Source organism: Lepus europaeus, chromosome 11 (assembly GCF_033115175.1).
Source record: "Lepus europaeus isolate LE1 chromosome 11, mLepTim1.pri, whole genome shotgun sequence".
NCBI lineage: Eukaryota > Metazoa > Chordata > Mammalia > Lagomorpha > Leporidae > Lepus > Lepus europaeus.
Genome location: NC_084837.1, coordinates 67,033,798 through 67,147,857, shown reverse-complemented (window position 1 = coordinate 67,147,857; position 114,060 = coordinate 67,033,798). Strand labels below are relative to the sequence as shown.

General features: G+C 45.0%; 3 protein-coding genes across 8 annotated transcripts; 1 reads left to right on the top strand and 2 right to left on the bottom strand.

Annotated features, from left to right (window-relative positions):
• Positions 1-26,787: 26,787 nt before the first annotated feature.
• Positions 26,788-32,023, bottom strand: C11H15orf48 (chromosome 11 C15orf48 homolog). Its single transcript, XM_062204762.1, has 5 exons — positions 31,974-32,023; positions 31,802-31,863; positions 31,545-31,630; positions 30,455-30,515; positions 26,788-27,070 (listed from the first exon to the last, which is right to left on the bottom strand). The coding sequence occupies exons 2-5, from the start codon at positions 31,835-31,837 to the stop codon at positions 27,002-27,004; spliced, it is 252 nt and encodes an 83-aa protein (XP_062060746.1). The 5' UTR covers positions 31,838-31,863; positions 31,974-32,023; the 3' UTR covers positions 26,788-27,001.
• A 7,260-nt stretch (positions 32,024-39,283) lies between these two features.
• AFG2B (AFG2 AAA ATPase homolog B) lies at positions 39,284-58,731 on the bottom strand. Of its 2 annotated transcripts, XM_062205829.1 has the most exons (8): positions 57,565-58,731; positions 55,488-55,673; positions 51,443-51,601; positions 47,520-47,729; positions 46,345-46,537; positions 44,642-44,772; positions 42,062-42,187; positions 39,284-39,899 (listed from the first exon to the last, which is right to left on the bottom strand). In XM_062205829.1, the coding sequence occupies exons 1-8, from the start codon at positions 58,657-58,659 to the stop codon at positions 39,744-39,746; spliced, it is 2,256 nt and encodes a 751-aa protein (XP_062061813.1). In that variant the 5' UTR covers positions 58,660-58,731; the 3' UTR covers positions 39,284-39,743. The 2 variants fall into 2 exon arrangements, with proteins under 2 accessions (XP_062061813.1, XP_062061814.1); XM_062205830.1 differs by lacking the exons at positions 39,284-39,899; positions 42,062-42,187 and having other exon boundaries at positions 44,654-44,772; positions 46,314-46,537.
• Positions 58,644-112,169, top strand: GATM (glycine amidinotransferase). 5 transcript variants are annotated; one of them, XM_062205835.1, is made up of 9 exons: positions 58,644-58,909; positions 59,853-59,980; positions 103,917-104,112; positions 105,639-105,829; positions 106,636-106,773; positions 106,903-107,067; positions 107,728-107,791; positions 108,216-108,332; positions 111,144-112,169. In XM_062205835.1, the coding sequence occupies exons 3-9, from the start codon at positions 104,016-104,018 to the stop codon at positions 111,254-111,256; spliced, it is 885 nt and encodes a 294-aa protein (XP_062061819.1). In that variant the 5' UTR covers positions 58,644-58,909; positions 59,853-59,980; positions 103,917-104,015; the 3' UTR covers positions 111,257-112,169. The 5 variants fall into 5 exon arrangements, with proteins under 5 accessions (XP_062061819.1, XP_062061816.1, XP_062061818.1 ...); XM_062205832.1 differs by having other exon boundaries at positions 58,644-58,920; XM_062205834.1 differs by having other exon boundaries at positions 58,644-59,094.
• The last annotated feature ends 1,891 nt before the right edge of the window (positions 112,170-114,060 follow it).

The following is a 114,060-nucleotide window of genomic DNA, read 5'->3' as shown; positions in this document are numbered from 1 at the left end:
ACCAAAGCCATGCAAGCCTCTAATCTCTTTGTTTTAAAAATACAATAGGGGCCTGTGCTGTGCCACAGCAGGTTAAGCCACTGCTTGCAACACCAGAATCCCATGTTTGCCCTGGTTTGAGTCCTGCCTATACCACTCCAGTCCAGCTCCCTGTTAATGTACTTGGAAGAACAGCGGAAGATCGTCCAAGTGCTTGGGCCCCTACACGCATGTGGAACATCAGGATCGAGCTTCTGGCTCCTGGCTTCATCCTGGCCATTGTGGCCATTTGGGGAGTGAAAGAGTAGATGGAAGATTCTCTCTCTCTCTCTTTCTGCCTCTCTCCCTCTCTCTCTCTAACTCTGCCTTTCATATACATAAATCTCAAAAAAAAAAAAAAAAGAAGAAGAGAATACAATAAAAATTAGGTGCTCTTCTGAAACACCCCAGACAAGTAAGGGTGTTAATACCCAGAAGTTTTCTCACAGCAGAATGAGATCAGCTCTCTTTGACCTAGTGGTAGCACTGAGCTGGCTCCTGACAATTCTAACCTCGCTGACAGAACATTTGTTTGAATCAAAGACTCTTTGTGAAAAAGAAATTAATAAGATGACTATTTTCAGCTTCCAACTGAAGAACAGCTCACACAACTTTCAAAGTATTGGTAGACTTTAAGATCAATAACCTTTATTCTCACTGCTAAAACCTTTAACCAGGCAGAGACAAATGCTTTAGATTAAGAGGCAGAAGAACCTGTTCTGGTCCCAGCTTTGCTCAGTGTGTCTCACTGGACATTATCCTGTTTCACTAGGTTTCCGTTTGTCTGTCCGTAAAGTAATAATTGTAGTAGTAGACACTGATTAATGTTGAGCACCATGCATGCCAGACATTGTTCCCAAAGCTTTGGGCATATTCTCTCAGTGAATTCTTCCAAACAATCCTAAAAGTTATCATCCCTGTTGCACAAATAAAGCAACTGAGGCAGAGAGAGTTTAAGTAACTCACCCAAGGTTAGCTAATAAGTAGCGGAGCTAGGCTTCCAACCCAGACAGTCTGGCTCCGGGGTCCCTGCTCTGGGCCAGAATGACCACTTTAGAGCTGGGACTGACGGTATCAGTTATCTAGGACGGAATGCTGTGTTGCTCTCAGAGGGCCACTGGGTTGCCTGGGGGCTGCCCCAGGCCACAGGAAGAACCGAGCCTGTAATGGCAGTCACATAGGTGGGGGTGGACATGGGTGAAGAGAGGCCCAGTAGGAATGCAACTGCTGTGTGAACAATGGCCCAGCTGGATGTACAGGTTACCTTACCTTGCCAGAGGCTTTCTGATACTTTGACAAGTAAAGACCCTGAAGGGCTGTGCACTTACTGCCTCTCCTCCTTATTTTTTTTTTTAAAGATTTATTTTATTTATTTGAGAGAGAGGTGGAGGTTTCCCGTCACTCTTTTACTCCCCACATGGCTGTAATGGCCAGAGCTGAGGTGATCCGAAGCCAGGAGCCGGGAGCTTCTCCCACATGAGTTCAGGGGCCCAAATACTTGGGCCATCTTCTGCTACTTTCTCAGGCACATTAGCAGGGAGCTGGATCAGAAGTGGAGCAGCCAGGACTTGAACCAGTGCCCATTTGGGATGCCAGCACCGCAGGCCAGGGCTTTACCCCACTGCACTACAGTGCCGGCCCCCCTCTTACACACTTTGTTGGGGAGACATTAGGAGGGACGGCATGCTGCAGTGTGAAGGAGTGAGCAGTGGGTCTTTGGCACTCTGTGGACTTAATAACAAGGCTGACAAGGCTCTATGCCTTTCTAAGCCCCTTTTCTTGAGTCGTCCAAGGGAACACTCTGATATCACAGGTTTGCTCAGAGATTAGCTAAAAGAATGTGCATGAAACATCTAGCACAGTGCTTGACAGTTAATGGCCAGATCTTTTCCCCACTGCCCACTGCTTGATGGAGAAATTGTAAGCATCCCTACTGGACCTGATATTACCTGACCTCATGGGATCGTCTGGGAGAAGTCAATGAGCTAAGGTATGCGAAGTGCTTGGCATGTGCCAGGTGTTCAACTGATGGCGGCATCCCTGTCATTATTCCTCCTTTGGCTTTCCTGAGCGTCCTGGTCCCAGGGGAAGCTTTCCAGACACCCTGAGAACAGGTTCAAAGTCACAGTTAAATGTTCAAGTAGGATTCGGGGTCTGCTTCCTCCAGCACAGCACACAGCATCCGCTCAGGAATGACCTCCTACCACCACCCCTCTGTCTGCCCTGGGGCCGCTTCTGGAGAACACAGCCAAACAGTCACGAGCAGAAGGACCTAAAAATTCTTAGGAAGTCTCTTGGTTGAATACACCCACACACCCATAAGCCAGGGGGTAAAAACAGCTTTTCCCCAGAGAGACACTTAACCAGAGACGTGCCTGGGTCGTGTCTCAGTGACAGAATGGGAGCGCTGATGGCTGGAGCTCCCACGAGCTGCCTCTCTCCCTCCCCCCCCCCCACCCCGCCTCTCTCTCTCTCTCTCTCTCTCTCTCACACACACACACACACACACACACAGAGTTCCCACACCACGTCCCCAGGACAAGCACAGCTAGTGCTGGCAGTGTTTGTCCTCATCCTCCCCTCTCACAACAAATGCCTCCCCCACCCACCTGAAACTCAAGTTCACTACCAACCACGTCCTGTACTCTAAAGCCACCACCCCCACCCCTAAACCCGCTTCTCATTTTCAGTTTCACAAGTGGCCTCGGTAGGAAGAGCCCTGATCCCCCACCCAACCCAGCGTCCCTCTTGGGACCATCTCAGCAGCCTACACAGACCTGAAGGACTCCAGGTTAGAATCACACTGGCTTGTTTCTCCCATGTCTCTCGGACTTCAATGCTTACACCACAGCCCAGCTAATCCGAGTCCCCTAGACGGCAAACACCCCAAGGACAAGTCCAGGCCTGGCTTCCCATCCTTAGTATCCAGTACAATGCCTGGTAGCAAGTGGCCTCAGTAAATCTTGGCTCAGTGGATGAAGACACGCAGTGACAGGTTCTCTCTGATACAGAATCACTGGAGAGGGGCTGGCATTGTGGCATAGCGGGGGCCCCTGGGGCCACTCTCACGGCCACCAGGAGGACCCAGGAGGGAGGACTGCAGTGGAAACCCACGTTCCCTGTCTTTCTGGGCATCCTGTGTCCCCGTGCATCCCCAAGCACGGCCTGAGCTATGAAAGCAACGAAACATCAAGCCAGAGAATGGCGGAGAGAGAGAGAGAGGGAGATGGTCCACACACACAGGGTGGCAGTGCTGGGGGTGGCTGCCACAGAGTGGAGGGCAAGAGCCACATCTGGGACCTGGCTTGGTCAAGACTGAGCTGCCTCAGTTTCCACATTTGCAGGGTGGGCTCCTGGGTAACAGTCAGTGTGACAAGCACCTTGCCAGCACTCAACAACTCCCAGTTTGCCTGCCACTCGTCCCCCAGCCCAGGGTGCCCATCCCGGTGGCCAGCGGCTCCATGGAGGCTCAGAGCTTCCAGTGGCTCTACACCCTCAGCTCTCACAGTCGGGCCTCCCATGGGGAGTGCCTGGGAGACCGAGGCTTGGGGCACTGCCTCATCTCAGCAACAGCCAGTGGTGGGGAAAGCGAAAGGTTCCCCTTGCTCTGTGTGTGTGTCTGTGTGTGTCTGTGTATGTTTTAAGAAGTATTTATTTGTTTGAAAGGCAGAGTGTCACAAGAGAGGGAGACAGACACAGAGAGACATTTCCATCTGGTGGTTCGTTCCCCAAATGGCCACAATGGCTAAGGCTGGGCCAAGGCCAAAGCCAGGAGCCAGAAACTCCATCTGAGTCTGCAATGTGGGTTGCAGGGGCCCAGGCGCATTAGCGGGGAGCTGGATGGGAAGTGGATTAGCTGGGACTAGAACCAATGCTCATGTGCGATGCCAGTGTGCGAGGTGGCGGTTTTGTTCGCTGTACCACAACGCCGGCTGCTCTCCTTCTTTGGATAAAGTTCATGCAGTGTGATGACACAGCTCAGAATGGAAACAAAATATCTAAGGCAGACGAACAGAACACACAAAGAAGAATCCTGTGTCAAATTCTACCAAAGAATGTGGACGGGCTGATAAGGAAAAACAGAGGCTGATTCCTGTCTTTCACTTCATGCTGTGACAAAGCCTCAGGCGCGAAGTCCTGTGGAACAATGTGCAGAATAGGCGGTGCTGAGGAGTCAGCTCGGATACCTCGGAGAAGAACCTGTGTATGATGTCGGCTCCCAGAAACACACAGCAGGCACGAGGTCCTTTTGTTCACTGCTGTCTTCCCAGGCTAGAGTGCCTCGGAGTAGGGGCTCAATAGATACCCTGGTCAAGGAACAAATCTTCATAGCTAAGGTCTGGTAAGCACCGTCATAAAGGAAGCTGCTTGGTTCTGTCTGATTCATTGTTTTCTAAAGGTATTTAACCATGGAACCCCTTCAGAAACATTTTAACATCCAAAGAAGTAAGAGGGTATCAGCTCGGAAACCCTGCTTAGAAGAAAACAGGCACATCGCAATGTGGGGTAGGCGGAATGTGTATCACAGTAAGGCATACGTGTCACTTACTAAGGAAACAGAAAAATGGTAGAGTGCAAAATGGAGAAGAGTAACCACAGGAACACATGTAAAAGAAATTCATCAAAGGAAGAATAAAAAGTAACCATTAGAATGGGAGAGACGGGGCCCAGAACCATGGCATAGCTGGTAAAGCCGCCGCCTGCAGTGCCGGCATCCGATATGGAGCGGGTTGGAGTCACGGCTGCTCCACTTACGATCTAGCTCTCTGCTACGGCCTGGGGAAGCAGTAGAAGATGGCCCAAGTCCTTAGGTTCCTGTACCCGCAAGGGAGACCAGGAAGAAGCTCCTGGCTCTTGGCTTCGAATTGGCCCAGCTCCAGTCATTGCAGCCATTTAGGGAGTGAACCCGCAAGTGGAAGACCTCTCTCTCTCTCCCTCTCACTCTCTCTCTCTCTCTCTCTCTCTGCCTCTGCCTCTCAAGTAAATAAAAAAATCTTTGGGGAAAAAAAAAAAGAACGGGAGAGACTATGACAACCAAGACAGGTACAAATTTACTAATAAAACATATGGACCGGCGCCGTGGCTCACTTGGTTAATCCTCCACCTGCAGCACCGGCACACCGGGTTCTAGTCCCGGTCGGGGCACCGGATTCTGTCCCGGTTGCTCCTCTTCCTGTCCAGCTCTCTGCTATGGATGGCCCAGGTGCTTGGGCCCTGCACCCACATGGAGACCAGGAGAAGCACCTGGCTCCTGGCTTCGGATCAGCACGGTGTGCCAGCCATAGCAGCCATTGTGGGGTGAACCAACGGCAAAGGAAGACCTTTCTCTCTGTCTCTCACTGTCCACTCTGCCTGTCAAAAAAAAAAAAAAAAAACATATGAACGTTCAAACACAGATCCCTAAACAGAACAGACTTCTCACTGGACAAAAATGCAAGTGTCAAGCTGCTTGGGAAGGGTGCAGGAGGGGAAGTTATGCTCAGACATTTTCAAAGAAAATGTTCAGTTCCACTAATCATTAGAGAATCATAAATGGATCCAACTTAGGTATTGTCTTGCAAATGTTAAATCAATAATTTCCTTATTTATTATATTTGAAAGCCAGGCAGAGACAGAATTCTCCCATCTACTGATTCACCCTCCAAAGGCCTGCAACAGCCAGTGCTGGGCCAGGTGGAAACCTGGAGCCTGGGACTCACCCTGGGTCTCTCCTATGTGGGTGGCAGGGACTTACGCACTTGAGCCACTGCCAGCTGCCTTCCAGGGTGCACATTAGTAAGAAGCTGGAATCAGACGTGGGTGTCCTGACATGGGGTGCAGGCACCCCGAGAGGCTTCTTTTTGTTTGTTTTTTGTGTTTTTTTGACAGGCAGAGTGGATAGTGAGAGAGAGAGAGACAGAGAGAAAAGTCTTCCTTTTTGCCGTTGGTTCACCCTCCAATGGCTGTTGCGGCCAGCTCATTGCGCTGATCCGAAGCCAGGAGCCAGGTGCTTCTCCTGGTCTCGGGCCCAAGCACTTGGGCCATCCTCCACTGCCTTCCCGGGCCATAGCAGAGAGCTGGCCTGGAAGAGGGGCAACCGGGATAGAATCCAGCGCCCCAACCGGGACTAGAACCTGGTGTGCCAGCACCGCAAGGCGGAGGATTAGCCTGTTAAGCCACGGCACCGGCCCCCGAGAGGCTTCTTAACAGCTGCACCGTAGTCTGCCCCAATAAGATTTTAACGGTGTTTGAAAAAGCTACTGTGGAAAAGCATTGAAAAACTTGACTTTGAGATGTTCTTAGGTTACTATCAATTGGTACAGTCTTTCTGGCAAAATTTATAAATTAGACCATTAAAATAGCTGTTCCCCTCATGGAAACTTGCCCCCAAGGAAATAATTTTTAAAAAGTCCAAACAACAGTGGCCTTCAGCAAGACATCTTGGGACAGGGACAGGAGGGAACACTCCCTGGTAGATATCTGTGTACTGGATATCGGTTTGCCACTTGTACCTGCTTTCCTTCCTCCTGCCTCTGTGATTCTTCCTGCCCATCTGCCTACACCCTCCTGTCTGCATAACCCACTATACTCTTCAAACTCTAACTTTGAAAACTTTATAATGGAAGTGTTCAATGTATTTTTAAAAGATGTATTTATTTCTTTGAAAGGCAGGGTTACAAAGAGGCAGAGGCAGAGAGAGGTCTTCCATCTGCTGCATCACTCCCCAGATGGCTGCAGCAGCCAGATCGGATCAGAACCGATTGGAAACCAGGAGCCAGGAGCCTCTTCTGGGTCTCCCACATGGGTGCAGGGGCCCAAGGATTTGAGCCATCTTCTACTACTTTCCCAGGCCGTGGCAGAGAGCTGGATTGGAAGTGGAGCAGCCAGGACTCTAACCGGCACCCATAAGGGATGCCAGCACTGCAAGGCAGCAGTTTTACCCACTATAAAGGTGCTGGGTAAAGTCCCAGCTGCTCCTATTCCGATCCAGTTCTTGGCTATTGCCAATAACGCTCCTGTGATAATCTTGTATGCCTCTTAGTGAGTGTATACGAGCAACACGTTTTTGTTGGGCATGTATGACGGAGGCAAGTTTCTATGTCACAGAAAATCCTTTCCTTTTTTTTTTTTTTTTTAGATAATAGGGGACATTTCCCAATGTTGTACCAATTTGTACTCCGTCCAGCAATGAGAGGACCCACTGACCCACATTTTGCCACCTAGGCATTGTCAGTCTTTCCGTTGGAGGCCAGGTGGTGGCGTTTCATTGAGGTTTTGATTTGCATTTCTGTTGCACAAATTTAAAAGAACTAAAGTGAAGTCCGCCCCCTGATGGGTAGATTCTGAATTACCTGTGTAGTTATTTTCAGCGTATACAGGCTTCCACTGTCCTGGGGAGAATCCACAGCATTTTGGGATCTTTCTCCACCCCTTCTCCCACAACAGTCTCTAAGAATAAGAAGTTGAACATCTTTCATAAGTTCACAATTTTACAAGCTGCTCCTATAAGCCTGCCTTGCCTTTTCACATTGTTTTGCATTCGTTCCTACATTTTCTTTAAATTCTGACACAAGTCCTTTATCAATTACACGTGTTTTTCCTCGTACTTCTTTTCCCACCTTTTTAAATTTTTTAAAATTTTTAAAATTTTTTTTTCAATTTTTATTTAATGAATATAAATTTCCAAAGTACAGCTTATGGATTACAATGGCTCCCCCCCCCCCATAACTTCCCTCCCACCCACAACCCTCCCCTCTCCCGCTCCCTCTCCCCTTCTATTCACATCAAGATTCATTTTCAATTATCTTTATATACTGAAGATCAATTTAGCATATATTAAGTAAAGCTTTCAACAATTTGCACCCACACAGAAACACAAAGTGAAAAATACTGTTTCAGTACTAGTTATAGCATTAAATCACAATGTACAGCATATTAAGGACAGAGATCCTACATGAGGAGTAAGTGCACAGTGACTCCTGTTGTTGACTTAACAAATTGACACTCTTGTTTATGGTGTCAGTAATAACCCTAGGCTCTTGTCATGAGTTGCCAAGGCTATGGAGGCCTTTTGAGTTTGCCAACTCTGGTCATATTTAGACAAGGTCATAGTCAAAGCAGAAGTTCTCTCCTCCCTTCAGAGAAAGGTACCTCTTTCTTTGATGACCTGTTCTTTCCACTGGGACCTCACTCGCAGAGATCTGGTCGTATTTAGACAAGGTCATAGTCAAAGTGGAAGTTCTCTCCTCCCTTCAGAGAAAGGTACCTCTTTCTTTCATGACCTGTTCTTTCCACTGGGATCTCACTCGCAGAGATCTTTCATTTAGGTAATTTTTTTTCCAGAGTGTCTTGGCTTTCCATGCCTAAAATACTCTCATGGGCTTTTTAGCTGGATCCAAATGCCTTAAGGGCTGATTCTGAGGCCAGAGTGCTATTTAGGACATCTGCCATTCTATGAGTCTGCTGTGTATCCTGCTTCCCATGTTGGATTGTTCTCTCCCTTTATGATTCTATCAGTTAGTATTCGCAGACACTAGTCTTGTTTATGTGATCCCTTTGACTCTTAGACCTCTCAGTGTGATCAATTGTGAATTGAAATTGATCACTTGGACTAGTGAGATGGCATTGGTACATGCAATCTTGAGGGGATTGTATTGGAATCCCCTGGCACATTTCTAACTCCACCACTTGGGGCAAGTCTGATTAAGCATGTCCCAAACTGTACATCTCTTCCCTCTCTTATTCCCACTCTTATATTTAACAGGGATCACTTTTCAGTTAAGTTTCAACACTTAAGAATAATTGTGTATTAATTACAAAGTTCAACCAATAGTATTAAGTAGAACAAAAAAATACTAAAAGGGATAAAGTATTAAGTTGTTCATCAACAGTCAGGGCAAGGGCTGATCAAGTCACCATTTTTCATAGTGTCCATTTCACTTCAACAGGTTTCCTTTTTGGTGCTCGGTTAGTTGTCACTGATCAGAGAGAGCATATGATATTTGTCCCTTTGGGACTGGCTTATTTCACTCAGCATGATGTTTTCCAGATTCCTCCATTTTGTTGCAAATGACCAGATTTCATTGTTTTTTATTGCTGTATAGCATTCTATAGAGTACATATCCCATAATTTCTTTATCCAGTCTTCTGTTGATGGGTATTTAGGTTGATTCCAGGTCTTAGCTATTGTGAATTGAGTTGCAATAAACATTAAGGTGCAGACTGCTTTTTTGTTTGCCAATTTAATTTCCTTTGGGTAAATTTCAAGGAGTGGAATGGCTGGGTTGTATTGGGATTACATTAAATTGAGAAGTTTCTGTACGGCAAAAGAAACAGGAAAGTGAAGAGGCAACCGACAGAATGGGAAAAAAATATTTGCAAACTATGCAACAGATAAAGGATTAATAACCAGAATCCCACCTTTTTTTAATCAGCTAATTTTCCGCTTTATAAGAGGCTCAACATTGTCATATTCAGAATGTGCCACGAGATGGCGCCCTAGCCTTGCACTTCAGCCTTGCAGTGGCTGTGTCTGATTTTCAGTTAAACCTCCCAAAATATTTTCCAAGTAAACAATGCTAAAATGAGATTAAACTTTCAACCATTGTAAACAGATGAAATTACAGCTAGAGCAGGGTCTCTTGGTGGGAAAAATGTTAATATTGGGGGAGAAGTGTTCAAAATAAAGGAAATACGGGGTCTTTACCTCACCCAGGTGAGGCTGCCCGGAGCCAGGCGGCAGCACATGGGATCCATGCAAACGCTCTCGGCGGTCAGCTGCGGGCCAATGAAGAACTAAAGGCCAAGCCTGGCATTAGGACATCTGCTCTGTGTCTAAGAGGCAGGCACCCACCCCACCCACACCACATGGCTTCTGAGCACCGGGTAGATCAGGAGCTGGCCAGGGAATTTTAAGTATTACTCAACTGTCCTCTCCTCATTCCTGTTTTTTGATTTTGGTTTCGTTCATTGGATTTTGCGATTGCTTAAAACGGGCCCGGTGCGCCTCGAAACCCAACGGGGAAGCAGACCCACTCACGGCCCCATGAATGGCGTGTGACCAGTGACTGACAGCCAGCAGCCTCCCCCCCCCCCCCCGCCGCCCTCCCCGCCGTGTCCACTTACTCAGAACAGAGGACCCCCTTGAGCTGGGTCCCCACTCGGGTTAGAGCAAAGGTCCGCGCGCCTTCCTCCTCCCCAGCGCCAGCGCCCCCTCTCCAGGAGGGAGTCCAAGAATGAGGGCCAAGATGCCAGCGTTCTTGTGCTTAGGAACGAGAGCGCACACATCAACCCCACACTGAAGGCCTCTACCCAGAAAGGGGGTCTTCCAAGGGCCGCCTGCTGGGGGCGGAGCCGGCCCTCTACAGTCGAGGGGCATCAGCCAAGAGGCCCCGGCATCCTTGGGGTGTGGTGAGAAGGCCACCCCTTTTCTCCAGGGTCCACAAACTTGGGGCAGGAGCCAGCCGGGGTATCTGTGAGTGGGTCCTCGGCAGGAACCCCAAGCCAGAGTACGACCATGTCCTGAGACAGCCAAGCGTTGCTACTTCGGATGCCCCCAAGACCTAGCGCCAAGACTTTCAGAATCTGAGAACGCGTTGTCTAATGTGAAGTGATGCTATAACTAGCACTGAAACAGTATTTTTACACTTTGTGTTTCTGTGTGGGTGCAAACTGATGAGATCTTTACTAATTATATACAGAATCTATCTTCTGTATATAAAGATAATTGGAAATGGAAAAAAAAAAAAAACCCTGGTGTTAAATTGGAAATGGCATAGAAAATTAATTAATTTTTTGGCTGGCGCCGCGGCTCACAAGGCTAATCCTCCACCTTGCAGCGCTGGCACACCGGGTTCTAGTCCCGGTCGGGGCGCCGGATTCTATCCCGGTTGCCCCTCTTCCAGGCCAGCTCTCTGCTGTGGCCAGGGAGTGCAGTGGAGGATGGCCCAAGTGCTTGGGCCCTGCACCCCATGGGAGACCAGGAGAAGCACCTGGCTCCTGCCATCGGATCAGCGCGGTGCGCCGGTCCGGTTGCAGCGCGCCAACCGCAGCGGCCATTGGAGGGTGAACCAACGGCAAAAGGAAGACCTTTCTCTCTGTCTCTCTCTCTCTCACTGTCCACTCTGCCTGTCAAAAAAAAATTAATTAATTTTTAAAAAATATCATGTAGGATCTCTGTCTTTAATGTGCTGTACACTGTTATTTAATGCTATAACTAGTACTCCAACAGTATTTTTTCACTTTGTGTTGCTATGTGGGGGCAAACTGTTGAAATCTTTACTTAATATATACTAATATACTAAACTGATCTTCTGTATATAAAAAGAATTGAAAATGAATCTTGATGTGAATGGAAGGGGAGAGGGAGCAGGAAAGGGGAGGGTTGTGGGTGGGAGGGAAGTTTTGGGAGGGGGGAAGCCATTGTAATCCATAAGCTGTACTTTGGAAATTTATATTCATTAAATAAAAGTTTTTTTAAAAAAAAAAAGAATCCGAGAACGCACTCCCGGCTGCTGAGAAATGGCCCCCCGGTGGAGTGGCACCGACCCCCACCCCCACCCCGCGCACCCCAAACTCCTCCATCCACCTCTGCGCAGACCCAGCGCAGGCCCCTGGCCGCCAGGGAGGGAGAGAGGCTGAGACAGAGAGGCCCCGGCCCCTGTGTGCTCCTCTTGTGCGTCCTCGGGATGACTGAGCAACCGCGGGGCTGCGCGGTGTGGAAATTCCCGCCCTCGCAGGATGTCGCACCTCCGCGGGGAAGGACGTTGCTCCACCGCGCTTCCTGGCTCTGCGGCCGGCCGTGGGGCTGGTGCGCCGGGCCCACAGGGCCTATGTGCTGGGGGCAGGGAGGGGCGCCCAGGGCCAGGCTCCGCCCGCCGCGCCTCTGCTTCTGCACCGGGATTCTGATGGCAGGCGGATGGCGCGCCTCGGCTGGGCGGGGAGAGACGGTGCGCCAGAGCCTGGACTTTGGGGGTTGGGGTCTCTTCCTTTTCCCGTGGCCCAGGCCGTGCTGGGGGTTTGCTGGGGCCAGCCGGTACTGCTTCTGGCAGCTGTTTAATGTTCAGTTTTGCAAATCAGTAGCTAAAGTATAAAAACGGAGGAGAAAATAAGTTCTGTTTTTAAAAGCAAGATCCTCAATTCACTTCTGAATTACGTCACTGCATTTTTTTAAAGATTTATTTATTTATTTGAAAGTCAGGGTTACAGAGGCAGACAGAGAGGTCTTCCATCTACTGGTTCAATCCCCAAATAGACGGGGCTGGAGCTGGGCCGATCCGAAGGCAGGAGCCAGGAGCTTCTTCCAGGTCTCCCATGCGGGTGCAGGGGCCCAAGGACTTGGGCCATCCTCCACTGCCTTCCCAGGCCATAGCAGAGAGCTGGATCGGAAGTGGAGCAGCCGGGACTCTAACCCGCGCCATATGGGATGCCGGCACTGCAGGCTGCTGCTTTACCCGCTACACCACAGCACCGACCCCACGTCACTGCATCCTAGCGGTGATACGTGCTCCCAGCCACGGCCGGGGGCGGAGGGACCGCAGGGCCTGGGGGCCGCTGCACGTCTGGTCCCAACTCTGCCTTCAGGGACACCACGGAGTCGTGTGAACTTACCCTCGGCGGAGGATCTGCGCCGCAGATCTCGACAAAGCCTCCAATCCGGGCTTTTGTCCCCGGTGCCTGATTCAGAGGTCCCTGCGCCCCTCCGCCCCGGCCCCCAGCATCCGGAGCCCGCGCTGGGCGCCCCACCTGCCGCCGCCGGCGCTGAGCCTCTTTCTCCACCGCCCCAGAGGAGCGCGCAGGGGCGGGAGCGAGCCCGGCGGGGCCGGCCCGGGGCGCGCCCGCGACCCCACCCAGGGGTGCGCAGCCGGGCAGCGGCCGGCGCAATCGCTGGGCCAGAGGCCTCATCAGGGACCTCCGGCGAGGCAGCCCAGGGGCCTGGCGGGGAGGGGCCGAGGTTTCTCTGCAGACAGGAGAGAACGAGCGGGTTGAGGAGCAAGTGCAGCCAGCCAGGGAGCCGGGCCTGGGGAAGCCGCAGAAGTCGCCGTTCCCGTGACCTGTGGAGCTGGGGTCCCTCTCCCAGGCCCCTGGCCAAGGCCCTGCCCGGTGGATGAATAACCCGGAGGTGGTGCTGAGGGCCCAGGGCGCTGTGCCTGTCCCCGACCGCTCACTCCTCTGCCCCTCCTCGGAGGCTGCGACTCCTCGTCGCCCCCAGCCCTCGCGTCCACACCCTTACCGCTTCCCACTCACACCCGGGCCTCCCAGCATCTTCTGATTCCTACCCCACGTGGTCGTGGGTTTCCCCCACCCCCGCCTCGCTCCTCCCCTCAGACCCGCGCAGCTGCCAAACCCCCGCAGCCCCCTCAGGGTCCCGGGCCCGCAGCTGGGGACCCCCAGCCCTCCCCTCACACACACGCTGCGCGCCCTCCCGACCCCTCCCCCACCGCAGCCTCCGAACCGTGCCTCCAAAATTCAAACAGGACTTCTTCATTTCTGACACACAAAATCGGTGATTTCAGTCAGTGGCTGCTCAGGAAGCCTTCGGTTGCGTCCCGGGCGCGCGAATCCGGCTGTGGCGGACCCCTGAAGAAGCCGTCGGGACTGGGCTGAGGAGCCAGGAGGGGATGACCCGCCGCACGGGAGGGAGGTCAGGAAGTGGCACTGGACACGACTTCTTGGGCTCAACGTTTTGGTATACATCGTCATCGTTTAGAATGCATTGTCACGTGTAAGGGGCCGACCCCCCCTCCCGTCTCCCTCACGGCAGGCATCCAGTCGCCCGCTGCACCCCCAGCTCAAGCCTCCCTCATTCAGCTCTGGAATCTGTGCTGTCCCCACATCGGCCTTTTGAGTTCAGGTCGCCCCTCTACCACCTGGACTCCAGACCGCAGCCCCAAAAAAAGGGATTCCTGGCGTGCCAGGCTGACCGAGGCACCCCTGCATTTAAGACTTCCAGAGTGGCCGGCGCTGTGGCCCAGTGAGTTAAGCCACCGCCTGCGACGCCAGCATCCCCTAAGGACAGCAGTTCGCTTCCCAGCCTCTCCACTTCCGATTCAGCTCCCTGATAATGCCCTGGAAAAGCAGCAGAAGATGGCACAAGTGCTTGGGCCCCTGCATCCCCTTGGGAGACCCGGATGGAGTCCCAGGCTCCTGGCTTCTAGCCATTGTGGCCATTTGAGGAGTGAACCAGTGGATGGAAGATCTCTCCCTCTCTCTCTGTAACTCGGCCTTTTAAATAAAGAAATATGTAAGAAAAAGACCGATAGTGGCTCCCCATTGCCCTTGGGATAACGTCCCCCCCCCCCCCCGTTTTCACAGTTTCCCAGCCCTTTCTGATCTAACCTCATCAACATAGGAATTAGTTCCTTGTTTCATGTAAAGCCAGTTCAAGGGAACACTTGCCATGTGCCATGTGCCATGTGCTAGGCATTGCGCGGAACCAAGTTCCTGCAGTGACTAAGCTGCACAGACATGCAGCAAATGCATGTGATGCGTGCAGGAAAAGGAACATTTCCCTATCAGCTCCTGGCTTCAACAATAAACCACACGCAGCTCCTGCCTGCTGGCCTGACTTCGGCTGCTCCCTGTCCCGAGCAGCCCTTCCTCCTGCCAGCTCTCTCTGCGCCTCCACACTTCCTGGGCTCAAGGCTGTCTCCACTAGGGGTCATCTTCTCTGAGCTCCTGGGTGCTTTCCTGGGACCCTTGTCCCCCCTGGGCTCTGGATCTCCTGAACCAGCTCAGGGCTTGGCTCAGTAAACACTCAGCCTGGCCAAGTAAACAATAAAAAAGTAAACTTAGCCTTGGCCAGTAAACAATAAGCCTTAATCTATGTGTGGGCATTTGCATTTTTTTAAAAACTAGTCATAACAGCCGGCACTTGGCACAGAGGGCTAAGCTGTCACTTGGAACACCTGAATCCCATGTTGAAGCACCAGTTACAGTCCCAGCTGTTCCACTTCCTAACTAGCTCCCTGCTAATGTGCCTGGGGAAGGCAGCAGCAGATGGCCTCTGTACTGAGGCCCCGCCCCTCACGTGGGAAACCCAGATGGAGTTCCCGGCTTTGGCCTGGCCCAGCTGTGGCCATTGAGGCCATTTGAGGAGTGAACCAGCAGATGGAAGACTGGCTGCCCATGCCTCAATAGTGCCTGTGTCTCCACAAAAACCCAACAGGACTGCAATGAGACAGCGTCTGGACACGGAGCACGTGGAGGCTGCAGGGAGTGAGCAAGAGTTCGTCCCCGGCCAGGTGGTGGCACCCCCAACTCCACAGGGACCCTTCCAGGCCTGACCCCATGTGACCAGTTCTTCATGCGGTGCTCGTTTCTATCACTCAGATGTCCTTGACAGTACTCTTGGAAATGGCTGGCTCTGAATTCTGTGAGCCACTCTAGCAGATTAACGGAGCCTACACTCATGGAAACCACAGCTTGCAGCCCATCAGACGCAAGTTCCAGAGGCCGGGACTTGACACAGTACCCACGTGGGTGTAGTCTTGGAAAGGGGACCCTCAACTTGGAGAAGGCCAACACTCCCTCCCGGTGGGTGGCTGGGAACAGACTGAGCGATGATGAACACACCTCCCAGGACTGCAGGGGGGACCTGTGTTGTGGGTGCTCCCAGGACTGCAAAGGTGAACCTGTATTGTGGGTGCTCATGGAACTGAACAGGTGACCCACATTGTGGGTACTTCTGGGATTGTTTTTCCTCTGTATCTGCAGATGCACCCACCCTGTAAAGCTGATTTCCCTTCTAGGAGAGACCTTGTCCTGTCTGGGTGTCCCCACCCTGGCTAATCTCCAAACCCCAGGCTGCTCCCTGAACTTCCTCCTTCCTTGGAATTGCAGAGTTGAAAGATCACCTGGCTCCCCACTCCGTTTTGCAAAAGTAGAGAGTGAGGTCCCGAGTTGGGGATTAAATGCCTCTGGTACTACCGCAGTAAAGGGCAGAGTCCCGATTTCGACAAGCGGAAAAGGCAGGCTTCCTGCCTAGCCGCCATGCCTTGCCAGTTTGTCATAGGCTGCCTGACGTTTCCAGCAGAGCTGGCCTGAGAGCTACAGCTGCAGTAAATGAGACTCCCCAGGATCATTGGCACGCCTGCCTGCCGCCATCCTCCTCCACCCCCACTCTCTTGTCTGCCCTTCTAACCTAGAAGCAGCCACACACCTTAACGCGTCTGTCAGGCCTCACTGGGCGGGGACAGGGACTCACCACGGTGAGGAGTGGCCACCAGGACAGCCTTGAAGAAGGAAACCAGCTCGGGTGTGCCCGAGCGCCCTGGCCAGCTGGCTGAAGTCCCGACGGCCCATTCTAGCCACCAACTGCCCGCCCAGTCCCACCCCCGCCGCTCTGGGCCCTGAGCTCCTTCCTGCCGTGCCACACCATCCTCGGAAGGTGTCACGGCTTCTGGGCCTCTCTGGCTTTGCAGGTGCTGTTCCTTCACACGCGTCTTTGCTTCCCCACCTGGTGAACTCCCTCTCCCGGCTCGCTCTGTGCTGGTGCCTCCTCCTTCCGGTGTGCCTGGATCACTGCTGGGCCAGTTACAGTGCAAGAAAGAAAAGAGCAAGCTGGCGAGTCTGGCTCCTCCATCAGGCTCTCAGCTCCTCGATGGCACAGTTGGGTCTTTATCTACAGGTATAAGCTAGCACATAGCAGGCACTCGATAAGGGCAACAATTGTGGAACACATGGCTACAGGGACTCTGGATTCACTCCCAAGCTAAACTGGGAAGTAAGTCTGAATGTCACATGAGCATCCCCTCAAGCATGGGATTTTATTCATCCAACACTTCGAGTGCTGCTGTGTGCAAAGCACTGTGTAGACAACGGCCTAGGGACACACAGCCAGCACCTGCTGACTACTGCTGCTACGAATTGACTATTGTATTTAATCTCCAAGAACCCTGTAAAGCAGGCACCTTTATTGTAACTATTCCCATGTCACAGATGAGACTGAGGCTTTCAGAAGTGGACAGACGTGGCAATGGCACAGCTAGGATGTAGTAGAGGCAGGGTTGGAACCCAGACAATCCCCAGCGCCCACCCATCCAAGCACAATGCCTAATGTTATTAACGAGGGGCAGGGAGGCCAAGGAAGGCCCCGTCAAAGAGGGGGCATGTGGGCTGTGCCCTGGAGGACAAGCATCATTCCTGTGGATGGAGAAGGGGGTGGCACACCCCAAGCCACCAAAGATCTGAGAAATTTAGTATTGAAAAAAATTATTAGCGAGAGGAAGAGATTTCATTTTGCTCTTTACACACCAAACGCCCACAGTGGCCCTGATGGGAGCCAGGAACTCAGTCCATTACCACTGCTTCCCAGGGTCTGCATTAGCAGGGAGCTGGAGCCGGGGCTCAAATACAGGCGCCGCAGTGTGGGACAGAAGTGTCCTATCTGGTGTCTTAACCGCAAGACCAGCACATGTGCCTGCTTTTTTAGTCAGTGGCCCACAACCTTCTTTGCACACCACCAACACCTGGTTAGCATTTAAAAAGTACTGCTGTGCCTTGGGCCCTGCTCCAAGCCATCCTGATGTCCCTGGTCCCTGGTGCAGTCCAAGCACCAGGAGGTCCTAACTTCCCCTAGGGCTGAGAACCGCTGCTCTAAGTAGGAGTAAGATGTGGAAGGGGAGACCCCCTGCAGCTGAGATGCTCCCTGGATGGCCTGGGAGGCTGCTTGTGGGGCTGTAGAGGGGGCGCTTCCCCCCTCACAGTCTCTCCTGGTGTCACCAGTGGCCACTGTCCTGTGGCCCGGAGTTGCCACCCTCTCCATGCTGGGAAATTCCATGCACGGGGGCGTGAGTCCTTCAGAGCGGCAGCCGGCTTTCTGTGTGCGGGAGTGAAGACTGTGAGGACCATGGGTGGGCGGCTTGTGGGCCGCAGACCTGACATGGGATGGAAAGCTGGAAAAGTACCATCCATCTCTGCAGATCCCAGCAGCAAGCTTGATGGGGCTGGGGGCAGCAGGGTGGGAGCGGGCTCCTGGCTTCTCAGACTGCTGCTGCTGGACCCCAGACTCAGGGCACAGTGTCTGTCCCCAGGGCCTGCAGGGGTGGCCTCAGCCGGCAGTAGCTGGGTTTCCCCTTCCCAGGCCCTGGCAGTGACTCAGGGACAAATATTGAAAGTAAATGGTGACCTCAGCCATCTCCAGGGGGGAGCATGACTGTGCCCCAGACCCGCCTCAGGCCCGCCCCAGGCCCTCCCCGGAGTCTGGAGAACCTGGGGCCCAGTGGGACAGGGGTTGGCAGCCTGGTGTATGTGTGGGGACACAGAACATTGGCTCTCATTGACCAGATGGTGCCCCAAGCCTCCTGCTGCTCACAGGCGTGTTGTCCTGATGTAGACACTCATTTAAATATTTGTTGAATAAAAGAATACTTTAAAAATGTGCTTCTGTACATCAGAGATCCATCGTGGTATGATTTTTTTTGCAAAAGAATGTCTCTCCATTGAATCAGAAAACATTCGGTAGCATCCTTCATGTGCCCTGTGCCGTGTAATCAGCAGCCTTCCTGTGTTGTCCTGGTGTCCCTCCTTGTTCCCGCTGTAAATGGAAAGAAGCTGCGGGAGGCAGATGCCGTTCTCCCTATCTGGTGTAGGACGAAGCCTTAGCGCACAGCTGAGCCCCCAAGAGTAGAACCGGTGTGGCCAGCCTCAGTGATGGTCTCCCACACTCGGACAGCTGGTGCCTTAGAACTAGAGAGGTGGGAAGTTTGGGCAGTGCAGAGCTCTCAGACCCTGAAATGCACGGCACGAACCCTAGCTCTGCTGACTGCAGGACTGTATGAGCTGGGCACAGCATCCACCACCCAACATCTGAAAGGCTGCACCTGCCCCAGGAGCTGAGCTGAGAATTCAATGAAATGATGCAGCCTTGTGTTCCCTGCTGAGAAAGGTGCCTGGTGCGCATTTCTGCTGAGGAACCCATATTCTATATCAGAGTGCCTGGTTCAAGTTCCAGCTCTTTCTGGGGGACCCAGATGGAGTTCTGGGCTCCTGCCTGGCCCAGCCCTGACTGTTCACAAGCATTTGGGGAGTGAGCCAGCAGATGGGAGATCTCTGTCTGTCTCTGTCCCTGTCCCTCTTCCTTTCAAATAACAATGAGAATAAAATTTTTAAAAAGCAAGGTGCCTGGTGCCCAGTGAGCACCGACACACAACAGCTGGTCCAGTGATTTCCTCAAGGACCCAAAGTGCCAGGGGAAGCCCCCACCTCCTGCGGCCTGGTCCTCGCAGCCTCCACTGGGCACACCCAGGAAGTTTTCAGGGTGAGCATTCCTGTCAAGAGGAGAGAGAAGCTTTTGTTTTTTATGCAAAGCTTCTTCAACTGAAACTGAACTGACCTCACTCACCATGGGCGTTTGAGTTTGTTTTCCGCCAGGAAGGAGGCCATGAGCCAGCTCGCCAGGAACCATGGGGACACACCCAGGTTGCCCAGTCCAGCAGAGGCACGGAGCCAGGCCCCTCCTGGGCCCCTTCCTCAGCCAAAACCTAACCCTTTAGCTTCATTTTGGAAAAACCTTTGTACAATTCTTTTTGTCAGCCTGTCCTTTTGGGATATGAGGTTGTGTACATGTGCGTACACACAGAGGTTCTGTTCTTCAGCTGGTATCTATGTAGGTGAGAGTGCAGGCAAGATGCATTGTTCTGCAGGTGTGTGTGTGCACCCTTGGTTTCTTTTTTTTAAATTTTTTTTTTTTTTTTTTTGACAGGCAGAGTGGACAGTGAGAGAGAGAGAGACTGAGAGAAAGGTCTTCCTTTTGCTGTTAGTTCACCCTCCAACGGCCGCCACGGCTGGCGTGCTGCGGCCGGCACACTGCGCTGATCTGAAGCCAGGAGCCAGGTGCTTCTTCTGGTCTCCCATGCGGGTGCAGGGCCCAAGCACTTGGGCCATCCTCCACTGCACTCCCGGGCCACAGCAGAGATCTGGGCTGGAAGAGGGGCAACCAGGACAGAATCTGGCGCCCTGACCGGGACTAGAACCTGGGGTGCCGGCACCGCAAGGCAGAGGATTAGCCTTTTGAGCCGAGGTGCCGGCCTCACCCTTGGTTTCTAAACAGGGTGCTGAGAAACAAAGGTGGGCCGGGAGTTCCTGGAGGGAGAGAGCCGTGTCTTTCAGGCAGGCTATGTCCCCGCTCCTGGAGGAACCTAATCTTGAGCACATTAAGAGCTTTCTACTTTATAGTAATAATCAGTTTTAAAACATAGAAAAGGGAACACTAATTGAGCTCAGGTTGGGTACTTTTTACCATTATTACCTCCTGTACCCTTCACCGCTCACCCAAGCCGCACAGTTAACCTCATTGAGCAGGCGATGCCTAATTGAAGAGGCTTGGTCAGTGGCAGAGCAAGGAGACTTCAGAGCTGCCATTTCGTTCTCTACCACGAAGTCTGGACCAGAATGCGTGGGAATTTCTTATGGAAATTGATCTCCAGTTTGTGGTGACATGGAATATGGCTTAAACTTTTCTATTTGGAACATTTACTTCATGTTTTATGTGTATATGAAAGAGGAATTATAGATGTTTGCTTAGGGCTGGGGGCCATAAAGTTGAAAGGTCTCTGGGCTTTGGTTCAATTGCGAAATGTAACGCCATCTTGACATGGAAGGGTGCCGCCTCATCTCGGGGGCCCCCACGCCTCTGCGGGGTCTCCTTCTCCTTCCCTAACCAGGCCTCTTCAAACCTCCTCAGGGCCTGATCCACATCTTTCTCTGCATCCATGCTACGAGGTGATGTTCCCTTGGCCCAGTCTCCACTTCCCTGGAGAAGCCCTTGTGGGTGACACCAACCACAGTCCCGCACTCCCTGTGCTTTCTCGTGACTCTCCGTGTAACCACCTGCATAGCTCACTGGGCTCGCAAAAGCCTGACTTTTCTCCTTTCTCCATCCCTACCCCGACACGTACTTTTCTACTTGCATTCCTATCTTGGCACCACCGCCCACCAGATACACAGGTGATAAATCTGGGAGTCATTTTGGACATCCCTCAGCTATATCCACTGAGCTTTGAGATCTGCTGTTATTCTCAAATGCGGCCATCTTTCATCTGTTCCCGCCACCATTGTTTGGATCATCATGGCCCTTGCCACCTGTCCCCAGGGCCACTGGAGTAATGGAGCTCCGTCCTCAAAGGCCCTTTCATTGTGCACCCTTCATCTCCAGTTGCCATAGCCAACTTTGTACTCGGTAAACTTATTTATTTATTTATTTATTTTTTGACAGGCAGAGTGGATAGTGAGAGAGAGAGACTGAGAGAAAGGTCTTCCTTTTTGCCATTGGTTCACCCTCCAATGGCCGCTGTGGCCGGCGCACCACGCTGATCCGAAGCCAGGAGCCAGGTGCTTCTCCTGGTCTCCCATGCGGGTGCAGGGCCCAAGCACTTGGGCCATCCTCCACTGCACTCCCGGGCCATAGCAGAGAGCTGGCCTGGAAGAGGGGTAACCGGGATAGAATCTGGCGCCCCAACCGGGACTAGAACCCGGTGTGCCAGCACCGCAAGGCGGAGGATTAGCCTGTTAAGCCACGGCGCCGGCCATGTACTCCGTAAACTTATGATATGCCAAAAGGATCAAGGAAAATGGAATTTAAAGATAAGTTTACAGGCAGGCATTTTGACACAGCGATTCCAATGTTGTCGGGAGGGGCCAGTGTTGTGGTGCCGTGGGTTAAGCCACTGAGCCAGCATCCCATATCAGAGTGCCTGGTTCGAGTCCTGGCTGCCATATTTCTGATCCAGCTTCCTGTTAATGTGTCTGAGAAAGCAGTGGAAGATGGCCCATGTAATTAACTAGGCCCCTGCTACCCACATGGGAAACCAGATGAAGTTCCAGGCTTTGGCCTGACCCAGTCCTGGCTGTTGTGGCCATCTGAGGAGTGAACAAGTGGACAGAAAATTCTGTTTGTCTCTCTGTGTGTGACACTCTTTGAAATACAGAAATAAGAAAGAAGGAAGGAGGGAGGGAGGAGGGAGGGAAGGAAGGAAGGAGGGAGGGAGGGAGGAGGAAAGGAGGGAGGGAAGAAAGAAGACGCTGTTGGGACACCCACATCCCAAATCCCATACCAGAGGACCTGAGTGTGTGTGAGTACCAGCTCCGCTGATTCCAGCTTTCCTTCTGAGGAAGCAGGTGTTGTCTCAAGTAGTTAGCTTTCTGCCATCCATGTGGGAGACCCAGATTGAATTTCAGGCTCCTGGCTTTAGCCTGGTCCAACCCCAACTGTACTGGGCATTTGGGGAGTGAGCTAGTAGATGCAAGTTTTCTGTGTCTGCCTTTCAAATAAAACTACTTTTTTAAAAAATATTTATTTATTTGAAAGAGTTACAGAAAGAGGTAGAGACAGAGAGAGAGAGAGGTCTTCCATCTACTGTTTCACTCCCCAAATGGCCACCACTGCCAGAGCTGCACTGATTTGAAGCCAGGACCCAGAAGCTTCTTCCAGGTCTCCCACATGGGTGCAGGGGCCCAAGGGCCATCTTCCACTGCTTTCCCAGGCCATAGCAGAGAGCTGGATTGGAAGAGGAGCAGTCAGGACTCGAACCAGCACCCATATGGGATGCCGGCACCACAGACAGTGGCATTACCCACTGCGCCACAGCACTGGCCCCACAAGTAAATCTACTTTGAAAAATTTGTTTTAAAAAAAATGGTTCAAGTACACGGAAAGCCATGCATAGTTTTTTCATATGTATTTCACAAACTTTTGCAGACCTCCCTGCCATGTCTCTTGATTGCCTGGCTTCTAATTCTTGTTTTTTCAAGAAATTAGTCTGGTTGGTTTACAGGATCCTTTGTGCCAAGTGCTCATCTCTCCCTTGCTTTATCGCCATGATATTGTTGATTTGCTCATGGGCGTGTCCCCCTTTCCTAGACTGCCAGAGAATGTAGCTTAGATATTTATATTACATGATAATTTATCTCAAATGTAAAAAGTCTTAAAGTCCATATGCAAGGGAAGGTTACCTAGATAATGTTCTCATTATCTATAGTGATCACAATTCTATATGAGCTCCTTTGCAGTCATTTTCATGACCACATATCACAACCTAACAACCAGTTGCCACAAGTGAAACTTAAATTGAATTCTGGACTTAAATTGGTATGTATGATAGGTGAGCTTATTGAATTCATGTTGATTTTCTTAGAGATGATAATGGCATTACAGTCTGCTAGAATCTGCTTTTCTTACACAGTGAGCAGCTGCTTAAGATTTTAGTGGAAAAATGTCTTAGTGTCTTGATGTCTGTATACTTATTCTTTTTTTTTTTTTTTTTTTTTACAGGCAGAGTGGACAGTGAGAGAGAGAGAGAGAGGGAGAGAGAGAGAGAAAGGTCTTCCTTTACCGTTGGTTCACCCTCCAATGGCCGCTGCGGCCGCCGCACCGCGCTGGTCCAAAGCCAGGAGCCAGGTGCTTCCCCCTGGTCTCCCATGTGGGTGCAGGGCCCAAGGACTTGGGCCATCCTCCACTGCACTCCTGGGCCACAGCAAAGAGCTGGACTGGAAGAGGGGCAACAGGGACAAAATTCGGCACCCTGACCGGGACTAGAACCCGGGGTGCCGGCACTGCAGGTAGAGGATTAGCCTATTGAGCCACGGTGCCGGCCAGTATACTTATTGTCAAACTGTTCATTTTTATAAAGCAGACATGTAAAGACAGCTACAGCAGTTGTATCAAAATGTTAATAAAAAGTGTATTCTTTGTACTAATCTTTCAACTTCTCTGTATACTTGAAATTTTAAAAAATAAAAAAATCGAGAAAAATGGCTGAGAACACTATCATAAAATACATACCTGTTAAGAAAATTTTCCAAAACTAAAGTGACTGGGGCTCAGAAAATGACATCCCGCCGGCGCCGCAGCTCACTAGGCTAATCCTCCGCCTTGCGGCGCCGGCACCCCAGGTTCTAGTCCCGGTTGGGGCACCGATCCTGTCCCGGTTGCCCCTCTTCCAGGCCAGCTCTCTGCTGTGGCCAGGGAAGGCAGTGGAGGATGGCCCAAGTGCTTGGGCCCTGCACCCCATGGGAGACCAGGAGAAGCACCTGGCTCCTGCCATCGGATCAGCGCGGTGCACCGGCCGCAGCGCGCCAGCCGCGGCAGCCATTGGAGGGTGAACCAACGGCAAAAAGGAAGACCTTTCTCTCTGTCCCTCTCTCTCACTGTCCACTCTGCCTGTCTAAAAAAGAAAAAGAAAAAGAAAATGACATCCCAAGGCGAAGCCCTCAGCAGCAGAGCCTTGAGCTCCTGCCCCCACCTGTCTCTTACCCCAACCTCCCCAGAGACAAGCCACAGAGATTGAAGTTCCCTCCACAGAGGCAGGGCACAGAAGCCAGAATCTCCCTGATGCTAAGCCGTAAACCCTAAAAATACTGCTCTGGTTTCCACCAGCACCCTCCTCTTTGCTGTGCACGAGTTGGCTATGAGGAAACTCTCCAGCGGATCTTGTTTGCTTACAGGTCATAAGATTCCCCATTCCAGAAAGGTGCTGCCTGACACGGAAGGCAGCAATGCAGCACAGAGACACCGGGAAGAATCTGGACAGACGGCCCTGGCCAGGTTTCCCCTCAGTCTATGTCACTATTAGATCATCTTCCTTCTGGCCAGTTAGTTCTCTAAGTCTGTTCAAGCTTCAGGCAGCATAAGCATAAAAATGGATACTTGCCCCTGGATCCTTGGATCTTCAACCCGAAGTCTCCATGTTTCATAAAACTATAATCATAGTTGCTATGCTTTGCTCTTGCTAACTGCTCTTTTGTTACAGGAGTGTCAACTGTGCCCTTTCATGATGGGCGGGAAAAGGATCACCTGGTTTCCCAGCCCTACAGTGTCAACACTGCCCTCCCCAATGCACTAAAAAGTCCCTTCTATTGTCGTGTTCACACCCGAAAGCCTCCGCTTGTCAATCAGGCTTGTTTTTAAACGTTGGAAGGCACAGTTATCCTTCAAAAAGCATTTTACAGTTTGCTCTCTTAGTTGGCCAACCATCACTAGGCTGTTCATTTTTATTTTCCTTACGAGGACATACCCCACTGTAGAAATTTAAGCAGGTAAAAATGTGTTCCCGCCGGCGCCATGGCTCAACAGGCTAATCCTCCGCCTTGCGGCGCCGGCACACCGGGTTCTAGTCCCAGTCAGGGTGCCAGATTCTGTCCCGGTTGCCCCTCTTCCAGGCCAGCTCTCTGCTATGGCCCGGGAGTGCAGTGGAGGATGGCCCAAGTGCTTGGGCCCTGCACCTGCATGGGAGACTAGGAGAAGCACCTGGCTCCTGCCTTCGGATCAGCGCGGTGCGCTGGCCGCAGCAAGCCGGCCGCGGTGGCCATTGGAGGGTGAACCAACCACAAAGGAAGACCTTTCTCTCTGTCTCTCTCTCTCTCTCACTGTCCACTCTGCCTGTCAAAAAAAAAAAAAAAGTGTTCCCAATGCTACATGTAATTGCTTGAGATTAGACACTGGAGATTTTCATCTGCGAAAACTGGCGGTGATGAGGAAACAGCAAAGGTTGAGAAAGCAGTCCAGATGTAATCCTTTCAGAACTGCCTAATCTCTAGCAACAGCTCATTACATTTTATTGCTATAAAGCTGACAAGGACTTAGCATTTATATTGCCATTATATTCAGATGATATTTAAGGAAAAAAAGTTTATCATTTTATCTAAAAGAGTTAATGAACCTAAAAGCATGACCAAGAGAACTGAAAATACATGGCCACACAAACACCTGGCTGTCCATATTGGCATTCTTCTTAATAGCCAAAAAAGTACAAACCCCCTGAACGCCCATCAGCTGAGGCACGGAGAGATAGCAGGTGGTATATCCACACAATGGAATAGGATCTCGTCAGGAAAAGGAACGAAACGCTGACGTGGGGCAGCATGAATGGCTCTTGAAAACAGGATGCAATGTGAAAGGAGTCAGACACAAAAACCACATATTGTATGATTCCATTGCTAGAAAATATCCAGAACAGGCAAATCCACAGAGACTTGAGCTCATTATGTTTGTGTTGAGCTGGGGGCAGAGGGGTCAGGAATGGGGAGTGACTGCTAATGGGCACAGTGTCCTTTCAGGAGAGGTGAGAGTGTCCTGAAATTAGATGGAAATTCTTGCACAACTTTGTGCATATATGAAAACTGCTGAATTGTGCGATTTAAATGAGTGACTACTATGGCATATGGATTAGATCTCAATTTTTCAAAGAAGCGAAAAGCAACTTTTGACTTGATCTCATTTTTTAATAGCACTCAAGGGTACCCAGGGGAGTGCTGGGTATGACTGTACCTTCAGTCTCCAGGTTACCATAGGCCAGAGTGAAGAGGAACCACAGACCCTGTGGGTGCTATCCCTGCTTCCCATCTTCCCCTCCACCACCCTCACAGGTGCAACCCGGCCAGCACTGGCTTCCTTAGGGCTGCTCTCAGCGGACCCTGCATTTCCCCTTACCTGGGAATCCCAGCACCGCCCCCAAGGCCAGTCCCCATGCCAAGCCCACACCTCATCCTCATCCTGTTTCAGCTTCCTCCCTGCACTTACCAGCTCTCATGCATCCATTTCTGTGGATGGATGAACTTGGAGGAAAAGCTTAGACACAAATTTGCACTGTATATTATTTAGAAGATGATGTTTTGTGTTCCCAAATGTGTTTTTTCTCCCATAAAAAGATTTCTTCTGCCATTTAAATATATACCTAATCATTGAGAAATCTTTGCACAAATGGTATTTTATTAAAGGCATCTCTTTACAAATTTTGTACATTTCAGGAAAAACATTCTAGCATCATAAACATACACATTTCAATATGCAAAATTCAAAATTATAATAATAAACACAGAAACTTATTTTTGTACTAGTTGGTTATTACTGCACTACCTTGAATGCTTTATCCAGAGTCCAGAAAATGCAGTCAAACCCTAAAAATGTAGCAGAAGCATTTCCGCACACTGCCATCCATAATCTAGTCTGTGCAGAAATGTTTCCACCAGATTCATAGAGTAGTCTTAGGAAGAAAGAGGCAAAGAGTGGTCATTTGGTCGCCTTTCGGACCTTCTGCAACTCTTCAATGGGTTTCCATTGTTGGTTGATTGTCACAAGCTTTAAGAAAATGGAAATAAAAATATTAGGGATGTGCCCTCCCTCCTCACACCCCCTTTGGGACTTGTCCATGTTCCTTTTAGGAAAAAAAATCACTGTACTGTTCGTAGTAAAACAAAACAAAACAAATCAAAATCCAACAAAAAACTCACCTTCCTATCTCTCAAACACAAAACAATGGAAACGGGGACTGGTTTCTATTCTCCAACCCTCTGAAAAACCTTTGGCTTCCAAAGCGTTAAGGGATCAGACAATGGCCATACATGGATTCACTGAAAGAGCACTCTACTAAAGCCACTGAGGCATAGTTCAAAGATAAAAGCCATCACAGGGGGAAAAAAACAAGTATCTCCAGAAATGCCTAATAATACATGCAGCAATTCAAGAAACAAGAATAAGGAAACCAACATCACATCCCCCAAAGAACACACTTCAGTATTAGAATGTGAAGATGAAGAGACTGACGAAATGCCAGAAACAGAATTCAAAAAATTGATCGTAGGATTACTTAGAATAATCAGAAGCAAATTCATGAACTAAAGAAATCTGTACATGACATGAATGAAATTTTTCCCATGAAATTGAAATTTTAAAGAGAAATCAAAATGAAATATTAGAAATGAAGAATTCAATAGAACAAAGAAAAAAGATGGTGGAAAGCCTTAAGAACAGACATGGTGAGGCAGAAGAAAGAATATCTGAGTTAGAAGACAAATCTGGAAATTTTACAGTCAGACCAAAAAAAGAAGAAATTAGAAAACTAAAAAATGGTATTGGAGATTTATGGGATACTATCAAATGACCCAACATACAGGTCTTAGGAGTTCCTGAAGGTTTGGAAAGAAAGAATGGATTAGAAGGCCTTTTTAGTGAAACAATTACAGAAAACTTCTCCAATTTGGAGAAAGAAAGTGACATCCAAGTATAGGAAGCACATAGAACTCCTAATAAACATGACCAGAAAAGATCTTCACCACAACACATTGTAGCCAAACTCTCCACAGTAAAACATAAAGAAAAAAATCTAAAATGTGCATGAGAGAAATGCCAGATTACTTTCAGAAGATCTCCAGTTAGCCTCACAGCTGACTTCTCATCAGAAACTCTACAGGCTAGGAGAGAGTAGTGAGAAATATTTCAAGTCTTAAGAGAAAAAACTGTCAACCCAGAATACTGTACTCTGCAAAGCTCTCATTTATGAATGAAGGTGAAAAAAAAAAAAAACCTTCCATAACAAACAAATAAAAGAATTTGTCACCACTTATCCAGCCTTACAAAAAATACTTAAGGATGTGCCACACAAACACAGAAACATGGTCACCACTATGAAAGAAGGTGAAGGCAGAAAATCTCCCAATAAAAGTACAAAAGAAATCAAAAATAAACAATAGGAATATTTATGGAAAAAAGGCAGGGCCAAGTCATTACTTATCAATAATCACCTTGAATGTAAATGGCCTCAACTCCAGTTATAGGATACAGACTGGCTGAATGGATTAAAAAACAAACCCCATCTATTTGTTGCCTACAAGATATTACCAACAAAGATATACACAGAATTAAAGTGAAAGGATGGAAAAAGAGATTCCATGCCAACAGAAACCAAAAAAGAGCTGGTGTAGCCATCCTAATATCAGGCAAAGTGGACTTTAACACAAAAACTGTTAAGAGACAAAGAGGGGCACTATGTAATGATTAAGGGATCAATTCAACAGGAAGATGTGACTATTGTAAACGTATATACACCTGATAACAGGGCACCTGGCTATTTCAAAGAAATGTTAATGGATCTAAAGGGAGATATAGACTATGATACAATAGTCATAGGGGACTTCAATACTCTACTTTCAGCAGTGGACAGATCAACCAGACAGAAAATCAGCCAGGAAACAACAGAGTTAATCGACACTACAGACCAAATGGACCAAATGGATATCTACAGAACTTCTCATCCTACAGATGCAGAATACACATTCTTCTAAGCAGTGCATGGAACTTTCTCCAGGATAGACCACAGGCCAGGCCTTAAAGCAAGTCTTAGCAAAAAAAAAAAAAATCATATCTGACTGCAATGAATGAAGCTGGAAATCAACAACTCAAGAATCTTTATAACATATGTAAACACATGGAGACTGAACAACATGTTCCTGAATGAGCAGTGGATCATGAAGATATCAAAAGAGAAATCAAAAAACTTCTGGAAATGAACAAAAACAATACAACATTTCAAAGCTTATGGGAGATAGCAAAAGCAGTGTTAAGAGGGAAATTAATAGCAAATGGTACATAATCAAGAAATTAGAAAGGCACCAAATAAATGAGCTATCAATGCATCTCCAGGACCTAGAAAAACAACAGCAAACCAAACCCAAAACTAGTAGGAGAAAAGAAATAATTAGAGAAAAAACAAAATTGAAACAAAAAGCAATATAAAAGATCAGCAAAATGAAGAGCTAGTTTTTTAAAAAAATAAACAAAATTAAAAAAAAAAAAGGTCATACACGTTTGCCTGGCTCTCACTCAGCAGTAACCTGGGCTTTATATTTTGCCAAGGTATTATGTGAGCCCTATGTCCAAAAAGAGTGTCTGCTCCTTGGGAGTAGATGGACACAGGCTCCTAGCACAGAGGACTCAATAAGAGTTCTTCATTGTAAGTGCTCAGCAAAGTCACAAGTGGTCTAAGTTACACAGTAAAGGAAAAGCAGAGAGCTGTGGCCAATTCTGGATTCCCAAAGAACTCATATTCAGAGATGCCCTTTTATCCACACGAGTTTTCTATCACCCCAGGTCCTGGGAGCTGGGGGTAGTGTTCAGGATCCTAAGGACCTTCCAGTGGTGAGAGGCTTCTCTGTGAGTTTGTTTTAACAGAAACACAAGACTTTCCCGACAGATCTAAAGAAGTTCAGTGTTTCTAACTTGCCAAACATGTCCAACACAAAAAACTAACCTCTGCAGGAGTCTCACAAGAATGAGTGCGTTAGGAGTTCATCTCCCTTCAGGAGAATGCCACTCCTGTGTTCAGGAGCTCCTACTGTGTATCACCTCAACTTCAGCTAAGCAATGGATAACATAAGATACTCAATTCCAGCAACCACCAGCAGGTGTACTTGAGTGTTTGCCGAGGGCCAGGCACTGTGCTAAAGGGCTCTGTGTACTCTCTTTTCCTTAGTTCTTTTAACTCAAAGGTGGAGCTCTACTCTCGTGCCCATTATCGATTCTCAAAGCCTCAGAGAGGCCAAACTGTCTAAAATCACTCGTGAATAACAGAGCAAGGACTGGAACTAAACTTCTGAAGCTCTAACACCACACCAGCTGGGACTCTCCAAGTATAAGGTGCTGAGCTTTGGGCTAAATGCTAACTGCGTATTTTAAATTTAGCAATACCTTCTGAGGTACACTTGGATCCACAGTCTCCCAGGGTTCCGGATTTCTTTTTCGATCAACACTAAAATGAAAAGAAAATGAACTGAGCATTGGGTGAACTTGAACCAACACTGGCACTGGGTCTTTAACTCCTGGAGAAACAGAGCAGTCTTAACACGGAAGCATTCATCCCTAAGTCACCTACCCAGAAGCATCAGCAGATGCTGAAATTGACAGAGGAGTCCCAGAGGGAGTTTCACAGTCTGCCCCAAACCTTACAAATGAGTTCCTCTGCCGAATTAGCGGTCTGCAGTCTTCTAAGCAAGCAGAGTAGAGAACTCTCCCACAAACTAAGTGACAATGGGGTGGAACTGCCAGGCTCAGGACAAGCAGCCACGCTCTTTCCCCCGGGGTCTGGAGGGGCAGGGGCCTGGGCTTGAGTCAGCAGAGCCGATTCCGCTCCAGGGCGGGACAGTCTGCCCCTTACTGTCTGCTCCAGACGCACTGACCTAGGTCAGTTTTAAGTTTCTCTCTTCCTCATATTCATGGCATGTGATTCTTCACCTTCCTGTATCCGAAGTTTATTATATATTGTACATTTGACCTTCTCAGATCCAAAGCATAGTACATATTTAGATCCTATCTTCTCATGTCTAAAGTTCAAGAGTAGGTCCCTTGTAGATGACTGAATCTACTGATTTGACCACACTGGGAAAGACCTAATAAGTTAAAATGTTAAAGCTTAATTAAAATTATGAGTTGTTTTATATATATGTGTGTGTGTGTGTATCTATATCTTTATCTGTATCTATACCTTTACCTATATCTATCTATCCCCAAAACAATTCAAGAACTTCACATTTCAAAACTTCAAAAGAAATCAAGCTGTATTTCATGGCAGGAGAGTGGAGCAGGGCCCACGATGACAAAAGGAACAAGCTAATCTCAGTAGTCTCTACAATGTCTGCTGACGCCAGGGTGCTTTTGAGTGCTGACTCCAAGTTCACAGTCTGAATCCTTAGTCATGGGGGGAAAACCAAGGAAACTGGTGCCATTTCAGAAACTAAAGAGCACCCGACCACCACCACCAGTGTACAGGAGGCCTACTCACATCACGTCGGTTTTCTTGAAGGAATACAGGGCGAACGCTGAGGCTCCACCGGCCGCGAAGGTCATGATGGCCACTAAAGGAATAAGCTGACAGACAAGGGGGGGGGGGGGACGTTCAGATGCCTTGATGGGAAACTTCTGGAATATTACAGAAGAGCTATAGCTACAATTTCACATTCTCTTCAAAATGGGCACCATCTTCTCATCTTTTAAAATGAACACTTTCAGGCAAGATTTTTGATTGCTTCTAAAACTTACTTCCTTCTTTTTCATCAGGAGTTGGAAAAAGCCCATGATGACTTCCGTGTAGGATGCAGAATCTAGAATTTAAAAAAGAAAAAAAAAATCCAAGCTATTGATCAACACTTCGGTCTCCAGGACCCACCCTGGGGGGCACCCACCCACATGCTCCAAAGCCAATGCGACTCACCTGGCGAGAGGGCAGGGCGGGGCGGCGCGCGCGAGAGCCCAACGCCAAAACCCAGCCTGCCCTCGGCCGCCTCATCTTATATACGGACCGCAACCGCCGCGGAAGGGCCGGGCCGCGGCGTTCTGGTCACGCGGGGCGGGAAGCACCGCGTGCGGCACCTCGACTCGCCTTCGCCGCTCCGCGCGGGCGCTCCCTGCAGGACACCGGGCGGGCGGACGTGGCGCGGCGGATCGCGGGCGCCCCCTGCCGCTCGCCGCGTTCTTAACCTGTCGCCGCGGGTCGCTCTGAGTTACCCTGGCGCCTGCCCAGGGTCCTAGCGGGGTTCGGGCGTGGGAGGTGGAGCCTAAAATCTAGGGGCGTGCTGAAGGCCAAGTCTAGAGAAGATCAGCCCTTCATAAAGGGGTCCTGGAAAAAAGCTGCAGAAACAGGGGGTCCCAGGGATCCCAGTGTTGACTCTCCACCCTGGGTGGAGCCGAGGGAAGCTCCCAGGTGCACTCGGGCAAATCGGAATTAATCTAATCACAGGTGGTGCAACTGAATTGTAGTTTCTTTCGGAATAACTCCCAGGGTTCCTGATTTTTTCCCATTAAAACAACAGCAAAACGAGGGTTGAAGGAAAAGGAACAGCTGGAAAGCTTTCCAAAGGACCGCAAAGGACCGCGTCTGCTGGCTTCGTCTTTGGGGCCTCTCCTAACGCTCCCCTAAACCGGCAGCCCTTCCTCACGGGGTCCGCCTCGGAATGATGACTCAAACTCCACTAAGCCTGGGGCTGGGAGCCGCGCATCGAGCCGGATTCTTCTCAACGTTCCTGCACGCTGGGCGCGTCTGCAGACCTGGGGATGCTGGGGTGGAGCAGCGGCTAAGTGGCGAGGTGCAACCGACACCACCGCTCTTCTGCACCCCGCCCTTAGCGCCTGTGACTAAGTCCGGAGCAGAAGCCCGGGGACCTGCAAAGCACTTTGCAGGTAACGTCCCTTAACGATCCCCGGGAATGGCCAGACCCGGATCTGTCTCCACCCTGCTGTAGCTGCAGCGCTGAGCTTTGCAAGTCAAATGGATCCCAGTCCCAAGTCGTCCTCCGCCATCCTCAGTGGCTGACGTTAGGAAAACGCTCTTAACCTTTATGAGTCTCAATTTGTATGACTGAAAAATGGGGATAAACCTAACTTGAGAGGGAATTGGGAAAAAAAGTTAGAGTGTTTTTAAGAATATGGTGTCCTGCCCGGCCTTGAGTGGGCATTCAATGCAGATTTGTTTTGTGTGAGGCAGGTGCTTGGGGGTGGGGGGTGGGATTCATACTGGGTAAGCGCATAGCTGTAAGTGGTGACAAGGGCTGGTTGGCTAGATCCACATCAGTGCTTAGAAGAAAATCCAACATGAAATCTTCCTGGGTTGTGTAGCAGAAGCCTTATAATACGCTTTCTGCAAGATCCTTTTTTTTTTTTAAGATTTATTTATTTATTTGAAAGACAGAGTTACACAGAGAGAGGAGAGGCAGAGAGAGAGAGAGAGAGAGAGAGAGAGGTCTTTCATCCGATGGGTCACTCTCCAGATGGCCGCAATGGCCGGAGCTGCGCTGATCCGAAGCCAGGAGCCAGGAGTCTCTTCTGCATTGTGGGTGCAGGGGCCCAAGGACTTGGGCCATCTTCCACTGCTTTCCCAGGCCATAGCAGAGAGCTGGATCGGAAGAGGAGCAGCCGGGACTAGAACTGGTACCCATATGGGATGCTGGCGCTTCAGGCCAGGGTGTTAACCCACTGAGCCACAGCGCTGGCCCCATCTGCAAGATTCTTTTTTTTTTTTTTTTTTTGACAGGCAGAGTGGATAGTGAGAGAGAGACAGAGAGAAAGGTCTTCCTTTTTGCCGTTGGTTCACCCTCCAATGGCCGCTGCAGCCAGCGCATAGTGCTGATCTGAAGCCAGGAGCCAGGTGCTTCTCCTGGTCTCCCATGTAGGTGCAGGGCCCAAGCACTTGGGCCATCCTCCACTGCACTCCCGGGCCATAGCAGAGAGCTGGCCTGGAAGAGGGGCAACCGGGACAGAATCTGGCACCCCGACCGGGAGTAGAACCTGGTGTGCCAGCGCCGCAAGGCGGAGGATTAGCCTGTTAAGCCACGGCGCCGGCTGCAAGATTCTTTTAAGGCTGTTTTCATCAGGTGATTAAGAAGTCTCATTTGGTCAACAATTAATGTTAAGTTTTTTCTGGGAAGGAAGGAAGAGTGGGAAAAGAAAGAGGGAGAGGAAGAAAGAAAAGGAGGAAGCGAGGGAGTAAGAAATCCTGCAGAAATGCATCCTGCCTCCCAGACTAACATTGGTAGCCCTGCCTAGCAGCGACCCGGGAGCCCTGTTTTGCCAAATCACTTCTTTTCACACTATGTGGTATTCTGTAGTGGTGCAGACGTTGTTGCAGTGGTACCAGTAGGGTAGAATTAAAGACACGAGTTCCTCATTTCACAGAGCTTACTATTCAGCACTCACAAATAACCCAAGCCATCAGGTGATGGCTTCTGACTCACAGGAAGCTTAACAAACGTAGGGGCACTTATTTGGCCTTGCAAACAGACCAATCAAAGACACGTTGGGAAAACTGGGGAAACTTGAAAAGAGCCCAGGCATGTGGTAACAGTAAAAGGAAACTTGGGGCCAGTGCTGCAGTGCAGCAGGTAAAGCTGCCGCCTACAAGGCCAGCATCCCATATGGACACCAGTTCAAGTCCCTGCTGCTCCATTTCTGATCCAGCTCCCTGATAATGTGCCTGGGAAAGCAGTGGAAGATGGTCCAGGTGTTTGGCCCCTGCCACCCATGTGGGAGACCTGGAAGAAGCCCATGGTTTTGGCCTGGCCTTGAGAATGAACCAGCGGATGGAAGGCCTCTCCGTCTCTCAGTATCTCTGACTTTTAAATAAATAAATAAGTCTTTACAGAGAGAGAGAGAGAGAGAGAGAGAGAAAGAGAGAGAGAGAGAGAGAGAAAGTGAGAGACTCTACTACATTGCTAGCCTGGAAAAAGCATCAAACTCCAAATTCCAAATTCGAAGTAGGTGTCCATTGAATGCAAGCCAAACTGTGTTAAATCAGGCACCATCTGTGTGGCTTATTTTGTTAGGTATGATATGGCATAATGGTTCTATAAAAATTGTCGCCCCTTTTGAAGTGATTTATATATGAAAATACAGAAGTGTACAAATCATGATGTTCAAGATTCACTTTAAAATATTTTAAATAAAAGATAAATTAGCAGCTCATGCCAATAGCCTCAGGTGGTCACTGATGTCATACATGGGAGTGTTAATTGTTAAATTTGCAACAGGAGTCACTGTGCTCTAACTTCCCATGCAGGACCTTTGTCCTCAAAGAGTTGTATTATAATTATGTCTAAGTGCTTACAAAAGATGTATCATTTTGGGTGCTTCTTTAAAGTTAATTAAGTTTCTAAAAAAAAAGTGAAATTAACTTCAAGATGCAATGACTTTGAACAGCCCTTGTCTCAACTGTTGAGGAAGTTTAGTTGTTTTTGTGTGTGTGTGCAAATTATTGAACTCTTTACTTAGTATAGAGTTGGTCTTCTGTGTATAAAGTTAATTGAGAATGAATCTTAGTGGAGAATGGGACTGGGAATGGGAGAGGGAGGAGGGGGTGGGGTGGGGGTAGGGATGGGAGGGCGGTTATGGTGGGAGGAATCACATATTCCTAAAGTTGTACTTATGAATGCATGAATTTGTATTCCTTAAGTAAAAGGTTTCTTTGGGGGAAAATAAAAATAAAGTATAAAAAAAGACAAATTAAGCAAAGTTACCAAATTAATTGGTAATTCTTCAATGTAGATGATAGACATGTGGGAGGTGTTACTCTATGTATGTTTGGAAATGTGCAGATTCATTTTTAAAATGTATAAGAGTAAGTAGTTACAGATACAGTTTCTCCATATAATCTTCAAATCTGCTTGTTTCTATTTGCAGCAGTGAGGATAAAACCCAGAAAGCCACATTTTCACCCCTTTCATGAATACCCAAGAGTACTGAGCTTTTAGGAGCTGCACAGTCAGCGTGTAGCTTGGCTTCCCCTCGACTTAAAGAATCATAACAGCTTTGGGTGGCTCATTATATTTTACAATTAATCAAATATACATCTAAGGTAAATGCAACAATTTTGAATTTTAAATTATGTATTCCATAAATACTGTTGCAAAAAACAGGAATATAACTAAAAAAAACTTCTCATTTTTTTTTCCTTTGTCTGAGCTCCCTGTAGACAAAACAACCCAGAAAAGAATTTTCCATCTTCCAGTTCCCCACATCCTGCTCCAAAATGTAGTGGAGTTGACAGCCTCACCCAGGGCAGATGAAATCAGGGTCCTCCTTGCACCCACGCTCTGCGTGCTGGCCAGGCCAGTGCCGCCTGGATGACCAGGACAAGAAGCAGGCACAGTTCCCACTCCTTCATACCCTGGCAGCCCCCAAATAGGTCCACTCACTGGCATCATGCTCTGCACCTGCTCCAAAGTCTATAATCCCTCGTGGGAGTGGCTTCCCCTTCTGACCCCCAATAATCAGAAATCCTAGAGCCTCTCTAGCTATTACCACCAGGCGTGCAGGCACATGGAGCCACAGCTCCTTAGTTCCTACCCCAGAAAGTTAGATTTTTATAAGACTTATTTAGGGGTCGTTGTGGCACAGTGGGTTAAGCTACTGCCTGTGACGCTGGCATCCCCTGTGAGCTCTCGTTCCAGCCGCCCCACTTCTAGCTCCCCAATGATGCATTCAGGGAAACCTGAGTGGAGTTCCTGGCTCCTGGCTTCAGCTTTGGCCCAGCCTGGGCCTTTGCATCCATTTGGGGAGTGACCCAGGGGATGGAAGGCCTCGCTAACTCTGGAAAGGCAGTTATCAAACATTTTGAGACACATGTTCTTGGGCCTTTGCATCCATTTGGGGAGTGACCCAGGGGATGGAAGGCCTCGCTAACTCTGGAAAGGCAGTTATCAAACATTTTGAGACACATGTTCTTGGGCCTTTGCATCCATTTGGGGAGTGACCCAGGGGATGGAAGGCCTCGCTAACTCTGGAAAGGCAGTTATCAAACATTTTGAGACACATGTTCTTTGTTCTCAGGAGGCTCCCAAAGTTCTGTTGACAAGCTAGGATTATGACGTAGAAAGACGTTTTCAAATCCACTCGTCTTAAACCAACGTGTGGTGCTAAATTTCCAGCCTGACCACTAGAAAAGAATGGGGGCCCACAGCCAGGTGTCTGAGTAGGGTTCCAGCCAGGGTTTAACAGCTCTATGATGACAAAGGCTTAACAGATCAATAACTAATAGGATTAATAACCAGCAAAGAGTAGTCAGAATTCTTAAAAGTCTTCTGAGTATTTTCCTACTACTCAAGAGAATATTTTTAATTGTATTTTATTCCTATAAATCAGACAAGTCATTCCCTTAATTATTCCTGGTGGTCCTGGCTCCAGTCAGAAATAGGAAACTTTCCAGTAACTGCTTAACATTTATGTCTTCATGTGTTTATTTCATCACTGTGTTGTCATCATACCCTAAACTTCTGGAAGCTTTTCTGGCCGGTGTGGTCCATTTATTGGAGAACGTGTCTGATTGATGTCAGGTGGTCTGTCAGCCCCAGCTGTCTCATTCACTGCACATCTCAGCACCCAGAACAGCACCCTGACTGAAGGATGGCCTGGTAAGAGGTGTACCGGATACTGGTTGGTAAGAGAAGCACGTCAGAGCTATCCGGTATCTTTTTCTTCAGGCATGATGGATGGAAGGTCAAATACCCAGGGGTTTTCTCTTACCTGTATTTTCTAGTAATCTGATTTACATTTATAATGAAGGAAAATGAAAATCTACATGAGGGTTCTTCCAAAAGTTCATGGAAAAGTTTTACTGCACAAATAATTTTGAAATCCAGTCTTCAAAAGGCTCATGGAAAATGTGTATTAAAAAAAAGTATGGCTTTCAAAGTCTGTTTTGAAGTACCTTTTATGATCTAAAGGAAATATAGTTAGAGAAACCAGGTGATGCTATAAAAACCACATCACCAGGGACAGGCGTTGGGGTGCAGCAGGATAAGCTGCCATTTGGGACACCTGCACCCCCTATTGAGTGCCAGCTGCAGTCCTGACTGTTCCATTCTGAGCCAGCTCTCTGCTAACTTACCTGGGAGGTCACTCACATGAGACCCTGGAGTTCCTGGCTCCTGTCTTTGACCTGGTCCTGCCTTGGCAGTGGCAGCCATTTGGGGAGTGAACCACAGATGGATGATCTCTATCACTCTCTTTTCAAGTAATTCATTTTAAAGAAAAATTCACCAACAACATGCAGATATTACATACCTCCAGCTGTGATACAGGACACACCATATATGTAGTCGGTGCATTAGGAATCACACTTTAAAAAAAAAAAAAGATTTGTTTGTTTATTTGAAAGTCAGAGTTAAACAGAGAGAGAAGGAGAGGCAGAGAGAGAGTGGTTTTCCATTTGATGGTTCACTCCCCAATTGGCCACAACAGCCAGAGCTGTGCAAATCCAAAAGCAGAAACCAGGAGCTTCTTCTGAGTCTCTCACATGGATGCAGGGGCCCAAGGACTTGGGCCATCTTCTACTGCTTTCCCAGGCCATAGCAGAGAGCTGGATCGGAAGTGGAGTGCCCGGGACTTGAACTGGCACCCATATGGGATGCCAGCGCTTCCAGCCAGGGTGTTAATCGCTGCGCCATAGCACCAGCCCCAGGAACCACATTTTTTTTTTTTTTAAATAATTTGTCTATAATCTTCAAAAATAGCTTCCAACTGCTAAATGTAGTGTGGGATCCTAAACTACATCCCATAACAGGGAAAAAACTACTGCACGAGACATTGGGACAATGCATGAAATTCACTGGATGGTAGACTGAAATACTGTATCAATGTAACATTTCCTGTAGTGTGGTGGTATAAGGACATAACTTTATTTTTAAGAAATACAGGGGCCTGCACTGTGGCATAGTGGGTAAAGCTGCCACCTGCAGTGCCTGCATCCCATATTTGGTGCTGGTTCAAGACCTATCTGCTCCATTTCTGATTCAGCTCTCTGCTATGGCCTGGGAAAGCAGTGAACGATGGCCCAAGTCCTTGGGCCCCTGCACCCACATGGGAGACCCGGAAGAAGCTCCCAGCTCTTGGCTTCAGATCAGCCCAGCTCCTGCCGTTGCAGCCATTTGGTGAGTGAACCAGTGGATGTTAGACCTCTCTCTCTCTCTCTCTTACTCTCTCTGTAACTCTGCCTTTCAAATAAATAAGTTTTAAAAAAATACATACTTAGGTAGTAAGGGAGAAAAGGGGCATAAAATATATAATCTGTTTCACATCATTTAGCAAAGTGTATATATGTGTGCCTAGATACGAAAAGGGAGAGAAAGTCCACAAATATAGCAAAAACGTTAAAGACCAATGAATCTGGGTTAGAATATATAAGAGTTCTTGGTACTGTTCTTGTAATTTTTCTGGAAGAACGAAATTATTTCAAAGCTAAAGAAAGGAATCAGCCAAAACCAGTTATCCTTATGACAAAATCAATACACGCACTTCTCAATTACATACTTTAATAACGTATGCCTTTTAGAAATAAGATGTCCCTTAGCTTATCAGGTTCAAGTTCTCCTTATTTAAAGGACACACACACATACACACACACTCTGAAAGTGTGACGTTGCAAACTGGAGGCAAAGTCCCATTTCAGTTCATGTAAACAAGCCTACAGGGATGTAAAGTGATTTTTATGTATCTTCTAAATTAGCAAATCCTTCTTCTTAAATAACTTTTCATATAAAGTCAAGTCCTCATGACTTAAAGATGGTTTTACAGTCTTTAGTGATTTTAGAAAATGCTCCTGTTTCACTGTGGTTGCTTCCAGTCCATCTTCTTGCAGAGCAAGCAAGGCGGCCTAGGAGGGACAAGCAATAAGACAACATTTAATTGGCTTCATATTTTTTTTTTTTTAAGGTAACATGGCCATACTATAAAATCTGAATCCCAAATCTCAGTTTCACTTTTAGGATTCCAATATTTACGTCACTAAAAACATTAAGCTAACAAATTTAAAATGATTAAAAATACATGTAGCATAGACCGTAATTTCTTCTCCATTTAAACTTTAGCCTTAAATGGGAAGAGCCAAGTTGCAGAATAATAAATATACTACAAGCCCACATATATTTTTGAAAATGAGACCATATCTTCTTGGTCTTGGAGTAGTAAGAGTTTCTAAACAGCACTGATCGTAAATTTAAGGAAAAGATAAAACATATATTCTAGGACTTTGCCATTCTCATAGCTATGAAATAGACATAAATACACATGTGCATCTAGAGACATGTAGTAAAGGAGAAATCAAAATGCTCAAAAGGAAAACAATGGATAAATATATAAATAAATGCAGAGTAATAGGGCCAATGCTGTGGCACAGTGGTTAAAGTGGCTGCCTGCAGTGCTAGGATCCCATATGGGTGCTAGTTTGAGTCCTGGCAGCTCCACTTCTGATCCAACTCTCTGTAATGGCCTGGGAAAGCAGTGGAAGATGGCCCACATTCTTGGGCCCCTGCACCCACATGGGAGACCTGGAAGAAGCTCCTGGCTCCTGGCTCCGGATTGGCACAGCTCTGGCCATTGCAGCCAACTGGGGAGTGAACCAACAGATGGAAGACCTCTCTCTGGAAGACCTCTCTCTCTCTCTCTTCCTCTCTCTCTCTCTCCTCTCTCTCTCCCAGCCATTGCAGCCAATTGGGGAATGAACCAACAGATGGAAGACCTCTCTCTCTCTCTCTCTGCCTCTCCTCTCTCTGGGTAACTCTGACTTTCAAATAAATAAATCTTTAAAAAAATAAATGCAGAGTATTAATATACTAGATTATAAAGCAGTAGAAAAAACTATGGCTACATACAAAATCATGGATGAATTTCAAAAAACACAATCTTGAATTAAAGGAACCGAAAGAAATAACATGCACCGTCTAGTTCCATCTGTGTGCAGATCAAAGGCAGGCGACAATGATCTCTAGTGCTGGAGGCCGGGACAGCAGTCCCCTTCTGCGAGCAGGCAGGGGACAGATGTCCAGAGAACCAAGGAACGGTCAGGGAATTGACAGCGTTCTTTTTCCTGACGCAAGTGGTGGTTAGAATAAAAGTGTGTTCACTTTATGTCAATAACTATATCCTTTTGATCTGTGCTTTATAAAGTGTTATATTTAGGGGCCGGTGCTGTGGCGTAGCGGGTAAAGCTGACGCCTGCCGCGCCAGCATCATACATGGACACTGGTTCAAGTCCCACTTCTGATCCAGCTCCTTGCTAATGCACCTGGGAAAGCAGCAGAGGATGGTCCAAGTCTTTGGGCCCCTGCACCAGCGTGGGAGATCTGGAAGAAGCTCCTGGCTTCAGCTCAGCCCAGCTCTGGCTGTTGCAGCCATTTAGGGAGTGAACCAGCGGCTAGAAGACTTCTCTCTTTCTCTTTGTAACTCTGCCTTTCAAATAAATAAATAAATCTTTTACAAAAAAGTTATATTTAGCCTAAGTTTATGGGAGAGGAAAAGCCTATAATGGTTTCTTTTGCCCTCAAAAATAAAACCTAATTGCTTTCAAGTAGCTTACAAGGACCTATGAGATCTGGCCATCGTCTACTTCATCAGCTCCATTTCTTGCCATTCTCCATTCTAAGATTCAAGAGTGTCACATCCTCTCCTACTGCCAACCCTCTGCACACTGTATTCCCTCCCTTAGCTGTTGAACTCCCTAATCATGCTGCTAATTTCCTCCTCACTCAGAAAGCCGCCCCCGGTCCCCAACCCTGGGCTGGTATTCCTCTAGGTACAGCAGCACCCTAAACTTCCCCAATGCACTACACAGTCACTACTGCCAGTCCAGTATGACACCTGCCTCTGCACTGCCCCACCTCCAGCCTGTGAGCCCTGTAAGGGAAGGAGCTGCATCTGTGTCTCACATGGCGTGCACCTGCCACTTAGACGTCTTTCAGAAAACACTGCCAAGTGGATAAATTCAGGAATAGAAGAAGGAATGTTTTGAACTACAGATTTCTTCACCAATTAACTTACTTCTCTGCAGAGGTTTCTCAGGTCAGCTCCAGAGAAAAAACAGGTTTCTGCTGCTAGGTTTTCTAAGGAAACATCAGACCCTATTGGCATACTTTTTGTACAGATTTCTAAAATAGAAAGCCTGCCCTGCAAGAAAATCAAACACAATATGTTTATAACTTTATAGCATTTATGTTTGACACCATAATATATTAAAACATTTTTACTTTGAGTTTTCTATCATATTATAGTACAGAGAAAGTACAGATATACATTTGAGATTCCAATTAAAAACATCAATCACTTCTTGCTTCTGAAGGGTAAGAAAGATTAAATCATCCACAGCCTGCATGGCGATAGTAATAATTAGTGACATCACGAGAAATTCCAATGCTTTTTTCTTTTTTTTAAGATTTATTTATTTATTTGAAAGTCAGAGTTACAGAGAGAGAGAGGTCTTCCATCCACTGGTTCACTCCCCAGTTGGCTGCAATGGCCGGAGCTGAGCCAATCCAGCTCAGCAAGGTTTGGCTTGGAGCCAAGAGTAAGGAGCCAAGGAACAAGCAGCCAAGAGCCTCTTCTGGGTCTTCCACATGAGTGCAGGGGCCCAAGGACTTGGGCCATCTTCTACTGCTTTCCCAGGCCAAAGCAGAGAGCTGGATCAGAAGTGGAACAGCCAGGACTCAAACCGGCACCCATATGGGATGCTGGCGCTGCAGGAGGCAGCTTTACCTGCTATACCACAGCACTGGCCCCTCCAATACTTCTATAATTAGTGTTTTAAAATAGCCAACAGTAGATATATCTCCTTAAGAGATAAGATGAATCTCTCCTATGGATACAAATAATCCTTTAAACACAGTTTAAGAAGCAAATATATAAGTTATCAGATACAGTTTCAAAGTATAATAAACATTTATTTCATCACTTCAAAACTAACAAAAGCCCAAGGAAGGAAAAAATTCAGAAGCCAGCACAGTGGTACAGCATTAAGCCTCCATTTGTAATGCCAGCATCCCCTATCAGAGTGCCAGTTCAAGTCCTGGCTACTCTGATTCTGATTCAGCTTCCTGCTAATGGTCCTGGGGAGGCAGTGGTAGATGGTCAAAGTACTTGGGCCCCACCACCATGTGAGAGACCAGGATGGATTTCCTGACTCCTGGCTTTGGCCTGGCCCAGACCAGGCCACTGTGGCCATCTGGGGAGTGAACCAATGAATGGAAGATCTGTCTCTCCCTGTGTCACACTCTGTCTTTCAAATAAACAAATAAATATATCTTTAGGGTCCAGCATTGTGGTACAATGTGTTAAAACTGCTGCCGGGGCTAGCACTGTGCACAGTGGGTTAAAGCCCTGACTTGAAGTGCCAGCATCCCATATGAGCGCCGGTTCTAGTCCCGGCGGCTCCTCTTCCAATCCAGCTCTCTGGTATGGCCTGGGAAAGCAGTAGAAGATGGCCCAAGTCCTTGGGCCCCTGTACCCAAGTGGGAGACTAGGAAGAAGCTCCTGGCTCCTGATCAGTGCAGCTCCGGCCATTGCAGCCAATTGGGGAGTGAACCAGCGGATGGAAGACCTCTCTCTGTATGAATATGAATCCTGGTCAAGTCCCAGCTGCTCTGCTTCTGATCCAACTCCCTGCTAATGTACCTGAGACAGCAGCAGAAGATGGTAAGAGTGCTTAGGCCCCAGCACCTATGTGGGAGACCCAGATGGAGTTTCAGGCTCTTGGCTTCAGCCTGACCCAGACCCAGCTTTGCAGGCATTTAGAGAGTGAATCAGTGGATGAAAGATCCCTTTCTCTCCCTCTCTCTCTGTAACTCAAATAAATAAATCTTTAAAAAGAATTTAAATGAATAAATCCTAAAAAGAAAAATCCATCCTCTGGGCCTTTCATCACTCGCTGTGTCTGCGAAGGGCACACAGAATGTACCCCTGCCTAGGAACACCCCGCATATTCTCTGTACCCTCAGGTCTCCCCTCTGGAAGACGAGGATGCTGACGCAGAGAATCTCTAGAACCCTGTCAGCTCTCTGACACTTGAGGATGCCTCCATTGCAGCTGCAAAACAACGCTGGGCAGGCTCCACAACCCTGCAATAACCACCCTACTTTAAGGCTTGCTTCTGTTTCTCTGAGAAGGGCCAGCGTGTCCAGCAAAAGCAGATCCAGAAGATGATTCCACAATGGGCCAGCAGGCAAGGAAGCATGAAACCCACCGCCAGTGTGGAACTCAACTCTGCCAATGTCCCTGTGGACATCCTGTTAAAAATGCTCACGCAGCGTGCAGTACTGTGGGCAAAGCCGCTGCCTCCAGTGCCAGCATCCCATTTGGGCGCTGGTTTGAGTCCCGGCTGCTCCACTTCTAATCCAGATCTCTGCTACGGCCTGGAAAAGCAGTGGAAGATGGCCCAAGTCCTTGGACCCCTGCATCTGCATGGGAGACCAGGAGGAAGCTCCTGGCTCCTGGCTTTGGAGCGGCACAGCTCTGGCCTTTGTGGCCTTCTGGGGCCATCTCTTTGCCTCTGCTTCTCTGTAATTCTGCCTCTCAAATAAATAAATTTTTTAAAAAATGCTCATGCAGAGTAAACATGTCCATGATTACCTTTTGATCTGGAGGTGGAATATAGATAATCTTATCAAGTCTTCCAGGACGGAGCAAGGCATCATCTAACACATCGGGCCTATTTGTTGCTGCGACAATCATCACATGTCGATTAAAAACTTCTTGAAACTCTAATGGAAAACACAATACAAAGAAATGTCAATAAGTTTATTATTATATTTTTTTCTCTTAATAATGATTTATTTATTTACTTGAAAGGCAGAATTATACATGCGTACACACACACATAGAGACAATCTTCCACTTGTTGGTTCACTTCCCAAATGGCTACAATGGCCAGGCTGAAGCCAGGAGATTGGAACTCTATCTGGGTTGCCCATGTTGGTACAGGGGCCCAAGAACTCAGACTATCTTCCTCTGCTTTCCCAGGCACATTAACCAGGAGCCAGATCGGAAGGGAAGCAGGCAGAAATTGAACCATCACTCACACAGGATACCTGCATTGCAAGTGGAAGTTTAACTCACTAAGACATGTCAATACCTAAATTTCTTGTAAAAGTTGTTAAGTCATAACGTCTGCCCATTTGTTTATAAATAGGGATATCCTTTTCTTGGGAGCAGAATTCTTATACCCCCTCTCTATACCAACTCCTTGATATCCAAGTATCCCGGAAACCAAGCAGTAATCCCGGAGCTGTCTGCGAGCATGGTGAAAGGAACAGCTAATCCTAAGAAACATTTCCCCGTGAGAGGACCAGTGGAAAACCTGACACTACACAGCGCACCTCTCAGGTGCCCTGAATGCTCCTGCCCTCACAATTTAAGTGCACTAAGTCTAGGACTAACCAGTAGAGGCATACATGTAGCCATGAAAAATGTTACCTATCCTATCCCTGAAGAGGGAGCTTTACCATCTTTTCCATAGGCAGAAATATGGGTAATTAACCGAAGTTACAGGTATGCAAATCCTGGATGGAGATAAGGAGTGTCTAAGAGCTAACAGGGCAAGGTGTTCAAAGCCATCTGCTGCATAATCAGAGCAGTCTCCGATGCTGCAATCCTTCATAGTAGTGACTTCTCTATACCTGAAGGGCTTTCAGCAGAGGCGAGGTGAGCCTCTGCTAGAAGTCACTGTAGAAGGAACGCCAGCGTGACCAGATGTGACGAGGTAATTTCTGACTCTAATCGCTATGTTCCATGGAACAATTTTTCAAATGGCAAACAGGTAAGAGAGGAATAAAAGAAAAACTGTCTAATTGTCTATCGAGGATAACTGAAGGATACCAAACTCTACATGGAGAACAGACTTGGAAAGAGAGGGAAAAGGGTTCCAAAGGTCATTTTAACTCCTTTTACAGCCAAGGAAACCCATTTCTCAATACACTTACTAAGGTTATTGTAAATAATAACCTGTTTTACTTTACATACAACTTTTTAGAAAGAGATAAACACAGAAATAATTTCCCTTCTCCATTACCTGTATTTCTCACACCAAGGAAAGATAAAATTCATATTCATACATATCTAAGGTTACCTCACCTTCCCTAGACAAAGCACACTTTTTACCAGCTCTGTATAAACCCCACAAAGTCAAATAGAAATTACATAAATTCTTCTACGAGAAGCATCCAGCACAGGAAAAGGAACAGCACATAGGCATTCTACTTAATGTTGGTCTAGGCTTTTTGGGAATATTCTAGCTAATAAGTACCTCTTCGTTTTTTTCAGCTCCTTGTATTTACCCTGTTGACTTGATTTACTTCCTCTTCTTTCTATCGTCTTAAGTCCAACACCATCTAATTCATTCAGGAGAACAGAGAGAACTCGCTCTTGAACACTGCATTCTGTTTTGCTGACTGAGCGAGATCCCAAGATGGAATCAATTTCATCCAAAAACACAATTGCTGGAGTATTTGCTCTTGCTTGTCTGAACACCTTTTATTAGGAAGAAGACATGAAGAAGCTTCAGTTATACATCAGTCAGATGAAGGTATGTTCTCTGCGTTGCTATTTGTAATTTCTTAAATGTAAAAACATGTTTAAAATTTGGTGAATAAAAATTAACAAAATCATAAAAATTAATAGAACAACAATGGAGTATCATGTAGTAAACATTTTCCAATAGTGTTAGGTATTATGGAATTTCAAAGGTGGCTATTTTAAGTTTAAACAGCAGGATAAAACTATAGATAAATGAGCAATCTTCAAAAAACTTCATGGAGAATGCATATGGTAAAAATACTATGCATGGATTTCAGAATATTCTTTGCACCACACTAAATTTATCTTTCAGTTCCATTTTCCACAAACTTTTGAAATTCCCTCACATTGTGCCGGCGCCGCGGCTCAATAGGCTAATCTTCTGCCTTGCGGCGCCGGCACACCGGGTTCTAGTCCCAGTCAGGGCACTGATCCTGTCCCGGTTGCCCCTCTTCCAGGCCAGCTCTCTGCTGTGGCCAGGGAGCGCAGTGGAGGATGGCCCAAGTGCTTGGGCCCTGCACCCCATAGGAGACCAGGAGAAGCACCTGGCTCCTGCCATCGGATCAGCGCGGTGCGCCGGCCGCAGTGTGCCAACTGCGGCGGCCATTGGAGGGTGAACCAACGGCAAAGGAAGACCTTTCTCTCTGTCTCTCTCTCTCACTGTCCACTCTGCCTGTCAAAATAAATAAATAAATAAATAAATAAATAAATGAAATTCCCTCACATTGTAAAACCTGCCTTTTATTTTGTTTAAAAAGAAAAAAAGACAGGGAAGTTACCAAAATACAGTTTCTTATATTTTCTAATTATCTGTTAACAAGCATATATAACTTTTATAATAGGGAAATAAACGAGTGATTTTTTTTTTAAATAAGCTGATCTATAAGGCATGAAATAAATCAAAAGTAAATCTAAATACACAGAGAAGTAAACAAACCTGGGACAAGATTTTTTCTGAATCTCCAACAAAGGGTGAAAAGAGATCAGCTCCGCTCACTGAAACGAAAGAGCAGTGACAGCTGGTGGCCAGGGCCCTCACCAGGGTGGTTTTAGCGCAGCCTGGGGGACCATAGAGGAGAACTCCCTTTGGTTGTGTCAGACCCATCCTAACAAACTCCTGAGGGAATTTGAGAGGCCACTCGATGCTCTGTAAGTAGGCAAGAAGAGAAGAGTTGTTTCAGTAAAACAATGATTCACAGAATCCATTTGTTCATTCAACAATTCTCAGCCTCTTCTCCACACAGCAGCTGGGTATCTTAGAACCCAAGTCAGGTCACATCATTCCTGCTGAAAACTCTTCATTAACTTCCCTTCACAACCAGAACCAAACCCCAATACATATTCCCTACTCACCAGTTCAGAGGCTTTATGCAATCTGACTGTCTTCTAAGCCCGTGGCTTGTTCCCATCTCAGGGCCATCACCTGCTTTTCTCCCTCCACCTGAACTTTGCCCCTAAATCTCTGCAGCTGTTCTGCATCACTCAGGCCTCAGTTCAAATGTCATTTCCTCTGGGAGGCACTCACAGCACCCTACACCCTACTTAAAACAGAACCTCCTCCTCCTAGTCACTCTGTGTCACCACCCATCTTATACCTTTTTTTTCCCCAAGATTTTAAAAAAATTTATTTATCTGAAAATCAGAATTAAACAGAAAGAGGAGAGGCAGAGAGAGAGAGAGAGAGGTCTTCCGTCTGAAGGTTCACTCCCCAATTGGCTGCAATGGCCAGAGCTGTGCTGATCCGAAGCCAGGAGCCAGGCGCTTCTTCCGGGTCTCCCACGTGGGTGCAGGGGCCCAAGGACTTGGACCATCTTCCACTGCCTTCCCAGGCCATAGCAGAGAGCTGGATCAGAAGTGGAGCAGCTGGGTCTTGAACCAGCGTCCATATGGGATGCCAGCGCTTCAAGCCAGGGCATTAACCCACTGCGCCACAGTGCCGGCCCCTTTTTCCAAGGTTTAAAAAATTTATTTGAGGCCGGCGCCGTGGCTCACTAGGCTAATCCTCCGCCTACAGCGCCGGCACACCGGGTTCTAGTCCCGGTTGGGGCGCTGGTTCTGTCCCGGTCGCTCCTCTTCCAGTCCAGCTCTCTGCTGTGGCCTGGGAGTACAGTGGAGGATGGCCCAAGTGCTTGGGCCTTGCACCCACATGGGAGACCAGGAGGAAGCACCTGGCTCCTGGCTTCGGATCGGCACAGCGCGCCGGCTGTAACAGCCATTTGGGGGGTGAACCAATGGAAGGAAGACCTTTCTCTCTCTTCCTCTCTCACTGTCTAACTCTGCCTGTCAAAAAAAATTTTTTTTATTTGAAAGAGTTACAGGTTGGGGATGGGGGCGGGGGACAGAGAGATTTTCCAGCCACTCCCAAATGGCTACAACAGCCAGCACTGGGCCAGGCTGAAGCCAGGAACCAGGAGCTTCTTCTGGGTCTCTCACATGGGTGCAGGGGCTCAAATATATGGGCCATCTTCCTCTTTTTCCAGGCCATTCACAGGGAGCTGGATTGAAGATAGAGCAGCCAGGACACAAACCAGCGCCCATATGGGATGTTGGCATTGCAGGCAGCAGCTTTACCCGCTACGCCACAACACCAGCCCCCCACTTTTAGAGCACTTGTTGATTTTCCTATTGATCTTTTTTCCATGTTAGATCTGTCATTCTTCTCTTGCTAAAATGTAAGCAAATTTCAGCACTAAATCCCCAGCATCTAGAATGGTACCAGTCCAAAGTAGGCACTTATTAAACCTCAACTAACTAGTAAATGAGTCCTTATGACCTCCAACACAAACATAGAATGGTTTTTAAATGTTTAAAATTTTAAATAGTTTTATTATCATAATTTTCTAAATGCCAAAACTCAGGTATAGAAACATTAAGTGGCTTGCCCAAGTCTTATTGCTGGTGAGATGACAGAAACCAGCTCTACAGAACTGATTTATTACCTCTTCATGAAAAAAGGTTAAGACAAGACCCTGTACCTAGGCTAATCCTATTACAATGAGGGAGAGAGCCTTGTAAACAGCCAGGCCAGAAAACAGCAATCATAGAAGAGAAAGAATACAGATGCATGAAACTGATGTATTCCAGTGGTGAGCAGGAACCATGGCGAGGCTAGAGAAACAAGGAGCAAGGCAGTTGAAGTAGGGGTAGGAGCCAGATCACAATAGGCCTTGGAAGTCTTAGTCAACAATGAGGAAGCCATGTGGGAAACGGACGGGAAGACAATGAGACCCGAGGTAAGGAGTGCACTTAGACATCTCTTACAATTTGTCTCACGCATCTTGTGAAGATTCAATGAGTCAACAAATACATGTTAAACAATCAGGGCACATAACAAATGCTCTTATCCATGGGTTTAAAGATTCCAGGGTTCACTGGAAATAAAGATCATGGTTAAGATGACTAAATTATAATTGATATTTACAAATCAGTCATTTGTGCCTGTTGTTAGAAACCCAGCTCCGTAGGGCAGGAACATCATAGGTAAACCAGCAAAATCAATTTCTGAAGATGCAGTGCAGCTGAGAGGATGTGGCGCGGTGTATACCTCAACACCCACAGAGAAAACCACTACCAGGTGGCTCTCTAGGCCACGCTGCCTGTCCATTACGATGCTGTGCCTCACCAATCCCTGCACTGCGGCCGTCACATGTCTTTTAGATCACAGGTCAACGCAACTAAGACCCACCACCTGTATCTGTACAGTCCACAAACTAAGAATGGTGTTTAAATGTTTCAGTGCTTGGAAAAAAATCAAAATAACATTTTGTAAAATGTAAGAATTATGATTTCAGTGTCCATAAATAAAATATCAGATGGCCAGTGCTGCGGCTCAATAGGCTAATCCTCCGCCTTGCAGCGCCGGCACACCGGGTTCTAATCCCGGTCGGGGCGCCGGATTCTGTCCCGGTTGCCCCTCTTCCAGGCCAGCTCTCTGCTGAGGCCAGGGAGTGCAGTGGAGGATGGCCCAAGTGCTTGGGCCCTGCACCCCATAGGAGAGCAGGATAAGCACTTGGCTCCTGGCTTCGGATCAGCGCAGTGTGCCGGCCGCAGCACACCAGCTGTGGTGGCCATTGGAGGGTGAACCAATGGCAAAAGGGAGACCTTTCTCTCTCTCTCTCACTGTCCACTCTGCCTGTCAAAAAAATAAATAAATAAATAAAATATTATCAGAATACAATTAATCTCTCAGTATCACCCTCAGGGGACTGGATACCAAAATCCATGGATACTCAAATCGCTTACATAAATTGGTGTAATATTTGTATATAATGTACACATAACTTCCTGTATACTTGAAATCATCTTTAGATTACTTGTAATATCTAATACAATGCTAAAAAACAAATGTGTACTACATAGAAGTATATGTAAAATATAAAAATATATATACACACAGATGCAATTCCTTTCCTTCCCTAAATATTTTTCAGTGGGTTGGCTGAATCCAACAACACAGAAGCTACAGCTAAGGAAGGCTGACTCTCAGTTCTGTATTGCCTCAGCTCTCTTTACGTACCAATGGCAAAGCTGAATGGCTGCAATAGAGAATGTGTGGCCCACAAAGTTTACTTTTACTATCTGGCTCTTTACGGAAAATCTGTTAACCCGTTCTAGATTATAAACTTTTAAAAGCAAAAACAAAGAGGGTTGAAGCAGGAAAGTACGAAAAATAGTTCTGACGTCTACAGAAGTCCAGTTACATAAAGACTGAAAAGTGATCGCTGGATTTAGCTGTTGGGATCGTAGTAGTGATGTGGCAAGAGCAGTGTTGGTGCAATGTGCTTTCACCCTAATTCCATCATGCTCATGCACAGAACACGATCGTGTAATATTTTAAGTTTAAGCAAATCAGCTAAATACCTGTTTTAACTTCAGTTTTACATCTTCAAGGCCACCAATCTGCTCCCAGTCAACAGGCTTGATGTCCATCAGTCCAACAACACTTCGAAATGATGAGGGCTGAATCTTTTTAAAAGCTTCAAGGAAGTCTGCTTCATCAATCACTGGATTGTTCTGGTTCTGAAGAAGTATACCCAAAAGAGCAAAAACAAACAAAAAATTAGGTCGACCTTTTTTGTGACATAAAGCACAACTACTTTTTTAAGATCTTCTTGTCAAATGTCTAGTATATTTCAGTATGCTTCATGACAACCTCCTTCGAAAAAGATAAGCAAAGGGAACCCACCATACCTATCAGCTTCACTTTCCTCTTTTCCCTTATCTTAGAATTTTTCCATGTCAACTAATATAGTTCCACATCACTTATTTTGACAACTGCCTGACACACTTCTGTATAAATGTTCCATAATTTAACTACCTTTTTCTGACAAACATTACAGCATTTCCAGTCTTTTGTTATTTAAAATACTAAACACAAAACTAACTCAAAGTTCTTGTGCTCACACTCAAGTATTTTCTATAACCATGTCCCCAAAGCAGAATTACCAGACTCAGGAGTATACATATTCACAATTTGGACAGCTATTGCCAGCAGTCCTCAAAGAAGTTGCATCAATTTACTCTCCTCCAATAATACAAAGTTGCTGTCTCCCCACAAATTACCAAACTTCTACATTTGTGCCAATGTGACAGGAAGAAATGATCCTCATTACTGTGTTAATTACATTTCTTCAGTTCAGACTGAGATGGAGGGAATGAAGAAATAAGAGAAACACCTGTTGTGGCCATCCCCGTAAAGGCTGTTTGGGGCAAGATCTGGATGGTATATCTAGAGGAATGGAGTTTGGTGAGAACCAGGATATTTGTAGTCTACCAGTGTCTCCTCACAGATTCCTTACAAGTGGCAGAGGGAAGAGTTGTAGTTACACAGTAGAAAAACTGGACACTGCCTTAAGTGGGTTGACCAAAATGAGCATCAATGAGGAGCTGATGGACATCTGTGTCTCCACATGTGATAATCTAATGACACAATATGGGTTAGGGAGTATTCTTAACAGGGATGTATAACTGGAATCTGACCATTCTATAAAATAACTGGCCTGCCTGCATTAGTTATATCAATGTCAAATGTCTCACACTCACACAAAAAAGTTCAAATTTTTAAAAACTTTCAAAACTAAATGTATCCACATATACTCATAGAGACAGAAAGAGGGAGAGAAATGAGGAAGATGAATGTTATTTGGCAAAATGTTAAAAAAATCAGTGAATTTGCATAAAGGCTAGTGGGAATTTCCTGCAATTATTTTGTAATTCTCCCATAAGTTTTAAATTATTTCAAAATCAAAAATTAAAAAACATTGAAAGAATAATTTTTAAAGGAATTAAGGTTGAAGACCTTTTATATTTATTGGCATTCCTTTTATCAGCAATTGCCTGTTCTCTTGTATCTTTTCTAACTGATTCAAGAGTTCTTTCAATACCAAGGAAATTGAGCTAAAAGCACTTTCTTACTCTTGTCTGTTTATAGCATGGTTTTGCCATCCTCAAATGGTCAACTAAACAAATCATTTCCTTTCAGGCTATCAGATTTTATGTTATGCATAGACAGGTCATCCTCAGTGTAGCAAAGCAGGTTAAGCTGCAGCCTGCGATGCTGGCATCCCATATGGGCAGGCTGCTCCACTTCTGATCTGACTCCCTGCTAATGGCTGGGAAAAGCAGCGGAGGGCAGACCAAGTGTCCGGGCCCCTGCAACCCATGCGAGAGACCCAGAAAAAGCTCCTGGTTTTGGCTTGGCTCAGCCATATCTGTTGTGGCCATTTGGGGAATGAACCAGTGGATGGCAGATCTCCCTCTTTATATGTAACTCTGCCTTTCAAATAAATAAAGATATCTAAGGGAAAAAAAAGGTCATCTTCACTCTAACATTATACTATGGTCATTCTAGTGAGGCAAATTTTTTTGCTAGTTAAAAAGTCCTTACATTTTTATTTAAAGTATCTGTATTATATTTATTAAAGTACTTTCCCTTTCATATATAAAATTCTCAAGCTATAACTGTCCACAAATTCAGTAACAAGCTATCTTACCCTACTTATGTGAGATTAGTATGTGAATACACTCATACATGTATTCAGTTATTCTGAACACTCCAACTACTATAATCTGGGAGGTGCAGTTTCAGGCAATGTTTATTTTTTCTGTCATTTTCTATCTTATTTAATTTCTCATAAAGGACACTATTCTGTAATTTTTAAAAATAGCTTTTAACTGGTTGGCACTATTAGGGGTTGGGTATGCAAATACTAACTTTTAGAGAATATCAACACTGGAAAATCCCATTTATGGTTCAAGATGTACATGAGTTCACTTGGTTCTAATAACCCTTTCAGGAATATAAATTCTTTCCTCTCTATCAAACTACATTTTTAATCCCTTAATAGGAACACTTCATAAAAAGTCCAATGAACTTTCATGAATCCCTTATCTGCTGTGGCACACAGAGAGGTAGCAATGGCCCCTCAGCTGCCTGGTGGAGCCAGTACCTTCCTAGATGTCTCTACCCTTCTTCCTTCCACTCCCTGGGATTGTTTCAGAATCCAGCCACACCTGTAGTAGTGATCCCTAGGTAGGCCCATCCTGCAGTAGCAGTGGACTGCAGCAGCTCAAGAGGCCACCTAGACCAGAGGTGCTGAAAGTTAAACCTGCAACCTCAAAGCAGAGGGAAGCCTGAATATAAATCTCCTTATTCATCCCCGGTACTCTCAGCCTCTCCCTAAAAGACATCCATTCTCACACCTTCACACACAGGACAGACAACGAAAACATCAAGCAGCTTTGGTTCATGTAATTCCTGCCCACCTTCAGAGTGAGCACACACAAAAAAAGGCAAAGGATGGTGGAGGGTGAGAATTATTTAGGTAAAAAAGGTTTTTCAAAATTTAGAATGAAAAACCATCCTTTTGTAGTTTAAAATCAAAGGACAATTTTGATGTTACAATTCAGATTAAAGACTTTGCTCCAGAATCCTTAGCTGTTGAAATGAACCAGTTTTTTGGGATTCAGAATTACTTATTACATACCAATGACTAAATGGATAATATATATCTACCATAGCATCTTAAGTATTCAGAATTACTTATTATATACCAATGACTAAATTTTCCCATCAGTAGTGTCGGATAATATATATATATATACACATATATATATACATTATTTTAAGATTCTATTTCTTTTATTTGAGAGGTAGAGTTACAGACAGTGAGAGAGAAAGACAGAAAAAGGTCTTCCTTCTGTTGGTTCACTCCCCAAATGGCTGCAATGGCTGGAGCCATGCCAATCTGAAGCCAGGAGCCAGACGCTTCTTCCCAGTCTCCCATGTGGGTGCAGGGGCCCAAGGACTTGGGCCATCTTCTACTGCTTTCCCAGGCCATAGCAGAGAGCTGGATAGGAAGTGGAGCAGCTGGGATTAGAACCAGCGCCCATATGGGATGCCGTCGCCACAGATGGAAGATTAACGTACTACACCACAGCGCTGGCCCCGGTAATATATATATATATATATGATATATATATATATATATCATATATATTTTTAAGAAGAGTAGTCACAAAGTGAAGACCTAAATGTTACAGATAAATTTAAATAAAATTCCCAGTGCCCAGTGTTTCCCCCTCACAATACCTCTCCCACAAGATATATATTAATAATACAAGAAAAAATAGTATTTTTTCTCCTTGACAATGGCGAAACCTCAGACACTGCCCTATTGAGGAAATCAGAATTCACTTCACCAGTGATATGACAAAGCACAGGTGCTACTGATAGATGCAATGACAAAACACAGGACCAGTTCTGCGAACTCCTGCCAAAATGCAAAACCTGAGCTGAATCACAGGGAAACACTGGTCAAACCAAAACTAGTTTTTTAACCCCCAAATTAATTTGTTCCATTCATGACAAGCGTCGGGTAGCTGGCCGCTGATGGCTACTCCTTACCTTCTCACCGTGAAGGGCGGCGTGCATGGCAGCCTCCCTGCAGAGTGCGGTCAGGTCCGCACCCACGTAGCCCACCGTCATTTCTGCCAGGAGCCCCAAATTAACCTCACTGCAGACGGGCATCTTAGAGGTAAGCACTTGTAGAATCGCCTTTCTTTGTTTGAGCGTGGGAGTCCCAATGACAATCTGTAGGCAAAGCCAAACAAAAAATCTTAGTTTACAGTTTAAAAAAAAATGTTTTTTATCCTCACAAATGTGTACAATAATTTAGCAAATGACTGTGTCATGACTGTCATTTTTTAAAATAAAATTTTATTTATTTATTTGAAAGGCAGAGTTACAGAGAAGCAGAGGCAGAGAGAGAGAGAGAGAGAGAGAGAGAGAGAGGTCTTCCATCTGAGGATTCCCTCTCCAGATGGCTGAGCTGATCGGAAGCCAGGAGCCAGGAGCTTCTTCCAGGTCTCCCACACAGGTGCAGGGGCCCAAGGACTTGGACTATCTTCTGCTTTCCCAGGTCACAGCAGAGAGCTGGATTGGAAGTGGAGCAGCCAGGACTCTAACCAGCACCCACATGGGATGCAGCACTGCAGGCGGTGGCTTTACCACTATGCCACATCGCTGGGCCCAGAGTGCCATATACTTTTAAGTATATCCTAAGACTCTAGAATAGCAAACCTGAGAATCTAGCCCCTGCTCTGTGAAGCTCCACAGGAGATGGGTACCAGATGATGCAAGGAAGAAATTCACTCCGCTCCCCAATAGATTCACCAAAAAGTGTGCAACTGTCACCTCTCTTTAGTATCCCATTACAAAATGCAAATATTTAATCACTAAATTTCAAACTTTTCTTCAGAAATGGAAAATTTAGGATCCATTTACAAAATAGAAAGGCTTTGAATACTGAACCTTCCTGGGAACTTAGGGAGTAACTGTGGATACTTTCCCAACTGGGATCAACTGAACAACAGGGTTAAAGTGTTCTTCCATTCAACAGTCTTGGACCACGCTATGGCCAATATCTACAATTTCTGCAAGCATTACTTTTAACTGCATCTGACCCAGCTTGGAGGTGTCACTCCTTGCCAATCAACAAGCTCTGTTTTAGCTATCAAACTACATCTTGGACATCCTCCAGAGGGAAATACGGGCTTCTGATATCATAGCTGTTACCTATCAACCAGTGGCTACCAATTATTTGGAACTTGTTGGCCGTTCTGCTCAAACTCTGCTGCTGATTTTACAATGCTCATTTCAGACCGGTTCTACCAGACTCCAATTCAAGGGCCGTGGATGATCACATTCAGCTTCTCCTTGTTTTTTAACACGCTCTGGTTAACCACAGTGACTCCAACTTCCCTTTCAGCTCTTGGTGTACATATTCAAAACATCAAGCAAAATGTAAGATGTGAGAGGAGTTCATTGCAATATACTGGACTCTATTTGGCTGAATTTATGTGACACACCTGCTTTGGAAATAATGCTTTCAATTCTCTTCTGCTGCATAAATAAGAACAATTTCCTGTTAGGTAATGTGATGTTTTGACTTTGGGTTTAGTATGGTTTAGTACAAACAGCCAGGGACAAACTCTTCGACTGACTACCTCTAAGAGACAAATCGTTCAACTGAGCCCTCAACAGTGAGACAGGATGTTGACGTCCTGACAGGCAATGAATAAACCACAAGATAAATACCCACTTTAGTGCTTCTTCTGCTTCCCCTTTTTTAGTTCAACACGCGTCTTCAGACTACGCACCTACTTTCAAAATCCTCACTCCAAATCTCTGAGTTTAAAATCCTGAAAGCAGACCAAGTTCCCTCATACATTAACATTGCTATTACAGTATACTACTCATTGGCAGGACCTGCTCAACAAAACGAATTCCCTAACGGCCGCTCTGCCTCCAAGTTGACTCTCGTGGTCACTGACCACACTCGGACAGAGTAGTGGTCTCTGTATTACAAAAAGCCCTAGTCCAGTCTCACTAACTCCCAAACCTACAACGCCTCAGGGCAGCCAACCAGGGCCAGCAGAGGCCGCGGTTCCAGACCCAGTGATGGCCCGCGGGAACAACTCACTTCTCGGTCAAACCTCCCGGGTCTGCGCAGCGCTGGGTCTAGGGCGTCCGGCCGGTTGGTGGCTCCCACAACCACGACCTCGCGGTCCCCACTCATGCCGTCCAGCAGCGTCAACACTTGGGCCACCACGCGGCTCTCAGGGGCTCGGTGCGGACCTCCCCGCCGGGGGCACAGGGCGTCCACCTCGTCCAGGAAGAGGACACTGGGCCCGCGGCGGGCCAGCTCCCGCGCGCGCTGGAACACCCGCCGCACGTTCTCCTCGGTCTCCCCAGGCCGGGAGCCCTGCAGCGCCGGGGCACTCACGGCCAGCAGCTCCGCGCCCGCCTCCCGGGCCACGGCGCGCACGAGCTGCGTCTTGCCCACCCCGGGCGGGCCTGCGAGGAGCACCCCGCGGGGCACGGCTAGTCCCAGCGCGGCCAGGGCGCTGGGGTAGCGCAGCGGCAGGAGCAGCAGCTCCCGCAGCGAGTCGGCCGCCTCCGAGAGGCCCCCCAGGGGCACCCCGGACTTGGGCTCTGCCTTCGACCGGGGCTCCGCGCAGAGGCTGATGCAGGTGCGAGGAGTCACCAGCCCGGCCGGATCCGGGTTGGGGCTCCCGCCGACGACGTGCAGGGCTGCCACAGGGCCGGCTGCGCTCGGTGGGGCGGCCACCACGTGGCCTAGGGAGACAGGGCGGTTCCTCAGCAGCTCGTGCGCGGCCTCCAGCACTGCAGCTTCATCGTGGGCGCCGGGCGCGCCCGCCGCCTCTCGCAACACCGGCCACAGGGTGAGGCGCCGCAGGGGCGGACAGGGCACCAGGCGGAGGCGGCTCAGGCTGAGGCTCCCCCGGGACCCCGGCGCCCCTACCGCCGCCCCGGGGCTCGCGCACCGCAGGTCCAGCTGCACAAAGCCATCCGCTCGGTCCCGCCGCGGCCAGGCAGTGCAGAGGCAGGAGCCGCCGTTGGGCAGCGAGATCTTCACCGCCGAACCTAAGCGCGCGCCCAAAGTGCGGAGGGCTGCCGGGCCCAGACGGCAGCGTTGGGTACCCCTATCTCTAGCGTCTACGGGTAGCAGCTGTAAGAGCGGCTCTTTGGTACAGGCACCCGAGTCCGTGGACATTGCACGCGAAAAGAACGAGTCTCAGGAAATTGGGGCAGGAATTCCACCCGGGCGAGAAAGGCCGGAACACCGAGCTCCTGGACCGGAAGCGGGTGGCGCGCATGCGCAAGGGGAGACGTTTTGTTGCCAGGTGCTGAGTGAAGGCCGGAAGGGCCAATAGGAAAGTTAGTCGACGCTCGAGTTTTGGGGTCTACTTTGGTGATGCAGAGCGGCTCCTCCCAGAGCTGTGTGGACGTGGTCTTCGTTACAGGTGGCTGGGAGGTAGCGTACACTAACCTCAGTAGGATATTAGCATGTACTTTGTTACAAACGCCGTGGACATCATCGCATTGCATACCCTTTTCACGGCCTTCTGTCTGGAGCGTTCCCACCGCTGCTTCTGTAATATCCGCCTAGGGACTGCTGATTTGTGAAGAAATTCCTACTACCCCCCGGGTGCAGTATTTTTGGGTGCTGAGGGTGTCATGTCTTAGGTGAGCTGCAGTAACAGAGAATACTCCTTTGGTGTTTCCGTGACCAGGATTTCAACCTTTCTGGGAGATCCAGGCACAACTTTCCTACAGAAAATCACCAGGATAACAAGGAAGATGTGCAATTGGCATTTAAAATCCCTTGGAGAGGAGAAGAAGGAATATTAGGTTATCTGATGTAGTTATGCAACAGCAGTGTGTTTGTTCTGATTCCTGAATTACTCCTTTGAATGGCAACAACTTAATCACTGCTTCTGTCCATGCCTATTTGGGGCGCAGAGGTAGTAAATCTTGTACTAGAGACCATGCCTGTCTACCTTGTTAAAACAACTGCTTCCTGTTCTTTTTCTACCTGCTTTCAGCTTTTTGCTCTCTGCCCCCCTCCCCCACACACAAGCTCTTCCTTTTTCTTCATTATCATCTAGAATATATTTCCTGTCCCTTTTAATTCTTGTCAAAAAGAACCAGTTTTTTTTTTTTTTTTTGGTTTGGTTTTTATTCTATTCACATCTTTCTACCTCTTTTTCCACCTACCCTGCAAACTTATGAGACAAAATTGGCTTATAGATAGGATGCTTAGGTTACTGGGAGGCTAGCTGTTTTGTTTTTCTATCTATACAAATAATCAGTTGCAGACTGTATGGCAACATCAATGGGAAATACTGTTGGATCTGGGATCTTAAGACCACTGCTAATCCCAGGTCTCCTTCTGTCCAAATTCAGTGGCGGACATTGTGACAGACTTCTAGACTTCACAGAAAACTTGTCTGGCCTCCACTGTACTTTCCTGGTTTCAGTGCTGGAACAACTTAAATCAGAAAATAGCTTAGCAAGAGAAGAGTCTGAAGTGGGTAAGTCACCCTTTGCTTCCTATTTTTTTCTTTCTTCTAAACACATTGGCTTCTGTTTTCTTTGGTGTTCAGACTTTTTCAATAACAATTTTGCATTTTCTGAAACAAAAAGCCATCACTTTTACTGACCTCTGGAAATGTGAGTAAAATGCATATAAAGGTATTCTGTCATGATACCAGTACTTTATGAAGTCTCTTTTATTCCAGTTCCAAGAAGCTTTGAGTATCTAGAAAGGGAAAGAAGACATAAATGAGGACATGAAAATGGTCTTAAATGTGTAAAGAACTGTTATGTAGAAGAGTAGGTAAATTTATAGCTATACATGATATATAGATAGAAGTAGATATATGTCTGATATATATAGATATGAATATATATCTATATGGCATAGATAAATAAATATCTATGCTTATACATTAGATAAATATATCTATATCTATGGCAGAACTGGCCAAGAAGCAGAAGTTTAATGCAATCAACTTAAGAGTCTTCCCAGCCATATGTTGAGCATGTGAAAAACATAGCAAGGGGCATAACTGAAAGCAGCATAGGGAAACAAATATAGGGAGGCAAATAGAGTTAAATCAGTCTTTTTTAATTTAATTAATGCATTTTTATATAGGTATAACTTCAGGAATATAGTGGTTCTTTCCCTCATACCCCTCACCCCGCTCCCATCCCATCTCCCATTCCCTTTCCCATCTCCTTCTTCATTATGGATCTTTTTTTTTTTTTTTGACAGGCAGAGTTAGAGAGAGAGACAGAGAGAAAGGTCTTCCTTCCATTGGTTCACTCCTGCTACGGCCGGCACACTGCGCCGATCCAAAGCCAGGAGCCAGGTACTTCCTCCTGGTCTCCCATGCAGGTGCAGAGCCCAACCACTTGGGCCATCCTCCACTACCTTCCCAGGCCACAGCAGAGAGCTGGACTGGAAGAGGAGCAACTGGGACAGAACCGGTGCCCCAACCAGGACTAGAATCCGGAGTACCGGCAGAGGATTAGCCTTGTGAGCCACGGCACTAGCCCATTATGGATCATTTTTAGTATGACTTTATATACAGAGGATCAACTCCATGCTAATCATAGATTTCAACAATTTGCCCCCACACCCACACACAACATATAGAGTACAGTTTGGAGAGAGAATTTGCAGTCGATTCTCATATTACAATTCAATAGGGACAGAGGTCCTACCTGGGGAGTAAGTGCACAGTGACTACTGTTGTTCCTTTAACAATTAACACTCCTTTTTTATGACGTCAGTGACATCATCCGAGGCTCTTGTCATGGGCTGCCAAGGCTATGGAAGCCTTTTGTGACCATAGACTGTCAGTATTTGGACACAGCCAAGTTAAATCAGTCTTAAAGTTTACTGCATTGGTTTGAATTACAGATGGTGGCTGTGATATTAGGACTGTGATTTGGAGGAAATAGCATGTTGCTTTGGATTGTCTGAGAGGTTGATTTTATACAAGATCAAATGAGAATCCTCTAATAGGACCAGTATATGCACTGAATAGTCACTTCACCCTCCCCCTAAAAGGTCCAGTCCTTAGATTAAATCATAAACAAAAGCAACAAGGAATCCTGATCCTGCACCCTCAGCTCTTAACTGCTCACTCAAAGCAAAACTATAACTTTTTTTCTAATCAGCCACTAAAATCCATTGTGTTCCTTAGGTCAGATCATTGGCAATATCATTCTTTTTTTCTTTCTTTTTTTTTTTTTTTTTTTTGACAGGTAGAGTTATAGACAGAGAGAGAGAGAGACAGAGAGAAAGGTCTTCCTTCCATTGGTTCACCCCTCAAATGCCACTATGGCCGGAACTATGCCGATCCAAAGCCAGGAGCCAGATGCTTTCTCCTGGTCTCCCATGCGGGTGCAAGGGCCCAAGCACTTGGGCCATCCTCCACTGCCTTCCTGGGCCACAGCAGAGAACTGGACTGAAAGAGGAGCAATCGGGACTAGAACCTGGCGCCCATATGGGATGCTGGCGCCGCAGGCAGAGGATTAACCAAGTGAGCCACAGCGCCGGCCCCGGCAATATCATTATTTCAACAACTTGAATGCTATGTTTATCATAGCAGTCAGTGACACAATCTTATCTTGCAGAAAACCATTCTAATGGCAGTTATGTGGTTCTTCAGCTTATTTGTCTGTAACATAACCCCAAATTCGCTAATTTTGTGAATTGGAGAGTACCAGTTAAGGCACCAAAAGGTTGAACCACTAGAGGGAGTCAGAACCCTGCAGAGGACAGGACTGTTAGGAAATACAAGTATTCTCAATTGTGGTTTCCATTAGATTTCCCAACATTCACACCCAGCTGTATGAAACCATTTGTTGTCTCTATTTAGTGTCTTAGTCTGTTTGGATTGCTGACACAAAATACCTTGAACTGGCTACCTTATAAACAACAAACGTTTCTTATAGTTCTCAAAGCTGGGAAGTAAACAATCAAGACACTGGCAGATTCTGTGTCTGGTGGGGAACCACTTTCTAATTCATAGACAACAGCTTGCCACTGTGTTCTAAATTATGGAAAGGACTAGCTTTCTCTCTCAGAATCCCGCCACCCAGAAAACTTTTACTTAAGAAATACAAGCTTCATGCATTGCATAAGTACAACTTTAGGGACATAGTTTTTCTTCCTGCTGTACCTGCCCTCCCACCTACACTCCCACCTTTCTTCCTCCTTCCTCTCCTATTCCCATTCTTATTTTTTACTAAGATCCATTTTCAATTTCAATTTTCCGTTTTCAATATTTATTCTATACTAACTAAAGAGTTCAACAAATAGTATGAAAAAAAAAAACCTGTTCTCAATAGGAGAGAAGCGGGCTGTTCAAAGGTGTCACATCTCAAAGTGTCAATTTCACTTCTAGATTACCTTTTAGGTGCTCTATTAGTTATCACAGGTCAGGGAGAAGATACAGTATTTGTTCTTTGGGGTCTGGCTTATTTCACTAACTATGATATTTTCCAGTTTCATACATTTTGTTGCAAATGACAATTTCCTTTTTTTGTAAATATATATTTATTTGAAAGTCAGAATTACACACAGAGAAAGAAGGGGAGGCAGAGAGAGGGAGAGAGAGAGAGAGAGGTCTTTCATCTGCTGGTTCACTGCACAGTTGGCTGCAATGGCCAGAACTGTCAGGAGCTTCTTCCGGGTCTCCCACGAAGGTACAGAGGCCCAAGGACTTGGGCCATCTTCCACTGCTTTCCCAGGCCATAGCAGAGAGCTGGATCAGAAGTGGAGCAGTCCGGACTCGAACCTGCACCCACATGGGATGCTGGCACTGCAGGTGGAGGCTTTACCGACTATGCCACAGCACCAGCCCCAAGATTTCTTTCTTTTTTTTTTAACTGTTGTATAATATTCCATAGTGTCCATGTCTCATAATTTTTTTATCCAGTCTTTAGTTGGTGGACATTTGGGTTGATTCCATATCTCAGCTATTGTGAATTGAGCTGTATCTCTCAGGCCTTTTAAGGTCATTAATCTCATTCATGAGGACTTCACTCTCGTGACCCAAAGGCTCTACGTCTTAATACTGTTCTCTTGAGGGTTAGAATTTCAACATGCATTTTGTGGGGGACACAAATGTTCAGACTCCAGCAATAACTGACATTTTTTCATATAACTTCTAAATGCCTCAGGTCATATAGAAATAAATTTCCCAGTTAAAATTTAATTTTTATGATAAATATAAAAATGAGACTCTCCTAATACAAAATGTAGTGGTAGACCAAAATCCAAACAGAATTCATCTTGCTGTATGATAGTAACATTTCTCGTTTTGAATTGTTTCAAATGAGCTTTGATACACAAAACTTTTATGAGATTTTTCCCAAAGAGATATATGTAACGAATTGCTTCCCTCAATTTCAGTTCCTGTGTTCAAGGTTACAATCTAATATTGAATTTTAGCAGTACATCTAGAATTCAAAAGAAATAATTGAAATATGCTTCTTTCTTAGAATAGTAATGATACATGTTTTTGTCCCTTCAGCATCAATAATATTATGTATTAAATATATTTCAATACATGAAACATAGCATAATTATGAAAATCTAAAGAAAATGGTTGAGCCAGTAGCATGAATCACCTGTAGATCAATGAATGCTAATCTTTGTATGTTTCCATATTCATTCAACCCTAACATTTTAGCATTAGCAATGAACCACACTTGAGAAAGCATGATTTTTAAATGTTGCATATTCATACAGTTGTATCAAGTTATTTATTTCCACAGATACCTAGCATGCCATCAGGTGTTCTTATTTATTTATTTGTTTGTTTATTTATTTATTTATTTAAAGGACAGAGTTATAGAGACAGAGAGAGGGAGACACACACACACACACACACACAGAGAGAGATCTTCCATCTGCTGGTTCACTCTCCAGATGGCCTCAATGGCCAGAGCTGAGCTGATCCAAAGTCAGGAGCCAGGAGCTTCTTCCAGGTCATCTACATGAGTGCAGGACCCCAAGGACTTGGGCTATCTTCCTCTGCTTTCCAAGGTGCATTAGCAGAGAGCTGGATCAGAAGTGGAGCAGCCAGGACTCCAACTGGCACCCATTTGGGATGCTGGCGCTGCTATGCCACAATACCAGCCCCCACCATCAGGTGTTCTTAAAGTATGTATTGAAAATCCTTTACAACAGGCTATCGTTATAACTATTTTGTAGAATTTTACATCTTTCTCATGTATCCAAGCTAGAATTATTCTAAAAAGACTTAGAGATAGGGAAAGAGGGATGAAAACATTTGCTAGACTATAAATAACCTCTAGGCTGAAGTTCACAGAGCATTATTGTGTAAATCTGTTCTTACAGACTGTCAGGAAGCTGCTAATTCATCATTTCTTAGAAGTTAACACTAGGATAATTTCCCCTATGATGTTGGTTCACATGGTTCAGCTAACATATACAATGCTTGTTATTTATTAAATAAGTTTTTATTGAGCATCTACTTCATGCTAGATGCTGTACCAGAGGCTAAGTCTGTGGTGATAAAACCAGTCAACTTGGGCTAATGCTGTGGGTACAGCAGGTTAAGCTGTGGTTTGCAGCACCAGTATCCCATGTGGGCACTGGTTGGAGTCCCAGCTGCTGTACTTCTGATCCAGCTCTCTGCTAATGAGCCTGGGAAAGCAGCAGAAGATGCCCCAAATCTCTGGGTACCTGCACCCACATGGGAGACCCAGATGAAGCTTCTGGCTCCTGGCTTTCACCTGGCCCAGGCCCAATTGTAGCAGCCATTTGGAGAGTGAACCAGTGGATGGAAAATTCTCTCTCTGTCTCTCCTTCTCGCTCTCTGTTACTCTGCCTTCCAAATACACACATGCATGAAAACAGAAACAAAAAGAGAACCATTCAACCTGTAATTCCTGCCCTCATGAAGTCACACATTAAAGGAATCAAAAAAGTAAATAACCCATATAATTAAAGGTAATGAAGATGCTATGAAAGAAATAAACAGAAAAGGACTAATTTACATAGGTATTAAGGATAGGGGAAAAATGGGGGCTGGCACTGTGGTATAGAAGTCTACGCCTCCACCTGCAGTGCCGGCATCCCCTATGGACACCAGTTCAAGTCCTGGCTGCTCCCTTTCCTATCTGGTTCCCTGCTAATGCACTTGGGAAAGCAGTGGAAGATGACTGAAACCCTTTGACCCCTGCACCCACATGGGAGACCAGGAAGAAGCTCCTGGCTCCTGCCTTTGGCTGCTGTGGCCATTTGGAGAGTGAACCAGCAGATGAAAGATCTCTCTCTCTGTCTCTCTCTTCTCTGTATCTCCGCCTTTCAAATATGAATAAATAATTCTTTTTTAAAAGGATAAGGAAAAGAGCAAAATATTTTTCCTACTCTTATTAACTAATCATCAAAGCACTTCTGACACCAGATTTGTGGGGAAGTGTTCCCCACACAACCAGCAATTCAGTGGTAGACACCCCCTGGATGTCTTCAGATTAAATCCAGTCCTACCACTGTCTTCCTGGAGATGGCGTCAGAACCCACAGGTTGAGGGCTCAGTACTACTGCCACTTCAGATGCCAATCACAAGTTCCAAGTTGTAGTCTGTGCCTTTGACTGACTGCCTATTATCTGGGGTTCCCATGATTCCCTCTTAATTTAATTTAATTTACTTTAAATTAATGTTAATTTACTAGAACAGCTCAGAAAACTCAAGGAAGCAGTTTATTTATATTTGTTTGTTTACTTGTAAAGGATATAATAAAGGAAACAGATCAACAACCAGTTGGAGAGCTACAAAGGAGGGGGTCTGGAAGGGTCCCTGAGTTCTGTCCCACAGAGCTGGGATGTATCCTCCTTTTGGCACATAGATGTGTTTCTCAGAAACCCCCCAAGCCCCATAGTTCAGGTATTTTTATGGAGTCTTCCTTACTTATGTATGACCTATTAACTCCCATTTCTAGCCCTTCTCCACTCTCTGGAAATGGGGATAGGGAGTGAAAACTCCAAATTTATAATCAAAGACACTCTTTCTGATGACTAGCCCCCATCCAGAAGCCCAGCAAGAACTGCTTCATTAGGGCAAAAGAGGATCCTAACACCCAGGAAATTCCAAAGCATTTAGGAGCTCTGTGGCATGGACCAGGGGCCAAGACCAATATGCATACTTCATATTTTACAAAAGAGAAGCATGGAGGCCTCTCTGATGAAGTGACATCACAGCTGAAACCTGAGGGATGAGTAGGAGTCAGAAGAATTGGAGGGGAAGAGGGTGAGTGTGCCAGTCGGAGGGGAAAGCCCAAGCCAATGCCCTGAGATTGGAACATGCTTTCTGGGTTTCAGAAATGTTTTGTCTTTGTCATACCTTAGGCACTTACTTTCTAATTTTTTTTTTCTTGTGCCACATATAAATGGATAGCTTGTTATCTTAAGTAGTGGAGTGTAATATATGGTGCTCAATAAATAACTTGTTGAATTGAATTGATTGAATTTAAAGAATAGAGGCTGGTGAGTCCTGCTGTGTGGATTAGATCTAATTCTATCCAGACACATCAGACTCCATTCAGGACAGTCAAGTAAATCCCTTAGGTGATCTTCAAGAAAGTTGTGCTTACCCTACAGGCCACCCTTCCTGCCATTCCTGTCATTCATCCCTCCTTCATTTGCATGCTTTTGTGCTTTTGGTTAAATCAATCATTGTAAGAGTCTGTTAAAATTCAGAATTGCGGCCGGTGCTGCGGCTCACTAGGCTAATCCTCCGCCTTGCGGCGCCGGCACACCGGGTTCTAGTCCCGGTCGGGGCACCGATCCTGTCCCGGTTGCCCCTCTTCCAGGCCAGCTCTCTGCTGAGGCCAGGGAGTGCAGTGGAGGATGGCCCAAGTCCTTGGGTCCTGCACCCCATGGGAGACCAGGAGAAGCACCTGGCTCCTGCCATCGGAACAGCGCGGTGCGCCGGCCGCAGCGCGCTACCGCGGCGGCCATTGGAGGGTGAACCAACGGCAAAAGGCAGACCTTTCTCTCTGTCTCTCTCTCTCTCACTGTCCACTCTGCCTGTCAAAAAAAAAAAAAAAAAAATTCAGAATTGCCTCTATAATCATGGGTAATATTCAAATAGTGTGTTTTCATGTTGAATATAATATGAGTTAGAAACCCATGAGCTGGCTCCGCGGCTCAATAGGCTAATCCTCTGCCTGCGGCGCTGGCACAGCGGGTTCTAGTCCCTGTCGGGGTGCCGGATTCTGTCCTGGTCGCTCCTCTTCCTGTCCAGCTCTCTGCTGTGGCCTGGAGTGCAGTGGAGGATGGCCCAAGTGTTTGGGCCCTGCACCCGCATGGGAGACTAGGAGAAGCTCCTGGCTTCGAATCAGCGCGGTGCGCCGTCCTCAGCGCACCAGCCGCAGAGGCCATTGAGGAGTGAACCAACAATAAAGGAAGACCTCTCTCTGTCTCTCTCTCTCTCACTGTCCACTCTGCCTGTCAAAAAAAAGAAAAAAGAAAGAAAAGAAAAGAAACCCATGTGCTACCAGCTTATCTAAACCTTTGTCTACCCTTTTCTATTCCTATCATCAATAGGAATCTTTATTAGTTTTATTAGATTCTTGCATCACCCTCCTGATTAAGTTCCTTCCCTTCAGTCTCTCCTTACATTACCACTTTATTAATCTAGTCAAGAAAACTACTGAACTTTGTTTATAAGCATTATCCTTGGAGTTTATTAGACTTGAGGATTTAATCTCTTAATGAATTCTAGAGTTTTCAGACATGCAAACTTGTTTAAGTGTTGACTCAATACTAGATAAGATCTGATCTTAGAGACTGACCCAAAAGGAAGAACAGCCTATAGGAATAAGGAAGACCCTAAAAATGATTAATTTGTAAGGAGTTGATCAACTTTCCTTAACCTTGTTCCTCCTCTGAGATAAATGTTCCTGCTCTGTACTGTGTTGTTGTTACGGTGTCCTTGTCTGTGTAAACAGAAAATAGGCCCTGCTCTTCTCCGGATGCTCCAAGCCTACCACAGAGCCTTAAACATTTTGGTAAAAAATAAAAATCTGTGGGATGAATAAATGAATAGTGGCAAAGCTGGATTGGTAAAATTGGACTCAGTCATGGAAAGCCTTCAACACCATTCTCTTTGTTCATTCTGAGTGCTAGGCAGTGCGCTAGGAAATGGAAAGGGCTGATATCCAGAGCACTCTCATGGAAAGAGGAAAGAGTTCATGATATTCACACATCCAAAGAAGCCCTTTACTTCATTCTATTCATTTATAAAGCCTCAACATGAATCTGACTACCTCCTGGAAGATGTCCTTCACACCTTTCATTCAAATTGCTCTTGCCTTTATTTGCAATCCTGTAGCATTATGTATTCATTTAAATGTCTAATTGTGTTATATTTGTATTGTTAGGCAGTTATTTTAAGTGACTATATTATTTCTTCAGTGAGATCTTTAAATGATTTGCAGATTTGTACCATTTTCTAACATTTTACAATTCTTGCTCCCCACCCCAACATTGAACAAAATGACAGGTTTAATAATTAAATCTGTCCATTCTCTCAATTACTAGAGATTCACTTAGTTTTCATTTGAATTTAGGAAGATAAACTTGAAGAATCTCAGAAAATTTGGTTTGTATACTATATCTAAGGAACAGTAGATATCATTTTAGCTTATCATAATTCTTAGAGCTTTCAAGCAATCAAACTTGTCTAGTAGTTAACCAAATAGTATATAAGATCTGGTCTTGGGGACTGAGCCAGAAACAAGGCCAGACCACAGAGAAGGAAGAGGGTATGTGAAAATGCTTTATTCATAGCGATCCATAGGTATCACTTCATTGGAGTTTCCTTTAGCACTTTGTTACACCCCATTGAAAAATTAGGACTAAGATCAGACAGAGGAAATAGAGCTATCTCTTTGTTGCACTATCATAGCTTGTTGACTGACAGGATCTCACGGAAAGAGTACAAGTTTTGAGAGATGAAAACGATATTTTGTGATCATTTGACCTTAAATCAAGAGGTTAACTCCAGAAGCTGATGCATTTGGTTCCAAAATAGCAAAACTGAAGACAAGGGGAGAAAGATACTCTTTCTGAATTCTTTCAAATAGAGCAGATCAGGAGCTTTCTTTGGAATAATCACAGTATTCATATTACCCTTGGTATCAAATGCTTCATTTGTTCATTGAAATAAAGGTCACTGTATCCTTCCTACACCCAAAACTGCGTGGGAGTGGCCATGAATGCCTAGTCATTTTTCAAAATTTTCTTTGGCCCACTTCTTTCTGTGTTGCTACTCCCAGATCTTCAAATTCTTTCTGACTTGAAGTACATTCAATATGTTTCAAATCATTGAAATAGCATCTGACCTACTTTGTGGCTATTGGATTGGAGTCTTAGCAAATATACTACCTTCAGAAAGAATTTATAAGTTAATTCTTCCTCTGGTTTTCCTCAGATGTAACCTGCATCCCTTTTAGCTCTTGACTTCAGTTTGCTTTGAATGAGTTTGCTGTTTTTCTGTCTGTCTTCCCTCTACTCTCTCCTGATTTTAAGAGTTGACACTATGAGTTATCTTTTCTCTTTCATTGTACTTTCTCCCAGCAGAGTCTGGGAGCATTGCTACTGGCTTGCTGTCGTCATGTGATCTTGAACAATTCATTTAATCTTCCTGAGCCTGATTCTTGTAAATTAGAATGTGGATTAGTGGGGCCAGTGCTGTGGTGTAGTAGGCTAAGCCTCCTGCTGTGGCACCGGTGTCCCATATGGGCGCTGGTTCCTGTCACAGGTGCTCTTTTTCCAATCCAGCTCTTTGCTAATGGCCTGGGAAGGCAGTGGAAGATGGCCCAAGTTCTTAGGCCCCTGCACCCACATGGGAGACCCAGAGGAAGCTCCTGGCTTCTGGCTTTGGATCGGCGCAGCTCTGGCCGTTGCGGCCTCTCTCTGTGTAATTCTGACTTTCAAATAAATAAATCTTTAAAAAAAAATAATAGTTGTACATGTAAAGTTCTAGGCACAGTTCTAAGTGCTTTACATTACATTTACAGTTAACTTGAGAACTTGGAACTATTATTTCTGATTTACAGATAAGAGAATTGAGGCACCAAAATGTTATGTAACTCCCCCAAGTTCACACAGCTAATAAATAGCAGAGGTAGAATTCAAAATGCAGTGGGCTGGCTGGCTCTAAAGTTCCCATTCTGAGCCACTATACTGTGCTAAGCTATAACCAAATTTGACTTTGTAAACCAGGTCCACTAATTAATAGTTATATGACCTTAGACAAAACTTAAAAATCCCCCATCTAAATTTAATCATTTCTAAAAGGATAAAACGAATACCTACTTTATAAGGTTCATTTGTCCAGCAAATATTTATTGACACCTATCACTATATGCTGGGCATATTGTAATATCGATAATTAGATTCATGTAATGCACTTGGTATACTGCCAGGCATATATTAAGTGGTCAATGTTAATTATTTTAATTAATAATAGACAAAAACCTCTGTGAAACATCTTTCCCTTTCCTTCACTACATATTATGTTCTATGAGGGAGACTTCAAAAAGTTCATGGAAATGCATATTATGAAAAAAAAACTAATTTCAAAATGTTTTACACTAAAGTAAACTTTTTTTTTTTAATATGGCTTCCCCCCTCCCATAACTTCCCTCCCGCCCGCAACCCTTCCCTTTCCCGCTCCCTTTCCCCTTCCATTCATGTAAAGATTCATTTTCAATTCTCTTTGTATACAGAAGATCAGTTTAGTATATATTAGGTAAAGATTTCAACATTTTGCCCATATAGCAACATAAAGTGAAAAAACTACCATTGGATTACTAATTATAGCATTAAATAGCAATGTACAGCACATTAAAGACAGAGAACCTACATAATTTTTTTTCAAATTAATTAATTTTCTATGCCATTTCCATTTTAACACCAGGTTGTTTTTTTTTTTTCATTTCCAATTCTCTTTATATACAGAAGATCACTTCAGTATATAATTAGTAAAGACCTCATCAGTTTGTGCCCACACAGAAACGCAAAGTATAAAAATACTGTTTCAGTACTAGTTATAGCATCACTTCGCTTTAGACGACACATTAGGGACAGATCCCACATGGGGTGTAAGTACACAGTGACTCCTGTTGCTGATTTAACAATTTGACACGTCTGTTCATGGCGTCAGTAATCTCCCTAGGCTCTAGTCATGAGTTGCCAGGGCTATGGAAGCCTTTAGAGTTCGCTGACTTTGATCTTATTCCGATAGGGTCATAGTCAAAGTGGAAGTTCTCTCCTCCCTTCGGAGAAGGGTACCTCCTTCTTTGATGGCCCCGTTCTTTCCACTGGGATCTCACTCACAGAGATCTTTCATTTAGGTCTTCTTCTTTTTTTTTTTCCATGATATCTTGGCTTTCCATACCTGCTATACTCTCATGGGCTCTTCCGCCAGATCCGAATGCCTTGAGGGCTGATTCTGAGGCCAGAGTGTTGTTTAGGACATCTGCCATTCTATGAGTCTGCTGTGTATCCCACTTCCCATGTTGGATCTTTCTCTCCCTTTTTGATTCTATCAGTTAGTATTAGCAGATACTTGTCTTGTTTGTGTGATCTCTTTGACTCTTAGACCTATCAGAGCTATCAATTGTGAGCTGAAATTGATCACTTGGACTAGTGCGATGGCATTGGTACATGCCATCTTGATGGGATTGTGTTGGAATCCCCTGGCACATTTCTAACTCCACCATTTGCGGCCAGTCCGATTGAGCATGTTCCAAATTGAGTAAACTTTTAAAAAAGTTTTTTTACTTTTACTTTTAAAAAGTAAACTTTTTAATCCTATTTTCCTATGAGCTTTTAAAACATTTTTGGAGAGACAGAGGGGAAGAGAGAGAGAGATCTTCCATCTTTCAGTTTACTACCTAAATGCCCACAACAGCTGGGAGCTGGGCCAAGGCAAAGCCAGGAACCAGGAACTCCATCCAGGGCCCCAGCACAGGTGGTAGGGACCCAAGTAATTGAGCCATGATCAGCTGCCTCCCAGGACATGCATTACTAGGAAGGTGGCAGAAGTGGAGCTGAGACTACAATCCAGGCACTCTGACATGGATGTCCCAAGCAGCATCTTAGCCACTGCACCAAATGCCCACCCCTCTGGGAACTTTTCACATGTCATTGTCATATATCTGTTTTCTACTGGTCACCTAATTTTATTTGAAATAGTTTTGAAGCACTGATCTATAGGATATTGCCTTACTATTTTAGCAAAAGCAAACAAAACAAAATAAAAACAATACAAATATCTCTTAGGGCTAAACTGAGAAAGTTTTTCATGGCTACTTCGAAGTAGATCTAATATATAATAAAGGCCAGGCCAGGCATGCAGAATATACTTACTATCAAAGAACATGAGGAACGTTGGTAAACGTGTTAATAGGGAGGTAATCAAATATACTGATTTGGGAAAACGTATAGTGAGGTGATCTTGGGAAACAAAATGGTCCCACAGCGCATCTCTGGTGATATATTACAGAGTCCAGCAACCACGCTTCTCAGAATGCATGTAGGAATGGATGGGTTGCACTTCTGTGCTTAACTAACCCCACATTCTGTGAGTCAGAAATATTCACTAGGCTTCATAGGAGACTTCTCTAAATTGCTGATAAGCCAATGAAATGATCTATATGAAATCATTTTTAAATACAACACCTGTACACATACAGACTGAAGAGTTTTATACAGGAGTGTCATAGTCATGCACAGAATGTGCTCTTATAGGAGCCAAATGGGGAAAGTACTTCCTTCTTTGCTGAAGTTGCTGTGTGCGTTGTTTTCTTTCTTAATGTGACCACGCTCGCCTTCCTGTCCTGATTAGTTCCTCTTCTCATCGTTTCAGTTCCTAATAATAACAACAGCAAACAACCATGGCTAACATGTAGTAAGTGGGTATTGTACTTACTAAACATTAGCCATTGTTAGTGTTTCACATGAATTGATTAATTTAGTCATCATAACAACTCCATGAATCACTTGCTATTATCATCCCTGTTATTTTTGAGAAAGCTGAGGTACAGGGGGTTAAATACTTCACACCAGGTTAACTGGCTGGTAAGCTGGAGGACCAGGCTTCCAGCCTATGGAGTTTTGCTCCAGAGCCTGTATCCTTTTCTGCTGTGCTGAACTGTGTTCCACTCCACCATCATGCCCGATACCATCGCAGGCACAGTCTTGCCATTGTGAAAACTTTCAGGCAACAGCCACTGGTTTGCCTCTTTCCGTTCAGTCGATGAAACTAAAGTCATTTTTTAAAAAGATTTATTTATTTATTTATTTATTTGAAAGACAGAGTCACGGAAAGAGAGATGGAGAGACAGAGAGATCTTCCATCCACTGGCTGACTCCCTAAATGGATGCAACTGCCAGGGCTGGGCCAGACAGAAACCAGGAGCCAGGAGCCTCTTCCAGGTCTCCCATGGGGGTACAAGAGACCAAGCATTTGAGCCATCCTCTCCTGCTTTCCCTGGCATATTAACAGGGAGCTGGGTCAGAAGTGGAGCAACCAGGAGTCCAATTGGCGCCCATATGCTGGCATTACAAGCAGCAGCTTTACCCATAATGCCGAAGTCATTTTTTTAACCCAAACTAACCTCAACATAATACTTATTATTCATTTGTGAGAAATGCAAAATCTTACCAATTGGCATAATTCATGCTATACACTTTGATTTTTATTAATTATCTGGGGGAAATAATAATTTACAAGTCTACACAATGTTAACCATGATGTAGCTTACAGCCACAAACATATGTATTCAAGAAATGAGATCGGCCGGCGCCGTGGCTTAACAGGCTAATCCTCCGCCTTGCGGCGCCGGCACAGCGGGTTCTAGTCCCGGTTGGGGCGCCGGATTCTATCCTGGTTGCCCCCTTCCAGGCCAGCTCTCTGCTATGGGCCCGGGAAGGCAGTGGAGGATGGCCCAAGTGCTTGGGCCCTGCACCCGCATGGGAAACCAGGAGAAGTACCTGGCTCCTGGCTTCGGATCAGCGAGATGCGCCGGCCGCAGCGGCCATTGGAGGGTGAACCAATGGCAAAAAGGAAGACCTTTCTCTCTGTCTCTCTCTCTCTCTCTCACTATCCACTCTGTCTGTCAAAAAAAAAAAAAAAAGAAAGAAAGAAAAAAAAAAAAGAAATGAGATCAAGGGCGTAGCAGATAAAGCCGCTGCCTGTGCCGGCATCCCATTTAGACAGCAGTTCAAGTTCCAGCTGCTCCACTTCCGATCCAGCTCTCTTCTATGATCTGGGAAAGCAATAGAAGATGGCCCAAGTCCTTGGGCCCCTGCACCTGTGTGGGAGACCAGGAGGAAGCTCCTGGCTCCTGGCTTCAGATCAGCCCAGCTCTGGCCATTGCAGTCATTTGGGACATGAACCAGCAAATGGAAGACCTCTCTCTCTCTCCCTCTGTCTCTCTCTGTCTCTGCCTCTGTCTCTCTGTAACTCTTTCTTTCAAATGGATAAATGAAAATTTAAAAAAAAGAAATAAAGTCAAAATCTAAGATATTTTTCTTCTGCTGATCACTTGACATAAGTTGACATCTAAACTGCTGCTTGCTCTAGGATTCAGCATACAGTTGGCAGAATCAGTGTTATAAATAGCACTATAAAATAAACAGTTTTCAAAATGTATACAAAATATTTTCCTAAGATATCAGAATGGAATGTTAAAAAAGTAGAACTTGGGGTTGGTGCTGTAGCTCAGTAGGTTAATTCTCTGCCTGCTGCTGTGGCACACTGGCATCCCATTTAGGCACCAGTTCTAGTCCTGGCTGCTCCTCTTCCAATCCAGCTCTCTGCTATAGCCTGGGAAAGCAGTAGAAGATGGCTCAAGTCCTTGGGCCCCTGCACCCACGTGGGAGACCTGGAGGAAGCTCCTGGCTCCTGGCTCCTGGCTTCAGATAAGCTCAGCTTTGGCCTTTGCGGCCATTTGGGGAGTGAACTAGCAAATGGAAGACCTGTCTCTCTCTCCCTCTCGCTGTCTGTAACTCTACCTCTCAAATAAATAAGTAAATAAATAAAATATTTTTTTAAAAAAGTAGAGCTTGGGGCCAGCGCCGTGGCTCAATAGGCTAATCCTCCGCCTTGCGGCGCCGGCACACCGGGTTCTAGTCCCGGTCGGGGCACCGATCCTGTCCCAGTTGCCCCTCTTCCAGGCCAGCTCTCTGCTGTGGCCAGGGAGTACAGTGGAGGATGGCCCAAGTGCTTGGGCCCTGCACCCGCATGGGAGACCAGGAGAAGCACCTGGCTCCTGCCATCGGATCAGCGCGGTGCGCCGGCCGCAGTGCGCCGGCCGCGACAGCCATTGGAGGGTGAACCAACGGCAAAAAGGAAAACCTTTCTCTCTATCTCTCTCTCTCACTGTCCACTCTGCCTGTCAAAAAAAAAAAAAAAAAGTAGAGCTTGAAAAAAGCCTTGAGATTAACTAGTTTGTACAGTTAGGGCTGGGGAGAGGTTAAGCAACTTTTCCAAGGTTAACCCAGGTAGTTAGTAGTGAAGTGTGGATTGTGGTGTCTGGATCAGCTTTCCCAATGCACTTTCCTCAGCACTGCATTTCTTTTTTCTTTTATTAAAGATTTATTTATTTATTTGAAAGTCAGAGTTACATAGAGAGAGGAAGGAGAGAGAGAGGTCTTCCACCCGATGGTTTACTCCCCAGTTGGCTGCAATGGCCGGAGCTGTGCCAATCTGAAGCCAGGAGCTTCTTCCGGGTCTCCCACGTGGGTGCAGGGACCCAACCACTTGGATCATCTTCTACTGCTTTCCCAGGCCACAGCAGAGAGCTGGATCGGAAGTAGAGCGGCTGGGTCTCAAACTGAAGTCTATATGGGATGCCAGCACTTCAGGCCAGGGCGTTAGCCCGCTGCGCCACAGCGCTGGCCCCAGCACTGTATTTCTGACTGGAGCTACTCCACACAGGCTGCTGCCACACCTACCATAATGTGAACAGCTTCTCGCAGTCAAGAAACCATTTACCTGGTGCCCTAAGAAAGGTGTTATATTTCACTCAGGAATCATATCCTTCATTTTATATGTAAATGAGTAGATCTATATGCCATATTAGCTTCCTCTCAAAGCTGGTAAGGGTTTGGCTGCTGTGACTTAGATCCTGAAGGAAAGACAAATGCACTCTCTGTCTTGAGAAGATAGTAGCAGAAGGTATCTTATAAAATGTACCTTGATGCTGTCCTAACCTCTTCAAGTACAACTTTAGGATGAGAGTCAAGTTCTAGCCACAAAACTGATGATAAAAGTAGCTTCTTGTCTTTTTGATACAGTCTGAATATTTTCTTTGACCATCAAAGGAACCAACGTCAAGGAAATTTTTTGGCTTTAAAGTCAGTTCTCTGGAGGAAAAGAATCTTCCTTCTTTGGTTTCTGTTAGAGGAATGAATTCTTTATTTTTCACCTACTCCTCTTTTTCTGAGCTCATACTTGTACTTAACAAATTATTTATTGTTGGTTCAAAACACTGTGCAGCTTGAGAGAAAGGTTCCACACTGCCCAGAAGCTCAGTGGCCCTGTCAAGAGCCAGACTCTACAGCATTGGAATGGGGGCTTCCCAGGGTCCTCACTGTGCAGTGTGATCAGCAGCGTGGACATCACCCAGGAGGCAGTTAGAAATGTAGAACCTTAGGCCTGAGTTAGAGTCAACCTTTTAACAAGCTCCCCCAGTAATTCTTTTTTTTTTTTTTAAAGATTTATTTATTTATTTAAAAGAGTTACACAGAGAGAGAAGAAGAGGTGGAGAGAGAGAGAGAGAGAGAGAGAGAGAGAGAGTCAGTCTTCCATCTGCTGGTTCACTTTCCAATTGGCCACAATGGCTGGAGTTGCACTGATCCAAAGCCAGGAGCTAGGAGCTTCTTCTGGGTCTCCAGGTGAGAGCAGGAGCCCAAGGACTTGGGCCATCTTCTATTGCTTTTCCAGGCCATAGCAGAGAGCTGGATCGGAAGTGGAGCATAACAAAAGTCACTGGGCAGGCGCGTGGCTCACTAGGCTAATCCTCTGCCTGCAGCGCCGGCACCCCAGGTTCTAGTCCCAGTTGGGGTGCCGGATTCTGTCCCAGTTGCTCCTCTTCCACTCCAGCTCTGCTGTGGCCCAGGAAGGCAGTGGAGGATGGCCCAAGTGCTTGGGCCCTGCACCCGCATGGGAGACCAGGAGAAGCACCTGGCTCCTGGCTTCAGATCGGCACAGCACGTCGGCCACAGTGCACCGGCTGTAGCGGCCATTTGGTAGGTGAACCAACAGAAAAGGAAAACGTTTCTCTCTGTCTCTCTCTCTCTCTCACTGTCTAACTCTGCCTGTCAAAAGAAAAAAAAAAAAAGAAAGAAAGAAAGTCAGCCATAAAAATTGGAGTTTATTAAAACATTTTTAATGATTATAGGAATAAACTTATTGAAAGGAAGTGTCTTAGCCGTGATGCTGTCCCCCAAAGAGGTTATCATCTCTGAAACTCCTATCCCAACACCATATGCTAGTTTTTTTTTTTTTAATTTTATTTATTTATTTATTTATTTATTTATTTTGACAGGCAGAGTGGCCAGTGAGAGAGAGACAGAGAGAAAGGTCTTCCTTTTCCGTTGGTTCACCCCTCAATGGCCACTGGGGCTGGCACGCTGCGGCCAGCGCACAGCGCTGATCCGAAGCCAGGAACAGGGTGCTTCTCCTGGTCTCCCATGGAGTGCAGGGCCCAAGCACTTGGGCCATCCTCCACTGCCTTCCCCAGCCACAGCAGAGAGCTGGACTGGAAGAGGAGCAACCGGGACAGAATCTGGCGCCCCGACCGGGACTAGAACCCGGTGTGCCAGTGCTGCAGGCAGAGGATTAGCCTATTGAGCCGTGGCGCCAGCCCATATGCTAGTTTTTAAAAAAGACATTTAGTAATTTGAAAGGCATGACATGGAAAGAAAGAGGAGAAGGGAGAGAGAGAGGTCTCCATCTACTATTTCACACCCCCAAAATCCCACAACAGCCAGGGCTGGTCCAGGCTGAAACCAGGGACTAGGAACTCCATCCGGGTCTCCTGTGTGGGTGGAAGGGAGGGACCCAAGTATTTGGGCCATCATCTGCTGCCTCCTAGGATGTATTAGCAAGAATCTGGATCAGAAGCTGAGTAGCTGGAACTAGAACCGACACTGATTTGGGATGGGGGTGTCGCAAGCAGTGGCTTAATCAACTGTACAGGGGCCGGTGCTGTGGTTTAGTAGGTTAATCCTCCGCCTGCAGCAACAGCATCCCATATGAGCGCTGGTTCTAGTCCCGGCTGCTCCTCTTCTAATCCAGCTCTCTGCTATGGCCTGGGAAAGCAGTAGAAGATGGCCCAAGTCCTTGGGTCCCTGCACCCGCATGGGAGACCCGGAAGAAGCTCCTGGCTCCTGGGTTTGGATCGGTGCAGCTCTGGCCCTTGCAGCCATTTGGGGAGTGAACCAGTGGAAGGAAGACTTTTCTCTCCATCTCTCTCTCTCACTGTAACTCTGTCTCTCAAATAAATAAATAAAATCTTTAAAAAACAAAATTAGTTGTATAACACCTGCCCCATAATTTTATATCTGGTAAAAGTTACTATCTTACAATTCCCACAAACTCAAAAATTACCACTATTTATTAAACATTTCCATAAATAAAGGTAGAGAGAAGAGATAAATCTCCCTTACAGAAATATTCCAAATGATATATGTGGATATTCTCCCCTTCCAGGTCTTAGTGACTCACTTCTGAAGAATGAAGTATGAAAGGGAAAAAATACTAACTTTACAACGGAGAAGCCTCGCAAACACTCCCTTAACCACATGATCACACACCACTGTGTGAGGTTATCATATCCTTCCTGATTCGATGTGATGAGACGGGCACTTTACCTCTGCGGGATTCTTTCCAAAAGTCCCTAACACCAGTCTAGTCATAAGAAAAACATACAATAAGCCCAAATTGAAGGACAGTCTACAAAATACTACCTAGTACTCCTCAAAAATTGTCAAGGCTCTGGAAAACAAAGACAGACCAAGATACTGCCACACAGCAGAGGAAATCAGAAAACATTACAACCAAATGTAACGTAGTATCTCGAATTGGATCCTGAAACAGAAAAAAGGACACTAGTGGAAAACCTGGTAAAGCTCAAATAAATCTGGAGTTTAGATAATAATAAATTATAGTGTTGGTTTCTTGGTTTTGACAAGTGTACCATGGCCACTTAAGATGATCACATTAAGGGAAACTGAGGCAAGGTGATGAGTATATAGGAACTCTGTACTATCTTTGAAACTTTTCCATAAATCTCCAAAAACCCTAATAGAAAATAAAATTTCCACAAACTCACGAAAATAGTTTTAACATAGTAGAGACAGGCTTCTACAAGTTAAGATAGTAGATTTATGCAAAATATCCACATTTAAAACCTGTAATATCCACATTTAAAACCCTTCTTAGGACCTCTAGAACTATTTTGCCAAACCTGGAAGTTAAATGTTTACAGATTTGGATTTCCAGAGTGTAAAACCAAAGTCTGTTTCCCTAATACTTTCACTCTTGGAAAGAGAATTGCACTGAGGATTGATATCAGCATTTGCTGAATTCGAATGGCTCATTTAGCCTTTCTGGGCTGTGGTTATCCCATTTACAAAATGAGGACCCTCCCATATTTTCTAACATTCTATAAATAGAGTTTCTTGAATTTTTTTATTTTTTTAACTTTTATTTAATGAATATAAATTTCCAATATACAGCTTATGGATTACAATGGCTTCCCCCTCCCATAACTTCCCTCCCACCCGCAACCCTCCCCTCTCCCGTTCCCTCTCCCCTTCCATTCACATCAAGATTCATTTTCAATTCTCTTTATATACAGAAGATCAATTTAGTATAAAGATTGCAACAGTTTGCACCCACATAGAAACACAAAGTGAAACATACTGTTTGAGTACTAGTTATAGCATTAAATCAAAATGTACAGCACATTAAGGACAGAGATCCCACATGAGGAGCAAGTGCACAGTGGCTCCTGTTGTTGACCCAACAAATTGACACTCTAGTTTTTGGCGCCAGTAACCACCCTAGGCTCTCATCATGAGTTGCCAAGGCTATGGAAGCCTTCCAAGTTTGCCGACTCTGATCATATTTAGACAAGGTCATAAAAGACAGGGTGAGGATAGTAACCAATGATCCAAAGAGTGGCATTTACCAGGTTTGAACAATTATACAGCATTAAGTGGGGAAGAGGACCATCAGTACACACAGGTTGGGAGAGTTTCTTGAATTTTAAAAATTTATTATTTATTTATTTATTTGAAAGGTAGAGTGACAGAGAGGGGAAAAAACAAAGAGATCTTCCATCTGCTGGTTCACTCCTCAAATGACGGCAACAGCTGGGGCGGGACTAAAGACAGGAGCCCAGAACTCCATCTGGGTCTCCCATGTGGATGACAGAAAATCAAATCCGATGCTTTCCCATGCACACTAATAGGGAACTGGATCGGAAGCAGAACAGCTGGGACTCAAAACTGTGCTCTAACACAGGATACTGGTATCACAAGCTGTGGCTTAACCCACTGCACCACAATGCCAGCCCCTCTCTGAATATTTAAAATACTTTATTTACATTTTTATTTATTTATTTGAGAGACAGAGAATGAGAGCACCTATCCACTGGTTCACGCTCCAGATGCCCACAAAGGCTGGGGCTAGGCTGGATTGAAGCCAGGAACTAGGAACTCGATCCAATTCTAACATGTGAGTGGCAGGACCCAGTTACTTGAGCCAACACCTGCTGCTTCCCAGGGTCTGCCAGTAGCTGTTATCAAAGGCCAGAGCCTGGGGTTGAACCCAGGTACTCTGATATGCAATGTAGATGTCTTAATCTGTATCTTAACCATGGCCAAATACCTGTCCCTCAAATATTTTAAATATTATTTTAAAGTATAGTATCAATTCTAAGGAAAAAATAAAATTTTGTTATGCAATAAATTCCACAAACCTTTACTAAGCAGCAGTCACTATGCTAGTTGCAGGAGCCAGAGGTCTCAGCGTGGTGAAAGAGATATGTCTGTAAACAAGCTATGAGAGCCAGGTGATAAGTGCTATAAAAGAGGCATTAACAAGGTGCAGTGATATACAGAGAGAAATTGCTTCATTCTGCCTGTATAGGCTACAGAGGCTTTGGATACAAGAAACTACGAATACCTTGGAATAGTACTATTTGATCTAGAGTCCTTGAAGAATCAGTCCTCTAGTGGTAAGCATTTATCTTGATTGGCTGTGTATAAAAATCAGAGAATTACTAGATTTTCCCAGCAAAATTGTCTGCCGAGTCAGAAAGTTGATTGCTACGAAGCTGGACCAGAAAAGCACACATGTCTCATGTTACAGATACTCTCTCTTGGGAATGTTGATATGCGTGAAATCTGTCCCCTGAGATGAATTACTTGCTGTCACATGAACAACATAACTTTCTGGAAAAGGCAGTGTGTTGGCTGTCATCGTCTGTCATTTCTAAATCAGGCCTTCATAAAAAACTCATGCCTCTCAGATTATTCCATTTCCATCTTACAGCTGAATATTTCTAGCTCAGGCCTTGTAATACATGTATAGGCTTAATATTTAGTTTTGCTTTTAAATTCTGAATTGCATGATAAAAACAGAAATTTTAGGGTTAAAAATTGGCTCAAGCAAGAATGTTGACCCTTTTCTTACAAATTCTGAGTAATTCTGTTTCAACAGGTCTTTCTTTGGCAGGGGTAACATGACTGTGGGGGAAGTTTTGCCACTGTATTGATCATTGGTGGAAGGAATGCATGCTTTCTTCTGGCATGTTGCCCAAAACAAATCGGAATATTAGAGAGGTGTGGGGCACTGGCAAATATTACTTCGCAATTTCCCAGAACCAAACTGGTTAAGTGCCTTTTGCTGGGAATGTTAATTATGGAAAATTCCTTGCCAGCAACAAGTGAGACAGACAAGGGTAAAATAGCAAGCACAGACCTAAGAGAGCCTGGCAAAGTACACAACAGAGAAGCAGGCAGGAATGCCTTCCCACACTAATCTCCTTTGTCCTGCCAGATTACCAAATGTGTGGACACGAGAGGAGCCAGGTGGCTGTGGGAGGTTTTTTCCCAGAGCTGTGTCTACAGTTTTCTTGAGGCAGAGCTGCAAGGCAAAATATCTGTGATAACAAAAGTTCTTTCTAAGCAGACACAGGACCCTTTGCTTCTTTAAAAAAAAATAAAAAATAGCACTTACGATGTTTTTTTTCCTGATTATAAATGTAATAATGTCTCAGAAAAATGTGCACAAGTCACAGAAAAACTGAAAGAATATAAATATTATTCATTATATCTCCATCCAAAGTCCCTAATAGAATATTGGTGAGTTTTTTTCAAGATTATGTATGTATATACAATGCGATTTCAGAAAGCTGAGAGGAAAATGGAATTAAAATTTATTCTGGTGAAAAAATTTTGAAATCCATGAATAATTTTTTCATAATACGCATTTCCATGAACTTTTTAAAAAAAAATTTTAAAAATTTATTTGACAGGTAGAGTTATAGATAGAGAGAGAGAAAGGTCTTCCTTCCGTTGGTTCACCCCACAAGTGGCTGCTACGGCTGGCGCTGCGCCAGTCCAAAGCCAGAAGCCAGGTGCCTCTTCTTGGTCTCCCATGCAGGTGCAGGGGCCCAAACACTTGGGCCATCCTCCACTGCCCTCTCGGGCCACAGAAGAGAGCTGGACTGGAAGAGGAGCATCTGAAACTAGATCCCGGTGCTCATATGGGATGCCGACGCCACAGGCGGAGGATTAACCAAGTGAGCCACAGTGCTGGCTCCTTCCGTGAACTTTTAAAAAGACCCCTTCAGTAGTCTACATGGTTGAGAGACACTATATGTGCTGTTTCATATTCTGTTCTTTTCCTCGTAGTACTATGACATAACAGTTGTCCTAAAAGATTCTTCTTAGTGGCTGGATGCTCCATTCTGTGATGAAATCTATATATATCCTATATCCTAAATTTATTCATTCACTTCAAAATATTCATTAAGAAAAAATATGTATTCAAGAGCCAACTTTTCAAATGCTGAGTGTGTTGTAATTTCCTCAGCCTAGTTGCTAGTCAGCAAAACTGTGTCTTTATTTTATGACACTTATTTTTTTAAGGATCTATACAAGCAGTGAAAATATGGAGTCAGTTTTGAAGAAGATGGGCAAAGAAATCCTTGGAGAGTCTGGGCTGCAGGAATGAAATGAGGGAGAAGGTCCAGTGACAGCTGCCTTTCCATGCCGGTTGACTATTCCCTGCAAAACCAGAAACTGTTTAGGGGCAGAGGCATCTTTGTGCCACTACCATTATGTAACATAATGATGGTAATTAGCCAATATCCTTTCCTCGTCTTGAGTGCTGGCAGGTTAAGAAAGAGAAGAGCCAGCTCAAGGAGAAATGTGAGGCCTAACTTTCTCAGCAGAGCTAGTGGAGCTATTTTAGCTATTGCTAAAAGGCTTATGGTTGGACTCAACTGCTGTTAAATAGATAGTGTATTTCAAGAACTACCCCTTTAGGACAGACCCTTTTGGAGCGTCCTTCCCCTTCCTGTTCTCCCTTCTTTGCCCAAACCTATACTAAATGCTTTTTTCTTATCTCTTGCAGTTCTCAGTAGAGCATCTAAACCATTCCTGTGCTTATTTAGAGTCCTCATACTATGTTTTGAATTTGTCTTCAGCATTCAGTTCTAGCTGACCTACATAAATTCAATTTTTCAAAGACCCATTACAATGCAGTTTTATGGGTAGATTATTATGCTAAGCAAGACAGTTATCTGATAGTTACCAAAAGAAGGATTCAGAGATATCCTGAAAGATAAATGGCAGTATATAACACAATATGAAGCTTATAGGAGAGGGTCTTTTTTATTATTTAAAGATTTATTTATTTATTTGAGAGGTAGAATTAGAGACAGAGGGAGAGAGACAATCTTCTATCTACTGGTTCACTCCCCAAATAGTTGCAATGGCTGGGGCTGGGCCAGGCCAAAGCCAGGAGTCTGGAACTCCATCCATGTCTCCCACGTGGGCAGCAAGGACCTAAGCACATCTTCTGCTGCTTCCCTAGGTGCATTATGAACAGGTGCTCCAATACGGGATGCTCACATCACAAGTGACGGCTTAATCAACCATACCACAATGCCTTCCCAGGAGAGTAATATTGGAAATAGTTAGACTACATATACAAGTACAGTCATGTGCCACATAATGATGTTTTTGCTTAATGACTGAGCACATGTACAATGGTGATACCGTAAGATTGCAATAAACTCTTTTTCTCTTCTGTCTCTGTCTTTCAAATAAAAATTGTAAAAAGGGTGGATGTTTGGCCTAGCAGTTGGGACACCCTTTGGCAGTACCTGCATTCATGTCAAAGTGTCTCTGTTTGAGTCCTGGCTCTGCTCCTGACTCTAAAAGTTTCTGCGTGTGCACACCATAGTAGGCAGTATATGATTGCTCAAGTGGTTAAGTCCTTGCCACCCATGTGAGAGACTCAGATTGAATTCCCAGCTCTTGGCTTCTTCCTGATCCAACCTCTGCTGTTGCAGACTTTTGGGAAGTGGACCTGTAGATGGGATATATTATCTCTCTCTCCCGCCCCCCACCTATTTCAAATAAAACATTTTTTAAAGATTTACTTATTTATTTGAAAGGTGGAAATAAAAAGAGAGAAGGGGAGGATCTGCCCATTGCTTCACTCCCTAAAGGTCCACAATGGCCAGAGCTTCCTCTGGGTCTCCCACGTAGATGCAAGGGACGAAGCACTTGGGCTGTCTGCTGCTTTCCCAGGCACATTAGCAGGGAGCTGTATTGGACATGGAGCAGCCAGGGCTTGAACCAGTGCCTACCTATATGGGATGCCAGCACTGCAGGTGGAGGTGTAACCTTCTATGCCCCAGTAAAAACATTTTTTTTAAAAAAAAGATTACAATATAGTCTGGGTATGTAGTAAGCTATATCATCTAGGTTTGTGTAAGTAAACTCTATGGTATCTGCACAATGACAAAATTACCTAACAATGCACGCCATGTAACATATCCCCAGCATTAAATGATGCGTGATGGTATATACTACGTGTTTATGCAATAGGTATTTCTCTGAGAATTCATGAGAAGCTCAAATAAGAGCATAAGCTTTTGAATCTTAGAGGACTGGGTTTAGATTTTAGCTCTATCAGATACTTGGCAGCTGTTTGATTTTAGACAATTTATTTAACGTTTGTAAGGCTCAATTTCTTCATCTAAGCAAGGTTATTATAAGAATACCTCGTAGATAAATAAATGAGGTAACAGAGCTCTTATCTGGTACATAGTAAACACTCAGTAAATAGTTGCAATTATTAGTAAGTAGAGAAAAATGGTTTTAAAACTAAAATAAAATATACTAATTGAGCACTACTATACGTCAGGGCTGTATAGTAGAACCTCCCACACCAAAAACACATACCTTCATTTTTTTTTAATATGACCTGAGTTTGTCTATATGGGTTTATTTATATTAGAATTATAACTATGTTTCAAAAGGGTGGATTTGATTTATTACACTGTCAGCTGACTTCCAAGCAAATCTCAAAGGCTCCTCCAAAAGATAGGAATGTTGGAGAGAATGTCTCTTCCTTGCCCACTGTTTAATTCATTGAGTATGTACTGACTTTACTTCATATTTATCTACCCTAAAAGATAAATCTTTCCTCATTTAGCTTTCTTTTATTAAAAAAAAAAAGATTTATTTATTTATTTATTTATTTGAAAGACAGAGATACAGAGAGAGAAGGAGAGAGACTGAGAGTAAGAGATCCTTCATCTGTTGGTTCACTCCCCAGATGGCTGCAATGGCCGAGGCTGGATCAGGCCAAAGCCAGGAGCTAGGAGCTTCTTCTGGGTCTCCCATGTGAGTGCAGGGACCCAAGCACTTGGGCCATCTTCCGCTGCATTCCCAGGCGAATTAGCAGTGAGCCGGATCGGAAGTGGAGCAGCCAGGACTCGAACCAGTGTCCATATGGGATGCTGACACTGCAGGTGTTGGCTTAATCCTCTACACCATAGTGTCGGCACCTCAATAAGCTTTCATAGTTTTTTTTTTAATAAAAGGGTATATTTAATCCCAGAGTCCTATGCAATATATTTAAAGAAGTATGTCTCCTTTGTGTTTTTAAACAAACTGATTTTGTATTATTTGAAAAAAGAATGTTAGTTCTTGAAAATAGGCATCAGTTCCTCAGTAAATAAAGGTCTGTCCTATGATTTTTTTCTACCTGTTCTAAGATTGAGGTGACCCAGGGAAGATGTACAAAAGGCCAATAAGTACATGAAAATTAGAAATGGAAATAGAAAATAGAATTAGAGAAATGCACATCAAAACCAAAGTAAGCTACTGTACTGTGCCCTCAGTGGTGGTTGTAACCAGAAAGATGGACAATAACAAGTGCTGGCTAGGATGTAGAGAAATGGAACCCTAATACATTACTGGTAGAACTGTAAAAGTACAGCCACCTTGAAAACAGCTTGCCAGTTTGTCAGAATGTTAAACATGGAGTTACCATGTGATTCAGGAATTCTACTCATAGTGGTATATCCAAGAAAGATGAAAAATACATGTTCACAAAAAAGCTTGCACATAAGTTCATAATAGCATCATTTATAATGGCTCAAAATAGAAACAGTACAAATATTCATCAACTAATGAGTAAATAAAATGTGGTAAATCCATACAATGGAATATTATTTGGCCTTAGAAAGGAATGAAGTAATGATACAGATCACAATATGAATTGACCTTAAAAACATGCTAAGTGAAAGAAACAGACACGAAAGGCTACATATTGTGTTGTTCCATTTATATGACATGTCCAGAATAGGCAAATTAATAGAAAGTAAATTTCTGTTTGCCAAGTTCTGGGGGAGGGGGAGAGGGAGGAGTGTCTGGGAAGGGGTGCGGGTTTCTTTGGGGGATGATGAAAATGTTCTGGGATTCAATAGTGGTGATAGATGCACATCTCTGTGAATGTACTTTTAAGTATATTTAAATGTAAATATATTTAAAGTATACTTAAAATGGATGAATATAGGAGCTGGTCTTGTGGAGTAGCAGGCTGGGCTATGCCACCTGCAATGCTGGCATTCCATATAGGCACCAGTTCCACTTTCCATCCAACCCTGTTTTTTTTTTTTTTAATTAATTAATTTATTTATTTTTGACAGACTGGACAGTGAGAGAGAGAGAGAAAGGTCTTTCTTCCTTTACCGTTGGTTCACCCTCCAATGGCTGCTGCGGCCGGCGCACCGCGCTGATCCAAAGCCAGGAGCCAGGTGCTTCCTCCTGGTCTCCCATGTAGGTGCAGGGCCCAAGCACTTGGGCTGTTGTCCACTGCACTCCCGGGCCACAGCAGAGAGCTGGCCTGGAAGAGGGGCAACCGGGACAGAATCCGGTGCCCCGACCGGGACTAGAACCCCATGTGCTTGCTCTGCAGGCGGAGGATTAGCCTAGTGAGCCGTAGCGCTGGCCCCAGCTCTCTGTTGATGTTCCTGGGAGAGCAGCATAAGATGGACCAAGTGCTTGGGCCCCTGCTACCCATACGGGCTCCTGGTTCCTGGCTTTGGCCTGGCCCAGCCCTAGCTGTTGCAGCCATTTGGGGAGTGAATGAGTGGATGGAAGATTGTCTCTTCTTCTCTCTCTGTGACTCTGTCTTTCAAATAAATAAATAAATAAATCTTTTTAAAAAATGGGTAGATTTTATGTGAATTATATCTCAATAAGCTATTAAAAAAAGCTGAAATGAGAGTTGAACAGATACAGTTGTTTTTGCATTTATAAAAATTGCCTAGCGAATACTGTGTTATCAAGACGTTATCAGACGGGTTGAACTTTGCCTGCTGGTTCAAGTTTAGTCAGGACGTTTAAAAAAAAAAGTATTTATTGCTTTTAAATTACAGAAGAGTATTGCAGAGAGTGAAAGAAATAAGATTATTTGGAGCGGACTCCAGATGTTTCCTCTTCTGTCTGCTTAAAGTTGGATAGTTTGAGTGCTTTCTTGAGCTGAGGTGGCTTTAAATACTTGGAGTTTAACTTAACTGGAGCTACTGTTTTGCAGTTGTCTTAACATAAAAGAATCCACCTTATTGGGAGATGCTAGGTAGTAATAACACAACTGTTTATAATTCTTAACCTCCAAAAGGATCCTTAAGGAGACAGCGCAGAGGCTTCCTTCACTAGATTTTGCAACTCATTTGAAATCAGACTGCCAGATGGCAAACAGGGGAGTCTGGTTATTATGTAGTGGGCTTTGTTTGTTTTTGTTTTGTTTTGTTTTGTTTTTAAGATTTACTTATTTATTTGAAAGGCAGAGTTACAGAGAGGCAGAAGGAGAGAGAGAGAGACAGAGACAGAGAGAATCTTCCATCTCCTGGTTCACTCCCCAAATGGCCACAACAGATGAAGCTGGGCTGATCCAAAGCCCAGTGCCCATATGAGATGCCGGTGCTGCAGGCGGCAGCTTTACCCACTATGCCACAGTGCCGACCCTGACAACTAATGTTATCAGCATCTTGTGTTTCTTTCCAGAGATATTTTATTAATGCATTCCAAATAATACTATTTTAGAAAATGCGACTTTCTTTATTTACATTGCAATCACGAGAATATACTGTGGTCACCTTTTTTGAACTATAGTAATACCATCATTTTTCTGATTTAAAGATTTCCTGGGGGCCAGTGCTGTGGTGTAGTAGGTTAAGCCTCCACCTGAAGTACCAGCATCCCATATGGGCACCGGTTTGAGTCCTGGCTGCTCCATTTCTGAACCATCTTTCTGCTAATGCCTGGGAAACAGTGGAGGATGGCCTAAGTGCTTGGGCCCTTGCACCCATGTGGGAGATCTGGAAGAAGCTCCTGGCTCCTGGCTTCAGCCTGCCTCAGCTCCAGCCATTGTAGCCATTTGGGGAGTGAACCAGCAGGTGGAAGATCTCCAAGTCTCTGTCTGTTTCTCTCTCTCTCTGTAACTCTGCCTTTCAAATAAAATAAATCTTAAAAAAAAAAAAAAAAGGTTTCCTATACCCTAAACTCTGGATACAGATGTAGCTTAGGATGTATAACTTCTGGAGATAGCTTATCTCATGCATTGTGTGTGTATATTTACCATTTTCACAGAGTATCTTTTTACCTCTAAGGTCTAGGAATATTTTTCTCTGAGCTTACATTTGCTTCCTATGTACAGATTCTGATGCCAACAATGGTAGTAAGATAATGCATTCTTTTTTTAAAAGATATATTTATTTATTTTAAAGGTAAAGTTATAGAGAGGCAGAGGCAAGAGGCAGAGAGAGAGAAAGAGAGAGGGAGAGATTGAGAGATCTTCCATCTGCTGGTTCACTTCCCAAGTGGCCGCAATGGCTGGAGCAGGGCAGATCTGAAGCCAGGAGCCAGGGCTTCTTTGAGGTCTTCCATGTGGATGCAAGGGCCCAAGGACTTATACCATATTCTGCTGCTTTCCCAGGCCATAGAAGAGAGCTGGATTGGAAGTGGAGCAGTTGGGATTCAAACTGGCACCTGTACAGGATGCCAGCACTGCAGATGGTAGCTTTACCCGCTGTGCCACAGTGCCGGCCCCAAAATAATGCATTCTTGCAACAGGTTCTTTTGTTATTCATTGTTTTAATATTCAGAATTTCAAAAATACTGGCCTTTGTTGATTGGAACCAGGTAGAATTGGGCATAAAGTGATGAGGGAGAAATTAAAAAGCAAAATCTGGCATTGTGTTTCTGGTACATTTTCTATTCTTTGTTCTTTAATCTCTCTTTACATCCCTACTAACCTAAATTATGCCTTTAAATTAACCTACTGAGGAACACTACTGTTAGACTTGAATATATATAACTGTTAAGTCTGGACCACTAAGATCCTTAGTTTTTTGATAAAAGTTGTTGGAGTTGCCTATTGCCAATGAGGGAAAGGAAAGCAAGAGTAGTCAGTTTATTCTCTTTCTTCCCAATAAGACAGCAACTAAAGAACAAGGAGTTACCAAGTATCTTTATAGAAACTTTGCAGAATTGATCCAGTATTTGACAAAACAATTCAGTCTGGAAGAATTATGCTGTCCTTCTAAAAGTGTTACATATTTTTTTTTTTTTTCAAGAACAAGGAATAAAAGAGAAAAGAAAAGGATTGTGTATGTTGGGGGTGGGGAGGTGCTTTGATTTTCTTTTCCTTTTTTTTTTTTTTTTTTTACAGGTAGAGTTAGTGAGAAAGAGAGAGAGACAGAGAGAAAGGTCTTCCTTTTTCCGTTGCTTCACCCCCCAGATGGCTGCTACGGCCGGCGCGCTGCGGCCGGCACTGCGCCAATCTGAAGCCAGGAGCCAGGTGCTTCCTTCTGGTCTCCCATGCGAGTGCAGGGCCCAAGCATTTGGGCCATCCTCCACTGCCTTCCTGGGCCACAGCAGAGAGCTGGACTGGAAGAGGAGCAACCAGGACAGAATCTGGTGCCCCAACCCGGACTAGAACCCAGGGTGCCGGCGCCGCAGGCAGAGGATTAGCCAAGTGAGCCAGGGCACTGGCCTAATTTGATTTTCTAATACTAGGATGGTTTGAGTGGCTCTGTCCGCACAGTGTCCATTGAATTCCAGGAGATAAGGTGTACCATATGGCTATAATAAGACTTTTTCTCTATGTAAAGCTTAATGATTCCTCTCAAATCTCATTATTACCACCCAGTTCTTATATCTACAAATATGAAATGTTGTCTTTAATGGGTAATAAGAGGATGTTCTCATCTCAGACAAAAATGGTATAGAATAACATCAAAGCATTGTTACAGATACTTACATTCTTTCATTGAAGAGGGGCACGTCTCGGGCCACCCTAAGGACACGGAGAAAATCAGACCTCAGATGTAGCTGTACTTCTTTTTGGGAGGAAGTATTTTTAAAGTTAGAGAAATGTTCACGACTTGCCCCAGCCCTCATTAGAAGTGTAAAACCTTCATTAGAAAGGTATGGGGATCTGTTTCGATTGCACGCAGCGAGTTAGCAGCAGAACTGATATAAACCCAGACTCACTGACTCCTTTCACCATATTATATATAACATTTGGGGGCTTCCCTGTTGTTAAGAGTGGAAATGTGTTGCCTCATATGCATAAAATTCTTTGTGCCACATCAAGCTCTGTGTGTACCATCTCTCATGTTGGCCCCGGACAACCTTTGCGCCAGGGACAATAAATGTAGTTGTTCTCATTTTGTAGACAAGATTGCAACAAAGAAGACAAATCGTAGTCTGTATCAGTCAAAACTAGAACCCATTTCTCCCAATTCCCTCTCCAAGGCTCTTTCACAGTGCCATCTTGCTAGCCTGGTGCCTTCCATCAATGAACTTTGGAAATCAAGTTTGAGACACCAGAATTTGCTCTCCTGCATGGAACCTCGATGTTAAACTGAATTCTCTAGTTTTTCACAAATCCATAGAAATTAAGACTTAGCAGTATGAGGGAACTACTGTGTTGTTTTTTTTGTTGTTGTTGTTGTTTTTTTTTTTTTTGGGGGGGGACTTTGTTTCTGTTTTGGAAGGTAGAGAAATATCTCCCTCTCACTGGTTCACTCCACAAAGGCTCACAACATCCAGGGCTGGACTAGACCTAAGCCAGGAGCCTGAAACTACATGTGGATCTCCCACATGGCTGGCAAGGACCCAAGTACTTGAGCTACCTATCACCTGCTGCCTCCCAAGGTGCATATTAGTAGGAAGCTGGATCAGAAGCTGAGCCAGGACTGGGAATTCAGGTACTCCCATACGGGGTGGGCATCCCACACAGCGCAGTAACTGCTGTGCCAAACACCCACTTTTTTTTTTTTTAACAAAAGCATCCTAATCAAGTTGAAACAAAAATTGTAATACATGAAATGGGAGGAAAGAGCTATCAGTAGTAGTCCTCCCTCATTTCTGACCCACATTTGTCTCTATTTTCATGATTGACTTTCCCAAGCTAGGGGCAGGTGGCCAAAGAGCATTTCAAAGTCAAGTGGTCCAAAGAACACCAGACAGGCTGGTGGATGGAAAACCCAGCCCCAAACGAATGCATGATCCCAGCTCCAGACTCAGACCTTCTCAACCCTCAAACCCGGTGTTGCCTTAAGACCGCTAATCTCTAGGTGGTTTCCTTTACTGTGCAATGAGGGGACCGAGTCAGTGTGCATACCTGAAGTTAAAAGTAAGACTACCGGCTGGCACCGCGGCTCAATAGGCTAATCCTCCACCTGCGGCGCCGGCACACCAGGTTCTAGTCCCGATTGGGGCGCCAGACTCTGTCCCGGTTGCTCCTCTTCCAGGCCAGCTCTCTGCTGTGGCCCAGGAAGGCAGTGGAGGATGGCCCAAGTGCTTGGGCTCTGCACCCGCATGGGAGACCAGGAGAAGCACCTGGCTCCTGGCTTCGGATCAGCGCGGTGCACCGGCCGGCCGCAGCAGCCATTTGGGGGGTGAACCAATGGTAAAGGAAGACCTTTCTCTCTCTATCTCACTGTCCACTCTGCCTGTCAAAAAAAAAAAAAAAAGTAAGACTACCCAGGTTTTGCATACTTAAATTCACAAACATACATTTAAAGCAATACCAGAGGTCTTCAAAAAGTTCAAGAAAATGCGTATTATGAAAAAACTATGCGTGGATTTTTTTTTTTTTTTGGCACCAAAATAAGCCCGTCTTTGAACGCCATCTCCACGAACTTTTAAAGTGCCCCCTCGTATATGTGCAGAAACATCTTGAAATCCATGCACACAGGAGAGTCCTCGGTCGGAAGTCACACACACCCCTTCCCTGAGACGCCAGTGAACCTCGTGGCGGGCAGTGGAAGCATCAGCGGACTGACAAACTAAAAAAGGGCAAGCCCGGAGACTGGGCGCGGCTGCCGCAGCCCGGACAGTTCCTAATTCGGGGCGGCCCCGAGCTCCCGGCCCAGTGCTCCGCAGCCCACCACCTGTTCCCGGCAGCCAATGGGGCGGCGGGGGCCGGCCGGGGCGGGGCGCGGATACAAAAGGCCACAGGCTGCACGCGCCCGTACACCCGCTTCGGTCGCGCTCTCGGGAAGCTCGGGCTGACGAGGCCGTGCGCCGGGAACATTCCGCTCGTGGACCAGCCGGACCTGGGCGATGCTGCGGGTGCGGTGTCTGCGTGGCGGGAGCCGCGGCGCCGAGGCGGTGCACTACATCGGGTCTCGGGTGCGTGCGCCACCCACCTTGTCTGGCGGTCTCGCGTCTCCCCTTTTGCTGGGCTCAGCGCGCAGAGCGGAGAGCGGCTCCCTCCCGGGCCCGCCGCGTTCCCTGGCTTTCCCTAGCCAGACAGAATTGCTAGAGTCTCCGTGCCCCTTCCTTGGAGGCCGAGCTTCAAGAGCCGTGGCTGCTGGGAACTTGGCAACGTTCCCCTCGGGCAGGGGGCGTGCGTGGCAGCCCCAACCCGTGGGGGGCACAGTTGCTCTACGCGTTTTGGGCCACCGCAGCTCAAGGGGTGCTGTCTTCCTCAACCTGACAGCTTTCTACCCAGGGAGAGGGGATGCTGCAGACCGGGGGCTCCATTTTGAAGTGTGGCGTTGTTGGGGTTCAGTGCTCTGGGTGTGCAGAGAGTTGGGAGAGCCTTGGGGAGATGCGTGTGGGGTGGCTGGAGTAGAGGGTAAGTGGGAACTGGGGACGGAGCGCTACCATGCAGGCTCACTCCTACCGTAAGTAACACGGAGTCCTGGAATCACAAGCGGAGTTGGAGCAAGTTCTGCCCTGAACCCGGAGTTTCTGCTTAGCCCCGCCCTCCACTTCTCTGGGATGTTGGGTTGCGCCTGCAGACCCTCCCTTGCTCTCAGGACAGGAATAGCTCAGGGAGCCTGGCTTCCCCAGCAGCTGGGTCCAGAACAGCTGTCACTCTCCCTCTGGCTTTGGTCTCCAGCCCTGCTGCCCTCCTTCCCCTTTTAACAGCAGAAATTTGGGTGCAGAAATTTGGGTGGCTGAGAGATTCTCCATGCTCCACCTCTTATAGGACCTGTATTTTTAAAGGACTTTTTGCAATTCTTAGATTTCCTTTTGAGTTGTTCAAATCTGTGCCTGGGTGAACCTTATTTTGGCTAAGGTACTATGTACCATCTGTAAAATGCCAGCAGATGGCAGCTGGTCATCTCAGTGCCATAGTACAAGAAGTGGATGTAAGAGATGAACATTTCTGAGTCTAAAGTTGATTTTTCTGAAATATAAGGCCCTATTGTACACCTGCTTCCACATTTCCATTTGTAAAAGTTAATACTTTTTAAAAGGCCTAATGTTGGTAACCTTTGATCCTGAAGGGTGGAGGAGGCTCTCTCGCCTGGCAGGACTTGGCAGAGATCTGTGAAGCAACTTTCTGTGGTTTTTCTTTAGAAAAGTTGCTGAAAGTTTGATGAAAGCTTGTTTACAGAGATCTGTTCTGAGGCCTAGATGATGGTGTATGGTCACCAGACACAAACTTCTACTGAGGAGTTTTATGGAGTTACAGTGAATAACAATAGCTAAAAAGGCAATATGCACATGAACTATAAGGTGGATAATCACCTGTAAATGTCTGACCATATTATGCTGGGTTTTCACCCCATCTTTCCTTCCTCCTCCCAAGTATTCTACAGGGCTGCACAATAACCTCTTGTTGTTTTCGTTCTTGGAAGCTTGGAAGAACCGTGACAGGATGGGTGCAGCGAACTTTCCAGAGCACCCAGGCAGCTACAGCTTCCTCCCAGAACTCCTGTGCAGCTGATGACAAGGCCACTGATCCTCTGCCCAAGGACTGCCCTGTCTCCTCTTACAATGAATGGGACCCTCTGGAGGAAGTGATAGTGGGCAGAGCAGAGAATGCCTGCGTTCCACCATTCACGGTGGAGGTGAAGGTAACGCCAGGGACTCGGGGGTCTGGAAGTGCCTCTCCTCCTGCAGTGTGGCCTCTGCTCTCCCCTCCTCCATGACTGTTTTCATTTTAGCTTACTTCCTTCTGTCCCCAACTGAGAGTGATAACTCTGATAGCTGCTAGAAGATAATCCTTCACAGTCCACTGTGTTGGGTTGAACAGAATTTCACTTCTGGCCTCCTTTTAGCCATGCTCACAGCTTCAGCTCCCTCCTCCACCCTGGTCTAGTTCTCTCTCCTGAATACCATCCAAATGACATGTTAAACTTTTTTTTTTCAGTCTCTTTAAAAAAAAAAGATTTTATTTTATTTGAGAGTTACAGAGAGAGAGAGAGGAAGAGAGAGAGTCATCAATCTGCCTGTTCATTCCCCAGATGGCTGCAATAGCTGGAGCTGATCTGATCTGAAGCCAGGAGCCAGAAGCTTCTTCAGGGTTTCCCCACACAGGTACAGGGGCCCAAGCACTTGGGCCATCTCCTGCTGCTTTCCCAGGCCACAGCAGAAAGCTGGATCAGAAGAGGAGTAGTGGGGCCAGCACTGCAGCGTAGCAGGTAAAGCCGCCATCTGCAGTACCAGCATCCCATATGGGCATTCGTTCGAGTCCTAGTTGCTCCACTTCTGATCCAGCTCTCTGCTATGGCCTGGGAAAGCAGTAGAAAGATGGCCCAAGTCCTTGGGCCTCTGCACCCATGAGGGAGGCCTGGAGGAAGCTCCTGGCTCCTGGTTTCAGATCGGCTCAGCTCCGGCTGTTGCAGCCAACTAGGGAGTGAACCAGCAGATGGAAGACCTCCCTCCCTCCCTCTCTCTCCCCCCGCCCCTTCTCTGTGTAACTGTGATTTTCCAATAAATAAATAAATTAAAAAAAAAAAAAAAAGGAGCAGCCAGGACATGAACCAGTGCCCATATGGGATTCCAGTGCCGCAGGCAGAGGCTTAGTCCATACCACAGCGCCAGTCCCATGTTAAACTTCTTAGTGGATTTTGCCACAGTACCTCAGACTCGATACATTTAGAGTTCAGTTGCCAACCATCCAGCTAAACCGGAGCCTTCTTCATCTCTTCTTTTAGTTATTGGCATTCCTGTTTAATCAGCCTAAAATACCAAAGAATCATCTGATTCATACTGCAGTCACATCCTCTACATCTGTTCTGCAAGGTAAAGCAGGTGTTTTATCAGAATGAATCTTGCCTCCATTCCTCTGCTTCTGCCTTGGGCCAGGAGCTCACTGTGGTCAGTCATTGCATTAAGCTAGTGTAGTTCACTCTAACTGATCGTCCCCGTTCACTCTTCTCTGTAGACCACCTTCTAGCTGCTATCAGAGTGATTCTTTTCAATCCCAATTTAGTCATGTTACTCATCCTGCTCCCATCACTCCTTCTGCCACTCTGTGCCCCTGCTGCTTGGGATCAGGTCCTGGAATGCAAGAGCCTTCACAAGATGGCTCTTGTTTGCATTTCCAGGACTCTGCATTTCAGTCATTGGCTCATCTTAGGGATGTGTTAGAATGACAGGTAGCAGATAGTCATTCTTTTCAGAAGACTTTATAAGACAACTATGAAAGTAGCCAAACTACTCTCTGTTCCCTGAAATTTCCATGCCTTTGCTCCCACCTAAGCCTCTTCCATCCTGTACTCTCTAGTCTGCCACTACCTGGCTCCAGTGCCTTCACAAAGCCTTCCAGAATTTCCCTGACAATGTATAAGCTCCTTCAAAAAAGCAAAACTTTTTCTTGTTCTTTATCCATAGGATTCTTTTGTCTAGGGCCTTGATGGGTTGGTGTTCATGTTGTATACTGCATCAGAATCCCTTATCTCAGGGAGCTTCCTTCACATTTGTAGACAAAGCCAAAGCTTCCGTTAATAATGGGTGACACATTTATCTTCACTACACTTAGTTCTTCCTGAATATTTATATTTTTATTTGTAATGTGAATTGAGGAAATAATTTCTATAATTGCACTACCATCATCATCTGAAATATTGCCTGCCATGGGCCAGGACTCAGAGATACTGACACGAAAGAACTTCCCTTCTATTTAGAGAGGTGTGATGTTCACATGGCAATGAAGACTAAGTATTTGGTGCCCACCAGCTGGCACGGCAGTTGAAGAGCCAGGAGAGCTAAGCAATGATCAAGTGCTGAATAGTTAGGAAGACTTCTTGTAGAAAATGAATTCTTGAATTAGACCTAGAAGACAAAGCAATAGAAAAAGTAGTAATTCTAATTGTGATATTTGGAATCTGATGAACAGAACAGCTGACATGTCATACATGTGTTTTTAAAAAGCATGATCTGATCTTGGGGCTGGCGCCATGGCACACTAGATTAATCCTCTGCCTGTGGCGCAGGAATCCCATATGGGTACCGGGTTCTAGTCCTGGTTGCTCCTCTTCCAGTCCAGCTCTCTGCTGTGGCCCAGGAAGGCAGTGGAGGATGGCCCAAGTGCTTGGGCCCCTGCATCCACATGGGAGCCCAGGAAGAGACACCTGGCTCTCCTGGCTTCGGATTGGCATAGCTCCGGCCATTGTGGCCATTTTAGGGGTGAACCAAAGGAAGACCTTTCTCTCTGTCTCTCTCTCACTGTAACTCTACCTATCAAATAAGTAAATAAAAAAAAATCTTTAAAAAAAAAATAAAAAGCATGATCTTCCATGCTCACTTTGGCAGCACATACACTAAAAAGCATGATCTTTCTTTTTTGACAGGCAGAGTAGACAGTGAGAGAGAGAGAGAGAGAGACAGAGAGAAAGGTCTTCCTTTTCCATTGGTTCACCCCCCAATGGCCGCTGCAGCTGATGTGTTGCGGCCAGCGCACCACGCTGATCTGAAGCCAGGAGCCAGGTGCTAGACAGAATCCAGCACCCCGACTGGGGCTAGAACCTGGTGTGCCAGTGCCGCAGGCGGAGGATTAGCCTATTGAGCCACGGCGCCGGCCTCTATATATTTTCTTTTTTTTTTTTTTTTTGACAGGCAGAGTGGATAGTGAGAGAGAGAGAGACAGAGAGAAAGGTCTTCCTTTGCCGTTGGTTCACCCTCCACTGGCTGCTGCGGCCGGCTCATCACGCTGATCCAAAGCCAGGACTCAGGTGCTTCTCCTGGTCTCCCATGCGGGTGCAGGGCCCAAGCACTTGGGCCATCCTCCACTGCCTTCCTGGGCCATAGCAGAGAGCTGGCCTGGAAGAGGGGCAACCAGGATAGAATCCGGTGCCCCAACCGGGACTAGAACCCGGTGTGCCGGCGCTGCAAGGCGGAGGATTAGCCTGTTGAGCCATGGCGCCGGCTTATATCTTTTCTTGAAAAGAAGTCGTCCTATCTAGTAACCATTTTAATTGGTAAATTCAGGCAAAAGTTTTTCATTTTACTTGTCTTTAAAATGATTTACTTTCATACTATGTGAACTTATGGAATCAGGATTTTTAGGCATAATGAGCTCTTTGTCACTTGACTTCTGACTTCAGACTTTGTCATTCCATGGACTTGTGTAAAGCGTGCCATGCTGAAGTCAGGAGTCTGGGATGAATTAGGCATTTGATAAAAGCTTGCTATCTAGTCTCTGTTAATCAACTGACCTTGTACGAGATTCCACAAATTTCTGGGCCTTGGTAAAATGGCAGTATTAAGAGGTTTGCTTTCCACCTAAGATGATTAAATATAAAGGCCAAAGGTTGCGTGTTAAGTATTTTAAAAAACAATCTACAACTCATCATAGTTGTATGGCTCTAGTTTGCCAATTACGTTACAAAAACACATTGAAAGTGAAATGGCTGTGAGTAAGTATTAGTAATATTAGCAGTACTGATTTCATTAATTTGGTTATTTCTGTTTTGTGTCTTATGCAAACTAAGCTAGTTATTGAGGAAGAAGTAAATGTAAGACATGCATTGCATCCAGAAGGCAGGGCTTTGCCTTCTAGAATAGAAGAATGACACAGATTATTAATGATTATAGAATAATAAAAGATAAAATAACATAGTAAACTAGTTATTCACAACTAGAGCTTAGGGTATGTTAGAAGATATAAGTGCTAGAGAAGTGTTAAGGAAAAGAATGATGAACACAGTTGTCAGGAAGCACAATTTTCTCATTGATTTATTAATTTATTTGAAAGGCAGAGTGAGGGAGACAGACACAGAGAGAGAGAGAGATCTTCCATCTGCTGGTTTACTCTTCAAATGCCCACAATAGGTAGGGCTGGGTCTGGCGGAAGCCAGGAGCACAGAACTCCATCTGGGTTTTCCACATTGGTGGCAGGGGTCCAAGCACTTGGGCCATTGTCTGCTGCCTTCCCAAATTAGAAGGGAGCTGGATCAGAAGCAAATTAGCCAGGACTCAAGCTGGCACTCCAATAAGGGATGTGGATGTCCCAAGTGAGGCCACCTAACCTACTACACCACAATACCCACCCCTCTAATGGCTTTTTATTCTGTGAAACATACTAAATCTTTGCTGTACAATGTATGCTTTTTGTTTTGCTCGTTTTTTTTTTTTACAAAGCTCTTGAAAAATGACCTTTTGTAAAATATAAGATTAATCAAGGTTAATGTTACATACAGTTACAGCTGGATAAATAGAAGTAAGTTTCTATTGACATTTCTTAGCTTTCCAAAGACATTGTGTAAAAGTTCATTTGGAAACCCTGTAAAGGATTTCAGACTCTGAAAGACTATATTGTTTCTAGGAATGCTGCATCTCTGCCACAGATTATTAAAAATATCATATGCTAAGCATGTAATACAGTGCTTGTTATCTTGCACATGTCTGGTAAATGATTGCTAAATCATTATCAAGGTTATTAAGGAAGAGTAAACAATTTCCAAATATCTCTTGTAAAATATAATTTGCCCTGTTCATTTGGACTTTGTCCAACCCTTGCCAGATTATAAACTATACAAAAAGAAAAAAAAAAAAAAAGCCCTCACACTTGTTCAAATAACTTTTTTCCCCCAGGAGTTTACATTTATCAAAGCAAGCTTCACTTTGTACAAATAGTCACACAGGACATTTTGGAATGAGTCTGGCAAGACAACACAACCTCATCTGTTGTAACCCAGTGTTAAATTTTCAAAGGCTTCTTGTCCCTTCGTGGAGTGTGAGAGATGTGCCTGGCATGAGAAGCAGGAAGTGGTGAATGGTTGGGCAGTACCCAGGATGTGTCTGAGCAGAATATAAAGAGTCATTATTACTTTCTCTTTCTGGTTGCTGCTACAGAAATTACTAGGACTAAAACATAGTGGGATGTTTTTGTTTTGTTTTTGAAAGAGTACATTGGTTTTAAAAAATATTTGGATGTTGTTTGACTATAGATCTTTAAAAGTTAGGAAACAAGTTAATGATTCAAATAGAGGTCGGCAAACTTTTTCCATACATGGCTAAGTAATAAATGAGTTCAGGCCATAGATATCTGTTACAACTACTCAACTCTCATCCCTTCTAATTTGCCTGGGAAGGCAGCTGTAGACCAAGTGTAAGCAAATGAGTATGCCTGTATTCCCATAAAACTATTCCTACACACAGGCCATGGGACAGATTCAGTGTGTAGACCTCAGTTTCCCAACTCCCTTTTTAGAGCTTCACTGGCATCCTTCGTATTTTCTAAAGATCTATTTTTCAGCTGCTTTTTCTCATCTTCCAGGTTCGGTTCTAGCCCAACTGATGATAATTCTAGATAACAAAGGAACAAGAGGCAAATCTGCTTGCATATCTTTGATGTTTAACAGCCTGAGGTGAAAATGGAAACAGGGAAACAAAATCTAGAAAATATATTTTTTAAAAAAGATTTATTTATTTGAAAGGCAGAGTTACAGAGAGGCAGAGTTACAGAGAGAAAGAGAGAGGTTTTCCATCTTCTGGTTCACTCCCCAAATGGCTGCAACAGCCTGAGGTGAGCCGATCTGAAACCAAGAGCCAGGAGCTTCTTCCAGGTCTTCCATGCAGGTGCAGGGCCCAAGGACTTGGGCCATCTTCTACTGCTTTCTCAGGCCATAGCAGAGAGCTGGATCAGAAAGGGAGCAGCCAGAACTCAAACCAGAGCCCATATGGGATGCCGGCACTACAGGCAGTGGCTTTACCCACTACACCATAGTGTGGGCCCCAAGATATTGTCTTTGACAATAAAGAGTAAGGTATCTAGACTTTTAGTCCATCTCAATGGGCAGATACCATTGGCAGCAACATGAACTGTGTTAAACCATTCCAGTTTTAAAATATTTTGCACATCTAGTTAAAAATGTTCAACCACTGGAACATATCCGAGTCCCTTTGTGTGTTTGGCACAATATCAGACAGTCAGTGCACTTGAGTTCTGATCCTGCTTATCCAGTTTGTAAGTGAACACATACTCCGAGAGCCTCTTTCCTTGCTTACAAAATCAATGTGTAAGGATTTGCCCTGTCTCTTAGGATTATCCAGAACACTAACTGAGAGACCATGTAGTTAAAGTATACTTGCTCCAATACACTTGAGCCCATTACCCAGTTTTACCCATATCAGAAATGATCTGATTTAGGATAGAAATACTCCTGTTGCCCATAGTCAGGACTGGTAGTTGGTCAGCCAATCAGTAATATAAAGAACCTTTGGGGGAAAAAAACTTGCTTTAAGTGTGTTTTTTAACTAAAAATGTAATTGTAATTTACTTTACCAATCTTTTGGTGAAGTTCCAAGACTTTTTCTTAGAGAGTATTTTACCTAATTGGAGTTCTGCTTCATTATCTTGATAAATTATAAGTTGCATCACATTTCCCAATATCTTTCTTTAAACTGACTGAAAATTTAGACACTTGTAAGATAATCCCAGTCTGGATCTTTCCAGATTTTTTAAAACCAGTACGTTATAGTTGTGTTTACCATAATCCAACAGTACTTTTTAACAGATTGATCAAGCCATTTTAAAATATTCAACTGTTTTCCATTTGGTTGTTTTTAAAAGAAATAAAGATTTACTTATGTATTTGAGAGGCAGAGGGACAGGAGTCAGGGGAGAGAGGGGGAGAGAAGGGGAGAGAGAAGAGAGAGAGAGAGAGAGAGAGAAAGGAAGAAAGGGAAAGGGAGGGAAGGAGAGAGGGATGTCTTCCATCTGCTGGTTCACTTTCCAAATGCCTGCAATAGCCAAGGCTGGGCCAGGCTGAAGCCAGGAGCCAAGGTCTCCCACATGGGTGGCAGCAACCCAAGTACTTGGGCTATCACTTTTGCCTTCCAGACATATCAGCAGAAAGCTGGATTGGAAATGGGGTAGCCACGACTTGAACCAGGCACTCTGATATGGGATGTGGGCATCTCAAAATTGCTTAACAGGCTGTACCAGAATGCCTGCCCTGGCTATCTTTTAAAATGCATATAACCCCTGGGAACCTTCTAAATGTTAAGCTTTTTTCAGCTGCTGAAAACTTGTGACTTCATTTATCAGATGATGTCTTTTTTAAAAAAAAGATTTATTTATTTATTCGAGAGGCAGAGGCAGAAAGAGAAAGAAATCTTCCATCCACTAGTTTACTCCCCAGATGGCTGCAACGGCTGGAGCTGTGCAGATCTGAAGCCAGAAGCCAGGAACTTCTTCCGAGTCTCCCATGCGGGTGCAGGGGCCCAAGGACTTGGGACATCTTCTATTGCTTCCCCAGGCCATAGCAGAGAGCTGGATTAGAAGTGGAGCAGCCGGGACACGAACTGGTGCCCATATGGGATGCTGGTGCTGCAGGCCTGGGCTTTAACCTACTGCGCCATAGCGCTGGCCCCAAGATCAGTGTCTTTTATGACAAAAGGATCTGAAGCAAAGTGAGAGCTTGGATGGATTGGGGAAAGGAAAGGTATGGTTGATGTGAAACACATCGACTGGACAGTACCAAAGGCAGACTTGTACTGCCACATAAATTTGCCAAGTGCTAGTTCTCTTAAATGAGAAAATCAATAATGGATTTTTAAGAGAAACAAAGCATTTTTCCTAAGTATGTCCCTAACCTTAACAGGAAGAGCCTATCGTTTTTTTGTTCCCCACAAAATATTTTGAAGTACCATCTTCCAGACAGAATTCTGGAATACTGGGATAGCCCATGGTTTGGGCTTAGTATCGGTGCTTTTATTCTCTCATGCTATTTTGTTGTTGTCCTCTTGTTTAATTTTGTGGAGAACTTTCAAGTGGGAGCACCTATGTCCTGTTCTTTGGTGAAGCATGGTAAAAAGTGGCACTGAGGATGCTAAGCCTGACTGAGGGCATACACACTGTTAGTGGTTGGGCATGAGATCTCAGGCAGGTGAAGCAAAAAGCCTCAAAATATCAAGATAATTGAGTTCTTCACTCCTCAAATATTGGGTGTCTTTCCAGAGCCAGTATCCTCCATGCTGTGAATCAACACTGAACCAGACATGGTTGATCCAGTTCATCATTCAGAGAGTTGTTCACCACTCCTGAACATACCCATGAGCTGTGTTTTTCTCCTTTAAGTATTTCATTTTGTTTCCTCTACTTCTAGGCGAACACGTATGAAAAGTACTGGCCATTTTACCAGAAGCATGGAGGTCATTATTTTCCCAAAGATCACTTGAAAAAGGCTGTTGCCGAAATTGAAGAAATGTGCAATATTTTAAAAATGGAAGGAGTGACCGTGAGAAGACCTGACCCCATTGACTGGTCATTGAAATATAAAACTCCTGATTTTGAGTCGACTGGTAAGTGATGTGGGATAACTCTAACTGTTAGTCTCTTTTTTTTTTTTTTTAAAGATTTATTTATTTATTTGAAAGGCAGAGTTATAGAGAGGCAGAGGCAGAAAGAGAGAGGTCTTCTACCCATTGGCTCACTCCCCAGATGGCCACAAAGAACTGGTGCCCATATGGGATGCCGGTGCTTCAAGTGGCAGTTTTGGCCAGAGCCGTGGCTTAACAAGCTAATCCTCTGCCTTGCGGCGCCGGCACACCAGGTTCTAGTCCTGGTTGTGGCACCGGCTTCTATCCTGGTTGCCCCTCTTCCAGGCCAGCTCTCTGCTATGGCCCAGGAAGGCAGTGGAGGATGGCCCAAGTGCTTGGGCCCTGCACCCTCATGGGAGACCAGGAGAAGCACCTGGCTCCTGGCTTCGGATCAGCGCGATGAGCCAGCCACAGCGGCCATTGGAGGGTGAACCAACGGCAAAAAGGAAGACCTTTCTCTCTGTCTCTCTCTCTCTCTCTCACTATCCACTCTGCCTGTCCCAAAAAAAAAAAAAAGTGGCAGTTTTACCTGCTACACCACAGTGCCTGCTCCTGATTCTTTTGATATGATTAAAATACATACATTCTAAACTTCCTTGTAAATGTAATGGACTCTCCTTGGAGGAGCAGTTTTCCTAAAACTTTCTAGTTTTTTTCCTTGTATGGCAACAGTGGGTTACATTTAATTTTCCTCAAGAACAGATATTAAGAGGGAATACAGACATTTCTATTTTGTTTCTGATATTACTCAATGACTGTTCTTGTCCTCACTGTGTTCTAATTTATAGTTCTAGAATGATTTTTTTTTTTTTTGACAGGCAGAGTGGACAGTGAGAGAGAGAGACAGAGAGAAAGGTCTTCCTTTTCCGTTGGTTCACCCCCAATGGCCTCTGTGGCTGACGCGCTGCAGCTGGCGCACCATGCTGATCTGAAGCCAGGAGCCAGGTGCTTATCCTGGTCTCATATGTGGGTGCAGGGCTCAAGGACTTGGGCCATCCTCCACTGCACTCCCGGGCCACAGCAGAGAACTGGACTGGAAGAGGGGCAACCGGGACAGAATCCGGCGCCCCGACTGGGACTAGAACCTGGTGTGCCGGCGCCGCAGGTGGAGGATTAGCCTAGTGAGCCACGGTGCTGGCCCAGAATGATTCTTGACTCAATTTTTATCTTGTGATACTGATATTTATTAAGGAAATCTATTCCTATATTGCAAGAAAGGAGCTTAGAGAAGATGAAGGCTTGATGGGTCAAGATCTTTTTGAATTACTTTATTATTTAATTTTTGTTTTCCTTTTTGCTTGGTTTCCTCATCCCTACATAGAATTCATGTTAATCTATTATACTTCCCCCATTTTATATAATAATTATATATACAAATGTGCATGTACAGTGTTTGCAGTAATATTTTTACCAAAAAAAACCCCACATCATGTTATATAGACTTTCCTATCTTGGAGATGTTCATGTTTTCATCACTGAGGTTGTCGTGGAACTTTGTGGTCTAATAGGTTTATACGGTGCCATGCCCCGAGACATCCTGATGGTTGTGGGAAATGAAATTATTGAGGCTCCTATGGCGTGGCGGGCACGCTTTTTTGAGTACCGAGCATACCGATCAATTATCAAAGACTATTTCCATCGTGGTGCCAAGTGGACCACGGCCCCTAAGCCCACAATGGCTGATGAGCTTTATGACCAGGTAAGTCCCTAATTATATAGGTTTAGTAGCATTCCTTTACAGAGGCGGGGAAACTTGCCAAAGGACACATTGCTTTTCTCTGGTGTAGAAGTCACTAGGTTGAAATCTGTTCTCTTCTTCTAGAAAAGAACCTGGTCACATTAAAATGAAATATAGGTCCCTTGTCAAATCACTAGGTCCCTTGTCAAATCACTTACTGTTTGGTCATTCATAGAAAAAAATTTGAAAATCAAAATGTCATATAGGAGTTTAAAGACAGAAATAAATAATGAATTAATTCCACCACACTTGCTCAAATTTGGCAAAGGAAACATGAATCTCATTTTATGGTATGAGTTAGGCTCAAGACCAAATGCCTTTTCTAAAAGAACATAATGACTTCATCCTGTTTGCTTTCAATATTGAAGATAGTGTCATAAATGCAGTATAGGTCATAGGATATTTTCAGAATAAATTACTGCCGTGTCCCACTTGTTTCTAAGTATATTGGAAGCTATTTTACTCATATGCATGGATTTTTTAAAATATTTGCACCAAAATAAACTTGTCTTTTAATTCCATTTCCATTAACATTTTACAATACTCTAGTTGTGCTTACCTTTTTCATTTGCTGTTGTGATTTCTTTATCATGGACCTGCTTCTCTTCCATGAATGTTTTAGTTTAGAACTGAGAAGTAGTAGTATTTTGGGAAATGATAATGTGAGTGAGGTTTTTGGTTAGTAATATATACCTTATAAATAATTGTCTGACAAAAAATAATTTTCTCATGAACCAATTGTGTGTGTTCATTCTTCTTCCAATTAGGATTATCCCATCCATTCTGTAGAGGACAGACACAAATTGGCTGCTCAGGGAAAGTTTGTGACAACGGAGTTTGAGCCATGCTTTGATGCTGCTGACTTCATTCGAGCTGGAAGAGATATTTTTGTACAGAGAAGCCAGGTTGATAAAAGCGACCTCTGAAATTTCACACTATATTACTGTATTTCTTATTTCAAGTTAGAATAGTTTTATCCTAAATATGTTTGGTTTTCTAAACCTGAAATCTTTACAGATTGTCTTTATTTCCAGGTCACAAACTACCTGGGCATTGAGTGGATGCGTAGGCATCTGGCTCCAGACTACAGAGTGCATATCGTCTCCTTTAAAGACCCCAATCCCATGCACATCGATGCCACCTTCAACATCATTGGACCTGGTCTCGTGCTTTCCAACCCTGACCGGCCGTGTCTCCAGGTAAGAGAGTCTAGCAGCTAAGTGATACTGCCACTTTTATTTTAAGCCCTTCCATTGATCTTAATGGTTGTAAATGACAAATTCAGCAATGTTCAACGTGATTGTGATCAAACATTGGATTGCTTATGATGTATTCATTGTAAAATGTCCAATACTCAGAAATACACATCATTGCCATGATAATTAGTGTAGTGTTGTCAGACTTTGACTTTGGCTGCTTGCTGTTATTAAAGCCTCAAGTTTGTGCTTACGTGTGTATTTTTATCAGAGTGTGGTATTATCTCATAACTGGCAGCTCGGTTGTAAGTAAAATGATTCCTGCACGGCAAGGGTGATGCCAATGGGCAGTGGTTGTCTTCCCCATCTAGTGGATCAGGCTCATTTGGTCCAGCTTACCCTATAAGGAGGAGTGGAGCTGCTAATTTGCAGCTGCTGTCCCCACCACCTGCTACCTCCTATTTCTGCCCACTACCCACTGCTTCCAATCAGGCAGTAGGCGATTTTATGTTATTTGCAATGCTGCAGTACACCTTTGGGAAGATAGCATCCTCAAAAGAATTATTAATGGTAAGGGCTATCAGAAACCAAGGATGGTAAGAATGGCATAAGTTGATTTAAGCCTCTTTGTGTTTTGTATTGTTTTGTTTTTTTGTCTTGCAGATTGAACTTTTCAAGAAAGCAGGATGGACCATAGTTACTCCTCCCATACCTGTCATCCCAGATGGTATATTTACTTCTAAATACTTAGAGACTTAAATTATTACATCAGTGATCCAGGATCACTAGAGAACTAGAGGGAGTAACCCAAATTTTAGCCATTTGGAGAAACTGTTTCCCAGTAAGGAGTAACATAGTACTTGGGACTGAGAATACAAGACTGGGGCTTGGGGTTGCAACTTTTCCTCCCATAGAAGATGAAAGTGAGAGAATAGGATAACATAAGATTACAGAAAGTAAGGTATGATGTTTTAAAGGAAACAGGATGAAATCCAAATGCATATGAGTTGTTTTAAGATTAAAATAAGTTTTCACATGGAAAGTGAACTGCCAAAATAATTAAACTATGACTTAAATATTTATTCTTTGTAAATCTTTGCTTTAAACAAAAATGAGAATAGCTATGGTTTAATTATTGTTGTTATTTTTAGATCACCCACTCTGGATGTCATCCAAATGGCTTTCCATGAATGTCTTAATGCTAGATGAGAAACGCGTTATGGTAGATGCCAATGAAGTCCCAATTCAAAAGATGTTTGAAAAGCTGGGTATGTACAGTAAATGCAACATGTTGTCATACATGAAAATGTTAAACAAGAACTAAAGAAATGACACACTAGGTCTGATGGGTAATTAATTTAATTTCTTTTCCTTTTAGAGGCATTAAATTATTATTTTGTAGATGGCCAATATGTTTGTTTTCAACAAGCATAGCCACAAAAGATTGGAGATTCACTCGAAATTCATGAAACACTCCCTTAGCAATAAGTTTATCAGTCTTATGTGTCTTTATGTGGAGAACCAGCTCTTTGCAGATGAACATACAGAATGATCAGCCCTTCCCCAAATAGGAAATCATGAGGGCCCCTGAAAAGTAACTTAATAGTCATCACATATTTTAAAGAGCTTAGAAAGGAAAAGATGCAGAAGTGACTTATGTGTGCGGTAAACACAATTAACAAATTACAAGCATTAGAAGATGTGAGTAGGCCGGCACCACGGCTCAATAGGCTAATCCTCCACCTTGCAGTGCCGGCACACCGGGTTCTAGTCCCGGTCGGGGCACCGGATTCTATCCCGGTTGCCCCTCTTCCAGGCCAGCTCTCTGCTGTGGCCCGGGAGTGCAGTGGAGGATGGCCCAAGTGCTTGGTCCCTGCACCCCATGGGAGACCAGGATAAGCACCTGGTTCCTGCCTTTGGATCAGCACGGTGCGCCAGCCGCACGGCAGCCATTGGAGGGTGAACCAACGGCAAAGGAAGACCTTTCTCTCTGTCTCTCTCTCTCTCACTGTCCACTCTGCCTGTCAAAAAAAAAAAAAAAAAAAAAAAGGAGACGATGTGAGTAAACCATTCGCCTTTGAATTAAAGAGCAGACTGGGTTTTACTGAAGTGGGAGGTTGTTTATCCTATATTAAAAATTTAAACCGATGATTCTGGTACTATTAATAAGGAAAAGATTTTCATTCAAGCTGTTATATAGAGTGCAGATATAAATGCATATATTTATTATTCTTAACATATTTGATAAATGCTGAGTGTCAAATAAAGCCAAGCAGTTTACTGATTGAAATTGAGCCTTTTTTGAAAAAATGTATTTTCTATATTTCAGGCATACTGCCCAGAAGAAATGATTTTCCCTTTTGGCATTTCCCTTCTTAATTAAATATCAGTTAGTAAGATTGGTCTCTCCATTTTCTTTCTCTCTCTCTCTTTTTTTTTTTTTTTTTAACAGGCAGAGTGGACAGTGAGAGAGAGAGACAGAGAGAAAGGTCTTCCTTTGCCGTTGGTTCACCCTCCAATGGCCGCTGCAGCCGGTGCGCTGCAGCCGGCGCACCGTGCTGATCCGAAGTCAGGAGCCAGGTGCTTCTCCTAGTCTCCCATGGGGTGCAGGGCCCAAGAACTTGGGCCATCCTCCACTGCACTCCCTGGCCACAGCAGAGAGCTGGCCTGGAAGAGGGGCAACCGGGACAGAATCCGGTGCCCCGACTGGGACTAGAACCTGTTGTGCCGGCGCCACAAGGCGGAGGATTAGTCTAGTGAGCTACGGTGCTGACCGGTCTCTCCATTTTCAACTGAGCAGACTGACTCCTGCTCATGCTATGCCACTTTTCTTCTGGTTTTCATTAAATAACCTATTTGCATGGGGTCAGTTTTTTTGTCTATTAAGATTTTGTTATTTTTCAACTTAAAATAGTATAAAGTACCAAATATATGAGTTATTATTTTACTTTCAATAGTTGAGGTTCCTTTCGACCACAGGGAACCTGTTATAGCAAATTTAACAAAAGCAACTGAATTCCCTCCAATTCAGGATTAAAGTGGCTGTAGCCATGTGAGTAAGATAATAACATAATTCTAGCAGGAAACATGCTCATGGTTAAAAGTCCAATCCATACCCAGATGTACTTCCTACTCTTGTCCCAACCCTATTCTTCCTCTTCAAAGCCCTGCTTGGCCTCCTTTGCTCAGGCACATCCACCTGAGTGAGTCCTGCCACCTTCCTCTTCCTGATGATGCCAACTGGACCCTTTGTGACTCTGGCTATCTGCTCTCTCAAAATAATGAGCTCCTTGAGGGAGGAAAATAGACTTTTAAACCACAGTAACATAATAGATTTTTCATGAATACCATTGAGTAAGTAGGCCCTACATGTCACAGCCATGCATTTACAGAGAGTAGCAGATTATATGAATTATCTGATTAGCTTTGATACTTATATAACCATAAAACTCAGATACTAAAATACCAGTTCTGTTTCACTGTTCTTTAAGGTAGCCTATTAAAGTTAGTCTATATCAGCTAAACTTTCCTTAAATATGAGTATATAAAGCCAACTTTCCAGGTTGGTTAAATTGAATTTTTCCTGCCAAATCAACATGGTAGAAGCAATCTGACAAAGTATTTAAAATACAGTTCAAAAAGGTCTTGAAATTTTAGTACTTGATGATTTTGAACATTGATAGATATGCAATCATATTTCAAAAAGTTTGTGGGTCAAATGGAATTTAAAAATATGTTTATTTTAGTGCCAACATTTCTGGAATCCATGCAGTTTTTTCATAACATGCATTTCCCATGAATTTTTTGAAGACCCCATGTTTGCTCATCAAGTCTGTAGACTTGTGAATAATTAATAAAACAAAACTTCAAAGTCTCTGTTGACTTTTTGTTGAGGATTTCATATTAGCAGTGGAATAGATTAGAGGAAATATGACTGGTGAAAATAAAATAGAAAGAGAAAAGACTACTCTGGGTTGGGTTAAAACCTCAGGATTCCTCCAAGTCTTCAGGTTTACTCTCTGTAGGGGAATCTTCGTGTTAGTCCATCTCACTAACCACATGTCTCTCTTTCACTGCAGGCATCAGTACCATTAAGGTGAACATCCGTAATGCCAATTCCCTGGGAGGAGGCTTCCACTGCTGGACCTGCGATGTCCGCCGCAGAGGCACCCTGCAGTCCTACTTCGACTGAGCAGGCCTGAAGGGGCTTGTGGCGGGGCCTCAGATACACCTGAGAAGCTTAGGGGCAAGGTTCATTCTACTGCTTTAAAAAGTGCATGAATTATAGTGCTTTAAACAATCATATCCTTAACAGGGGTCTTAAGCCTGGTTTACTTTTATTACCTTTCTTTGGCATAAGGAAAATAACTTCTTCTAGGTATTCTCTACTCCTAAAGTTATTTACTATTTGGCTTCCAGTATAAAACTTGGTGAATGTGTACCAAGACAAAAATCAGTCACTTGAGTAACTTGGCCACTAATATTTAACCATCTACCTCTGTTTTTAATTTTCTTTCCAAAAGGCAGCTTGAAATGTTGGTTCTAATCTTAATTTTTTTTCCTTTTTGGTAGACTTGTGAATGTTTTTATTATTTTCTAAATGAGAGAAAGACTTAGAACATAAACAGACCCTAAATAGATCCAGGTAATTGTCTCTTTTTCTAATAAGGAATTTTTCATTTTTTGTTTTTTAAAAATAAACCTAGACCATGCAAAAACTAACATGAATTTTCCATGAAAGTTTTTAATATTCTGATGTCAACATAGTACAACTAAAAACCTTTTCATATTACTTACCTCATTTCAAGTGAACTATTTTAATCTTTTTCCTCTCTTTCTAAAACTTTACAGAAATATTTAGTGTAATAGGGTATAACTTTTAGTTAGTTCCCTAAATTTTCAATATATAATAGATATGTTGCATCTTGGTAATCTAAGTCTTGTTTACAGATGTGCAAATTATTTAAAGCATAGACTTTAAAAACATTTAAAAAAAACTAATGGAGGTAAAACCTACATGCAATGTGAAATAATTTTAATATTGGACACTGCACATGTATTTTTATTCTAATAAACGTTTGTGTTCCAGATTGGATTTTATCAGAGTTTGGTGTCAGTCTAATTATTTTAGTGTAAGTAAAGTGTTTAAGTGTAGCTCTTGGGACAGAATTCTAATTCTCTGAACAAAATTCATCTCAAATTTAAACTCAGTAGAGTCACATGTTACTTACCCATGGGAATGCATTCTGAGAAATGTGTAATGGGGTGGTTTCTTTTTCATGTGAATTTCAAGAGAGCATCTTTACACAAACTAAGACAGCTACAACTAAGACAATATAATCTGATGGAATCACCATCGCACGGCCGCACTTGAATTCAGAAACATTTAGCGGTCAGAGTTTAGTTTATCAGTTAATCCACTCATTGGAAAATATCTGAATATCTTCTGGGTAAAAGGGACTATTGATCTTGGGCCCCAGAAAGGAAAAAGAGTCTGTGTTCCGCAGTTGCTGAGTGATCCTGTTAGCAGACACAAGAGGGTGCGTTTGTTTACAGTGTCACTGAATAATCAGCCTCCAGCAGGTGCTGCTCAGAGTAAAGGAGACAATGGGAAGGCAGAGTCCCCTAAAGAAACTGGCCTCCCAGACGCAGTTTGCTGGGGCTTTTATAGCAAGGGGTAGGGGAGTAATAAGGTGATACAATTTTTATTTTTAAAAAGATAAATATCAATGTTCCAGTCTGTCCTATTTTAAACAAAAAGTCTCTTAAATCACATCATCTTTCCCCTCCTTTTCAAGGCCAAATTTCACCAAAGGCTACCTATACTTTCCACATTCATTTTCTTGTCTCCTATTTCCTGTTCAATTCACTGATGGCTAAAACTTTCCCCAACTTCGTCAAAACCTGCATCCTCTGAGTTCAACAAAGAACTGAGAGATCCAGTGGACACTTTCACTCTTTATCTTGAAACACGTGTCATCTACAGCAAGATTCAGCAGATTGTGGCTGGCAGGTGGAATCTGGACTGCCACCTGTTCCTAACAGGTCCTTTGAACTAACAGTGATCTTTATATTCTGTAATAGTGGGGAAAAAATTAAAAGCCTATTTTAAGACACATGAAAATTATACAAATTCATATCAGTGTCCTTAAATAATGTCTTTTTGGAACACAACCACATTCACTAGTTTATGCCCTGTCTTTGGCTGCTGTTGTGTTACAGTAAAGGCAGAGCTGAGTAGCTGCTGTCACCGCTTTGCATGCAACACAAGTCAGTGACACAGTTGTAACCTGACAGCATTTCAAGTGCCTCATGTGCCACTGTACTCATGATATGCTATTCTTTTTTTAAACTGCCAATCCATACCCATCATGTCAAAACAAGAAAAGTAGATATCACATGTCATATTTCTAAGGCACAGTAGAATATGAATTATTTTTATTAAAATATATGGCAAAACATCTATCTACAATGCATATTTTACAATGTCACTATACAATGACATTGTAGCTATACTATAATAATGCTATATATGTTAACATTATTGGAGGCATTCATTACAATATTCCCATCTCAGGAAAAAAACCATCAGAAAAAGAAAACTTTAAATGAAATAACTCATTATAACAAAACGTCTTCACAAAAATAAATGAAAGTAAGTCTTCAGGGCTGGCGCTGTGGTACAGTGGGTTAACACCCTGGCCTGCAGTGCCAGCATCCCATATGGGCGCAAGTTTGAGACCTGGTTGCTCTACTTCTGATCCAGCTTTCTGCTATGGGAAAGCAGAAAATGGCCCAAGTCCTTGGGCCCCTGCACCCGCGTGGGAGACCCGGAAGAAGCTCCTGGCTCCTGGCTTCGGATCAGCCCAGCTCTGGCCATTGCAGCCAACTGGGGAGTGAACCAGTGGATGGAAGACCTCTCTCTCTCTCCTTCTCTCTCTCTCTCTCTCTGCCTCTCCTCTCCCTGTGTAATTCTAACTTTCAAATAAATAAATC

Bases quoted from the DNA above. Each gene is read 5' to 3' on its own strand.
- C11H15orf48 (XM_062204762.1), bottom strand. From the start codon at position 31,837: ATGGGCTTTTTCCAACTCCTGATGAAAAAGAAGGAA. The intron at 30,516-31,544 runs GTGAGTAGGCCT...TTTTCATTTTAG, and splicing joins TTCAAGAAAACCGACGTGAT to TGTTGATCGAAAAAGAAATC. The intron at 27,071-30,454 runs GTATTGCTAAAT...ATTTTCTTAAAG, and splicing joins ATCCAAGTGTACCTCAGAAG to CTTGTGACAATCAACCAACA.
- AFG2B (XM_062205829.1), bottom strand. From the start codon at position 58,659: ATGTCCACGGACTCGGGTGCCTGTACCAAAGAGCCGCTCTTACAGCTG. The intron at 47,730-51,442 runs GTATTTAGCTGA...GCCTACTTACAG, and splicing joins TAAAACTGAAGTTAAAACAG to AGCATCGAGTGGCCTCTCAA. The intron at 42,188-44,641 runs GTAATCATGGAC...ATTTTCTTGCAG, and splicing joins TTCCACCTCCAGATCAAAAG to GGCAGGCTTTCTATTTTAGA.
- GATM (XM_062205831.1), top strand. From the start codon at position 93,688: ATGCTGCGGGTGCGGTGTCTGCGTGGCGGGAGCCGCGGCGCCGAGGCG. The intron at 95,436-103,916 runs GTAACGCCAGGG...CTCTACTTCTAG, and splicing joins CATTCACGGTGGAGGTGAAG to GCGAACACGTATGAAAAGTA. The intron at 104,113-105,638 runs GTAAGTGATGTG...GTGGTCTAATAG, and splicing joins TCCTGATTTTGAGTCGACTG to GTTTATACGGTGCCATGCCC.